This window comes from Ammospiza nelsoni, chromosome Z, assembly GCF_027579445.1.
Source record: "Ammospiza nelsoni isolate bAmmNel1 chromosome Z, bAmmNel1.pri, whole genome shotgun sequence".
Taxonomy (NCBI): domain Eukaryota; kingdom Metazoa; phylum Chordata; class Aves; order Passeriformes; family Passerellidae; genus Ammospiza; species Ammospiza nelsoni.
The window spans coordinates 83,822,580-83,966,758 of record NC_080669.1 but is presented as its reverse complement, the minus strand read 5'-3'; the positions used below and the strand labels follow the sequence as shown (position 1 = coordinate 83,966,758).

The window sequence follows — 144,179 nt, the reverse complement described above, 5'->3', positions numbered from 1 at the left end:
AATTTTGAAATGGCGATCATGAGCACGTTGGCTTTGTGGGGTTTTTTTGTGCATGTGTTTTCTGATTTGGTTGGTTAGGTTAGTGGCAGAGAATGATGTGGCAATTTTTGGCTTTTTTTCATCTAGGATATTTTCTTTGGTGAGGGAGGAGACAGTGGGTACAGCATTGCCAGGAAGGCAAGGAGGGGATTTTCCTGTTCTGCTCTGTACTGGAGCAGCCTCACCTCAAAACCCGGGGGCAGTTTTAGGCGTTAGAATATGAGAACATTAAACCAATTAGACAGTGCAAAAACAGGGACAGGAAGGTGGTGAAGGTCAGTGAAGGGAAGTCATGTGATGAGGGGCCGAGGACGCTAGGTTTGTTCAGCTGGAGAAGTTTGCGGGGGGGCTTCAGCACACTTACAACTTCTGTGACAAAAAGGGAGGGGCAGGCACTGATCTCTGCTCTGTGGGGACAGGACCCCTGGGAACGGCCTGAAGCTGTGTTGAGGGAAGTTTAAATTTGGTATCAGGAAAAGATTCTTGATCGAGTTAGCGAGCACAACGTGTGCGCCGCGAACCACGGCGGGTCTGCCGCGGATGGCTGAGAGATTCATTAACAGCGGCGGGCTGCGTATCCCTTCCCCGGGCAAGAACATGCTGTATGCCCCTTCCATCCACAGGAGCAGGCTGCGTGCCCGTTCCACCGGCAGGGAACAGGCTGCGTGTGGTTTCTATCGGCAGGGAACAGGCTGCATGTCCCTTTAATCGGCAGAAACAGGCTGCCGTGGCCACAGGCACTGCCCTGGAGCAGCCGTAGCTCCCTGGATCGGGGACCGGCACCAGGCGGCAGCGACAGGCTGCTGCTATGGAGGCTGGGTGGGTGCGAGCGGGCTCGGCTGCGAGCGGGCCGGCGGCGGGGCCCGGCAAGCACGGCTGCATGCCTGGCTGCAGTAAATGGTTGCAATAGATGACTGCAGTGAATGGCTCCATGGATGGCTGCAACGCCGCCCGCCCCGTCGGGGAGGCACCGGAGCGATCTTGGCGATGATGAATCGGGATGGTTCTCCGGAATGACAGAGCAGGGAAACAGGACCGGGGGGTGGCGAGGGCCTGAAAGAAGTACCGAGTGAATCCTGCCGAACAGACACCGATCCCTCCAGCATTCTCAAACAAAATGTCTCCTCTTGCGTCGCCCTCAGCCGGTTTTATGTGCTGAGGCTCCTCCCACAGCCCGCCCCCGCGCGCATTTTTGGCGGGCATTTTTGGCGGGCATCCAGGCATTTCGCTCCGCCACTAAATGGCGGCGTTCCTTCACCGTCCGATCATGGAGGCTTTGTCAGCCCTGAGTAACTGCCAGAAGTCTTCCTGGGGGTGCAAGCTCAGCACAGCTCCTCTAAGAATATAACATATGCTGAGGCATAAGTGGAAATCAGATTGGTGCCTCTCACACTGGAACAGGCTCCCCAGGGAATGGACACGGCACCAAAGCTGATGGAGTTCATTGCATGCTCAGGCATGCAATGATTCCATGGTGGAGTCCACAGGGCTGCCCTGTGCAGGGTCAGGAGTTGGACTCGATGGTCCTTGTGGGTCTTCTCCAACTCAGGATATTGAGTGATTCTATGATGCTTAATGTTCTGAATAAACTCCACCAGCTCAGCCAGGTGTAGTTTGAACTCCTATTTCTGAGCAGCATAACACAGAGTATCAGGTAGAAGAGCAGAAACCCACCTCATGAAGAAAAAAAAGAAAAGAAAAATAAAAAAAAAAATAGTTCCAGAGTTGGACTTCTTTCCATGGACATAATGCCCACTGCTTTCAGATACATCTCACCTGCTGTGAGTTTTCTGCTGCATTTATTCAGTCATTGGATTCTCCCAGATGTGAATCAAGGCTGCCTAATATTGAGGGTCCAAAACTCATGTAGATGATGTGGTACAAAACTCTGAATTTGAAAGAGCCTGTGTCCGATTGAGACTTCCTTCTCAGAATCAGAATTTAAACTTTCAATATTGTAACACAAACTCTAGGGCTTCAGCAGCCTGGGAGTGCCTAGGTGACACTGCAGTCTGTCCCTGTTTGTATTGAGATGTATGTTTTCAAAGGCCAGAGAGCTTTTGGGAGATTAATACAGCTGCAACCGATTTCACTTTCAGAGGTCTGGGACTTCCTTTCACGTATTCCATAAAACACAGAGCAAATGGGAACCTAGAACACCTACCAGTAGAGATTCATAGATCTGGAAGAAGAATTGATCACAGCCCTCTGCAAGCATGACCTTCTGTTTAACACAGGCCACAGGATTTCACCTGCTGTGGTGGAGGGAATTATTCTTTCTTTCACCCTAACTGAACACTATCAAGCCCAATAACTTGCTGGTGGCTGAACCATAGTTTATCATTAAGCATGACATCCAGTCCTGGTGTAAACGTTCCATTGTGAATTTACTGCCTTCCTTGCCAAGCTTACAAAGTGCTTAAACACCTTGCCTAAATTCATTCTTTTCCATTTGAATTTATTTGGCCTAACCTTCTTGCTATCCAATTTTATTATGCTTTAGTGCATTGGACTGAATACTTCTTAATATAATTTTTCTGTTTAAGACTGTTAAACAAACTATCGCACTCCGGACACCAAGGACCAAAGTGGGCACTTTCAGTGTAAAAATCTGCTGTACCAACAGCCTGAGGTAGTTCAAAGGTTCTGTTCCATGGCAGGATAAATTGGACTGGGACTGCCATGGAGAAATACCCTGTCCCACTGGTACCACCGCTGGTATTCCTGAGCTTGCTGAGCAAATCAGTTCCGTGAGTTCAGCCATAAGAAATCCAGTACTATAAAAGTGATGGATCAGGATTTTGTTGGCTTGCTGCCTGAACTCTGTAGGCACGAGCCTTACCCACACTGGGACAGGGAAAGGCAGCTCTGACAGACTGAGTTGGGCTGTGAGGAGCTCGCAGTTTTGGGGAACTGTGGTAGATTTGCACCATCTGTGCAGAATGGTCACAAAACACGCAGTAAGCCAGCAGGTAAAAGCTGATCTCAGGATCTGAAAACGCAGTCCTGAACTTTAACATACTGCTTCCAAAAAAGCAAATCAAACTAAACCAACCCAACTCAAACCTCCTTGCTTCAACTAGTGATTCCTGAATTAATTTTCAGTGTTGGTCAGGGCGTTCAGCACCATGTGTGGACTTACAGCAACAAAAGAACATGGGAGGAGTGATAATTTATAAATAGAATTTGAAAACCAAGATGGATGATCAATCCCACAATGCATCTCTCAGACATTATATCCTGAATAAACACCAAAAAAAGTTGCTGTGTCTGAAGTGAACAAATGCAAGACAGATTAATGAACTGACCTGAATAAAGGCAATCCATTTTTCATATTCTTTTAAAATATTGTGTTTTCCCCCTTTCTAAATAAGCGACTAGAATGTTAAATCAGTTAAGTGCATCAATTTGATAAAAACTATGCAAATCTTTAGATATATAAAGGCACCATCTATAACATTGACAGTTCAGATAACGGGTTTAGTTTTAGTGGAAAATAAAAGTTCCCAGTATGGAATGTAAATGCAAACATTTGTTTTATTTATTTTTTTAAAGTATTTTGTATTTTGTACTCTGACAGTTACAAATTGCATGGGTAATTTATTGAAGTTTTCTCTCGCCACAGACACAGTCCTCCCTTCATGAAAAGGCTTGCTAATATCGTGGGAGGCTGGATAGAAATGCAGAACTTGAGGGACAGTGGGAAGGAAGATAATAAACACAGAGAAGTGACACAGATTAAAGTAAAACAAATAGCAGGCAGCAGTTCAAATTACAAAATGCTGCGGGTATTGAAAAGAAATTTATCATATGAGGCAGGAAAATGCACGCACTACACAGAATTCCTCTGCTTCCTTCCTAACTTGGGGGTCACTATCCACCTTTTTTTTCCCTTTGAAGAGGAACTGGCTATTACTGATGTGCTAAACTCAAAACCCTTGTCTATCAAGAAAGAAAAGAGCACAGCAGAAAAGGATGGAGGTAAAGAAACTCCTTCAGTTTCCTTCTCTAAAGAAAACTTCCCCTTCCCTTTCCCCTTCCTTTTCCCCCCTTCCCCTTCACCTTCCCCTCCCATCTGCTGTACCAGCACAGCAGAGTCCACAGTGATGTTGAACATGGCAAAACCAGAAAAATGATGCAGTAAATAAGGTTTTGCTGTTTGTTTTAACCCAAATAATTCCACAGACCTGGCTTAAACTGCAGCCGTATCAACAGGGCTGAAGGGATGGCAGGGAACTTTGTGTGCTGCAGAAAAAAAAAAAAAATGTAGGATCTAACTACTCCCAGGGGAACCATTGAGATAAAATGGTTTGCTGTGCCCATTCTGCCTGGGGAGAACAAATTCTAGGACAGATTCAGCTCAATGAGATTGCATGGCAGTTAGGACCTTGCTTAGTGCCAAAGTGTTGTGTGGTGGGGTTTTATTTCCCTGAGTTAATGTACATAAATGGTCTTTTAAAACTAGAGTATCTAGTCTCAATTTGACTTTGCAGAATCTGAATGAGGATAAGGAGAAACTATAAAGGTGATGTGGAAATCTGAAGAGTCACTTAAAGACCCAAAATAAGGTGCTATGAAAATTACTGTGAATTAGATAAATGCTCAATTTATTACTGGAAGCACTTTTGGGCCTCCCCAAACAACAAAGTAGAAGGCAGGCTAGAAATCCTACCCCCTGAAGTCCACTCCTTTATAAAACAGCACAAAAATCACCTTTACTGGGTCTTCTGTAAACTAAAAATACGGAGCCCAGAGCACTTCACATGTCAGCGCCATAGGTGTCTGTGATGAGTGAGAAGCTGAATGTATTTCTTGATATTTAGGTGTTAGAAATCATGTACCAGGTCAAATTTAAAAAGACAGTGCCATCATATCTTCTACAGAATTTTTTTTTTCCCAAAGAAGCCACTGTTTCTTGAAAACCTCCTCTCCCTGCTTTTTTGGGTGTATTTTGTTTTAAACTTTCCCCTTTAAAGAACATAAAGAGCCATACAAAATCCAGTGCAATGAGGTCTGAACCACTTCATTAGCTTTTTCTAGGGCATTACAGAATAGTTATTACTAAGAAAAACAGACCCATTAAGGCTGGAAAGGCCTCTAAGACCATCAAATCCAACCATTAACCCACCACTGGCAGGTTCACTGTGAAAACACCTCCCCAGGTGCCACATCTAAACAATTTTTGAGCGTTTCCCAAGACAGTGATTCTACCACTGCCCCAAGGCAGCTTGTTCCAATGCCTGACCACCTTTTTGGAGATTTTTTTCCCTAATAACACAATTTAAACTTCCCTGTTTCAGCTTTACTTTTTAGAGCCTACTCTCTGCTTCTAAGACAAGACTAGGATTCAACACATGTTTTCATCAGTCTGCCAGAAAGCTGAACATCAGAAAGGTGGCTTGATAAACTATCAGTCTTTATCTCCTACAGTTTTGAAAGTCAGTAATGCAGACAGATGGTGGCAAAACAATCCAAATTCCATGGGAATCTCAGAACTGACACTGTTTTCACATCATTGTTAAGTTACATCAGAAAACAGAAGCAGTAAAACAGCTTAATATGCACAGAGCATTTGCTCAGTCTAAAAACAGCTCAAAGATTATAGCTGGTAACTCCACAGACCAAAAAAAGTCTCCAGGCAGATGTTGCAGCATTCTACAGCAACAGGAGCCTGATCCAGCAAAGCTTTTGGGTGGCTAAATTTATTTGAGTAGAAAGAGATACTTTCCCTGAGTGGGTTGTAGCTCATTTTAAGCAGGAGGTGGGATCAGCCCTTGTTGTGCCCAGCTCTCCACATCCTCCTGGATGGAGGACAGGTCTGTTCTGCAGCAGCTCAGAGCAGCCTTCAGACTGCCTCTAAAATAGAGAAGATGTTAAAATGCCTCAAAATAGGCATGAAAAGAGTGCTTTAGACAGCTAACTCTATCGGAAGGGCAGGAGACCCATATCCTTGTGCTCAAGGAAGGTTTCAGCTCAGTGCTGGGTCAGTGGTTGGATGATTTTAGAGGTCTTTTTTAACTTTAGTGACTCAGCAATGGGGATTGTGGAGCACACACATTCCTGGAGCTCCCCAGGCTGTTCCTCCCCTCCCAGACTGCACACTGGGCTCTCATGGAAGGAAGCAAATGCTGCAGCTGAGCAGCTGCTAAAGCATCAGCAGCAGCAGCAGGAGCATCAGCATCAGGCAGCCTGGGCAAGGAGCTGCCCTCCCTACACATCATCAGGGGGTTTCCATCAGATCCCACTGAGGGCCCTCAAAGCCCTGTGCTGAGCCACACACTGTGCATTTATTTTCAGCACTACCCCCACTCCTTGCTGTACCCAACTCCTTGATTTAATTATTCTTTTGTCTTTTCCCCCTCCCAGGCCTGCTGCCTCCCCTGTCAAAGTCTCATCTTGCCTTGGGTCCCTTATCCAATTTGTTCCTGAAGCCCAGCTGGGTCCTGCGTACTGGGCTGGCGATTCCTGCAATGCTCCCAGATCCCACTCAATTCCTCAATTAGCTCTCCCTGCACACCTGGGTGTAGCACTAATGTGGCATCTGTGCTGCTCAGGGAATGTCTGCTCCATTATGGAGCTTTTCCATCACTTCCAGGAGAGGAAGATTGCTGTGCCCTTAACTGTATCACTGCCTTAGCTGGAGGGATCATCCTCTGTCTCCTTGCCTCACCTACAGCCCTCAAGCTTCTCTGCAGATGGTGAAACTTGGGAAAAATGGTTTCTCTGCAAGGGAGGTGAAATCACAGAGCATCAAGGCTGTAGAACGAGTAATTTATTGGAAAAGTTGAAGCCTGAATCACAGAGCTGCACAAGGCTGTTTTAACTGCTGTGCCTTGATTGAACTTCGTGTAATCCCAGCCAAGTGCAGCTCTTTGCCCTGTTTGAGCTGTCTGTAAAGCTGAGGAGCTCTTCAGGCTGCAGAGCAGGACTGTAAATCCTTCATCAGTATCCTGGTTTAGGGCAAATTTGGAGAAAACCTCCAAAAGGGGGACCCTCCAGAAAGCAAACCCACATGGCCCCTCCCCACAGCTGGTTCGGGAAGGATTCCTCAGAGAGAAGTGGAAAGAACCTGTTTATTTAACAGGCACAGCACCCCCCAGCACACAAAATGAATAATACCAGATGACAACACTCTCAGTACTCTGAAAAAGATGACAAAATCAGTAAGTCTCTCCTGGGGGTGGTTGCTCTGTTATCAGTCCCTCCGGCGCCGGGGCAGCTGCTGCCCAGAGTAGGCCCCGCTAGGCCGCAAGGTGCAAACTCTTGGGGTTTGCCAGGCCCCAGCCCGGAGCAGGTTTGAGTAGGTCCAAAAAAGGGAAAGGAAAAACAGTCCAGGAAGAATTTGGACTGCTTAGCTAAACTAACTAATCAGCAGAAGCAAAAAGCAAGAGCGAAGCAGGAGCAAAGCAGAACCAAGAGTAAAGTGAAAAGCAAAACAAAAAGCGAAAGCAGAACCATGTACTGCCCTGTCTCTGTGTCCCACCAGCTGTGGGGGAGTGGCTGATAGCAAAACCAAAACAAAACTTTCACTCTTCAGGGCCAGTCTTGAAGGCACAGAATATAATATCCAGCATAAACAGAACACATGAATGGGGATACAGACATCATAACGTCATCCTAGGATAATCATGCACAGACTGCTCAAGCTGCTTGCAATAAAATGTGGACAAGGATTATTTTGCATGGATATTTTCCATTTGTACCCATGAAAATGCTGCCCAGATTTGCCCCATGGTCTTCAACAGGAGACTGAAGGACAATGGGAAGGGCATACTCAGAAGACAGAAGTATAGACAATGTGGATTGTTTTAAATATAATAGTAGCAATAAAGTGTCTAAAAAAGTAGTTTATTCAGTAGAGGCAATGAGAAGTGAGAGCTAATGCTTTCTATCAAAGGTGATGGTTTTGCCCCTGGATCTAAGGTGATAAAACAGCATTTTTCAATAAGACACCAAGTTGGGCTCAGAATTTTTTTTTTCATATAAAATTCAAGCTCTTAATATCCTGTATTCTGGGAATTGGTAGAGGAGACATTGGCTAGCATAATTTTATTTGATGGACATCAAAGCTAAGGAGAACATTTTTAGTGCTGCAAGGTATATGTTACCACTTCTCATCCATCTGAGCTTCCTCACAGTATAACTGCTGAAGCTGCTAGTTTCAACTGTATCTGCTGGAATGGGGAGGTCACAAAAAGATTTTATGAATGTATGTTTCATGGAAATGAATCTTTAATCAAGAAAGGAGACTGTATTAATTTATCTGCTGATTAGAACAGCTGAGGTCTGCAGCAAGAATCATTAAAAAGAGAAAGTGTACCAGAAATTTTTATAGTCCTCCTACCTTTAGGAGACAAAAACCCAAAACTAAAACAAGAAATACTGTCACCATTTGAAAATTCAGCTGAGTGACCACCCTGTTAGCAGACAAGCCTCTTCCATTCTTCAAACTTCCAGTGCTCAAAGAACTAGTTGTTCCAATGCAGTAATTTGAGTGTCCAAGAGATACCCCCTTGAATTTGATCTGTACCTAAAAGGAAGCAAACCCAACACTGTATTTTTTCCTCCTTTTGTCACTGATTCTGATTTTGCTTATTTCCCCTCACATGTGCATGTCTTCTGGCAGACAGCTTCAGTTCACGTAATTCAGACTCCACAGCAGTTTCCAATAACTTTGTTGGTCTGCCTGAGGCAAATAAAAAAGCTTGACAACTTTTAAAGGCTATTAAACCCCTTGTTTCCAAGAATTTTAATCCATCTCATTAAATGTTTCTCTGCCATTCATTTATCCCACTAGATTATTTGACTATTAAAAGACTAGACATCGGGATGAATGGGCACCAAACTTCTACAACGAAATTTTTCCAAAGCATTTCAACCCTTCACAGGAAGCCCTTAGAAGGCAGTGAGATCATGGAGACAGAACTGGACTTATTCTGGAAGCTCAGCTGCCTTTCCAAAATATAGAGATATTCCCCAAGGGCTGGGAAGGATGGACCTCTGTGGTCTCTGTTTCCTTCCGTAGTACTGCCCAGCAGGTACTTGCATTCCTCAACATGTAGGGAATTTTTTTCACTCACAGCACAGTTTTTTGGGGCTCAAAGCAGTGCACAGGAACCGATTTATCTTCATTTAAGTGTTAACAAGGTGTATCTTCCTTTGAACTGGAAGTACTTTAACTACATCCATCACTTCTCTCAATTAAACTTCTTTCATCCAATTTCTTCATTCAGGAGAACCCTGTATTTTTCACTGTGTTTCATGTTAATTTGTATGATTTCATGGCACACAATCTCACAGTGTTACACAGAGGCAAGAATGAGCTGTGGGACAATAGAAAGAAAAGGATGTCCTGAAGTGGGTTTGATACTAGAGACAATCTCCCATGGAAACTCACTATGAGAAAGATCTGAAATATGTATTCTGAGCCACAGCACAGGTGTCCTCTCCTCAACCTTTAAAAAGAAACGAAATTATAGAAGCCCTTTTTCTAAGGGGCCTGTGCTGAGCCAGTAAATCATTCCCCATGGAAGCAGCACATCGTTTTTCATGTCTCTCGGACCCTGTGATCTGTAGGCACTAATTCCCTTTTGATTGGGGTCTTTTTTTACATACTGAGAGACCACAGCACATGATTAAAGTGGAATCCCAAAATGAGCTCTACTGCCTTGAGGGGAAAACTGTTTCTTCCAGAGCAGCCTGTCATGTCCTGCTGTGTCACTCTGGGTCTTTTCCTGTGGCAGATATAATTTCCATATACTAAAGTTAATTTCAGCTAATCAAACAGCTCCACCAGTTGAAGACACTGTGCTGAAAACAAACCTTAACAAAATATGCATGTAAAATATATATGTGTAGTTTTGACTTCTTTTGGGAAAGGGAGAAAATCTCAATACCCTCAGTTCTGTTTGTCAGCAGTGCCAGGGTTTGCATTCACAGTGGGTCCCTCTGTGGAAAATTGATTAAAGAGAACAAAATCACTGTGTGCTGACTTTTATAAAAGTCTGTACAAATCAAGTGAGAGGCAGCTGACTCGCTGTAGTGTAGGCTTGTCTTGAGTACTATGGACTAAAAGTAGTTTTACAAAGCTCTTTGTGTTCATAAATGCTGTCTATAACATCTTTCATGGTGCCTTTTTTGCAAGCTACAATGTGAGCTCACACACAGTGAATAATTAACAGCCAATGGGTTAAGAATAGTGGATGTGGAAGCAGTTTCCAAGAGGGATTTTTTTCTTTTTTTCTCACTTAACTTTTCAGAAGAGTACTTAAATAGTCAGAGACAGGAGGGATTATATCCTAGAGGTAATTAGTGTCAATCAGTCATCAAAACTAGCTGCTTTTATGAGCTCTAATAAATGAGGAGTTCAACAGCTTTGGGGATTATGCTGCACAGAGAAGTTCTGGCCATGTCCTTGCCCTAGTCCCTGGAGTGTGGTGGAGCTTTCACTCAGTACAGAGATTTCTCAGGGAAATCACAGCCTGTGGGAAGAAGCAGTACTCAGGGAAATGATGTCAGCCTGGAGTCCAGGAAGGACAGAGGCTTTGGCTCTCCTTCTTCTGGAAAACTTTCCTCAGTAGCTGACAACTGTTGTAATGTGGCTGGTGAAAGTCTGTGTGATGTCTGATTCTCGACTTTGTTTCATATTTCTTCAGATCAAATCCATCAGATTGAGGCTGCCACAAGCTGAGAGGCTCACCTGCTCCCAGAGCCCTGATTTAAGTGCTGGTGGTGTTTAAACCCAGCAAAACAGGCATAATACCATGTTCAACCTGAGGCACAAACTTTAAGGTCAAAGAAAGTGACTGAGAGATTTGTCAAAGTGATCTGGCTCAGTTGATGAAGTAGACACTCAAATTCTGCTTAAAAGCTCTTTTAAGCACTTAGGCTCCTCCTTTTTCTTTTCCTACTATCTCAGCATTTAAATTAAGACAATTTTTATCCCACTTCCAGCACAGTTACATGTTTCTTTTGTGTACAATGCTTTAAACGTTCTTTAATTATCATCACATATAATTGAAGAACATTATCAAAGCAATCAAAGTACAGACAAAGGGACTTGGAACAGTTACAGCTGTGTTCAGTTCTTCAGATGAACCTCACAACAGCTTCATAACACAGCATGGATCAGGCTCACGTGCTGGCCACAGAAATCAGTACTGACCCAAGGCAGATATGGGGGGGGGGTGAAAGAAGTAAAAACTAAAACCCCAAAACCTTAAGCTGGAATATTCAAAACGAATTTAGAGGAAGAAAGAGATGGGGTTTTCCATGGGATTCTTCATACCCAAACTAAACTATCAGCCTTCCTGAGTTAGTAATCTGGAGTTCTACCTTTTCTACCATCTCATTCCAAAAACTTGGAGTGAAGGCAACAGCAGGAGAAAAATGCAGCCTTAATACAAATACTGAAGCATAATTGATCTGGTTCATAATCACTGCTCCACAGGGACCAGCAGAGCTTTAAAAACAAGATGTATTTAATCACAGTGGCCCACTGACATCTGTTCAAAGGCAGCTTCAGCTGCTCTCATCTTCAAGAGAAATCTTGCTTGCCCAGACTTCAATTAATCCCCACACTGTCCAATTTCTCAACGTTTTCAACCTTGTTCAGAATCTTTGCACAAAATCCTGTCACATCCACTTATTCTTCTCTGTTTGAGCACACAGGTCTTCAGCCAGAAAGGAAATATGAAAACTTTTACTTACTCTTACTCAAACTTTTTCTTCCCTGCACTGCAAGCCAGTGGTGTAGCTGCTTATTAACTTGGTTTTTTGACATAATCAAAGCTAAAGATAAACCCTAAGGTTCAGTCTCCTCAATTGTAGTCCATTACAGAGATAGCCAGTCTTCTGGCTCATGCAAATCAAATTCTTCCCTATTTTGCCTAAATATTAATGATGATAAAACATGTCTTCAGCATATGCTTCAGATTTTCTTAAAAATGTAAGATTTGCTTTTTTAAACAGGAAAAGCTTCAGTCTCCTAATAGACTCTTGTGTTTTGCAAAAATTACAGACTTCCTAATTCCCATCTGACATTAAGTCATTTAAGTAATTTTATTTAAACTTCTATACTTTATAAGTAGACCAAGCCTCTGAAAAGCATATTAAATATTCACTTATGCTTGAATAGTTTTCATTATGGAATTTCCTGTATTACATGTGAAATATCAAAATTTTAAATAGCCTTGGCAGTCATCAAAAGCAGATATGAGAATGGAACTTCCTTGCTGAACAAACCTGATCTCCATCCAAATAATTTCTTTCTCAAGGCACATTTTCTTCTTCTGAGACAAACTCTAGTTTATTTTTTTTTTTCCTCAGGGCATTTGCAGTGAAATGGATTACAAAATGCACATGCATTGTACTTCTAAACATAGGACCAGCTATGCAAGGTCAGCTGTCATGTCATGTCCTCAACTGTGACAAGTAAAAAAAGTCAAAAGAAGAGTGAGACCACATTGTTAAGATTATATGAATATAAAATATAAATTTAAATATATTTTTCTGTCTGTTCTCTGAGTTTCCAATGACTTGTAGATTAAGGAAATCCATGAATTCTGGGTAATACTGTATTTAACTGACCTTGATGAATGTTTCTTCCATGCATTTATCTAATTGCTATTTAACATCCACAAACACTATGATAAAGAGCTCCATAGTTCAGTTATGTACTGTGTAAAAAGCTCTTTTATTTGTTTCCAACCTTTGTCTTCTTAATTTCCTTTTGATACCATCTGTTCACTAAGAAAAGTACAGTAATTTCTTCTTTACTGTTTTTTATTTCCTTGCAACTCAGGATTTTCAGAATAGCTTATGGTAGAGAGACCCTGTTGAGACCACCTGGTCCAACTCTTTTGCTGAAGCAGAGCCACTTGGAGCAGATGTCCAGCTGGGTTTTGTGCACATCCACTGATGGAGATGTCAACGCTTCTCTGGGCAGCCTGTCCCCAGATCTGACCATCTCCACACCTCTTGTCATGCCACTGGGAGGACAGTCTGACCCTCCTCTTCATTCTTTGCCACTGGCTGTTTATACAGGTGGATAAGATACCCCAGTGCCTTCTCTTCTCCAGGCTGAGCAGCCCCAGCTCTCTCAGTAAAATCCCTTCCTCAGCAAGTTTTTATCTTTCTTGTACTGGGTAGCCCAGAACTGGACACTGGCACTGCAGATTTTAAAGAATTCATTCACATCCTTCTTCATTAGTCTCCTTTCTAGACTGAAGCTTCCTGGTCCAGCTGTTGGTGCTGTGTTAGGAGGCATTTTTTTTTCCCTTGCTTATGCTTTTTACTCATCTTCCTATTCCATTTTGGAATCTATTTTGGAATGGGACACCCATTTTTCTTTGCTTGCATTCAGTGTGTGTACATGCACACGTGCAGCAGCATGAGGATGTTCTCAGTACATTCTCTTAATTCTAAATCCTAATGATCAACTGCTCTGTGACTGCTACTGAGCATGAAAAGATTTTTCTTTAACATATTATGGGTATTAGAACTCTGAAATCTCTTACCAGAATAAGCATTTCAACAGCTGGGCCTGCAAAAAGCAGTTTTTCCTTATGGTGATAGTGGTGCTGTACTAAGCAGACTTTCAAAACTTACAGAGTGCTTATAAGACAGATGGGGACAGACTTTTATTAGACCTCTAGCATTAGGTAAAGGGATAGTGCTTTTAAGCTAAAAGAAGGTAAATTTAGGCTAGATATTAGGAAGAAATGAGAGTGGTGAGGTCCTGGCACAGGTCAACCTGAGCAGCTGTGGCTGCTCCATTCCTGGGAGTGTCCCAGGCCAGGTTGGATGGGGCTCTGAGCAACCTGATCTGGTGGAAGGTGCCCCTGCCTATGGCAGGGGGTGTGGAACTGGATGCTCTGTAAACATCCATTTAAACCCAAATCATTCTATCATTCCATCATTTTGTTACAAATAAACCTTGGATAACTGTTTTTGCAATCCAGCATGTGCCTTCATGGTGAAGAGTCAGTCACAGGAAGGCATTACTGCCCTCTTAACAACAACATTTTTCAGGCTTAACTTTTCTAGTCTCTTTCCAGCTCTAGATTGTGTAATGCTAAGGTCTCTAAATATATTACCTGTTTTGTTCTACACCAGAAGTCATTTGGCGCAGTGTGGAAAACTAGCTAAAAAGATTAAACTGTGTGTTTACACAGTTTAGTTTAAAACCAATAGTTGAAAACTCTTCTCACTGTGAATTAGAAAACAAATTTATTTGGTTTTAATTATTTTAATTTCTTTAAGTTTTTAATTTCTGTTTTCTGGTATTTTCAGGAGGATCAAAATAAAAATGTGCAAGTATGTATTTTCTTAACAGGCTTTTGTGCAGCTATCCAGTGTTCCTTCTGATTTTACAGTTAATTTAACAATCAAGATCTAGCTATGTTATTTACAAATGCCTTGTCATTTGGGCTTGGATTGCTAGTTTCTTCCATAACTATTTATATTATAGGAACCGTCATTGATTCCAGACCTTTGGTAATAATCACTATGTAAATGTAATGATATGATCCTTGCTCAGAAGAGCTTGCAGATTTAAAAGGTCAAGAGAAGACAACACAGATGGATGCAACAGATGAAAGAAGAACCACTTGGATACTTGATACCTGATGCCAGATATATTGGATTTAAAGGAGACTGGCAAAACTCTTCACATATGTGAAATGGAAAACAGCTGGTTTTCCATTTAATTCCATTTAGCCATGGAGCACTGGGATGAAGTCTGTCCTTTCTTGTGCCAGCAGGAATTCACCACAATTATTTCAAATTCAAGTAAACCTCATTTCTTCAATTATTCAAATAAATAATAATAAGAAAAAAATCCTCCTTCTCATCCTCAGTCATGCTGGATTTTATAGAATTAAAGAAAATATGAAGGGAATAACCAATAAAATCCTCCAGAGACATTTGAAAACTGCAGTATGAGTAGAAATTCATGTTTAAATTGACATAATTCATGCAAATCTCCACCATAGAAAAGTTAATAATTTAGACCTCGTCTGGCATCTTTCCGCTACCAGGAACTGAACACATTTGCTATTTTAAGCTTCACAAAACACCTGAAAACAGTTAAGTAAGAGAGATCAGAGAAAGCATATCTGAAGCCTACCTATAGTGGCAACTAGATGCTATGGGAAGATTCAGAGCCCAAGCTGGGCATAAGGGAAGAGCTACTTGATTTTCTGGGGTCATGTAATTATCTCCTCTTTGATATAGGCTTGGTTGATGTGCCCAGTTGTGTGAAGTACCCTTGACTCTGTGACAGTTTCTGAGAAGTTGGCATTTCTAGAACTTGGTGTTCTCTGCTGCAACATCATCCATTAATAAATTTAGGGAAAAGCAGTCCGTCTTCTTGGGACACCACCATCTCCTGTGGTTCTGGGGGGTGACTGTTCATTAAAGCTCTCAGAGAATCACAGAATGGTTTGGGTTGGAAGAAACCTTAAAGAGCATCTCTTTTCCACCCCCTGCCATGGGCAGGGACACCTTTCACTAGCCCAGGTTACTCCAGGCCCCATCCACGGGCATTTAAGTATGGGAAAAGTATCACAGGGCTCAGTGATGGGGCTTGTATTCCTTATACTTTATTGTATGTGAAGGTCTCAATTTCTGGTGAAGATGGGCCCATGGAAACAAAGACTTTTCAGGCTTATGGAAACGAAGGGAAGAAGCTGGATGAAAATGTGATAGGATTAACCCTTTCCCGGAATATTCCTTTACCCTCCTCTTGGAAAGTGCATGTGTTGTCGCCATGTCCTCTTTGTGACCATCCGGTCACTGCCCGACCAGCCCCAACACGGCAGACTGCGGATGACACTGTGAAAAGCAAGAGCAAGGAGACCAGCTCCTTCTGGATGCCTTTATTGAGTGATCAGCTCTGGGTGGGGCCTGAAGAGTCACACACACTGCTGCTGCTCCCTCTGGTGACACAGAGGAGGCAGACAGCTTTGCTCCACAGCAGAACTGGGGCTCCTATCCTCATGGGCGTGCCTAGGAAGACACCTTTTTTGGCTCATCGTCTAGGGTCCTCATTCTGACCCAGTTCCAGTCAGGTCACGGCGACATCTAAAGCCTTGCTGGTGGAGTAGGGGAACTTTTCGCTAGTAGGACCTGTTGCTTAGTTCAACCCACACTGGGTCTAGTGATTTCCATGTTAGTTTGATGGGCAGTTGTGGGTGTGTAGCACTGGCCCGCAGAATAAATTTGTCATTCGGACATCTAACAGGGTTAGGTCATCCCTTCCTAGCAAGGGTGGATATCCAGACATCACATAGGGGGATAGGGTGATGGTTCTGCCCGGTCCCCTCTCAGTGCAGAGTGTTAGGGCCATGAGCTGGGTGCTTTTTCGGGCATGGGACACCGCTCCAACCCCACCTACCATGGGGGCCTCTTCCAACTTCCACTGCAAAGGCCAGCGTACGTCGGGGATCACGGTGACATCTGACCCTGTATCGACCCAGAAAGGGATACAAATAGCAGAGCCATCAGAGTTGTTATGGAGACAGCAGGCAGCCGACACTATTAGTGGGTGCCTGCCTGCCTTCACAGCTAATGCCACCCACGGGTCTCTCTTCCACATCTTCATGGCCAGGGCCATCCAGGGGCCTCGTCCCCAGGGAGCTGTTGCCGGCATTCCTGGGGTGTGGATGGGCCTGACTGGGCCTTTGGTCGGGCTGTGAAGTTGACCGTGGGAGGGGGCAGCGGGTGTGGGAGTTTTGTGCCCCATTGACAATTGGCACAGCCGGGCCGCTTCACTTTCCAAGTGGGAGGGGGCTGTATGCTGCCTGGGCGCCCCCTCCCCCTCCGGTTTTCCTGATCCTTAGGCTTGCACTCCCTAATGAAATGCCCCCTCCTTCCACACGTCCAGCATGGCCCTCTTGGTCCCATCTGGCAGGGGGAAATGGCCGCCAGTGGGTATCCTGACCGAGGGCAGTTTGCTGTGATATGCCCCTCCTGGCCACACTTAAAGCGTGCCATTGTGTTGGTTATGGCGGTGTGGACAGTTGCCTGTATTGGGGCTAGGTGTTCCTCTTTAATGACATGCCTAATCACGTCTGCTATGGTAGCCCTGGGTGGCAGCGACTGCAAGATGTCCTTTGTGGCGGTGTTACACTGCTGGTGCAGGCACTCCACTAGCACAGGCCCTTTGCCTCTGACGGTAGAGCGGAAGAATCAATTGCTGCCTGGAGGCGGTCCACAAACTGTGTGAAACCCTCACTTTCATTCTGCCTTATGGTGGACCACAGCGATGGTGTGGCAATGACCTTAGACAGAGAGCAAATGGCCTCTCTGGCAGCTCGGGTTGTTGCTACTACCTCAGGGGCCCGAAGGCCCTCAGCCTGTGCCTGGGCGGTGATCATAGTCGGGTCTGTGCCCATTAAGTGCTGCAAGCTGGAGCCATGCAGTGCATGGTCTGCCCCAGTCACCAAGGCCAGCTGCCTTGCAGTTGTCCTCCCACTCTTGTTTAAAAACAATCATTTCTGCCCCATCAAAAATTAACCTACATATCTGTTTGATATCAAACGGGAGCATGTCATCCCCCCCAAAAACATTGTCAACAAGAGTGGAGACCATTACCGAATTAATTCCTCTGCCTGCAATTGCCTTCCCAATTGCCTGGACATCGCTGTGGTTCACAGGTGTATAAGTTCTTTGATTTCCGCCTGCCCCCCCCCCCCACCTGGATGGGAAACACTAGCTTGGCTGAAGAGGCCCACTCAGCACACGCTATTTTAATTCTCCTCCAGTCCGTAAGAGGAGCTTGCCCCTTTCTTCGCTTCCCCCTGACCCAAGCAGGATGATTGCGGTGGCTACCCTTACACGCCCTCACTCCATCTTCTTCTGAACCAGAGTGATCAGAATAAGAGTCGGGCTCAGTGATGGACCATTTGTGAAACCACTCATCCGATCTTCAGTCTGACTCGGTCCTGGAACTCATCTGGCTGGAGACTGCCGGGTTCCAAGACCTTTTTGCCTGGCTCCGACCCTGCTCCTTTGGCTCAGCCCCAGGCTGCCCTCTTCCTCTAGGCTCATCCCACCTCCAGCTAGGGAAGGGCAGTGCCCTGTAATACGATCCGCTCTGAGTGGCACCAGTCTCCCTTCCGTGCCCTTTTCTGCTGCTACATCCCCCCGCGTGCCTGCGCTGCCTTGTAGCCCTTCTCCTTCTCGACCAACGGCACCCACGCCCGCATCCCCCCCTTTCGGGGCTCCGCCGCTCCGCGGCACGCAGGGCAGAGGCCCCGCTCAGGCTTCCTCGTGGCCCAAATCAATGGCGGTGCCCTCTACCTCCCAGCTAACTGCCACTTTCCGCGCCTCTAACTTAACGGCCCGACCCCGCACCTCCGAGGCGGCAGTCCCGCTCCGCGCCCCTAACTTAACAGCCCTGCACTGCACCTCTGAATTAACGGCTGCTCGCGCTTCCTCCAGCAGCCCTTCCCAAAACAATTCCTTTTTCCCTTGGTGGGGGGGTTTCCCACGGCTGCAAATCTTCTCCCTCAGCGGACTCACAATCATCCGTGACCTGCTGGGGCCCCTCCGGCAAGCAATCCTGGGCGGCCCCCCACTCTCCCCGCTCCTGCCAAAAAATCCACATAACCCAGCTCCATAATTCAAAGACAACCTTAGAAAGGGACTCTATCCTCTCCTTCACTGGTGCCTCGGTGTAGCCCTCCTGCCTCGCAAATCACAATGCTAGCCTTCCTCTCCTGTCGCCCCAACGTGAGACTTCCTCCTTTTTTGGTCCCCCGGGAGCATCCTCCCCGCTGAAGACAGCCCACTACTCCGGTTGCTTTTCCTCCGCCCAGGCGATCCCCGCTTTCGGGTCCAATCCTGCCTTCCCAGGTTTTGGCACCACTTGTTGCCGCTGCTCGGAGTGTGGTGTCTCGGGTTGAGGGCGACTCTGTGGCAGCACCCCTGCCACAGGACCAAAGCACACGCTGACACCAATGTGGTGGGCGGTGAAATGGCCTTTATTAACGGTTGAACAGGTGATTTATAACAGGGGGTAACGGCAGGGCAATGGTAAAGGGAGAGGGGTTAGGCGTAATATCGCAAGATGTCCTAGATAACATGATATCTTGAGCCTGCATTTCCCCCCGCTTTCATGACCTATTAAAAACATAGGAAACAGTAAGGTTAGAACTGCCTGGTGGGACAGTAACAAACTTGTAACTGTAACAAAACAAACAACTGTAGCAAACTTGTAACAAACTTATGACTGTAGATATTTAACAAACGAAAAGTTAAGCAATGTAATGCAAACGAAAAGCTAACTATCTCTAACTGCTTCTCTGAAAAAAACCAACACGAACTTATTTAAAATACAGGGCGATCAGGCAACCGTGGGGTTGACTGAACCATGACTTCGGGCATTCTTGCAGGACTTCCTCAGCTTATCTGTTGACATCACAGCACCAAATTGTTCTCCCAGAATCTGTGATCTGTTTGACTTTAAAACCAGGGCGTTTTGGAGAGCCCATGTCCGGACTCATGTTCTCCCCAAAACACCCCTGGGACCCTTTGGTGCAGGAAAGGTTCTGGGTTGACTGGTATTCCGTCCAAGTAGAGTCAGAACTTGGCCAGAGTTCCAACCCTACCTGACGGATACCACCTAGGACAAGTGCTGAGCTCTTTTTTTCTTTCCCCCAGTTCTTCTTTGTGCCAGCCTCTCACTGGGTTTTTTCACAACTCCGATGTAGTCTGCCATCGGGCTGCCTGATGACCCGACACAGCCTTCTGGGAGTGGGGTATATGGGCCATGGTGATGTCTGAGGGTCCAGTCCTGCAAAACAAACTTTTCAGATTTCGCTAGTTCTTGCCCTGAAGGTCTGGTTTGATTGATTTGAGTGGGCACCATTTAATTTTGCTATCTTTCTTTACAGCTGCGTATCCTCGCCCCACGAGTACCAACATCCTACCTGCTTCCCACTCTCCTAATTCATTTTTGATTATTACTTGCGGGCCTTCCTCTAGTGCCCGGGTGGCCCAGTGCCTCTGGGCAGGACTTTCAATTTCGTCTCCTCTTAGGAACTGATTTAAAGCTAATAAGGCAGTTGCTAGAATACGCGCTTGATCTCTCGGCGGAATGGAACTGGTGAAACCTTCCGCTTTTGCTAGCACCTCCAGTTTATTTTTTAGAGTTTGCTTGGCTCGTTTGACTATGGCATGTCCAGTGCTGTGATAGGGGATACCGTGGACTAACGTTATATCCCATCTTGGTGTGATTGCTTGTATTGATTTCGAGGTGAAGCTTGGACCATTGTCTGTTTTAATTTGCCTCGGGATGCCTAGCCGTGCCATGGCTGTTAACCAGTGGTGAACCGTTGCCCTGGAATCAGCTCTTTGGTGCTGCGTGGCCATGATTATTCCGCTATAAGTGTTTACTGTTACCGCTAACCATGCTCGGGGTCTCAGCAGCTGGCATAACGTAAAATCTGTCTGCCTTACATCAGCAGCCTTGGTGCCCCTAGGGTTGACACCGCTGGACCATAATGGTGACCTCTGACAGTAGGGGCACGAGGCGACGATGTGCCTTGCATCTGTGATGGTGATCCTGCATTTTCTTGTGAGCGCTCTGGCCCCGACATGTAGAGATTCATGCAGCCGGCGAGCTTCTCTCAGGGTCCACAACCCTCTCGCGGCAGCATCCGTATTGTTGTTACCCACCTGAAAGAATCCTTTGACCAGACTGTGGCTGTTGACATGGATGACAGACACAGTGCCCTTCCACGAGTAAAGCGCTTCTTCCAGCATTGTCACCACTGCGGACATTACCATGCTGGGTCCAGCCATGGCTAGACAGAGTCGGGCCACGAATATGGAGTCTGTCAAAATGTTGAGGTGTTCCTCTGGGAACAGTCCACATGCCAGTGCCACAGCGGCTGCCTCGAGTTGTTGGACTGACAGCGCAGGATCTGTTGTTTTAATGCAATGCCACCGCTCTCCTGTCTGTCACACTACCGCTGCAGTGGAAGTTAGTGAGGACGCGTCAGTGAAAACTGTGGGTCCTTCACATGGCCAGTCGATTACCTTAGGTGGTAGGTTGATGTCAATGACCGCCAGCAACTGCGTCCATGGGGGTTTCGTCGTACCAAATCTCTACCCCAAATCCAGTGAGGGCCATGGCCAGGTATTCTGATATCATTGGCGACTGCGTAGGAACCTGTTTGCGGAAGGGTAGGTATATTCTGGCAGGTTCAGCGGCCAGGTGTCTCAGAGCGAGCTTCCTGCCTTTCATGATGAGGCTACCAAGGCACTCAACTTCTGGGGAGAAGGCACGCGATGGTTTTCCCAGGACCACCCATTGTATTGGTTGGGCTTTATCAGGGACCCCCTGAGCTAGTGCTCCTACTCCCCCTCTCCTCGTGAGATGGACATACAGGTCAAGCGGCACGTTCGAGTCCCACCTGGTGAGTGTAGTTACTGACATCTGACACTCGATGAAGTCAAGCGAGCTTACAGCCTCTGGTGTTAGTATTTTACTCTTTTACTCTCCCATGGGTTTTTCCCTTTTAAGAGGTCGTTTAGGGGATCCATGATCTCAGGAGGGATCAGAATGATGTTGCGAAGCCACTGTAATGATCCCACTAGCTGCTGCATGTCATGAAGTGTTCTGATGTTTCCGCTGAATTTTTATTTGGGGAGGGGTGACATAGAAGTTCGAAATTCCCACTCCTAAGAAGGTCGCGCATGGTTCTCTTTTTATCTTTGTGCTGGCATTTTCAAACCCATTTACTTTTAGGACCTCTGAGACCACAAATATAACTGGTCTGCCTGGCTTGTTGATGGCACAGTGATCAAGATGTCATCCATGTATTGAATAATAGTCGCAGCGGGATTGCTCTGCCGGACTGGAGCTAATGCTCGGTCCATGGTGATTTGGCAGATGGCAGGGGAGTTAACCATTCCCTGCAGAAGCACTCGCCACTGGAAGCACGGGTTGGGTCGCTGGCTGTTTGGGAAGATGACTGAGAAGGCGAACCGTTCTTTGTCCGCATCATGTAGGGGATGGAGAAGAAGCAGTCCTTAATATCGAGCACTGCACAGGGTTGTCCTTTTGGCATCATAGAATTCATCGGTAGCGAAGTTTGCACAGGTTCCATCGGCTGGATCTTTTAATTCACCTCTCGCAGGTCATGTAGGAGGCAAAAGCCTTCTCCGGATCGTTTGGGTATGACAAAAATTGGAGTGTTCCATGGGCTTGTGGAAGGCTCGATGTGGTTTTTCAGTAGCTCCCAGGTAATCAGTTCAAGGAGGGCAGTCATTCGAGGTTTTGACAGTGAATCTTTAATCAGCTCATCATTTTTAGGGTCTTTTGTTGGATTTTCTTGAAGGTCTCTTGATTTGCATAATTCCCAAGGATGTTACCTGGCGCCATTTTGGAGAGCAGCGGAGGCAGTACCAGACAGATGGAACAAGATACCAGTAAGGTAAGGGGATTAACAGTGGGGGCAACTTAGAGGTTTAACATTTAACGACTATTTAGTTAACACAATTAACCTACTACAATTTCAGATTAACATTAACAGCTCTAATTGTATTAACTTATGAACTTGTTCATAACAACACCCTCCCGTGCCCAGGAGGGCAGCTAGGGTTTTGAGCCCTAATGCAGAGGAGGTGCTGGCTGGTGATGGTGGAGGAGTTAGGAGCTGACTCTTCATAGGGGTTAAGTCCAAGGTTTATTGGGAGTCCAAAGAGAGCTCCATGCCTCAGAGAAACCAGCTGTGAAGAGCCCAGACTGAGTTATTTAAAACAGGTTATAAAGGGGGGTGGAAACAAGGGAGGGATTCACGGAACAACCAAAGGGAAGAACTGGGGGTGTGGAAACTGGGGAGATAGACATGGGGGGGCAACAAATTGCGGAATACTTTGAGGGAGGCCCTGACCTCCGACCAATCACTTGATGCCCCCACTGGAAGGTTCTAGAAAGAGGGGATGTAAGGTTGAGAGATTTACAGGGGTCCAGGGAGGAGATTGGGGAATGAATCAGCAGAATTAGAGGATTGACATGGGGGAGGAGGGAAGCAACTCAGGGCAAACCATTTGGGGAGAATTGGGGTACACAGATCAAACCATTAAGAGAAATGGAACAAAGGTAATAAAAACACAATACAACAGTGCGTAACTATAGAGTCAAACAAATTAAAGCCTGGATGCACACCTAATCCACACTCACAGTGAATTCCACTGCTCAGGGTCTGCACGCCCACGCTGTGACATCCTTTGGACATGGAAATGGCCCAATGCACATCTCTGCTGACAACTAGAAGGATCTGATTCTTAAAATTCTCAAAACCTCTCATGGCTGAGACATCCAGTTAGGAATGCCCTCTGTTTGGTTCTGGCAAGGAACATGCCAGTACTGGCAGGAAAGCAGAACTGTCACATATGCCACGGTGCCGGGTTTGTTCTGCCCGACCAGCTCCTGGCACCAACAGCACAGGTGCGCTGCCCCCAGAAAGCTGTCCAGTCTGGGAGCAGCTGCAGGGTACGGCAGCTCTATGGCACAGGTGGACTGCAGACTGCGCCAAGGGTAGGGACAAGGATCAGGGAGAGGCCTTCTGTGTGGTTTCCAAAGAAGTTTATTCCCAGAGGTTCAGTGACAGAAAGGGCAAACTCTAGCGCATACATCAGCTTATAAGGGGGAGGAGGTCCCAGGAGAGGATACAATCTTTGACCAATTGGGAGAAACTGGGGGTGGAACACAAGGTGGGGAACACAATGTTTAAACCAATAGGGGACTGCAGGGGAAGAGAATAATGTAAACAAACCAGTGGAGTTTTGAAGGATACAAAATTGATAGGGAAGTTTCTAGAGAAAGGGGCAGGCTTGGGGAGGGCTTGACATCCAATAGGAGGAGGAACAGGCAACAGAGGGGCAGATCTTTGAGGAGATGGACAGCTAGGGCAAAACAACAACACAGAGGGGAAAGGAACAATCCATAATAAAATATGCTATAACAGTACAAAATAGGAAAGATTATAAAACTGACTGCTAGAAACGCATTACGATCAAAAAACACACTGCCACATCTCCCCTTTCTTTGTTTAAAAAAGAGAGAGATGTTTGAGGATGCAAATAAGTTTTTAGGGTTAACAGCAATTACAGAATTAACAATTTTGAAAAGATACAGAACAAAACCTTTTACCTGCAAAACAAATATTTTCAAAGTATTTTAGGTTACTAAAATTAAACAAACAACTGACACAAATTCATTTGGAGTACATAAAAGATTCAACTCAACATTTACATGGGAACTAAGATAGTGGTAAAGAAACAAGATTCGATGCACTAGTATAACTTTAACTGAAATGGTCCCCACCGAACACCAATGCCCACACACATCCATATCAATACAATTGAAATTAAACAGTTAAACTCAACAAATCTATCCAAAAATAATACACAAAGGTATCAAAACAACTTACAATTAAAACCCAGTAGCTTTAAAGTGCCTAAGATAATTAAATAAACACATTATTGATATGAAACTCATTTAAACCTAAAATAATCTGGACAACAAGGAAGAAATTTGAAAAAGATTTCGAGCAACTGAGATAACTTTACAGTCACTTTTAGTTCCTCTTGTATGGTGGCGATGGTCTGCTGAATTTACTGAAAGAGCTGACAGTAACTAAGGAGTCTGTTTCCCAAGATGTCTTCTTGCCAGCAGCTTTCACATGTTTGGTGATGATAAATCTGAGTCCCTAGCAGGGAAGAGGATGAAGACAGGACAGGGGGGCACACAAAATTATAGTCTCTGACAAGAAGTCTCCACTTCCATCCCTCTCAGTAGAGACATAACCTAAGGTGGAATGGTTGCGACCCGTGGGGGTGGAGCCTTTGGGGGGAGAGATGGAGCTGAAAGGAAGGGGTTGGGAAATGCAGGGAGAGAAAGGTTCTGAGAAGGAGAAGCCCAAGGGAAGGGCCAAGCCATGTGGCGACCACCATCTTGTGCTCCTTGGGAACCATTTCAGGGAATGGGGGGACAAACTGCTTTGGAAGTTATTTTGGGAGTTATTAACTGGGAATGAGAGAGTGGGTAGAGGGATTAGGGAAGGATCCCTGACAGTGTGGCCATCACCGTCAGGGCAAAGGTACTGAGGGGACTGGGGGAAGCCAGGGAGACAGTAGCAGCCCTGCGTCTGCTGTGGAGGGGCTGATCTCCCCAATCCACCCAGTGTAGGAGAAAAGAATTTAGGGTTGGGGGATCGGGAAAGAGGGGTCTGGGTGTAACTGGGGAAACCAATGTGACTATTTCTCCACCCTCCCTCATGCTTGGGTCAGCTAAATATGGATAACTTTAACCGAAGCTTTCTAATTTAACTTAAATCCTTCCTTAAATAAGTGAACTAAAATCCCAAATGTGCCCCTACCCAAACAGAAATCTACAAGTAAATAAGGGATTTCTTGAAGAAAATGGAGAAACTGCCACTTGATAAATTTCTCTAACATCCCCTTAAAAACTTTAATTTTTCCCTCCCCACCAAGGGTACCCACAACTGGGAAAAGAATCGCCCTCTGCTGTACCGACAGATCAGTACTCAGCCTGCCAGAAACAGCAACAATCCACCCTCCGCTGCAGTAAAGCAAAAAACAAAGATAAAAAAGGGCCTCAAGAGAGCTGACGGCAGCAAGCCGCTCGCACTGTGCACAGTGCATTCCCTCCCCTGGGAGCGCGGCTGCCTGTGGGGGATTCCCCTTGCTGGGTCTGTCCCAAAGCCCCCAGGGGAACTCACCTGACCATCAGCCTCAGGAACAAAAACCTGCAGGAAAGGTCCCCTACCCAGGAAGCGATCCTCAAGGGTGCAAGAGGGTTGCCGCTTCCCCCCTTGGAGTACTACCAACCAAAAAGTGGAGTAATCTTCCAGGTGCACTGATGCACCAGGGCTTCATACTTCCGACTAGGGTCATCCAGCGCCGGTTCCAGCCTCTTCGAGGGGTCTCAGACCGAAGAGGCCTCTCATTGGTGCCTCAGCTGACACAGTCCACTGCAGTTCCTGAAGCCGGAGTCTTTGCCGCCCCACATTGGGTGCCGAATGCCACAGTGCTGGGTTTGTTCTGCCCGACCAGCTCCTGGCACCAACAGCACAGGTGCGCTGCCCCCAGAAATCTGTCCAGTCTGGGAGCAGCTGCAGGGTACGGCAGCTCTATGGCACAGGTGGACTGCAGACTGCGCCAACGGTAGGGACAAGGATCAGGGAGAGGCCTTCTGTGTGGTTTCCAAAGAAGTTTATTCCCAGAGGTTCAGTGACAGAAAGGGCAAACTCAAGAGCATACATCAGCTTATAAGGGGGAGGAGGTCCCAGGAGAGGATACAATCTTTGACCAATTGGGAGAAACTGGGGGTGGAACACAAGGTGGGGAACACAATGTTTAAACCAATAGGGGACTGCAGGGGAAGAGAATAAACAAACCAGTGGAGTTTCGAAGGATACAAAATTGATAGGGAAGTTTCTAGAGAAAGGGGCAGGCTTGGGGAGGGCTTGACATCCAATAGGAGGAGGAACAGGCAACAGAGGGGCAGATCTTTGAGGAGATGGACAGCTAGGGCAAAACAACAACACAGAGGGGAAAGGAACAATCCATAATAAAATATGCTATAACAGTACAAAATAGGAAAGATTATAAAACTGACTGCTAGAAATGCATTACGATCAAAAAACACACTGCCACAACATGTATTTTGGCTTCATACAAATATCTCCATCAAGTGCCCAGCATGATTCATAGAAATCTATTCAGCATTGTCAGAGGAATTTAGTAATTTCAGAATCAGCCCATACTAAAGCAGGCATATGGGCATGATCCAGTTTGGCTAAAATTAAGCACACAGTGCCATTTGAAATGGCCTGAGGTGGCCAAGACTGCCATGGCAGGGTGACAAAGACAACATGGAAAACACTGGTATATCCATACTCCCCATAGAGCAATACCTAGAGTCCAGAAAGGATAGTGCTTAAATGCAGGACCTATCTTGAACAAATCTCCTTTAGAAATCCTAATCCATGGTCCAAATAAAAAGCTAAGGATGGTGATCCTTGCCTGCTAGTCCAGCAAGGCAAATGGGAAGAAGAGATTTTTGGGCAGCTATCCAAGTGTAGTGAAGAATTAAACAGGATCCTGTAGATACTGAAATATACAGGATCACAACATGCATGCAGCTGGTAGCTTTAATCTAGTATAATTAAAATAGGGGTAATTGCCCCAAATCTTTCTCAGTATGGTAGCAACTGCAATAGCCCCAGATTCCTCCTTTATGTTCCTGCATTGCAGTATTTTGTGCAACTGAATTCAAGCATTCAGTGACTGCATCTTCAGACAGAGCCTAAATTGAAGACTGACACGGCAGTCACAAAACTCAGGTAACCTGACCCCCACAGCTGTGCCAGCCTTTGCCCCAGTACCAACCCCAGCACTGAAAAATGGTAATGGATACAAGAGAACTCAGTATGAGCAACAAAACCAACAACCTTTATGACTGAGCAGAAGGCTCAGCACTAAAACTCTTGAGAAACATTAGTAGGTGCATGACCAGGGACATAAACATGGACAACCAAATAATGAAATAGTGGAAAAGCATATGGTAAGCAAACCTTTTGTATACACACATAATAGAGATGTAAGACTGAGCTGTAGGCATCCTGATTTATGCTGATTTCCAAGTTTTAAATGAGTTGTTCTTGCTCATTTATACGTCTGAAACTGTAAACAAGAAAATAATCCATGGGACTCGTAATTCTCAGTTGTTCTTGTACAGCCCCATTTGCATTCCATGTGCTGATAAATGAGAAAAAAAATCGTACAGCTATTAGCTATCCTTCTGGCTGTATCTCTTCACTGAATGAAATAATTTATCTGTTACAACATATTAAATCAGGATTAGGTACACACTGAGCTGGACAACACGGATGCAGGAAACATGGACACTGATAAAAATGTGTGCCTGACACAATGTGTCTTGAGGCTATTGCTTGCTTAAGCTTTAAAACTGCTGTATTTCAGTCAGTTTTACCTGTGTATGTACAGAACTGTAGGATCAATTATGAATGAAAGCACAGAAACATTAATTTTCCATATTTTTACTAGACAGAAGGGTGGAGGGAACTGCCAGAACACTGTTTGACAGGAAGAGGGGCTCCAGCAAATACATTTCTTCAGGCACCTTTGAGCTTTAAGGTATGGAACAAACAAAAGCCAATGACCCAAGTCTGAACACAAAGTCCAATCAAAACACACAGCTATTTGGCAAGTTCTAATGACACTTCTCAGGTCCACCTCAAATTAAAGCCCCAAGCTGTGGTACTGTTTGTGTGAGACAAGTTAAGAATTGGTTCTGCACCACTGAGTTTACAGAGCTGGGAGGGAAATACAAGTTCAAGAAGCAAAAAACCTTCAAGGCCAATGGACAACATGCCATGATTGTGGCACAGAGCCTCTCAGTTCTCATTTCAAAAGTAGCATTTGTCAAGTTAGAAGCAGAACGGGAGCTGAGACCTGTCATCTCCTCGTTGGGAGTAAGATGTCACAGAGCACCTTGTTACTTGGCATGCTGCAGCTTGGAAAAGATAAATGCAATATGGCCCAATATCCTTGAAAATGTACCACTACAGGTTTTAGTAAATTTTGTGGATTAACTGTGCACAACATCTCTAAACTATATAAACACGTTTTTTGTCCCATATTCGGGATTTCTACAAGCACAGGTCTTACAGGTCTCCACAGCCAGGTCTCTGCCATGTACTTTGCTTTTAAGACAATCTCATTCACTGTCCCAAGGTTTGCAGCTGTATTTTCCCTTGGAAAAAGAGAACCTGACCAGAGACCTCACCTGAATAATTCCTTTAAAGAAAGAGCTTCTTGCCATGCCAGTGGATATGCTCATCCTTGAAGTTGGTGAATGACTTAAACAACCATCACTGCACCACTGTCTCCCCTTCACTGTCCTGGGGTCAGCAATCTCAGCATCTGAGTCTGTCACTGCAGGATCAGGGATGTTATCTACATAAGAATGGCTCCCAGCAGAGACAGACAAAGAGAGAAAAATTCCAAGTTTAAGCTGAAATGGAAGCTGCCCACTTCAGGGAATAGACACTGCCACTAGGCCAGCTGTGCTTTCATCAGAAATCTCTCACTTGTATGTCAATTAATGAAAATACAGCATTAGAAAAATGTCAGGACAGCTGAATGCACTAAGTAAGTACAACTGACATCATCAGATAAGGGAAAAAAAACCCTCCAAAACTAATCCAGTATTTACTGGAAAAGCAAAAGAGGTTTGTCCCTGCCCTGAGGACACAGGAGAAGATGCTACACCATCAGGAAGATGCACAGCCATCTCTCTATACATGCACCAGATATGGAACTTAGGTTACTCCCGAAGTTCAAAGAGAAGAAGTTTGCAGATGCTTTGTTAAAAGCAGATTCCAACTAATTACTTCCTATCTTCTCAGCTAGAAAACTGTTTGTACATGTCTGTACAAGAAACTAAACTTTAAAAATAAACAAAACAAAAACCCAAAACTTTTTTTTTTAAAATAACAAGTTTTTCAGTCTGTAATCAGTGAGAGATGTTAAATTAGATATGAGAGAGAAAACCCTTTGGTTACAATTACCTTTATATTCTGATGCCCAGTGAAAGAGGACACACCAAAAAAAGGCAAATTATCTTCCCACTTAACAGATGAAGTAGAGACAAAGCAATTTGTCACTTTGGGATGTGTATCTTTATGATTTACCTGTTGCATAATCCAATCAATATCTAAACACAGAGCAAGAGTAAGAAAGTGGAATTATCTGCATGTAACTGTGAGGACAACAAGCTGGACCAAAGTGAATTGCCTGACCATGGAAGAAAGGATTCCAGAGCTACCCACAGTGGTTCAGCCACACCTTCACATCACTTTTACACTGCAGGTTATGAACACTGAGCTTTGTAAATTGCCACCTTCTGAGCCCTCACCACTGAAGAGGACACTCTTCTGTCAAGAGAAGGAATTCCAAATGGTTAAGTTTTGCGCAGCTTCTAATTGCAGAGGTGTTTTATCTGGAATTTAGGTTCCTCCCCAGGGTATAGCTTAATTCCCTTTGGAAAGGACTGTCTCACACACAGCTGAAGTGATTAATGCCTGTGTGTAGATGAGCTATGGATTCTTCCCCAAGCAGTGTTCTTGCTGTTTCAGGCAGGTGAACCACTTCACTGTTAATACTCAGGAAGCAACAGGGGTTGGGCATTTTATCCTCCAAAATGAAATTTCTTTTACCCTTGAAGGGTCCAATCTAAATGACAGAAGGGCAGGAGGGCATCAATATCACACTTTGAGTAGCCTCACTATTACAAAGAATCATCACATCAGCTGAAGAGGTTACAAAAATCTATTTTAACACAATCTACCTGTAATCTGTTTTCGATGACTCCCTTAAGACTCCTAAAATGTAGGCGCTTCAGATACTTCACAATAACCACAGTATTTCACCATCTGCTGATGATACCAGGTCTTGTGAGTTAAACCTCTCCTGACTACAAACGGCAGGACATTTAGAGTCCCTCTCTTTCTGCTATCCCCACTCTGCAAGGGGGTGTTATAATTCCCATTCGCTGTTCTTTCTTCCCTCTTCCAAAGTCATTATTCCTATAAAGCCTTGCAAAAGCTTTTGTTTTAAATTGCACAAGAACAACAATACCAGGTAACTGTCTGTAAGAACAGGGATGTTTCTTGCCAAAAGTAGAGGTCTTTTGTATTAAAAGCACAGAGCACATTCACATCTTTCTCATTCTTCTACCCTGCCTTCCCCAAAAATCCTACTTTGGAAATTATTGCTTCTTTACCCACAAAAGAAAAGCCAACTGTGGCACTTTCTGCTCCTGATGCACTGGCAGATGAAAACAACTAAGGACAGTCTACAGTAGGGAAGGAAAAATGAAATTATTTTATTTGCTTCTCCCACCCTCAATCCCAAAGAATCCCGATAGATTCTGTAAGAGAAAAGATCAGTATGAGACCAAGATGAATGCTGAAAGGCAAATAAAGCATCCACAAGTGTAATTTTATTGCACCTTTTATCTCAATTTATATAAAATACCACTGCTGGTCAAAATAAGTCCATGGCAAAATTACTGACTGTTTTATTTCTTTTGCTCTGTAATGCTTCCCTGGAGGGACTCAAGAGGGTGACTTTTGACAAGTTACTCTGTGGCACACCTGGTACAGCCTGGTTTCCATGCTCCAGTACACAGGATGGAGCTCACTGCCTCACTCCATGCAGAGCTGTGTGTGTGTGTCTACCCCATTTGTGCACTCACACAAATATAAGTGCAGGGTAAAACTCTTGTCTGACATTCACATTGGTACCTTCACCTGACTGGGCTTCTACCTTTGTGAAATACACAAAGGATTTCACCTTTAAGAATTGTACTCCTCAAGACAGAATTTTATGTAGTTATTCAAGGGATTCAGAATTTATTGGAGACAATAGGCACATCATACACTTATGGCATTACACAGTGATATTAAGCCATGAAAGATAATCTGTTATACTCCAGTAAGTCAAAGATTTTAGTAACACACCAAAAAAAATCTTTCATTTAAAACAAAGTAACATAGTTCCCCTCAGCAAACCAGCTTGTTTGGTTTTCTTCTTTTCAACTGTCTGTTTTATTTTAAATAAATTATTCCACATGAGGTGCTAATAGCCATCAGATTTTACAAAACAGTCAGAACTTTATATAAGACTATTAAAAAAATAAACCTATTGATGTTTTTCAATTTTCAACAATACTTGGTATTTAGAAGATGAGGCTTAAAGTATAAATGTACTTGCATCTAGTATGTTGTAGCAGTCTCAGTGCTGTCCTGTTCTTCATTCTGTAAGAGTTCCTAAGAGCTAGGGACAGAAGAGGCATATCAGCCTAAAAAATGCCACTAGCTGGATGAGAGACATATACAGTTGGTTTGTCAGTGCTCACTGTTTCACAAAATTCTTTGGAAAATACACTGAAAATATATGCAGAGTCACTCCACATGCATAAACACAGATGAACACACTGGTTCGACTATTTCCCACTGATTCAGGCAAGCTTTTCTGCTTCTGTGCCTGGTATTCTCCATTTAAAAACTGGACAGTGAAGTCTGGCTCTTCCTAAGCCTTTCCTACTGTAATCACATTCCACTTGGGTTCACATGCTAATATTTATAACTTAAGAGTACAGTTTTAATAGGCTGTTGCATAGTCCAGCATAAGAACAGGCTTATTCTAAAACACAAGACATAGTGAACAACCATGCATTTATAAATTTAACAGTTTATAAACATCTCTGCAAAGTAAAAATGTGTTCTAGGATGGAGTTGATGTTGTCTTTTGGGTTTTAATAAGGAGACAACCTTGGCCTGTCTGGTCAACTGTACACACTGGGTCATGCCCATATCCTTCATAACTAGACTTGAGCAGGAAGAACAGGAAGTTTTCTTCAAAAGATATAGATGAAAAATCCTACAATATGTACAGTTGAAAGGGCTGGGGTCAGAGACAAGAATTCAAGTCAAATGAAGTGTGGCTGCTTCATAAAGATCAGAAGTTATCTGAGCCCACAGGATGCACATTAGAAATGTATTAAAAGAATGAAAAAGACCTTTTTTTTTTTGCAGAATTCTCTCTGAACATCTGAGAAGTCCAGGCTCTCAGAATTATACCTGGAAGGTGCCACAAAGCACATGAGAAACAGAGGCAGATGAGGAATATGTAAGTCTGACAGAAAAAAAACCAAACCACAAGAAAATGATCACTACTACTTCTCGAAAGAAGAGTGATTTAAGTTAAGAGGGGCTAAAGAGATGGTGGATCCTCTGTGGCAGTGTGTGTTCCTAGACAACATGAGCACCAAGCAACTAGGGCAATGCAGTTCTTAAGTCATACATACAGGATAAAAAAAGGGACAACAGCGCAAAGCAAAATTGATTCACAAATACCAGTCAGATTCACATTCAAATAGGTCCCTCTTATCCTTATAATTGGGAAGGATTTCTTCGTGACTAAAAATCTTATTTAAAAAAATACAGGACTATTAGAGCACACTTTGAAGAGAGCCACACATTTATGAAGAGCTAATTACATTATTGATCATACAAACCAGATTCATTATGAACTCAACATGTGGCACAAAAGTAATTTCATGAGTGGTGTTATTCCAGCATCAAGTAAACTGAGAAGTGAAAATCCTTGCAAAAAGACAGTAGTTACAAAAATAATCCTCTAGTGTGCCATGTCTCAGCAAGTGAGATTAAAAAGACAAAACAGAACACCTCAAGACTGCAACAACAAAGGTTTTTATTAGAGTGAAGAATATATAATCACTGTACAGAAAACATTTAGAGTTCAAGCGTGAAATACTGAACTGCTCACTGTGTATTCCCATTGCTGAGCCTGTTAGCAATCATTTAATTGGCTGCCTACAGCTGGGGTAACTTATCAGTACTTAAAAACACTTTGTAAGCAGGCAAAAAATGACTGTCCATTCTAAATGATAACATTGCCAAAGGCAGGAAATAAAGGATCCTATGAATTACATTTAAAACTTATTCAGGGAACAGAGTGGGTGGGGAGGGACAGGAGAGGATTAACATAGTTTTGTGAGGGGTTTTTCTGCACCAAGAAACTGTAGCCTCCCTGCTTTAGCTTTGTATCTACCTCTGTTTTTAAATAAGAAAATATATTAACATGTACAAGAATTCACCATTAAATCCAATTCCAGTTATCTTTGGCTTGAGAGGAAGTTGCTGACTTCAACCTTTGAGGCTCCCAAGGATGGTACAAACAATGATATTCCTTTAAAAAAATGGTTGGTTTTAAACCTTTAATGAACAGAGATTCAAAAAGCTTCTCTACCTTCTGAGTTCTCAGTTCTTCACACTATTAAATCTGCAGCTTTTGCCTTCCAAAACTGTTTGGTTAAGTCCACAAGGGCTTGAGAAAAGTCTCTGTTTTGTGAATTTGCTTGTTTCCACCATGAGCAGGCAAAAAGCTTATTTTCTCCAATACTGAAGGAAAAGAAAAGAAAAAAACACAACAGCACAGAGATTACTCAATCTGCTTTACTCTCAAAGAACAAATGCTATGCACAAATTGAACTCTGTGTTTAAAAACATGGTGAAATGTGTAAGGGTAGATGACTTTCACAACCTTTTAAAGGAAAAAGCAGAAGCTAACTCTATATACCCCTTTGACAAATTATTCTATCCAATATATACAGTCCTGCTGGTAGACATTCCCTATCTTATTTTGATATCCAGTAGGAAGAAAAACAGAAGCCCTGTGCTGAGGTGCTGCATTCTCTGATGCAGAAGCACTAGGGTTACTGCCAGGAGATACTCTAAATCCATGGAACTTCTACAGCTGAAACTGAGTTTGCTCCTAAGCAGGTATCAGCCAAGCATTAAGAAACCCCCAAAACTGTACAGTTACAGTTTAGGTGAGACACCCTGTATCCCACAAGCTTTCACTTTTCTAATCACTGCTTACCATTTCAGCCCTGAATACAACTGACTTGATTTGTAAATTTACAAGGGAAATAAAATGTGAAACTAGACACTTCAACTGTAGATTGTTTCCTTCTCTACAGAAATAAATAATGCTGCTAAAATGAAAATGACTCTCCAGGGAGAAATGGCTATCAAGTCTTCATTAGTGTCAACTAAAATTAGTATGCACCTTTTCCTCCTCTTGAGAACTATTGTACAAAACCATTAGCTTATTCTAAATGCTGAATTTATTTACTTTTGAGACAACTTTTTTTTATAACCATTAAGGAGACAAGCAATGCAGGAAAAGGTCTGTAAAATATCTGATAAAATAACAGATTAGAGACACATTACAAATTAAACTAAAGGCTTCATAACACAGCTGTAAACTGAACACAATTTAGAATATTGTTATAAAAGAAGAATACTAAGCTGATTCCATAACATCCACATTGCTTTATCCAAGAGCTTTAGTTAATGCAGAGTGACATACAGAACACTGAAAACACCATGGTTACTATAATAACCAGCGTTGTTAAAAAGCTCTTAAGTGCTGCAGTAGATTGCGCAGATTCCTCACAGGCCTATTCTGAAGGCAGTAAAAGAATAAATATCTACTGATAAACAAAAAATGTGTTGAACAGCATTTGAAATTAAATACTGTGTGGCATTAGGCCAAATCTGCTGTTTACACTTGTGACTTGTGTCGAAACACCTGCGTGGCGTTGGGTTTTTTTCCAGAAAACTTATAATACTATGAAGAACAAGGCCACTGACAATTCCATGCAGAATTGCAGATGAAGGAAGGGAAAGCTTCAGTTGGCCATTGAGTAAGATGATCCCTTTACAGCAAATTCACAACCCATTAACTGTTCATTTGTTTAACGATTTGCAGACTCCATGAAGACTACAGCAGCAAATTCTTAAGACTGCCTCGGACAAAAAGATAATGATTTTGACTGATGAAGTAATAAATATTGCTAAGAAGCCTCCCATTTCACCCATAATATAGAGAATTGACATTAATTACACTTACTTTTCATTGGATTCTTTTTAAGTATTAAAAAAAATACATTAATAAACCACAGATTCTTAAGACTTGTAAACTGCTGATTAATCTTTGTCTATTGTTTTTGCATCCTCCTCACACTTGCAATCCAGTATCTTTGCAGGAGAAAGCCTGCAAGCCTAAATTTTTTAGAGTGCGAATAAAGGCAGTAACTAGAACTCCAAAACTAGCGTCACATGGCGTCATGAGATGCCTATAGCACTTGCAAATCAAGACACTTGCCTTTTCATTCTAGGCACCAGATGCCTGAAGCAGAAAGGAAAGCTAAAAAGCACACAGGTTGCACACTCTGCAGCAGTGCACAAAGATTGCACAGAGCCTCAGGAAAATACCTCTGTGATGAAATTCAGCATGGGCCAGCTGAAGGGGTAAAAACCACAAAATGAGATAACTGTATCAGGCCTACATTAGCGGCTGTCACATCTGCTTATTTGGTGTCCAAAGTGTAATACACCAGTGGGCTTGCACATTAACCCCCAAAAATATGAATGGAAGATGCAATCAGTGCCTGCTGGAATGTGAATCAGCATTTGGCTTAGCACATCATTCCTGGGAGGCAGAATCACAGAATGGTTTGGTTGGAAGGGATCTTAAAGACCAACTAACCCTAGACCCTATTCCATAGGCAGGGAGACCCTCCACTAGACCAGGTTGCTCAGAGCCCCATCCTACAGAAACCTGGAATAACATTCTTGGGTACTTTTAAATATTCTGAACAAATCTGTTCTGTTATTTTAAAACCAGGGAAGAAAGATCAAGCAAAACAAGCCTGAATGGAAAAGGAAAAGGTCACCTGAATCCAACCTGTAATACACTTTCACAAATGCAGTAACAATTATCTGGGAGAGTGTGGCAGTCACCTCAGGCCAATGAAGTAAAAAGGCATGTCTTAAAAAAAAAGTGACTGTCAGTATGTAATGAAAAGAAAGGTCTACACACATACTGAACAAACTTAAACCTTCAACCTTGAATATTTCTAATAGCTTTTACTTTTTTTATTTGAACCCTAAGGCAGATGCCAGGCATTTTTCACTTTGTCTTATGAAATTTCCATTCTCCATCCAAAGTTCAAAATAATCCATAGTGAATGACAACAAATTTTGCATCATTTCCATATAATTACACTTCCTTCTTTTACATCTCATAAAACATCACCTTAATTAAATATATACATAAATGGAAATTACATTATTTCTTCTCATCCTGCTCTACAGTGCAATTCTTCAAAATAAAAACTAAGTTTGAAGAAAAGAACAGATGCTTTTTAGCAAAATAGATAGCCATAAGAATAGTTCTCCACAGTTCATACCAGAATTTGACTGGCCTTTTGAAGAAAAAATCAATTAAAAATCAGGATAATGACTGGCTTTTCAAAGCAGTTTAATTTTTTCTCCTAATTCCATTTCTTGTCATGGTCTAATACTTAAGGAAAATAGTGTAATGTCTAAATCCACGATAAACACAAACTAAATGTCAGATGGTTTTAAGGAAAAAAAAAAAATAATTGGAAATTCAAAGCAGAAATGCTTTTGTAAACACAGTTTTATTTAACACGGGAATCAAGTATTTTATTGTCTTAGTGTGTATTGTAGTAATACAGCACAGAATAAAAGATGTTGGGGTAAACACATCATTCTTCATAGAGGGTATATTGTAAAAACAAAAATAACAGAGCCAATAATCTATTGTCACCCAGATCATCACCAAGAAGGGTCCTGTAAGGTCTTCCTGGACCCTTTCTGTTCCAGTCTGAACAATCCCAGCTCTCTCAGACTGCCTCCCTAACAGAGGTGCTCCAGCCCTCTGATAACATTTGAAGTGCTCTGGACCTTCTCCAGCAGGTCCCTGTGGTTCCTGTGCTGGGAGCCCAGGGCTGGATGCAGTGCTCCAGGTGGGTCTCAGCAGAGCAGAGCAGAGGGGCAGAATCCCCTCCCTGCCCTGCTGCCCACGGGGCTCTGGGTGCAGCCCAGGACACGTTTGGCTCTCTGGGCTGGGAGTGCCATGGCTGGGCCATGTGCAGCCTCTCACCCACAGCACCCCCAAGCCCTTCTGGGCACGGCTGCTCTGGGGCTATTCATGCCCAGCCTGGATGGGCATCACAAGTTGGTCCCAGACACCAGACCTTGCATGATTGCTACGGTGCTTCAAAATGTTTTATAGGACCTCTACAAGCTTGTTCTCCAGTCCTTACAACTAAAAGTTTCATCTTGTAGTAAAATGAACTAAAATATCTCACAGTGATGAATCTACCACTCACAACCTCTCAGCTACCACAGAGCCCAGCAGCAGAGAAGAAAACACCTCACCTGTGCAAACTTGTGTATCTGCTCCACGACAGCTGCAAAGAGGGCATGGACACTCTCATCAATTAGACTCTGCATGTAATGGACAGCTTCTTCATCAGACAGGTCCAGACGAAACTTGTCCTGCACCTGGAATGGGAGCAGAAATGGCTAAAATTAGTTCAGTGGTTAAAAACATGCATTATTCTATCAATGTATACAGAAGCAGACACAGTCATTTTGGCAGTTTAGTGAAGAATCTCTCTCTTACTTCTAAGCTACAGATTCTTGGAAATGTACATTGTTATTTAAAACAGCTATTTAAAGTCCTCTAATAAAAAATAGTATTTAAATAAGCTAGAAACAATCCCCTAATTCAAACCAGTAATTTCAAAGCTCAAGGTCAAAAAGTCAAGAGAAGCACTTAGAAATACAAGTTTAAGCAGGACTGAAATCCTATGAGAAAAAGAGGTAATATTCAATATTCTGTAGAGAATGAAATGCTGCTTGAGAAAAAGCACAGAACTTCACCTATTAAATACAAAATTGGAAGAGTCTGGATGATCCCAATAATTTTAGAAAGGATGTAGCACTTGTTACTCTAAACCTACTTTCAGGTTAACATTTGTCTTAAAAAAACTCTAAGTAGAGTTAAGTAAAAAATAGGCAGTTAAGAATACAGAATGGGAGGAAAGTCAGCAAATCAACTGTGCCAAAACTGACCTTTGTATGTAAGTGAGAATTTCTTTAACTGTATCCACAGGCCAAGAACACTTGCTTGGAGACACTGCTACCCCTTACATGTTTTTTTCTTTTGACAATAACATTGTACCAGTAACACATTCTGTTACATTTAGTACTTACGACTTGCATATGAGTTAAAATCTGAATGCTCTGAATGCACAATAATTAAGAATACAGCAATACCTGTATTTTCCAATTTCTGTCTTGGCAATGCCAAGAACATCTGTGAAGAGGCAGTAGATGCCTTTCAGTGACTTCCAACTAATTCAAAGAAAATAGTTCAGAACTGATCCAAATTCCCCTAACATACTGGAGGCCCAGCCCTAACTCCACTGAGCCTGGTTTTATCCTCTTCCTCCTTGAAATCTCTTCTGATGAGCCTAGATCCTACTACTGCCTAAGCAACACCATCGCCATCATTTAAAGTACTAGTTACCTTGCAAAGTAGTGCTGGTAACAGAATTTAAATTGCCCAGCAAATTCACATTAGTTGTGGAAGATTTATTGCTGCCATGTAGTCATATGCTTTATTCTCATAAAGATAAATCTCAAACAATTCAAGCTCTTGTGGAGCTTGAGTATTTCAGCCTCCTGCATAATGAACTAAGTAAAATGGTATCAAACAATCTCTTTTACCCTATCTTTATGCCAAGTCAGAATGTTTCACATCCTAGGTAAGTTGTTTCAATGATTAATTGTCCTGTTTAACAACTGTGACCTATTTGCTATCTGAATTTGTCCAATTTCCATCTCAAACAGCTGAGCTCATTAAAACTTTTTATATTAAAGAGCTGTCAATCAGAAATCTCTAATGTAGGCAAATATCAAATGATTTGTTTCTTAACCTTCTCATGGCTGTGACTGTAAGACGGAGTTAAGTCTTTCCTAAACATTTTCCCTGAATTCATTATTTTTAGCTGGTGACAAAATGTGAGCCAAATTATTTCAAAAATTTTCACAATAAGGTTGAATTTGTGAGGTGATACCACCTTCATGTCCTAATTTGTAGGCTTTCCATGCACCAAGAACACCACATACACTCTTTACGACAGCAAAAATGCTCCAAGATTTCAATTGAGTGTTAACTGATTTCAGTTTAGCATATAACTCTGTGTTCCTTTCAAAGGTAATACATTCCAAAATAGTGCCCTTCAGCACTGTAATAAAAAGCCTAAGCTAGCCAGCACAGTATGGAAAAATTATAGAATTGTAGAATTATTTAGTTTGGAAAAGAGTTCTATAAACATAAAGTTTCTTCATTCAAAATAACCATTATAACTCTGTTGCTGATATGTTTGAAGTAAGTATAAAGTAGTTTTTTCTCAACTTCCTCTCAAAAAAATGTTTGATCAATATAAAAGAATGGATTAAGCCAAAAAAGTTCAAACTTTCAATTAAACATGTTACCAGTGAGAGATTCAGCAGATTATTCTAAGAAGTTCTTGTTATGAAGAACTTTCATCTTCATAACAAACAAGAGAAGGAAGTTTATTAACTCCTACATCAGAAGTTTTAGACAGTGAATGATGCACACAGTAGAATCCAACGGAATTTAATGGACTACTCACATGCTTGCAATTATGCAAAAGCTTAAATGCATCCCCAAATTACAGCAGAGATTTCTTTCACATCTAGTTTAGTGCTAACAAAAAAGGTAATGTTAATGAGAATTCATCAAAATCACTAGCTCCACTTCCAAAAAAAAAAAAAAAAAAACCACAAAAAAAAAAACAACCACCGTAACATTCTTTTCCACAAGTTTAGTAATCAAATACTTTGGCAATCTTCTAATTTGCTCACAAAAGACCTTCTCAGAATTTTTGCAGTTAGTTATATTTAAGATGCAGTTTCATTCCATAGAATGAATGACTAATTAAACCCACCTCCCACAAAACACACTGGGCACACTGATATATGTGCAAAGAAATTCACCCATGGTTAGATCTCGCAATCAGTTCGCAATTAACAGAAGGATCAAATGATGCCCAGTGTTGAGTCTTTGCCTTAAAGTTTTTCAGCCCTGCATTAAAACTGATTGCTGAAACCTAGATAAGAAGAAATAAGGCAAAATTACAATTTACTGTTTGAGCTGCAACAGCAGCAACACAATTAATACACACTGACTTACAGCTACTGTAGGAAAGCAATAGCAACTCTTATCTGAAATCTCTCGAGTTCCAGTGTGGGATGAGTTCTAAAAGCTGACAGTTTCTCACAGATGAGGTCAACAGGAAGAGATTTTTGCATGGTGTTAAAAACAGAGCTGAATTCGAGGGGGGAAATTCTGATGAGATATACAATTATCTCATTTTATGCACTTATGAATGATGACCATCATGAAGGCATCAAAGACGACCCACCTGAAGACTTAGAGCTCTCACTTTGATACTTAAATCAACTGCATTGTTATAGTTCAGGATTTGTAAAACAGAGAAAAAAGAAGCTTGATGAATCTAATTGAACTTTTGCTTTGATTCCAGAAAATGAAACATTAAACTCCATTTGATATACAAATACTCTTTTGAAATATTAAATCTCAAGAGGACAACTTGAATGTTCCAAGGATGAAGAGGCCAAATAAGTAAGAACAGTCTACCAAGATACTGACTTTCAACTTGAAACTAAATTAAAGTTGTCCACTTCCTATCCCACTGAACAGAGGATAGTTTAATATTAAAATCTACAACAAGAAGATTGAGGTTTGTAAGGAAATTCTGTCAGTTACCCTGACACTGCGCCTGTTTTTCGCATGACAAAAATTAAAAGGGGAAAAGAATACCAAGGACAGTTCAGAAGAAAATATGGGGGAGTGAAGGTGTGGGCACAAGCATTTAAGTGTAATTTACTTGTGGCTTAACTGTTGATAATGAGAAAAGAAGGGGATCATCACTTACAGCAGAATCACACCGGAGAACTTAGCAAGATAGCAAGTCAGAGAAGGGGAAAAAACCTTTTACAGGAACAAGAAAAAAGAAAAACTACTTCACATCATGATTATCCCAAAAATCTAACACACAGAGGAAGAGCACAACAGCTATCAGAATAACAGTCAATGTTAACTGATTGTAAACTCAGACTCCGTTCTTTTCCTTGAATTGTCTTCAAGGAGAACTAAAATGAGTACTGTTTAGAAAATGGCATCAAAGATGTCCTATGAAGCTAATTTCACAGAAAACTTAGAAAACTCACAGTAAGCCTCACAGAGCTGTGTAAAGTAGAAAAAAAAAAGGATGACAAAGAGAAGAGATGAAATATTCAAGAAAACACTAGTCATCTTATTAAGAATGGTAGTAAAAGATCTGAGAAAATGGGCAGGCCTGGGTTTTCATTCAGTTGAATGAATCTCCAAGTTTAACCTTCTGCCTTTGGCAATTTTGTGTTTGGAAGTGTGAAGGGCTCAGGATTAAGAAACTGTAAGAAAACACAGGTGGGAGAGTACTACTGTGGGTAAGTGCACTTCCCTGCAGAGTTCCAAGACTCACTTGCACTTCCACCTTTTGTTCTCGAAGCACAAGACTGCCCTCTCCCTTCCACTAAAGAGCAGATTTGTGTGGACTTGTGTCCTCAAATCAGACTTACTGTACAACAGGGACCACAATTACCATATTAAACTCAGGGATTTTTCACTAGCAAGCATCTTCTCACTTGTAAAACATTACCAGAAATGGATGAGGTATTTAGCACTCAGGGTTAAGACAAACCGGAAATTCTGTGGAAACTTTTATAATCTTCAGGGCAGCTCCCAAATCCATATTTCATGGATACTAATAGCTCTGTTTTTCAGAATTACTGGTGGTAGTAATGTATTTTAAGGTGACATATAAGATGTACATATGAGAACCCTTTGTTAATCCTGTTTAGTTTTCAGACAAATTATAAATCAGGCATTCTGAAGACTAGTGGGTGCTTTAGTATTTGTTCTTCCAGCAACATTAGGCAACACTGCTTATGTTTCATACAATTTTATCACACTAGCATGGGATTGCGCATTGTAACTTCAGTTGCTTTAAAGAGAAACTTCAGTGTCCTTTTCCAATGCCTCACAATATATACTGGATGTAAGCACTACTAAAATGAGACAGAGAACAATTAACAGCAAAAACAAAACAAAAAAGGAAAAAAAAATGTATTTAAAAAAAATTTTATTGTTTTGCCTTATAATTATTACAGTAGTTAGCATCCAATATTCATGTGGCAGAAACTGGCACTAAGTGCTTGGCTTAATCCTTATCACATTTCATCTTTTTCAGTAAATACTTTGCTCCTATTCCTGTTGCTTACAGTCCAAACAATGCACACCACAAACTATTCAGATGCTTTATTTGCATGAAAAACTTCATTTGAGAGACTATTCTGACAACAGTCTTTGTTTCCATGGGTTCAATTTGAACAAAATGTGCTTTCTAAATAAGCCCATGTAGGCTTCTCTAATTTTTTTTTTTAATAGAAGACAAGAAAGATGTTAGTGAATATCTGTAAACTGAACTTCTGTGAGAATTGGGGTTTCAGCCACTATGGTACTCAAAGATGATACTGTTCCAGCTCAGAATTTCATCATACTGGCCAAAAACTTACAATCAACTAGAAATTGATATAAAGCAACAAGAGCACAAGAGTATTCTCACACTTGGTTCATGTTTTGGTGTTTACTCCAACTTCTGTATTTTTTCAATATTTTGAAATTAATATGCATGAAAAATCAACAGCCTAGAAACAAAAAACCTGGGTGTGCAGCTGCAGTGTCATTACCGAAATGGACAGAGAGAGGAATGTCTGCCGAAGCACAATCAGCTCAGTGGCAATGTGACACTTTTACAAAGCATAAACCTCCCTGGAGCAGTAAGAAAATACTGCTGAAACAAAGAGCCTCTTATCAAGCAGAAGTGACTTTACTTCTCCTGTAAATTTCCTACTGGCATTAATAAACCTCTAGGAAGATTTCCTAGTACCACCTTTTAACAAATACTGCTGGTTTTGATATCCACTGCCTAAAAAGGCTTATCAAGCTCCAGCTTAGAAAGTCCTTTCCATTTCACTAACTTAGGAACTAACTCTCAATTATCCTTTGGCTGACTGGGGAGCACAGGGGAGGGGAAAAGCAGTGTAAGTTCCACTACAAGCCAGATGGAAAAAAACTGAACAATTAACTCAGGTTTAGAAACAAGGTAGCTCAGAAACTATCTGTACCTCCAGTCACATCTCTGCTTCAGCTTTTATACCTGTAGAATAAAAATAATTTACTTTGACATATTTAATGTTAAAGAAAAAAACATATCTGCTCTCTCTTTTTGCTAGCTTCCAAAAAAATTAGACTGACCGTTTTCTTATCAAGGGGGGTGAGCCCCCATCAGTGTAGGGTGCTCTCAGTACTACAGCCCACAGACAAACAACTTTCCTCTCTTATGATTTTATCCTTTTTTGTGTCTATCCAAAGGTAGTACCAAAATGAATGGGGGTTCTTTCACAAACAGCAGTTAAGCTCCTGCTTATGGGAGCCAGGTATTTGTGCTTTCTGTGCTCACAATAACCTCGCCTATAACGCAGCATCTTTGCAGCACCTTCTTTAATCAATGGACATCTGAAACAGAGCTCAGTCCATTAGACACTGTCCTTTAATGCCTGCTGAGTCCTTTGTCTGCCAATGAATCATTGGTCCCTAATGATTTCTCATTTAAAGGTCAAATCTGCTATGAAGGACAGACAGAAACCATCTGGCTTTCCAGCAGAAAAACAAAAAGCTTTTTTTGTTAGGAGGTGACAATGCTGAATCCATTAGCCACATCTGAAGAGTGATGGTACACCTCTTCCTTACGCAAAACTGGCTACATAATTGACTCCAGATTTTAGTCATTACTACTTAGAATTTATAGCAGTGGCTAATTTTACAATGCCCAACAATTAGCAATTAGCACTGCAGCTGTGCTGGAAATGGAAAAGCAAGGAGCAATGGCAGGGAAAAAAGTGAGTGTAGCGATATCTTCATTGTATTATTAGTTATGCATTGACAAGTCAATATAATGATTCAGCCCAGTCTTTTTCCTGAAATCTGGGAAATGGAAAAGCATATGTGAAGAGTGGAAAATTTAAAGGCAATTATCTCAGAGGCCAAAGAAAGAGAGACACAAACTGAAGAGAATACTCTGCTACTTTTCAATTTAATTCCATTTTGTGACATTTTTGAGCCAGGTTTTCAGAAAAGCCTAAATCAGAGATTGGCAGTAGGAGATGGTGTCATGAACCATGAGATGAAGCACATTATACTGACAGCTTTCATTATAAATAGTACGAAGAAGACAAAAGAAGATGAAAGGATCAAACAGACAACTAATTTTAAGCTTTGTAGTTACTTTTTTTTGGTCAAAACTGACAAGCTTTTTACCATAAAACTAAACACCAAGAATCTGAAAAGGGTTTCTCCAGGTTTGAGGGTGGAGACAAATTTCGTGCAGTTGGTAATCCCTGTTTTCCAGGTTTTCCTATGGGGAAAGTAGTGATCAATACCAGAGTGAGGGAAGTGAATCAGTACCACAAGCTGTTCTTCCAACTGGGAAGTCCTAACCTATTTTTCTAAATGCCTGGTAAACTCACTGAGTGAGACTGTGTATACGCACTGCAAGCAGACAGTTGATTCATAAACCAGTTTTCCATATGATCTTCAAGAACAGTTGTGAAACTTCAAACAGAACTTTGTTTGTTTTCAGGTCAATGCTGACTCACTTATTTTCAGTCCAATTTGAACTGTGAGAACGCATGATTAAGGTCAGCACTGATTTAATGTCTGAAAAAAAATGCTATGCAAAGCAAGTCAGAACGTACTGCCAAATTCTGATGTGCTCTAAATCTATATATTCAGGTGAAGCCATAAGGAGTTTCTGTTTCTTTTCATGCTAGCAGGAAAAAAATTATCCTCATTGCCATCTTTCTCTGTTAAGTACATGAGTAGTTTGCTCTCTTTTGTACAAGAAGGTTGTTAAAGCTCCTTCAGGGAGGACAGGAACAGAGCACCCAGATGTACTTACACCATCCTGCGCCAATAAACCGTGTAAATGAGGTGCAGTCTATACTTATTTTACAGAATGTTGTATATGACAAAAGCTACTGTTCCAATTTTGCCTTCCCTCAATCGGTGTTTCTCCCAAGACATTTCATAACTTTTGGACAGAAACAATGCTCGGACAATATACCTTCTGTTAGATTTTAAGCTTGATTATACAATTGCATTCTGTCAGCAAGCTCCCTGGGATGTCCCACAGTTATTAGATGGTAGAGGATAATTTGGGAAAAAAAAACCCCAAAACAGTCTGCCTTTGTTCCTCAGATTAGTAGTTATAGTTTTTAGGAATATTTTCCACACTCAGATTTTTCTAGATTTTCGTATCAGTATGAAATTCTTAAAAGAAAAAGCAATCAAATCATCCAAGGCCTCACAGAAGAGGACATGTTTCACTGAAGTTTCCTTATGATCTTACTTGGTTTCCTTCTATGATTAAAAGTAAGAAACTCCTTCCAACATCTCTTAACTATGCTCACTAATAAGCATCCCATTATCAAGCACCAATACACTACGAGAAATGACAAGAGACAATACAACAAATAAAGACATGGAAAATAAAAGTAGTGCTCTTAATTTTATTTCAACTTATTTTATTCCAGCCATCACTACCATATGGCAGGTGCAAATTTTAGTTTTATTTAGAGTATGTGCATGCTTACTAAAATCAAACCTTCATTCTGGCTCTAAGGCCACACAGATTATCTGCTGAAAGTTTAGAAAAGGGGAACACAAAAATTATTTCTGAATGCAGTTTTTACACCCTTCTGTAACCAGCAGGCAGACACTTCCTGCAAAGCACCTTCCTGCCTGCTGGTGGGACAGGATATCCCTTTGTGACAGACAAAGACAAAGATTGGACTGGGAGTTCAGCTACCATCTAACATGGCAATGCTTTCACTTTGAGGAAGCAAAATTGTGGCCATTAAAGAAAAGTCATTCTTTAGCAATAACCTTTAGAATTATTCATGCCTACTCCATAACAGCAGTATAGCTACACCTACTGAAAAGTTCCAGTATCAAAGATCTTTATGCCAAACAAATTGTTTGACAAAATAATTGCAGTGTAGTATTTCAACAGGCATTATAAAATACACAATATATATACTACTTTAGTAAGCATTCCTCTGTGTTACAAAAAAGGAAGTTACTCCCCTTGCAGTTTAATCATCAAACTAGTATTCAGACTAATCCAAACTGAAATACAGGTAAGCTACCTTGTTGCCTGTAAGCCCAGAGCCTGACTGGCTCCAGGCCCCTAAAGCAAAAGAAGGGCTCTACAGGAAAGTGAGCACAAGTGCTGCGAGGAAATGCTGGCTATGAACTTCACCTCTACTCTTCACCAGGGCACCTTCTTAAAAACAGAAACATTTGTAAATCTCCAACTTTGTCTTCTGTGAAAGTGATACCCTGGTTGAAATGGCTATTGACTTGTCTCACACATCAAAGGTAATTTAATATTGCAGGTCAGTCCAAAATGGATCTTTACCTAATTTGAGACTGTTGAAATATATATAGATTTTTTGTTAAAGCTTTAAGGAAAAAAATAAAAATCAATGGAGATGCTGAAAGCATTTATTCAATTTTTCTACAAAAAGGTACAGTATTATCTTGTTAAATGACTGAATCAACTTGCCACTCACCCCAAGAGAAGCAAGGCACATTGTTCCTGTTTCTATTAGTTCTAACAAAGCTTATACCTGATTTCAGATGGGCTAATGGGTATTTAATACTCCAAACAAGTTTTCTAGCACATTATTAAAAAAAAAAAGCCAAACAACAATGACCTATTTACTGTTATACAACAGGTTAAGATGATTCTGATCCTAGTCTATTTAAAGCCATTTTCTGGTTTATCTTTTTAAAATAGAAAAATGAAAAATTGAGAACTAAAGAAAAAAATTGCTTTCACAGGAGCTTTGAACATTGTCATAAGCATTCAGCAGATCATAATAACAAACAACTGCTTAATAGGAGGCTCCTCTGCTTACCCACTCTTTAGGGATCCTGGGATGTTGTATTATTTTTGCACAAATTTAAGGAGTGCATTTAAAGGACAACTTTGAACCAAAATTACCAAACTGTCAACAGGATTCAGAAATAGCTGAACTGTCAGAAAAACCCAAAAGTTTATATAAGATAACAAAACTTGAGAGAGCTGAACAATTTAGCTATCTTCCTGACAATACCTTACTGTGCGTGTTTTGTTTCTGTTTTTTTTTTTTTTTTTAAGGAACCAGCACACTCTAAAATAACTTAAAAGAACCCAGGGAAGTAGAATCTTTCCTTCTCAAAGTGATTTGCATTCCTTATCAGAAACATTTGCCTTCCTGCTTCAGTTCTGTCTGCTTTCACATTTTAAAGCCTCTGTGAATGGACAGCCTGCAATCTCCCATGAGGGTAAAAGTCACAGTTCACTGAGCTGCACCACTGTCAGAGTGCAGAATCCTAATAACTAATTGCTGCATTTAATCTAACAGTGATCTGTCACGTAACAACTAAGTTCGTGTTCTTTTCATGCAATGAACGCACTGTTATTTCTACTTTGTAATGGAATTTAGAAGCAACCACATGTATCTAATTCAGAGCTCAGGTGGTCAGAGTGTGCGCTGGTAATGCCACAGTTGTGGGTTTGATCCCATGTGGACCACTCACTTAACAGCTGGACTTCATAATCCCTGTGGGTCCTCTCCAACCCAGAATATTCTGTGATTCTGAATTTCCTTTTAGATTTTGCTGCCTTGCATGATCTACATATGTATGCAATACTGTTATGCTTCACATAATCTTGGTTTTTAATTATTGTACATAAGTGAACTGTAACATGCTTCTCAGCTGTACAACAGACCTTCTGGCTTTCAATTCTATACCTTGATTTGTTAAGTCAATAAAATTATATTGGGAATTTACAGTAAGTAGAAGAGTTTTAGAAGAGTCTGAAATACTAACTATTGCTATAGTAAAATCATTCTTTACAAGTATTTCATAGAATTCAACATTATATTATCATTAATTAGTGAAAGCATATACCCTTGGACAGCATTTCTAGAGAGTTTTCTGCCAAAAATGCAACACCAAGATGCTATTAAGAAACAAGGATATTGCATGTTCATAAGAAGCAAGCATAAGAAGACTCTTAGTAAAAAATATCAGAGCTCAAAAGAACTGATTCAAGGCAAGGATGAACAACACTGTCACACAAGCAGTGTTTTAGTGGAAGTGGCCCATGGCAGGGGGATGGAATAAGATCATCTTTAAAATCTCTTCCAGCCCAAGCCATTCTGTGATTCTGTGATCAAAGGACTGGGAACTCTAGACCAGTGATAAGTAAGATTAAAATGCATCATAAGTCTCAAACTTACTGGTGCAAACATCAAAGAAACCAGCACTTCTGAAGTTCAGTGAAACCACTGGTTTGAGCTCCTGATGACCGTTTCAGTCAAGCACAAACTTACCCCAAATTAGCCCCATTCTACCTTCAAATTTTACTAGATTTATGGTGCATTTATCAGTAGACTTTGCAATCTAGAAGATCTTACCCCTCCTTACTGTATCACTCATGTTTCCAAAGGGTAGACAGAGCCAAATACATCTTCTTTATAAAGATTAAATTCTTAAGACAGAACTACCATTCTGTTGGGAAGGTCTCTTCCTTGCAAAGAAGGCGTCTGTACAAAAGTGTAGTTACTTCCAGAACTTGGAAGGTATTGAACCATTTCAGTTGCTTACTTTAGGCTTTTATCTCCCAAGTTCTATGTAAGTAACCTACCCAATCTGTAGGGCATTTAGGGACAGAGGTGAGGTTCAAGTATTAATAAGCAGAAATATTTTGCTGTCATTTTCTCAGGAAAACAGTTGAGTGGAGGGAACACTGTCACCTTTACCACAAAACACAGCACTTGTGACTAGCTCAGCTTCCTGGATATGAAACTGAACAGCTGCAAGAACTCTTTGTATTGATTTGAAACCAAGAAACTCTAAATAAAAATGCCTGGATCCTTGAAGAGAAAAGGAAAAATCTCTGCAAGTCACAATTTATTTTTCTTTAAGGAAATTATATTAGAACATGAAATATTTATTTGAAGATTCTGAATCTCTGCTAAAATAACTTCTTGAAAACAGTGAAGAACAGCCTGAGAGACAATCCACAGCTTGAATAAAAATTACAGTGAACTAATTTCCATTGGACACACAGGCTCCACAAAGTCCTTTGGAGAATTAAAACAGATAGCCCTTCACTATAAATCAGATTATAAAAACCCCAGCATTTGTCTAAAATATAAGTGTAATGAAATCCAGATGGAGATGTATCCTGTATTTTTCATGTCAACTATTGCTCCAACACCAAATGGAGAAGAATGACTTGAGCTGGTATAAAGGACAAAGTTAAAATTACAGGACAAAAGTCTGCCTTCCCAAGAAACAAAAATTTCTCATTCATGAAGATATACCAGCCTACTGGTTTTAGACCTTCAGTATACTGTTTTTTTTAACTAGAAGAAGACTCTTTTTATGAAACCATCCATGTCTTAAAGGTTTCTAGACTAGCTGGGACAATCTTTCATGATACAGTCAGTGTTGACTGCTTCACTTCTAAGTCTGATAAGGTGGAAACAACACTCTTTTTAGCTAAAGTTCCCACTAGAACAGAGTGCTGGAGCAGAGTGTGCAGCATTACAGGGATGATGAAAAGGCATTCTGTATTCACAGGCACATGTGCTAAGTGTTCTCCACGTACACTCTCCTATCTTTAACTTCAGTGAAGAAAGGAATTGCTAAAAACTTATAAAACAGGAGCAAGTATTTTCAGGTGAGACACAAATAAGTCATCATCACAAGTGACTGAAAATTTTGTAATGAGATGTCCTGGGTCACTGAAAGACAATGAAAGCGCCACAATTACCTTTTTTACAGTCTTGTCAGGCTCAAGAGCAATATCTGGAATGTTGGCATCCACCATGAGGGAAAATAAATTCAAGATCAAGTTGGAATACCTAAGCAGAAGAGCAAATTAGGTAAAACATCTTGTAAACTGTACAAAAGACATTTTGTAAACAATTTAAGAACTCATCATCATCTTACAAAGAACTGTTAATGCTTCAGAGATCCATTTTTAGTACGAATTGAAAGTATTTATGCTAAAGAACAAGAGATACTGACACACACTATCAAAGTTTAAACTTCAAAATCTCTTAAACTGCCAAAATGGAATAAAATGCTCTGATTCTGTTACAGTTTTCTAAAATCATCAGAACATTTACTCAGAGACACATGAAATATAAACTATGATTTAATGTATTTTAAGTTATAATGCCATTTTCTACCTCTTTTAGGATAAACATATGCTAGAATACTGATGCAAAGGTTATTTTTTATTATTAAGTGATACAGCAGCATGATATTTATTCAAACAGGTGAAGTCTTCATAAGTACAAAAAATTATTTTTCCAATCACTGCAAGGGCTTTTGACATAATGAGTTAAATATTTAACCAGATCCAAGTCTTCAGTTCCTCAGTTAAGCTCCAGTAATAGTGGTAGCACAGTACACTTAGGAAGTACAAACACAAATGTCATCTATAACCATTAAAAGACAAATCAGAGAACAGTTTTTGGCTTTAAAATGGTTTTGGAAACATTCATGAGTATTTGTTTTAAAGAACACCATTTTGCCCTTGCAGAAAATTAGCTGTCAGTTTCTTTTTTAGAGGATAACTTTCAAGCTGTTCAGCAAAAACTGGAACTCCCCTTCCTCTGCAAAAAGATATAATTCCCTTTAAGATACAAAACATGTTACTGACTTCACCATTTGAAATATTGCTTTGCTAAGAGAACCAGGAGCTTCACAGTTGAGAGCAAACGAATTCTTAGCAGCAAAACTTGTTTATTAGGAACCTGCTGAATATATATCAGCTGACAATTGCAAGGAGTGCAAAGTATTTCAGCTAAACAAAATGTCTGCTTCACAGCTATATTTTACAAAGTAAATACTGCTCAAAAAAGACATCTCTCTAGATAAATTTAGTTCCAACAAAACCACTTGACACTTTATTATTATCTGGAACTAACACTACCTAATACATTCCAATGTAAGTTTTAAAATATTATAAGAAAAATACTAAAATCAACTGTTTGGCTAGAAATCCTCAGTGTCTTATTTCTTTCAGAAGTTTTACTTCACTTCCCCAAGGGCAGAGAGCTGGAGTCAGTAAAATGACTTTTATGGCAAATTAAAAGAAAAGAAGGAAAGTTAACTCTACCATTTTGTTTCAGGTCTGGCTAAGAAATATGGCAGTCAGGTTGCTCTGCTCCTAGGAACAGATACCACAGATTTTAATCAATTTTTCTTCCACTTGCCTGAAACTAGATTTCCTTTAACACATACTTAAATGTTACAGGCACATGCTCTGAAGTCTCCTCCTAGATTACTGGTACCTTCTGTCAGTAGTTTTCCCTTCAAACTGACAGAGAATCCACAGTCTCAGAGTCCCTTTTGCTCTTCAACCACATACAGGATAACAGCTTATAAGCACTACAGGTTATTGGAGCTATTTATGTGATGGAGGCTTGTAAAAAAAGATTTTAAAGGTCTAGGGATCATTGTTAGATGCCAGTTAAGAGACAGTTCTGTTCCATACAATGAAGTCTTGTGATTCTTGAGGAGTAAGATCACCCAAAGATACGCATTTGGGGGGAAAAAAACATCAAGAAAAGGTAATCTGCAGGGGGACTATGGAGTGGAAAAAACACTAAAAATTAAGGAAGAATTGCTCACTATAGTATTTGCAGATCTGTCCTCTGCCCCTCACCCCAACATTTCAATAGCTCAATAATCAACTGCAAACCTTCTTACAGGCAACATCTTTGTAATCCATGAAGATTACAGCTGGAGAATTGACAGCCCAAACTCATCTGAGAGGAGATATTTTGCTGACCTGAGTTAGGAGCCTGACTTGTAAAAAAACAAACACTGTTATCAAGCAAGGTATATCACTCATCTTTGACATCTACATTACAAAGACCCCTGGAATGGCTGACATCCATCCACAGCCAGAACAAAATCTGAGCCAGGTCATCCTAGTTTTAAGGAGGTTTAAGGAAGTACCTAAACTAAAATCTAAATCCTTCTCACATTACTCTTTGCTTTCTTCAAACTCAGTACAAATTAACTTATAAAATCAATAAGGATTCAACTGCACTGAAGGTTGATTAACTTCTGTTTTGAACATGAAGTACTGTTAAAGAAATTCAACATGAAAATCCTATTTCTACATAGAAAAGGTCTCATGTATCAAGAAACTAATCCACTTCAGACAAAAGGTCAAATTCTCATTACTATGTTTTCTGAGACCAGTAACTTTTGTTTTCAAGTAGTTAATATCTCAAACATCTGCTTGATCCTAAGCATTCCTCTATTTATTTTTTCAATATTCACCAGACCCTTTGCATATAGATGTCCTAAACCAATCAAATATTTAGGGTGTTGGCTTTGCAATACTCTACCAAATACGAAGCTACAGACACTCACTATAAAAACAAGGACAGGAAGGTATACAGTCATCTGCAGTCCCAAACCAAGGCCCTGCTGATCTTAGTCAATAAGTCAAAATTCCTAAGTTTAAAATGCCTTAAGGAGCTTCCTTTCTTTCAGTGGAACATGGGACCCCCCATGACAAAATTATCTTCTCAAGAGCATGAATATTACCTAATCATTGTCATGTCATAGTTAGCTGTAATAAATTATGACATTTATTCTTCCCAAAGTATTTCCTTGCAGTCCAAACTCAGTGAATATGGACCTGATCCTACCCAGGTTCACTTCTGTTCTTCTCTCTTCACCATCGAATCCCAGCTTTCAGAACACTCTCCAGACACTGCACTACAATCTTTCCAAAGGAGCAGCCCTTCCCAAGGGCCATCACAGCTTTCCTTTTATTGCACAGTGTTTCCATTCAGATCTGGACTGCAGCCTCAGTCACTAAACAAAGAACAGACTGGGGAAAAACTACTTCAGCCAATTAAACTACCTCACCCACACAGAAAAAAAAAAAAAAAACTCAGCCCAAACTACAGCTTCTGTCCCTACTCCAACTTACCAACTACTCCTCTGCCCTTTCCTATGCCCAGTAACTCAAACTGAACACCTTCTCACAGGATTAATGCAGGGGAAACCCTTACCTGGAAGGAACAAAACAATGTAGAGCCATTTTCACTCTGGAAAAAAATCTGAAATGCTCTGACTGATACCTTGCTGTCATAAATTGCCCAGAGAGGGTGCAGAGTCTGCCCCAGTGGAGATATTCCAGAACATTCAGAACATAACCCTGTGCCATGTGCTCTGGGATGACCCTCCATGAGGAGGGAGGTGGGACTCATGAACCATTTTGTCATACTATGGAACCTGCTGAAGATGTGTAAGCAGGAAATTCTTGATGGAAAGGAAATGCTGACATGTAGCAGGATTTAAACATCTTTAAACAGGCTCAACATGTATAACGAAAGCAAAAGAGGCTGCTACAGCCCAAGTCCTGCTGACAGCCACAATTTGCCCTGCAACACATTCACAGTGCAGCAGCTGCTCCTTCACTACAGCACTGCTGACAAAGACACTTGACTGATTACACTATTACTAAGAAAGCAGAAAGCATCTCCTTATTCCTACTCCCTAAGAAAATCCCCAAACTAAAGAACATACAGTAAGGATCATATGCCAAACTGCTTACAACCAGAAACAATGGACAAAACTATTCCTTCACTTGTAACTTTAAAATTCCTTGTATTTTTCTTTTCATAATGCAACATCCATTCCACTAGGAATCCTGATATGCCAAGATACAGTCCTTGAAATATTTAGAGAATTAGTTATTCCTCAGGGAAGTAAAGAACTAAAATAAAGCATAATCTGATGGAGATGACAGAGTTTGCATTTTGTCTTAGCTATCAGAGGTTATGATTTCATACTATTTGGCCAGAAAATCTGTCTGTGAATGGGTTTTTGTCAATATGCAGAACTGCTAGAACTAAAGTGTTCCGCAACCAATTATTCTTTTTTAACAAGTAATCTTAATTATTTTTAGTTCTAGCTGCTTAAAATAATTGTTGCAGTAATTTTAATATTATCATACAGTATTGTTGTTGAAAGCCTTAAGGGTATTTATCTAGAACCATGTAAAAATATTTTCCAATAAAATGAGCAAATATTGGCAATACTATAATTACAATTCCAGACATTAAAAATAAAACCATCTTGATTTACAGTTTAGTTCTCTACGCAAATTACCATTATACTACACACATTTAATGATGAGCCTTGTAGCAAATCATTACATAAATTAATTCAATGAATAATCCTTCATTGACACAACAGACCTTTCCACTGAAACAGCTAGGTTTAAACAAAAACAACTCAAGTATATGACAAATAAATACAGCATTACAAAACAGTTTTAAGCAAAGTTCAGAAGTTGGACCGTTCTCTGAAGCCACAAATATTGCTTGCTGACAACATGTCACTATTTTTTCAAATTGTTGAATGGCTTTTTAACACATTAATAACTTCAGTTCCTAGACCAACTCCTTAATCTTCCTCCTTTTATCAACTGAAGAACTACCTGCAGCATTTTATTTTGTAACACTGGCTGCTTTCCATATTCCAGGCACTTTTCACATAAGCTTACCCTATTAACAATTTCTTACACATACTTGTAAGTTTCCATTAGGTCATCTTTGAAATTAAAATGAAAATCTTTCCTCTTCATTGAAGATGTGCTAAATCCCTAGTTAGACAAGGAGTGCTTACCTGTCCTCTCTTCAAACAGAACAAAAATGAGCTACTTGGCTCAGAAAGTTAATGGGTAAGTAATACAGTCACTGCAAAAGAATGAAACTGATTCTAAATGTAAAAGAAAGATCTGTTGGTTCATAGACACCAGAGTCTAAAGAGTTTTTAGCTGCCACAATTCTGGGTATTTAAAGAAATTTCAAACATGCTTGATTGTCACTACAAGTTGCTAATTTTTGTCCCACAGGAGCTGAACTGAACTAAGCATATGTGTGTGTCATCTTCAAGCCAAAGAATTTGATCATCACTAATTTAAACTGGAGGAGAATCAAGCAGCAAATGAGTAATGACTTAAATTAAAATGACAGTTCCTTGATCATCAATAATCAGAGGAAAAGAAGCTTAAGGGCAAAAACATACCCCAAAAGAAATATAATTTAATAACGCATTTGAGTTATGAAATGAAGCTATTTAAGTTATTAAACAAGCAAAATTGAGGGCTTTAACTTGAACAATTACATTCACCCTTCACATTACACCAACACTGTGATGTTTTCATTCCTTTGTTTCATACAAATGCTTGTGCTCTCGTTTAAACAAGCTTTGAATTTTCAACAGAAACATTTCAACAATTCATTCACTGGTGTCCTCTCCTGCTTTAGGGTGGCTCTCAAGGGCTGTGCCATGAGCCCAGTGCTGTTACCTGCGGAGGTGGAGAAAGGCTGTGTAGCACTGCTTGCGGAACTCCTGGTACTGCTCACTCTGGGTGCCTCCCATGCCTTCCACCATCTCCTTGTTCAGCTTCATCGGGGGAGGAAGGGGCTTGGGATCCCGGCCCAAAATATAACCAAAGTCAATGTGAAACAGTTTACCTATAGAAGAAGGAAAGACAAACACTGTGCATAATAAAAGTTCTTGGTGCAAATCTTAGAAAAATAGAATTATTAAGAAGATAGCAAGAAGCTCCCAGAAAGTTTTCTGTAAGGTTTATAACAGTATATGTTTTATCTTCAGTTGTTAACTGGAAATTATGGTTTTAAAGGAAAAAAGCTGATTTAAAAGTCAAGCTTTTTTGATTTTTAAACAAGTGGAGTATATTCAGAAAGACTGTACCAATACTGAAACTGGTTAGTAGATACTAAATGCACAGTTTACATAATAGATACTACTAATTCTTAACACCTTTATAATTTGTTAGCAAATTCAAGCATTAATACTTAAAGCAGTGCCATGTGTGTTGCGCATTGGCATGAAATACGGTAAATTTAACATACAACTAATATAACAAAGAAAAAGTAAGACTCATAATCCTATAAACAACCTTTCAAAGCCACTGAACACCAAACATCAGTTCAATGCTGTTTCAAAAGTCTTTTGAGTTGTTCAAGTAGAGTCAAAAATTATAAGTGGTTTTGAAATACACTGAAGAAACATCACTCCAACTTTAAATTTGAAACTGGATTTCAAATCCACCATAAAGTTTGTCATACCCTTTTTCAGTACTAAAATGAATTGCCTCACTTTATTACTATGTTTCCATTCTCAGTTCGAGTAATTGCATTTAGAACACTTCTGCAGCATTAACAAAAACTTGTATATGCCTTGTCTCTTCAAATGCTCAAGGCAACTGCCCTACCTATCAACAGCCTGCCATGCTGCTCACCATAATGCTCACACACTGACTGGGGAGAATGCAGTGCTCCCTTCCAATAGCACTGAACTACACATGAGATGTTATTGGTAGCAGAATGAACAAATGAACTTCCCTTGGTAAACCTCAGTTTACCAGCAACTTCAAAAAACCTAAAATATTTAGATTAACTGAAGAATAAATATATTATAAATACACAAAAAATGCACTAATAGAAATAAAAGTAAAACAATTCATTATTCTTAGGTAGCCATTTTTTTAGGAATAATCTTGACTCAGTTAAATACTGTCCATGTTAAGCAGAAAAATGTCTCTTCATGTGTGCTGCAAATGTATTTTCAGTTTGGAATGTGTAATTTAGGCAATGACTTGAGCCATATTACAGCTATATTACAAAATGATGGTGAGACTGCAGATATGCATGCAGATACAAGATAGAAGATCTTTCAAATAAGAAGGTAGAAAATTATTAGCATGATTGTTATCTAGACAAACACAGCACAGAAGATAGAGTCTTGCTTCAGAATTATGGAACTGAGCAGCATTACAGACAGGGGTGTATTTGCCTTTGGGTATTTTAACCTGCAGCTTGTGTTCATTTTAAGATTTTGTAAGATTAGGTTCTCAGTGCTTTTGGAAAAAAAAAAAATGGAGCAGTCATATTTTTCAGTTAATCACCTGTCTTTGACTATTTCTTTGTATAATAATGTAGTATCAATAGAAGAGGCTTTTTGAGATCTGTCATAAGCATTCCTCTTCAAACCAATAAACTAAATTCCATGACAGTCCAATTTCAAAGAGAGCTCACAAGTATCCTCAACAAGAGGCAAAACATTTGCTGACTGATAAATGCCATAACAATTATATTTTGCATAACTAATTGTGCTTTTAAAAAAAAACATTCCTTTGATATATTCCTACTGGTCTGATAAAGGAGATTCTTTTAGAGCTCCTTTTTGTACACCAAATTTTTGAACCAACCACATACAGAACCCTTTCATCATTAAGCTAGAAAAAAATGTTTAACTGCAAAGTTTAGGGGGATTTGCTTTCTGTTCACTTATTTAAACCTGTCACCTTGAAGAGTCAAGAGACAACATTTTGAATAAAACAGTAACCCTTGTAGCAGAAATATTTTTTTTTTAGTTTGCTCTGGAGATAAGGAATAAAAGATGATAATTAATAATTTACACTGGTAACAAACACATCTAAAACATTCAAAAATATTTCAATAATTGAGTGATAGACACTTTGAAAGTGAGATGAGGCCATCCTGCATTAACATCATAGTTTTCCTAGATGTACTTCAAAATTCAGCTGTTTTTTAGGTTGACTTAAAATGTACGTACAAGCTCATATTTAAATAAATATATTTAAAACCTTTCAAACCTGTTTACTAAATACAGATTTGATTAATTTTAATTCAGCTCCTGCAAGATCAATTAAACCAGCACACCATGGTATAGAACATGGACAAAAGGCTCTCCCTGGTGCTGGCACAAAGCTTCTACACCAGGAGCAGCCTGAGGGAGCACTGAAGGTCTAGAGATTTCTACAGAGGCACCTGACTCATGTTACCCTCCAGGAGTCAACAACTGAATAAGTGAAGAACAAGCCTGCTTTGGACAAATTAAATTTGCAATGGATTTAATACGGGAAATAGGTAATATTTATATTCTTATTTATGTTAATATATAATAAATTTATGAAGTTAATAAACTCAATTATTTCAAATCTTCAAGACCAAGACAAAAAGGTTGCAAGTCTCTCACGTGATCATCCCAAGTGCCATTTGTATCAGGGCATTACACTGACTATTCCACTTTCATTATATTACTGAATGTGACAGTTTTCACTCAACATTACTCCAATTGCAAGAATAAGGGGACCTCTGGAGGACACCTGGTCAAAACCCCTGGATGAGCAGAGACACCCAGAGCCAGGTGCCTTAGCCAGAGCCATGTCCAGACAGTTTCTGAGTATCCCCAGGGATGGATGGTCTCTCTACAACCTGTATCAGTCACTTCCCTGTAACACTTCATACTCATATCATGGTATTTATATACAGTAATCACCTATCCTCCCAATAATCCAGCATTCATGTGAACTTTGTGCAACACTTTTCTAAAGTATGTGCAATACTTTTTCTAAAGTATGTAATTGTTTGTAAAACATGATTTTACAAACAATTACACATCCTTCCTTCAATATACAGGGTCAATGTCATAACACATACCCTTCCATCAATCTTAGACCATCATGTTTTACCATGATCCAACTTCTTCCACTTTATTATGTCTTAATTTAAATGGCTCCTAATCTTTATATATGCTTATAAATTACAGACAAAAGTGGACCTCTGCTCTGGTTTACTACCGTTCCCAAATGAGTGCTAAATCATAAAGGTGAGGGGTTTTTTTGTTTGTTTCAGTCATGATTTAAACTAAAATCAGGAATTACTTAAGACAACACGTGAAACAGATCTCATCTTTAAAACTAGTGCACTAGAAATTACCCTGCGCTTCCCGTTTATTTTACTGTAGAAAAAGAAAGACACTTTACTAACTGGAAGGCATTTACTGACTGGAAGAAGAAGAGAAGCTTCCAGGAAGTAAGTAATATGCATATATAAAATTATTTAATTTAAAATCTAAAAGTTGATACTATTGGGTACTTTTGAGCTTTTGTTTTTTAAAATTATTTTATCTTTTGAGTTTGACTACCTTTTTCCACTCAACACCTGGTTTTCTAACATGTGGAATAAAGAAGCAAGGCCACTGGAGACTTCAAGGACATGGCACAAAACATGGAAGTCACCCCAACTACCAGTCAGGGTGTCAGGGATTTCAAAGTCCATCTGACTTTCTTTCAGCGATCTTTGATTAAGTGAAGCATGGACCTGTAGAGAATAAAAATTCATACTTGGTCCTTGCAATAGCCAGTAACACCTGACTGCAGCTGGAGAGGGTGATCTGTCCATTACTTTCACTGCTAATATCTAGATTTTAATACAGAAGAAAGTGCCTATAGAGCAGCACAGAAGATTGTTTCATTTTGCTAGGAAAAAACACTGAAAACCAGACAGATCTCTGAAAACCTTAAAATGCAGAGGACAGAGCAAATTAGATGCAATTACTGAAATAAAGTAAGTCTGATGGCAATTGTCTCTTAACAATAAAAAAAGCAAATGATCTCAAACTACTCTGTGCTTGTTGCTGGGGAAGAACAAAAAAACCACTAAACCAAAACACAATTTGTAAACCAAATCAAAAATTTCATTACTTCTTTGCAACCCTGAAGCACCACTATTATTTTAACTTGGCCCATATTAAAAAAAAATATACAATTTAGTTATTATTTTAACTAAATTCCTATTTTAAGTTTGAAGCAATAGGATGAAAAGTCCTTGATGAAAATGACTGGATGGATGGGGTGCTTTTCTGGCTTTCCCAGCAAATTCTAATGTTACTACAAAAATTTCTCTTTTGCTAACAGACCAGTGGCATGATGAAAAAATCGGAATGCCTAATTTACTTTCATAAGCAGCATCTTACAACTTTTCTAAGACTCCACAACAATGAAAGTAATGTGAATTTTTAAGAACTTATTCAGGATGCAGGTTTTTAAGTCAGTATGCAGCAACAGATGGAGGTAAAGTTTAACACTGTCACCCATGTAACTGTTAAGAGCCCAGCTTGTCTTAACCATTGTAACTCACCTCCCTTCCCCAAGCTGTCCATTCTCAAAATACATTCTATTCAGGCATATTATAAAAAAAACCAGATCTGATATTTATAACTAGATGACAAATGCTGTTCAAGGTACCTAGAAGAAAAAGTGTTTCAACAGATCAAAAGCTAAAAGTTTATATTCTTTTTAATAATAAGCACCACAGAAAGTGAAATTTCAGAGAGAAATCTAATGGACAAAAGTATGCATTAGTTTTTATTTTTTACAAAAATAAGGATGTCCCTCTATCAAGATCAGTAATATTTAAAAACATCTTTAAAAATTGTATTTTACATACTACAGTATTTTACAACATTAATAAATGTACTTAACAATGTACTTGTCTAAGCACTGACCGAGACTGAATGTTTGAATCTTGAAGGTTTTCCATTTCTACCATCTCAGATCTGCTATGGGATAGATTTTTTGACTAAAAACCACAGGAAGTACAAACACTTGGTGTCATTTCATACATGAATCTGTCCAGGTCGTTGCTGTCTTTCCTGGCAACCCTTTCTAACAGAGACTGAAGAATAAATGTGGTGTCATTTGGTGACCACAGTTCTACCTCTTAACTTTAAATGAAAAGACAGCCCAGTTCTTTCATCTATTTACTTGTGATACCAAAAGCAAATGTGGTTTTCAAGTTCTGAGCACTGAGTCTTTGACCTGCTCTTAGATATTAATAACATAATTTTATCCACATAGCAATTTTCCCTCCTGCTACAGAGCAATGACAAGTGTATGGCTCAGGTCAAAGCCCCTGTACTTTGGGAACTCATACTGGGAACTTGCATTTTCATGCAGGTGACCAGAGGTTACTGAAAGATAAGCTGATCATCACTAGGGTGAGAGTAAATTGGTCAGAAACACACATAAGCAGTGCTATCAAGAAACTATTTGAACGTCTAGGATATCCTAGAATATCCACACATAGCCTGCACATTGGTGAAAACTCTGCATGGCTATAAAGCAAGCTGAAATTACTAAGATACCTCTAAAGGGACAAGAGACTTCAATTGTCTATGAAAGCTGAAATACTTTCTAACTCTCCTTATGAATGTACTGACTGCCTTGCAAATATGAAGACATCCATATCTGGATATTTTATTAGTACCTAGATCCTGACTCTACAATCAAATCAGTGAGTGTAAGAGCTGCAGAACAAAATGTTCTCAGGGGAAGGCTTGGCGTAATTACAACATAATAGCCCAGTGCATTTTCCATGGAAGTTGCTGAACATGCTACACCTTGTATATCACAATCCAGCTTCACAACCACCCAGATCTTCCCTCCAAAGCAACAAAAGGAATGTTAGCTGTTAAATCAGATGTCAACTTCAATATATAAATCAGTCTGTAATTCTAAAAGGAGGCACCGATGTTGCCTAATCCTGGGCATACAGCTGAAAAAGTGTCATGTTATCCACAAACCACAGTAGTATCTGCTATGGCTTTAGAAACAAGATTTTAAAACACAGAACAATTGAAAATGCATTTTGTGTCTATGAGAAGTAAGAAGTTCAAAGTTTTCAGAGAAAATAAATATCCCTGCCATGGAATGCTGAGTGTTTAATGGCCTTTGGGTTACCAGTCAAGACACATTTATGAAATTGATGCAAGTCTTTTTGTAATTTTTAAGATTACTGACAGATAAGGATGTTTTGACTGAACATTCCCACATCTTCTTCCAAACACACTTCTAGAGTTGCCATTGAAATATAATGATACAGTACTAAAAATGTGAAAATCCAGATGTCTTTTTCAAGACTGCTACTACAAAAAAGCCACTCCATTTCTAGAACTATAGGTATTAAAGAGTCATGAAAGACAACAGAAATTATTTCATTAGGTAACTGACATCTCATGCAAAAAGACACATTTCTAATGTGTAGAAAACAATCTGTTTTTATGAACTTCTGTATCTAGAGCTTAATATTTAAATTATACTGCATCTATATTATAAGCATGGACATCTTATGTTACAAGATGATGCACCAATTCCATTGGAAGGAGTCTAACAGATGTGGCTACATTCACCAAACAGAAAGGTTGAGCCAAAAAAAAGGTAATGATATGTAAGAAATATATGAACCCACAGCTGATACCCATTATTCTTTACTGAAAAACTTCAATTCATTACATGATTATCATCAAGAAAGGATGCATACAGGATAGTATGATTTCGAAGGACGTACTTGGAGCATGCATGCTTCAGGAGAAGAATGAAATTAGCTTCTTCTGTCTTAAGGCTAAGGGATTCTCAGTAGCAAGATACAAGCCTTGGTAGAAGGTCTTTGTTGTATCTGGAAAATGTGGAAGATAAGGATTTCTCCTGACAGCTCACAAAAGCCCTCAGTTTGTGGCAGACTGTGGGTTTTCAGACTTGGAATGTACGATGGATGTGCACTGCCCTCTGCTGTACTCCCCAAATTCTTCCAGTAAAGCCACTGTGCTGTACTTAACACAGACAGGTAAGATGCACTTTATCCCAAATCAAAACACTGAACTATTACTACTCTCAGCATGCAAGCAGAGCCTGCTGTGGAAAGATTTATACCCACTGCAACAGATAAATGAGAGACCTCTGAAGACAGATCTTTAAATGACTGTATATTTTCAAACAGATAGGGTAAAATACACTTGCTTTAGTTGTTCCCCCATGAGCTTAGAGCAAGACCTTTTAATCAAGACCAACTGTAAATTTTCTACTCTTTCAGACTTGCCATGGTTAAAAGCAGTATATGCTTCAGCCTTACCTGTAACTAACAAGCCTTTCACATGAATGGGTCTCTTTTTCCAAATAATATTTTTATTTAAACGTTTCTCATTCAATAAACGTTTCACATCATAATAAACACTTAACCACAACTCTTAATTCTCCACCACTATGTAATGAAGGTATTCAAGCAATCAGAACTCCTAGGGAAGCTGTAGTTCAAAAGTAAGCAAGCAAGTAAAAATAAGCCAAACAACAATTCAAAAAGATGTTCTGCTATAAGAAATGTTGTTTATCAAAACTTTGTGAAGCACATGCAGCTACACATGAACTCATTTTCAATGAAAACAACTGAAATTCCCTCTATCTCCCAGCAGTGATTGTAATAGTTGAAGTAGTTTTATTTTCAAATCCTTCATTTCCTCTAGTTAAGAAATCATCTTATTACACACTGGAGCAAATATTACCTTAAATGAGACAATACAACTTACATTTTAAAATATAATCTAGTCTGCAATACTCAGTGGGTTATATTCACAAGGAAAATGCAGAGAAAAGTACCAACACATTAGAAATTAAACAACTGTTGCTATAAAATTATACAGCTAAAAAGAATTACCTGTTTTTGTTAGCAACAGATTATCCAGATGTCTATCTCCAACTCCAAGGATGTAAGTAATCACACAATAACCAGCTGTAAAAAGTAAATTGTAAACATCAGTATGAGTACCTTTCCTGGAGAGAAACAAGTTCCACACAATTAACAACAGCGTATTACATTATTTTAGCTCTAGTTCACTAACAATAAATATACCACAGAGACTTGGGGCAGGAGTGGTGCTTGTGAAGAATAATCAATGCCAGCTCTATGAAGAACGTTTGAAGTACTAAAACTCTAGAACTTATTCAGTACTGTCAGGATTTTAATTTCTTATGATACAATTACATGTCTAACCCTTAAAGACTTAATTAGTTCAGTACTGGGAAAAACATTCTTCAAAAGGAGGTGAAGTATTTTGAACTAAGTGAATATACATGTTTTGAACTGAAGCTATTTTAAGGCCACTGTAAACAAATATAAAGCATGGATATGAGCCTGGATATCCATGTCAGATCACCAATGGTAAAAAGCAAACAGTTTTAATAGTTGCTTTTACCCACTAACCAGAACAGTTTGAAGCAGTTCTAAAGACTGCACTATCAGAAAGGGAAGGGAAAAGAAGAAGGTACTGTGGAGTCACACCTGAATGCTCCTTTTTTTTAACTTTTGTTAAAATGGAGGTTTTTTAAATTTTATGGATAGCAAATGTGGTATTTTAACACAGTCATCAGTTTACTGAACAAAAAGTACGCTACCATTTTTTCTTTTCATACAAATGTAACCACACCCCCCAAAATGCCTAATGTTTTCAAAACCAATTAGAATTTTGACACAGATGATTTATCATTACATAAATGCTTTACGTGTCCCTGCATTATGAAGACCCCAACTCGCAATACAGAGAGCGCAGAGATAAGATTGCTGCTGGAAAGCAAAGAGTATTTATCTCATACTCTCCTTTAAGACCCACCAACAGCAGTCTTGTGTGTGACGTGTCAGGCTTAAAATTACTCTTTCTACTGCATTTCTGACAGCGAGTACATGCACAGTGCCCTGTTTGCAGCCACCTAAACTGAAACAACTTAATACCTCATCCACCGTGCCCTTCAGACTTCACCTAAGAAGTTGCCAGCTGTTAGACTGTAACTCACCACAGCTCTTAACATACGTGTCCATCACCTCTGCGCTGATTCCATAAGGGCCAGTCTCACTAGGGGCATGTTTTCTGAAGAAGTTCTGGAGAGAATGCCATGAAGATATTTAGTTATTCCACATAATACAAAACTGGGTCTTCAGAGAAAAAAAAAAATTAATCAAGACCACACATGGCCATTATTACAACTTGTTAAACTAACAACCACCCCCAAAACACCTCCTAAGATCTAGTTTAATATCACTTTATTTATATCCTGTCTCAATCATCATATTCTTAGCACAGAAACTGAAAAGCAATTTCCTTTATTAAATGTTACAGAAGATTAACAATGCACTCAAAAGTTACTAATCAGTAACAATGAGTAACAATACTTCCAAGGCAAACTGTTTAGGTCATATCAACAAAAGTAAAACAGGATTAATAGTCCTGCTTTAGAACTGGGGAGTATGCTCTTACATAGTTTAGCATCCTTATATGTCTCCCTATTCCTCAATAAAACCAACTGCTGCTATTAAGTTTAAAAAGAAAATAAGCCTAAGTCATGAAATGGAAAATCTGAATTTCCTGTGAAATGTGGATAGGGCCAAACAATTCTCTTAACCTTCCTGAGTAAGAGAAAACTCAGTTATATCCAAGCCGAAGCAAAGTTTCTTCCAGTAGGCACAATCTAAGGAAACACTGTAAGAAGAGTGTAGTAGTTCCCTGGACAGCAAGTAAGTTACTAAAACCATAATGAAAAACTAAGACACTTACGTAAATGAACTTCTAAAACATGAACTGCAATTTTAAGGTTGTTGATAGAAGGTAAGTAACACTGAAACACCAAAACACCTTTTCTCTCCTGGAGATCTGCATTTCACCAGGCAGCACTGGTTTTCTGGCTTTAAATCTTTTCAATAGTTAATACAGTAGTTATACAGAGTGCTCCTCTTTACTAGAACTGCTGTGAAATCCAAAATTAGTATTTCCAAAAACAGTAAACTAAACTTCCACAACTCCTGAAAGTGTTCAACTGCTTTTCATTTCATTGGCCTATGATGCCCAGCTATTTTATCATGTTTCAGCACAGGAAATCTCACTCTTTTCGTGCACTATTTAGATTAAAAATTCTTCACAGGAATAATTGCTCCTTATGTCTGCATAGCAACTGAAACAATAGGGCACCTATTTCCAGTCACATGATGTTGCAAGGAATTGAAAATTAACACTTTCATAGGCATTTCTAAACAGATTATTTTATAAAAACATGTAATGGAATGATTCATGAATAGTACACCTCCAAGATTACAAATGATTGTCAAGAAAGCACTTTATAGTCTGTAAAATTACTGACTGTGCAGATGAAATGGAATCTATGGAATGGAATGGAAAGCTAAAAAAACTCCAACTTATGTTAACTCGATGCTGGTTACTGATTAGTGAAAAATATTTTTTATATGTGATAAGTATTTGGTAAACTTATTTGATAAGCAAATGATAATGAAAAATGATAAATAATTTAGATCTTCATATTTTTAACATAGGTAGTTTATAGGAGCTGAGAGATAGTTTGCTTTGACTCACAGTTACTGAATTACAAAAAAAAGGCAAGCTTCCGTATTGTCTACACAATAGGAAAAAAGCACCATGAAAAATCAAATCCAAATAAATACGCTCTATTTTCATTAAAAAATCTATTAGTTGCTCACCTCATATAGCAATTTGCTTTGTTTTTATCCAGCTATATTATCTCAAACAGCTGAGCTCTGCTATCTAGCTTGTGTGCTGGGATTGAAACCAGTATGAGTTTTGTGTGCCACTATTCAATTGTATGTCTCCATTCAAATCCATGAGAATTAAGAAAATCTGCTAAAAAACTAAGTTACAGTACCTATACATCCACTGTTGAGGAGGAATAGGCTTCAGAATTTGTATGAATGAATTATTTAGTTGTTTCATTGAAAAAAGAAGAGCACTAATCAAAGCGTATTTTGACAAGGTCAAATAAATGAAAGACAAACATGCAGCAAAAAGTGTCAGGTATCTGCCGTTTGTCATTACAGCAAAGCTGAGATTTCAATATCATAACTAAACTCTAATTTATTTAAATAGCGTTACTTTTAGAGCACAGGATACTCAAGTGGTCATTTATGTATACCTTTTCAAACAAACCCCAAATGTTTCCAGCTGTAATTTGTCTTCTAACAGACCAAAAAATTAGCTGAAAAACTAAAAATTTTGCATAACATCTACACCTTCAGCTTACACTGTTAGATCAGAAGACAATCTACAACTCCCCCATCACATACCTGTATAGTTTCCTCAGTAGCAAGAACTTCTGCAACTGGTACTGATGGAATAAACTGCATGAAGCCTATGACAGAAAACAGACAAAAGAGAAAATCTCCAATGCACAGAACTTTCAAACTACTCTCTAACACATGTTTATGAATGGACAGAACTAATACACAGTTATTCAACTGCTTCTAATAGCAAAAAACCCACTTTTTTGATCCCATTTTCCAATCTCCTGCCTTCAATACTTTTAAAACAACTTTTCATTAACACCAAATTATCTTGCAAAAGGTGTGTTTTCACAAGTTTTCAAGATGAGAGAAAGTATGTTGATGGCTTTCTAAATATTTATCCAGAATCTATCTAAAAGCAGCCAAGTTTGATTTTTTGTTTTTCTCCTCCATTTAATGAAAAGATCTCTAGAATAGAAGCGTTAGATTATTTATTCATGATCACACTGAAAGCCAGCAGATTGGTAATTGCTGATTGTCATTTACTCCTAAATCCAGACCAGGCTCCTTTTATGGAGATATTTGAGTCACCTTTGGAACACTGTGGTGACTCAGACTGTTTACTTCCATGGCTTAAACTCTAACAAGACTTTCTTACACACTAAGAACCCAGGGAGGAGATTCTTCTCCATACTGTATTTTTAGGAAATAAATGTATTCATACCATGTTTTGTACTAGTTGCCAGCACTTTATACGGTGTCAACTTCAAATCCAGATTCTCTTTTCTTAACAGCTGGAAAAAAACAATATACAAAAGCAAAGATGAATGCAACAGAAAGTCAGATTTTATTACTAAAAGGATGTTTACTGGACATTGATCTCCACTGAAACTGATAATGAGTGAGAGCCTTATGTATGTAATGAGTTTGGCAATTATGTATTTTTTTTCTCAATCTACATAGGGTAATTGCACATCTATATATGAAAGAAAAAAAGGCCACCTAGAGATCTGAGAACTCTCAAATTATCAGCAATATAAGCTGCATTAACAGTGTTAAACAGTCTTGCTTTTGACAAGGAAAATCAAGAAAACAGAAAGAACAGGATATAGATTAATAACTTTCACCTTATCCATGAGTGAAATAATCTGAAGAATAAGTTGATCTTGACGTAAATCATCGCCATGCTTAAAAATCACAGGATATTTGCCTCCATCTTCTGTCTTGAAGAATAACTGAGCAGGCATTAAGGCACTCTGCAAAAGGAAATATACTAATAAGCTGGTTCACAGCAGTGTTCATATTAACTCAGAAATAAAATCTTTGCATTGTATTTGCATTGTCTCAATAGTTTAGAGTGTACCACTTCCAATTACCAAAAGTGCAACTGTATTTTAATAAGAAAAATACCTTAATGCTTTCCTTCCTTTTTAATCAAGGATACATTCTCCCTCCCTGCACCCCACAGAAGCAGAAGAGGAAAGGACAGAAGTATTCAGTTTTTTTCCGTGTGCATGTAATTCCAATCAACAAGGAAGCACTATGCAAAAGGTCACATCAAAACAAATTTTAAGTGATCAGATCAAAAAGCAGCACAATTATAGGATAAGCAAGAAAGAACTCCTAGGGGCAAGTCATCTTAAACAATTAATTGCTTCCTTAATCTATTTAGCAAAAGCAAAAGTGCCTTTTTACATTATTGTTTGAGAAAACCCATTTAATTGTTTGCAATTTTTCCACGTAAAATGGGTCAAAGAGGATCAATTATGTACATGAATGTTACAATCTATTGCAAATGACCAAGTCACTTCCCTCCACAGCAAACAAAAATAATTGAGGTACAGAGTTTAATCTTGAGCAGTAAGATTACATTTTTAAATTAATACCACGAAATTATTAAGTTCCACAAGTAAAGGCAAAATTATTCTTTATGTAGTCCTACAAAAGTTATGTGATGTCCAAGGGCACCAAAAATCAGTAACTCCTTCCTTTTTAATTCCATTCGTTTTTTTTCTCCCATAGCCCAGGATGACATATTAAATGGAAAAATGTCAACTGTCAGAATTAGGAGAAGAAAAAAAATCTCTCATTTTGAAACAAGTTACATCTCACATTTTTGGTCCTACTTTTTTTGCACAGCTACAGAGGACCAATATGTAAAAGATTGCCTTGCGTTTGTCCTGAAGAATTTCAGCTATTATTGCTGATAGGAAACATTTGGGTGCTGTTCCAGCAATCTGTTTTTCCACATTCTTTCCCTAACTCTTAAGTCATACTCACACAAAATGATGATTTGCAAAAGTTTGCTTTCCTAACAAAATCTTTTCAATGTTGCCTCCAACCAAAGGTGCAAGAGCATGCAACTGCAGAAGCCTCTGCTCCAAAGGAATTAACCTGATATAGAGAGAAGCAAGCTAGAACGGGTAGAAAACTATGCACAAAGTATCTGATTTTAAGCAAACTCAAATGACAACAGAGTCAACAAGGACTCTGATGAAACTACTATGCATAATAAATCTAGAACCTATCCGAGATGAGAGATTTAGCACTGGCTGTCATAGCAGCCTACATGAATTCTTTACCTGGCAAACAAAGGCTTCCGGGACATAGGCCGGACTTGTACAGAAAATTTTGGTCATCCTAAAATTAAGATGCAGTCACGTATAGGAGTTGAACAAAAATTAATAAAATAGTCCAACCCCACTGAGCACAGGCAACAACTTACACTGCAAGAATTAACTTACATTTCAAGAAGTAAAATAAACAAAATAACCCCAGCCCTTTCTACATTACATTGGGTGTTTTATGGTCACACGCAGCAGCTACAGTTTGGTTTAAGGAATTACCAAACACAGGGATATAGGATTTACTGCAACTACATGAAATGGACCACCACAGTGCTTTCCATTCTCTATGAACTTAAGCTTTATTATGCAATGGGACAGACCCACAGATGTAAATTAGACACAGCACACCTGCTTTCATTTACATGATTTTGATCTTTAAGTGGTACTCACACAAAATTTGGGAAAATTCTGAACTTCATCATCTGTATCACTGTAATAAAAGCTACTTCAAATTAAAAAATTTAAATTGAAAAACAAAAGAAAATAAGGAGTTGTTTAACCACTTAAAGAGCACGCTATAATTGCATTTTGCCTTGACTGTGTTTGTCCCTTTACATTTTTCAACTGATGTTTCTAAGTTCAGGATTCACAAGACTTGTTTGTATTTCAGCTACTCAGAAGCTCTCACTTACCTTGAAGAGTGTGGCTTTTTCAGGGATTATTCCTTTAATCTTCACCTGAGGCTCCAGAGGAAGTGGAATAAGTTCCATGTCTGCTAAATTCATCTTTTCATTATCAGCTAACAATGCCTGAAGCCTCTCATTCTAAAAGAATGAAAATTTGTTTAAGAAAAAAAACACAAAACATAAACCACACACTAGGTATATATGAAGTCCACAAATGAAGGATGCATTACTAACGAATATTCAATTTATTCAATTCTTTATCTGTACAAAGAATCAAGGTTTTACTCATATAATCCAGGAGAATAAAACTTTCTATCTGCAGTAATTTGAATAACAAAGGAGATAGTCCATTTGGTGTTAGCCCCATCAAGCAATTTTCTAAGTTCCAGATGTGACAGTCTTAAAACAACTTACTTCTAAACTGCCTGCACAAAGCACAGGATGATTTGTTTTTCATACCAAAAATTAAATGTTAGTTGTATTTCAGAAATTGATTAAAATCCAACTCAGAAACTTTATATCCCTCAATTCCACCAAGGAATTTCCTACTACCAAGGAACCAAATGGCCAATAGCTTTCACTGATCTCACTTCCAGGCTTGCTCGACATTCCTCCATCTGTAGTTATCAGAAACACAAAACTGCTCAACTTTTGAGTATTTTACACTTGGTGTCCTACATAGTAAAGGTCGAATACATTAAAATCTCTAGTCTTTTCCCTTGCTGAATATGAAAGACACAAACAGACACTAAGGAGGACCACAACTGTTAGGAGTAGTTCTAGTGCTTAATTGCTGCTAGCTAGATTGAAATCTAGAAGTAAAAGCCATGTATTTCTTAGTTTTACAGCGATCTCTTAAAAGAATATACAACTGAACACTACCAATGTACAAGCAGGAAAGAGAATCTTAGAAATTGAAAAATTTTCCTCTTCTTTTAGCCTTTGTTATCGATACACAGAACAAATTGCCTCACTTTTTGTTAATAAGTGCTTTATTTTTCTGCATAAATATACCCGATACATTTAAAGAAACCATCACACTGAAAAATTCATGTTTAAAAATACTGATGTGTGTTAAAGGAAAACATTATACACAAACAGAAATCTCTCTGCATTTCCACTTTCTTTCTCAGACCCACTTGCCAGGTGCACTTAAAACACTTTAGCTAAGAAGGACAAAGCTTCCTGAAACATATAACAGAAAGCCTTTAAGACCCAACAGAAAGCAGAATTCTGATAAACACATACATTACAGAAGAAGAGTTTTGTTGCTTTTGGAACAAATGAAACCTTGCCAGTAACTGATTTTCACTACCCGTCCTGCCATATCACTCACATGACAATAATCTGATACTCTCCCACATCCCCACAAAATGTTCAGTTATATCATCAACTGTTTAACAATTCTCACATATTTCTTTGGCCAAAGCACCCCATGAGTGCTTATAAGGGCCTCTTCTGTTTTCTGTCTACAAACTTCAAACACACTTTGGAGCTTTGAACTATCAGAACCTTTCTAAAGTTTGTTCACGGTTAACCAAAATTATTGCAGAAGGATGAACATCTGTTACAGATGTCAATGCTAAGGAACTTTAATGAAAGGCTAACATTCCTACCCATTGTCAAATTTAGGCCACAGACAGGCTTTCCAATCCTTTAGTTACCTTTTTCTTACGATTCCCACTTTCACGCTGCACTGCCTTCATTACATGAACCAGCCGATCTACAAACGTCTGCTGGGCTGCCAGAAGCGAGCGCATAACTCTGACAGACTTATCACCCTAAAAGAATGAAAAGTAACAGAATTAATTCCTCATTCTGTAATTATTTTATCTAGAAATCATTCCTTTATTCTTAGACCTTTGGGCTTTTAAGAGGTTAAGTGAATAATGATCAATTTCCCGTCAATTCAAAAGGTATTTTCTGTACAACACAATCACAGTCACTGTAGCTGGCAATCAATTATCTGACCTAACAGTGCACTTCAATTTGCTTCAACAATTTCATGGTGAACAGCCATGCGTGACGAACCAATTCACACAGCCAAAGTAAGTTAGTATGGGTAACTGCAAAATATTCTTATGAAGCACAAGAATCAGATTCAAGTAACCCCCCTAAAATTGGAAATAATATAAAGGTGAGATACATGGAAATATGTAAAGACTGCAGACTTGCTATACAGTAAGACTTCCAATTCACAGAATTTTTTTCGGGTGTTTTAGGTTTTTTTCCCTGCTGCTCCAGCACCCTCTGCTGCCGACACACAGAATAGCAAGGGCTATTTCTGAGTTCCACATGAGTCTCTCCACTTGTGCCTCAAGGACAAGAGTTTACAATAAATAACTAAATAAACAGTAAATAAATAACATTGATTACAGAAGGCTTTTAAAGTGTTTTAGACCCAGTATTTGCTCTTTTCATTTTTGGCAGTTTCTTCAGCTTACAAATTCAAAATTCGAGCAGGAGTGGAAGCTTTTATAAAATTTCAATGCATGTGACACACATACACAAAAAAACCCTACACATCCTCTTAGACACCTGAACCTTTTTAAGGAAGAACTATCCCAAATCATTACAGACTTCCTGATACAGAGCCATTACCTTCAGCAAAGCCTGACTGAATCTTCTCATCACATTTAAGTACATTTCGTGAGTCTTTGGGTCCCTCTGCTGCGTATCTTGGTCTTCACACTCCACTATTACATACCTGCAGCATAAAAACAACCGGAGTTACAGCTTCCTCTTGGAGCTACACAATTTGAGTGAAATGCAGTAACCCTGTATTACCAACCTGGAACTAAAAATTAAGATCATCTTTAGCTCAACCAACAGTTGAACTCTTAAAATTGCATAGTCCCCAATTCCATTTGGATCAGGAGAGTCTATCAAAGTGTCTGTGGTTTTTCACTTACAGTGAAGTGTCATGACTCAAAGAGGACACACCTGAAGTCCAAATCACATGAACTCTCCAGCCAAGAAGTACAACTGAGCATGTTTTCCACTGTGAACCATAATTTCACCTGTTACATAATTTAGTGGCTGCAAACTTGTTATTCAAGAGCACCTACAATACAAGTAGAATCTCACTCTACCTGCTCCCTGTTATACCATTAGAAATGGTACAAGGAAAAGTATCCGTCCTAAAGCAGCTGTGCAGAGTGTACATGCCAGAGTTTCCATTTCTAAATTATTAACTGGATACAAAACTTAATAGTACAATCTGGAACACTTACACTGAAAATTTATTTTCATGTTAAGCAGTCATTTGGAGTGCTTTTATCTAAATTTCTACTTGCAGCACTGACAAGCAAAGAGTAGCTATTAACTGAAAGCTATGTACATACCTGCTTTCTGTTGGTCAATGTATCTCCCAGTACTACCCAGCAAAAACATTCAATAAAAATATAACGAAGTAAAAGCATAATAAATAGTATTAAAAAATAAAGAAATTAGCATCTCAGTAAATTTTCAAACACTGCATTTGGATTCAAAAGTGACTACTTCAAGACAGTCTCTTGGACATTACACGTCAGCAAGAATTACACCTTCCTTATGTACTTGTACAGAATCTCTTCATGACAGAATAATTGTGAGACAAGACTAGAGGTCTGTCATTTGCAGCTGACCAAATTTGAGTAGTCTTATTTATAAATACACAGTGTATTACATCCACTAGAATAAGGCATATATAAATTATTCCAGGTGTACAACCCCAATGAAATCTGTAACTAAAGATTCTTCCTAGGGCCTTGCTAATGCATGTTATAGACTGTTCTTGCACAAATGTGTTTATAAAAGTAAGTCCAAAGTCTGCATGTAAACTTGAAGGAAAAGGAGAAGTAATGAATTGAAACGTGCCATTTTCATCTTCATTTGTTAAAAAGCCCTGGACAGTTTCTCAAAGTTATTCGAAGCAAGGAGTAAGAGTAATGGTTCATACTTGGGTAGGTGTCTCGTATGTCCAAAGAGGAGACAGAAAAAGCAGTAGCACTGACTTCTGAGCCACTGTTAAAGGACAGGATAGCTTTACAATGACAAGTGACTGTGCAGAAGGTTCTATTTTCAAGGGTTATTGTACTTTTTCCATTGATTATTTTAGTTGCATGCTGTGTCTGGATAGTTGAAATATACAATTGATCAGCAGCCATGAGGATTTATGGCTACGTCACCTCATACAGTGGCTGCAACATTTGTATTTTGTCACTGAGAAATTGACATGTCTGGAAAGAAAACAAAGAATAAATTGACTAGGGTTTTTGGTTTGGTGGACTTTTCTTATTTGTTTTGTTGAATTTATTTTTTTTAAGTCATAAGTCAAAAAACTCCACAGAGTTACAGACATTTAAACTTTCTGAGATGTTGCTGAAATGTAAGAGAACAGTTTCTATCAAGGTGATAGAAGAAAGTTAAGATAACAACATCTTAATTAAGAATATTTGACTAGGTCAAGCGCTTGGTTTCTACTCCCACCAATTCAGACTACAATTATTTTAATAATTTATATTTATTAGTAATTTTTAATGAAGCTGAACATTATCTTTGGCCACTGCAACAGAAGTAACTATTGCTTGCAAATGTACATAAGTAATTCAGTTAAGTATCTTAAAATTCAACCTAATAAGAATAATTACACAATAAAACTTAGAAAGTTATAAATGGACTCTCTCAGCATAGTTTACAGGTTTCTTGCAAAAATTTTATAAAAACTGTTGATTATATTTTACATCATATATCACATTTAGTTCCCAATTCACAACTTATCTGTGGTTAATGCTCTTAGCACACTAAAATATGATCATATGATTAGTATTTTTGGTTATTTGATGTAGCTACAAAGGTTACAAATGAGAATCATATGACTTGGGTTTAGACACATAAAAGGCACCTATGGTCTTCCTTTTAAAATACATAAGTACATGCAAGTAAATAGCTGTGAGTGTTGTACATATGCAGATGTTTGTACACTAATACACACACAGACTCACACTTTCACACAGTACAGCTCTATCATCTCAGCTTGCTTCAAATGAGAAAATTCCTACATGCACATACTTGTTCAGAAGGCTTGCAGATTACTACTTTAGACATCTAATTTTACTCCTAATGCACTGAGCTGAGACAAGATCCTGAACTAAGCAATCCTACCTCTCTAGAGTATAGATGAACTAATATTTACAACCAAATTTCCCCCTTAAGATTGCACATATCTGCAATGACATTTTGTTTGTGCTCATAACCATAAATGGAATAAAACTAAAATTAGGTTACAATTAAAAAAAACCTCCTTTATGGATCTTCTTAACATACACCTTTGATTAACATTTAAGTGCATAAGTTCAGTATTCTAGCCAACACTGTCAAAGATTATACGCACAAAAATTACAACCACACAAACAGCAAAGCAGAGCAAAGGTGAACTTAATCTCTCCCCAAAACCATAAATAACTTGAATGACAGCTTTTAACACTGGCTGCTTTTTGTGACATTGTACGTAATGCTCTAGACATTACCTTCCTTAGTCTAACAGTAATGCGTATTTCTACATTTCATTAGCCTCCATTTATAAATTACTATGTTTAAATGCCTGTTGTTTTAAATCTACTACTTTACCCGGAGAAAAACTGAGATTCTGAAGCTCTCAAGACAGGTCATCTTTTCATGAGCATCCTTCTGGGCATTATAGCTTTGATTTCAATTACATCTTGATACATTATAAATATACAGTTTCTAACATACCAGTACAAGTAGTTTGCCAACGTGGAATTTTTGCATGCCCGTGATATCAAGAAAGTGCAAAGGTCTTGCTGGAAGGGATTTAAGAAGAGCAAAAAAAAATTTAGGTTACAAAGAAATCTAAGCATCTAAGAGAGAGACAAAGTTAAGGAAAAACACCAAGTAAATGTAAGAGTTGTGAGAGATATATTTCCTTCTAAAATCTGAATCCAATCCAGCAACACTACTAAAAAGTAGGTGGTCTGCTACTCCAGTAATGTAGTTACCAATATATAAAAAGCACATCATGTTCTCCAAAAAGAAACCTTTAATGTAATTTTTACTTAGAATATGTTACTCTTTCCTTCTATGCATTTGCATCTTGCTATCAATGCCATAACATTCAACTCACAAAGAGATTTCCGACTTGGTTTTGTATCCAGAGCATCTAACAATCTTGAAGATATTCTAGATTTCAAGAAAACAAATTTGCATAGGATACACAACATTTACATGCTTCCTTCAGATTTAATAGTCCAGATAGCAAGAAATCTGTGTACCTTTACTGATATGCTCAATTTGAGGTTTACTTTCTATGCAGTATTAAGACTCAAATAGGACAATTCGCAACAGGGAATGGATCATTAGTTCAAAGACAAATTAATCCGCATATCAGACGAAAATCAGATTCCTTCAAAATGTCTTTACCTTCTATCTTTCCCTTCTTTCAGTCCCATTCCTATTATTTGTCTACTTTTGGCATAAACTGAATATAGTCCTTGGAAGAAGTAAACCAAGACAGTGTCTCACTTAGGTTCAAAAAAGATGACATGTCAAAGAATACGAAAGAAGAGACTGCAGGGATTGAAATATCTGGATAACTGTTTTGTATTACAAGACTGTTTTAGAACACCCTGAACACATGCAGTTTTCAGTGTCCAATCAGTATGTGATAGCCTTTGCTATCACATAATAATTTTCTCTTTTACAGAAGAATACTTTAATTTCAATTTCCAGGCCCCCAGCTTTGCATACTGTGATCATGGACATAAAGAGACACTCTGTAAAAAAATTCAGTTAAGCCATTGCTATTTTCTTAGCATTTACTGTAAATCTATATTTTTTGGGCACTTTAAATATTCAGTGAGATTTACCCACAGGATTCAAATATTCTAACACAAAAGCAAGAAATAGTACCAGGTCACTAGAAAGGTACAATAAATAGAAAGTAAATCATGTGACTTACATCAAGGTTTTCATTTTCTGCAAGCTCTTTTGTCTTAGAAGTAAGAGGTGGAGAGGAAACAGGTGGAATAGGACTCATAATCTGGGAACTACACAAAGGAAAGCACGTAACTGGTATGATTCAAGGTTCTTGCTTAGGGGCCAGGGAGCATGCATGGAAATCACAATGAATTTCACTTCCACAGCATAATAAATTCAGAAAATTGGAAGAGTTTCTTTGCTACCTTTCTTTGAAGGTAGCATCCCAATCTTGTTTCAGAACAAACTGCATGAACAGCAACTTTGACAGCTGCAGTTCCTGAAAACAGCAAAAATCTGTGCCTGGAGAGCTAGACAGTTTATGCCTGTGAAGGACATTCACTCAAACAAACTTTGCATTTTATTAAATCTTCCATTCAAAATAAGCAGACATAGATATGAATTCAACAAGTCTGCATTTCCAGGAGCTTTCTCAAATGTTCTAGGATGAAACTGCTGATACAGAACACCTGCAAGCACTAGTCTTTGGAATGAAACTACACAAATTGCTTATTTGCAAGGCAAAGTTTTCAGATGGTAAATTTACCTGAAAAGAAGTAATTAAATAGCTCTCCTAAGATCTAAGTATCATTTGAGCCTCAAAATACACCACCCTTCCCACAACACCCACTTTTACGGCTTTGCAGAACGATCAAAAAATACACCCTTGTGTTACAAGTCATTAGAAGCTTATGACTGAAAATTCCAGAAGTCTGTAACAAATATTCACAGAAGACTTTGGTTACCAAGTTCATTTGCACTTTGCTTAGTACTTTATTAGCTACTTCAGTCTTTCTTTTGGATTCCTGCAAGACTTGTTTCCACAAGTCTACACCTTCTTTTGCAGAAGCAGAATGAAATTTCTTTTCACTTCAAATTGACTGGACTTTTAGATCCACATTCTGTGAGGAAAGCAGGGAGTGGAACCTCACATAACTTCAATGAAGACATCTTAACTTTTGCAAATACAGAAGGAAACAAGAGCAGTGATTTTCCTGCTCTACAGAAGTTTTCTTCCTTTTGTGTAGTAAGAGCAAAGGCCACAACTTTAACACTGTTTGCTCTGTAAACTATGTATAATCAGGAAGCACGTTTCATTAATGCTCCAGATTTGTTAGGTTTGATTTTATTCTTGGGTTTTTTTTTTTAATGTTCAGATTATAAAATAACATGATGAATATGCAAAGCTCCCCTAAAAAGAAGAAACGACTTGATGTCTTAGAATATTACATGTTTCTGCCTTTCTGCTGGAAGTCTAAGCTTCTTACCTGTCAATTTCTGAAGCATTAGATCCAGATGTTGTCATAGCTTCTGACATGGAACCTTGACTGTCCTTCTTGCTAGGCTCCAGGCCATTCTTTATGCCATCAAAGTTTTCATATTTCAATGCTTGGACTAACTGCAGCAGGTACATCAGCAAATCCTTAGGGGGAAAAAAAATCCAAGTGAAAGAAGGGTGTCAGTCAAAGAAAACTAGAACTCCTTCTGTTTACAAAATTGTAATTTACAGATAAACTTAGTCAGGATTTAGTGACCTCTAATAACATAGAAATGGAAGCCTCCCTAAACAAGCAATGTACCATAGCAACATTGGTGCTGGATGCAGTTTGACTCCCAAAAGATAGTGCATTATCATTCTACTATTCTTTGCTACTCAAAGACAGTAAGTACTAATTTAGTGAATATTCAGGTGCAATTGCTATGTTAAAATTCTCTTTAGTTAAGCTGCCCTAATTGTTTCCAGCATTCGCAGAATAAAGCTTTCAATTTGTGTCTCAAAAGAAGAAAACTGAAAATTCAAACATAAATTGTACTATGGTATCAAGAATGGAAATTCTCTCTTATGGACTGTTTTTTTCATCCTTTGTGTAGCTGGGGATCTAAGAGAAAAAAACCCACATATCTAATCTGTTTTAGATTAAAGAACAGATTTTTAACCACTTACTGTCTAAAATCAGCTCATTGCCTTTACTGTTCAACTTCTTCTGTTTACTTACCTTCCAATACTTTGTAAAAGGTACATTTTTAATGTCACAGCAGTATGACCTAGGCTATTGAAGTAGGCTTGAAAAAATACAATTTATTAATGCTCCGTATTTTAAATTCCATTGATTTCCAAAGAATCAAGAGTTATGGTAATACATTCAAATCTGGGTTTGCTTTTTTTTTAACTGTCAAAATAAAATACATAAATCATGGATATTTAACATATTAGATTCTATTAAGTGGGCTCTATTTATAATCACAGTTCATCACATTCTAATCAGTACACAATTAGAAAGACCTCATTTCCACAGATAATCGACTCATTTTCTTTAGCAAAAGAGTATGATGATATACTGAATTCACCAGATGGATCTGCTGAAAATCCTTCCATTTACTATTTAAGTTCAGAGCACTTCTGCAGGTTAAGACTCCAAATTTATCACTGGTTTTTGGTGAGAGCTGTTTTACCTTGTTTAACAAAACCAGCTACTATTGGCAGTTCATGCTAAGACAACTACTAATGTGTGACACTTAATTATGTAAAGACTGCTCCCCAAAAACCTTACAATAAATAGCAACACAGTGAATAATCTTTTGTTTTCCTTTACCAATATTCAGGAAAATGTCGTGAAAAATAGCAAACATTCCAAGGACTCAATGAGATCAAAAATCCTGGGACCAGCTGATTTTTCCATGTACCAACAGAGCAGTGAATACCTCATCATCAGCCTGCTGAAGCCTGGCGACAGCGTAGCGCCGCACCGTTGGGTTGGTGAAGTGAGATGACAGAAGCTCCAGAGAATCTTCCACATCCATGGGCTTCCACTTGCCCAGCAGCTCCAGGGCTTGCTTTGCCTCTTGAGGTAGATCCCAGTTGACACACTTCAGGAATTTTGTCAAGGCCTAAACAGGGGAGTGGACAATTCATCAGCAGAAAGCTAGCCAAAGGAAATTATTTCAGAAACTAATGTCTCACACAAAGGTAGAAATAGATTCAGATTATATTTACGTAAGCACGGACTTGGAAAAGCTTACTGATAAGGGACGAAGTCTCTTCCAGCCAAACCATTTAACAACTCAACTTACCTTCTCCTGATGAGTAAGGTAATATCTGAACTTCCACACCAAATCTTGTTCCTCATACGTTAGCTGCTTTGTTGGTGGATAACTCACTATGATCTATTTGATACAGTCAGAAAGCAAGTTTAAAACAGGCAAAATCAACAAGTTAAGAAAGTATACTGTGAGAAAGCACAACACTGACAACACAAAAATAGCTAGGGTAAAAAAAAAAAGCTTTCAACAACACAAAGCTATGGCATCATGGTGATGCTTCTCAGTTACATGATTGATTGAATTGACAGTGCAGGCAAACACAGTTTCTTTACGTGTACCACTCACACCTACATGACATGCACAAAATACACATTCTTAACCCCCCTAAATGGTTAAAAAAAAAAGAACAAGCACCTTTTGTTCCTTTCTGAGTTGGACTCTTCTATCTAAGCACCCCGAAACATTTAACTCATGATTTTCTATAAACTAAAATTAACTGTACTTTCCTTAAACCGTACATTATTACCAACCTACCTAATAAAACTGAACTTAGCCATCATATGACTGACTTACATTAAGCTGGTCTCGTGTAGTTGCATTAGGCTTCAGGTCATGATCAGAAGGTCCACTTCTTAAACTTCGAGCAAGTTTGTGATGTTTGCTTTCTACTAAGTTCTCCTAAACGCAGAGGGTAAGTCAATGTTTAAAAATACTAAATTTCAGAGAATATTACTATTGAAGCAAAACCATCTAGAGAAGACTCACCAGTCTCTTGAAAAATGCATGAAAATGAAAATTCAAATCTGAAAGTACAGCATCTTCTGGCATTTTTTGTTTGTTTATTTAAAAAAAAACTCCTTTAATAATACCTGGAGGATTGTTGGGAGTTTTGAGAGTCTGTTTCAGTTTCTGACTTAGCATTAACAAACCCTACCTTGCCTTTCGGTGAATTGCTGCAAAATGTAAGCGTTTCAGTCAACACATCCATGATTGACAGCACTCAAGCGTGCTAAACACTTCATAAACATTTTCTTTAGGATGATGTTTGCAGCATAAAGCTTTGTATGCAAGAAAAAACATCTCAAAAACTTGTCCCACTGTTAATACCATGTTAGCAACAGTAGGAGCCACAATAGGAGCCACAGTGCCAACGAGTTTTCAGCAGCCAAGGCAGTTTCCAGCATTGTCAGACTTGCTATTGCAGTGTTAGATTACACGGTGCTCAAACAGGGTTGCCAGTACAAGCCCACTTACATTAAGGTTCCCAAAGCTGCCAATACCAGTCCCACTGAATTGGCATCCACAATAATGGAAATCTTTTCTAGAACTGTACTTAGGCACTGTCTACATGAAAGACAACATACAAGAGAGTGTAGGGAGAAAATGTTTTAACAGAGGAAGCGACCAAGAGTTATTGCACCAGTCACTAAATTCTACATTCCTCTTCTTCAGCTCCCTCTTATCTTCCCACCCTCTAACCTCTTTTGCCAACAATCCCTCTTCTCTGCTTTCTTACACCTCAGAAGCAAGCACATTATGCATGGAAAGAAGGAGGTGAACGTAAGCATTAAATCAATCCTTGTATTTTAATCTAGCAGCAGCTGAAATAGAAAAAAAAATACAAAATTCAAACCCACTGATACGTCTCAACTGGTTAAATATATCTTGCCACTGGAATTTTAAAATATTTAAGATGGTAAGCTTTCATCTACATTTATGAAAAGTTCAACAGTAACTCTGTAATACAGATGGCACCACATGTAGCATGCTTACCATAGACATCTGGGGATCAGGAATCTTAACAATTTCAGGACTTGTTAAAATTGGAGATGACTCATCACCATCCTGAATGACAAAAAGTTGAAGGCATATTAAACATTTCAAGTTTTAGGGAGAAAATGTATCACATTAATGCATTATGAACTCTACTACAGTAGAAGAATGATTCAACTGCTGACAGTTTTAAGGGGAAAAATAGAACAATAAACAGATTATTTTTCTTGTCTTTTTCCCAGATGACAAGCGATTTGGCAAGACAGATATAAGTTAACCAGAGGAGACACAGCTTGACAGCTCACTACTGTGATGCCACACATGTGAGTGGAGAAATTTGCCACTATTGTCATGTGTCCTCTGGAAGCATGAAGAGAAACAAAACCATACTCTCTATTTCCACCAAACCCACACAGTTTTCCAGAAAAAAACACCACGTTGCTGAAACCACCTCCTAAAAGTTCAACACTTTAAAAGTTCAACAGAAAGATGTATGTAACCTTATCTCTCAGAGGTTCTACATGCTTAGAGTCTAATATATGCTGTTTAAATAAGGAAGGGAAAAGCTACAAGATTCCTGTTTGAACCAGACACAAAAAAAATTAAAAGCCTGCCACCGCATTACAAAAGTAGCAACTCTGTCTTTGAGATACACAGCAATGTACTGCTTTTGTACTTCATAATACAAGGGGTTCCTGAAGGTAACTAATATTAATAAAAGCTATGAAACGACATTTCATTTAAAATACAGAATAAAACAGTCAAACTCAGAACAAAACAAACTCAGCATGACATGTGCTTTGCCATTTTTATATTGAGTCTGTTTTCATTTATTTTGCTGTAAATTTGAGATCAGAATAAAATTTTTTTGACATACCAACATTTCCCACAGTAACTAAGTTTTGAGGTAACTTGCTCAGGTTTCTTTCTGCCCCCATCCTCTTTTTTTCCCTACTTTTCCAGTCACGTATGCCCTTTGGGGTAGCTATTTTTTAATACTTTTAAGAGGTAACTTTCAAAGGAGAGGTTGTTTCAAGGGGGAGAATCATTTGTCACTAACAAGATACATGAGTTTAAAATTGCCATTAACCACACAGGAGAAACTTTTTTTTCCCTACTACATACATTTTGTGTTGCTGGCTACAGTAAAATATCTCTTATTATTAAAATGCTTCTTTAAAAAGACATTTTTTAATTGCATTTACTAGTGTCCTATGCATTTCTGAAGTAACAATTTTGACAAAAGTCAAAGTAAAAGCAGTAAGAATACACATATCCTTCCTAGTTAAGGGAAATAAATGCACAGTCTGCCTGTGGCTGATGATGGTCCAAGAATGTGAGCAGGTTGCTTTTCTCATTAGTCTTTGAAAAACAAAAGCATGCACACAAACACTGAAGAGGCAAAGATGACATTTGCTTACAGTATCTCTGCTCTAAAAGCATATTGCCTAAATAATGAACTTAGCTCTGACTTCACTGCACAGAAATAACAACATCAAAGTATTTCCATAATAACAAAATATGCTGCATCACTAACAGTAGACTGAACTGGGCTGGAGTCACAGTGACAGATCAGCATTCACACTGAACTAAGCCTCTGCCATCTCACCAGGCAGAATGCTCAGATCATGTCATAGAGTCAAATGATATAAAAAACAATGAAATTGTTGCAGGTTGGTGGAATCCTTCTTATAAACACATCTGATGACAGACTGACTTCTATATACCTGTAAGATATTTCTTATCTTCCAATTCTAAACTCTAAGGCTGCAATCTGACTTTGCCTTTATAGAAACACAAGATTCCAATCTCTCAGTGACAAGTCTCCACTCTGTTTAGAACCTTCACACAAAAACCCTGTATGAAAAACTTGACACTGGAGGGGATTCAGAAGCAACAAGCTACTAACTTGCTACTAACAAGCATTCAAACTCTTCAGAGTATCCAGGTCCCATGAGGATTCTCTAGGGATAAGCAGTAGGAGCACCCATTGCTCCCATTGCTGTATTTTTTTCCTCAGTGAAAAATATATAAAATCACATACATTAACTGAAAAAGGAAAGGTTTCAGCCTGGTGAAGTGGAGCACTTACCCCACAATTAGAAGTCTCTGAGAGATATTAAAAATTCAAAACTCCCTAGGATGAGAATGACAAAAGCACTATTGTCTAAATTTTGCTTACTTACAAAACAACAACAACAACAAAAAAAAGCCTTCCAGTGTGTCATGTCAAAATGTTTATAAATGAAGTTATGGAGTTTTTTCCCCCAAGACTAATGTTAAAAGAATGATTTGTACACTCATTGCTGGCAACCCCTTTTGGAACCTTTCAAAAGAATCATGATAATGACTGTTTATTTAAAACTCTTTGAATGTAGTCAGATCATGCTGTAGAGTGAAGCTAAGAAGTTCTAGCTATTCAGTTCAACTACCAGGAAAACCATTCCCAGTGTTTCACTGCATGACAGAACAAAGCCTTAAGCCCAACCAAAACTTGCCATGAAATCAAGTTTTTCCAAGCATTCATGGGACAAGTAACAGTGTCAGGAGCAAACATTTTGAAACAGACTGCTTAGTGAAATATTCAAGAAAGCAGAATGACATTAGCTGTCCCATGAAGGATGTCAGCTGTTTAACTACCCTTCTGTAATTCTCCATTATAACCTTGAGAGCAACACATGCAGCACCACAACCCTGACCATACAAACTTACTAAACCAAACCAGTGCCCAAATTAGCACTTGAATTTGGCCAAGCGCATACTTTTGAAGTGTCTTTCCTGATCATGCCCGTATAGACGCCTTTAGTTCACGTCATGGAAATCTCAGAAATCCCTGACATCCTCTAACTGCCAACAACCACGTGGGATGTGATGAAAGACAGACCAGAGTACAAGAACACAGGGCAGACACTGGGCCTTCAGCAGCCTCTTCCCTCAGTGAATCTGCTCCTCTTGGCTGCAACACTTCCCAGCACAGGCAGAACCTGAGATGACCTGCTACTTTGCCGCCATGAAACAAAAGCAACATCAATGCTAAATAGCACTAACTGGCTTTCAACTGCTGTGTTACAGAGCTTTGCAGATATTTCACTACACTAAGGTCAGTGTGGGTGACTTTATACAAATATTAGAGTTCATTTAAGACAGTCCACAAAATTTGCAGAATTTTCCAAACCAGCAACATTCCTCTGTACTTGCCTGAAAACCAGTTTCAGAGCACAAATAAATAAGGAGGTTCTATTTATCTTATTTTTTAACCATTTAAAGTAACACCAATGTGAACCAACATTTCCCCCACAAAAACAAAAGGAAAGACAACCACTGGTGTAGACAGTACTTCTTTCTTTAAATTCATGAAAGATCTCTGATAATCAAATTTATTTATCTTTTTTAATGAACTGGATGCAGCAGTGCAATCATTTACTCAAAGACATGTTTCACTTGAAACCTGCACAAAAATACATTAGTGATAAATGCTGGTGTTATTTGTACTTGGTAAGTCACTCAGAATTTCTGCTTAAATGGAGAATCAAAAGTGATGCTGTCATTACTAGCAGACCCTATCCCTCATTTCTTGAACACTGTATTTAAATGAAGTTAACACAGAACATGGAAGCAGACACTGCCACCTCACTTCATTGTAATTGAATGTCAAGTCAAAGAACCCCAAATCCTATCAGTTGCTGTTTAACAGGCTAGCTCTTCCTAAACACTTGAAAACAAATATATCAACAAAACTGTGACAAGTAATCTCCACTTTGACTATCGGTCACAAGCAGGTGACTACAGAACCTTCTTTCATTATGCTCGATGCGCCAGATTGGCGATGGCCAACACACAGACTACAGATGGTAATTGGAAGCACGACAAAACTGAGAAAACAGGCACTAATTTATGTACCATTTCCCACTGCTGTCAGAAAAGGGTCAAGAACTTGTTGGAAAGCTACTTTGTAACAACAAATCCTTCAAACTGCAGTTAGTTACAGCTCTAACATGTACTATTACACATTCAATTACTTTATTTCTGCAAGAGCAGCCAATTCATTCTGCTCCATGCACTTTTAATATGCTTCAGAAACATCTGTTAAAAGAAAGATGCATGCTCGGAGTCTGAATCTTCTTTCCTGTATTGTGCACATCTATAAAACCACAATGATGGAAAAAAAAAAGAAGTCATGTGTGTAAATCAGGAATAATTCATCCATAATGGCAGGTTGCTGGAGGTAACGGAGAGAAGTCATTTTTAGGAACGCCATGCTCATTTATAAGAAGAAAAGAGCCAAGAGGACACAGAGCCACATATGTTTGCACCTGTGACAGGTACAGCATGTTCTCATGTAAAGAGCTAGCTGTTAGTAAAAAGTTTCAATATTTTCATCATATCCTGTTAATGCTCTCCAGACAAGTATTTCCTTTATTTCCACAGAAGTAAATAACATGATTTTGTTCATGGGGAAATCTGGCACATTGTAGATTTTGTTGTGATTTGTAACACAAGAAAGTTTTGCAACAGCACAGTCCTCTATAATTGCTAGTTTTAGGATAAGTGTACAGATGTACTGTAAAAAAAGCTATTCTAAAGGCAAAAAAATTTAGAACAGGTGGAGAGGTCTCACTGTCAACTACAGTCCCCAAAAAAGAAATGCTAGGCAGCTAACCTAGACAGCTGCATAATACCCACTTTCATCCATATTACCAAAATTCACCAAGAAACTAAATTAAAAGAAAAACAAAGTCACAAAATCAACTGTCCCTCCACAAAACCAAATAAAAAGCTCCAACCTAACACTGACCTCAGAAAACACTCCTGAAAGCCAAAAAACTCCAAGTCTTCCAATACATCAAATAGCTGAAGCAGATCCTGACCTGTTTTCTCTTTTATTTTTTTTAATCCTGCTTTTTGCTATTTATTGCTGTATTTTTCACTGCCTTCTTCAAAAATTTTAAGCACTTTCGGGCCAGGCCAACCAGTAATAGCCATATACACAGAAATACAATCCATTTTGCATTATGTTAACATTCTGTGTAATGAATTAAGCTTTTTAAAATTCTCAGAATAAATGCTGCTTAAAGTTAGTGCGTCTGGCCTCAAGAGCACCAGTTTCTTTTCCTAACATCTATGTCTCTCCAATAAAGCTGATTATTCAGTAACTTTCTGACTTCTTATGAATCTAAACATGATGAAATATCTAAGAAACAATTTTATTTGAAAACAGATTATAGATAAATTGCTTTTTCCATCTCAGTGGGTCTTTCCACAATACATAGAGTGATAATGTCTTCCAATATCACACTGGGGTCTCTAAAGCTCACTGTCAATCCTCCATCCCATTAAATTTTAACTTTAGAAAAGTACTGAAGGTGGTGCTTTGCAAATCTGTTGCATAAACAGCAAGGAAAGATGCGAGACATTTCAACCTAGAAGTCTTTTACTTAATTGCTCCACAGCATTTTCAGTATGAAAGACTAAACTGCTGTATTTGTTCATTTTACAGAAAATGTTCACCAGCAGAGCTCCTGTGTGAAGTTTTAATAACTCATCTTCTATAAAGTTAACACTCAATACAGGTACATATCCTCCAGATCTAAGTCATAATTTTACATACACCTACTTAGAAAGTACTGCTGGATGACTGAAGGAACTATAAATCAGAAAGTTTTTAATCACTCACACTTGTTAAATTCTGTAATCCTGAACTCTATTACACAAATGACTGACATCTGCAATCATGTTACATCTATAGTATCTGATTTGTATGTACATAAACAGTTGCCACTGACAGCTGTCTGCTGCTCTACGGCAGCAGAATATTTCATCTCAGCAGAAAAACCCATTCATTTTAGGTGCATATGCTGCTTTTTAAAGACAACCATAAAGCCTGCAGGGCACATACCTTTTCGTAGTAAACTATTCCATATTCTTTATCATCGCACTTGACGCAACGGAATTCAATCATCAGGTACATAAAATTGGAGCTTCGTTTCTCCCTCTGAGGAAAGAGCCACCACAAATGTGTATAATTTTTTGCAGGGCATCAATCTTCAGCATTCTCAGTACAGCAATTACCCTACTTCCTTTGTGCTGTAACTGATTAATTAGGTTATCAGCTGTTGCAGCAATTATTTAGTTAATCATTTCACAGAACTACTTGAGACCATATCACCTCCTTCCTGACATTCTTACTACCTTACATTCCCACTTTGTGACACATATTCACACTTCACAGACAAAAACCTGTCTTCATCAGCAGCTTCCAGCTGTGGGCTAAAGGTATAAAAAATGCAATGCAGAATAATAAGATGACCAGTGGGTAATTGGTATTTGCTTTTTTGTCTAAATCATCCTATAATTACGCACATCAAAGTAAAAAAAAGAAGATATAGGAAAAACAAATAATTTTTTTAAACCAACACCATAAAAGAGACAGAATAAACTTGTACTACAAGATTAGATTTGCAGCTTATTCATCTTCAGAGGAAGATTTGCTTATGTATGCATTTTTTAAATGCTCTACCTAGAAGAAGTGCCTAGAACTTTAAAATCTGGGTGAGAAACAAGCAAGAAGTTTAACAATGAGTAATGTAATTTCAGTTCATTTAATGCATGCATACTGGCTTGACTTTCCACCATAGACAGTGGCGGTTTAAAGCACAGGTCTAAAAAATTTTATTTCACTGTATTTTTACTGTCTGTGATAAAGAAAAAGCTAAAGAGAAAAATAGGATAAAAAAGATGATAGGCTAATTTCTAAAAAACATCAAAATATTTATAGAGGCTTATAAAACCACAGATTTCAGTTAAAAAAAAATCTGACTTCCAAATCTACAGTTACCAATAAGGCAACAAAGATCTCAGGGCACAGGAAAAACCAGAGTTCTTTCATGGAAGATGAGTCTAAGAAATTAAACAGTTTGAGCTGATTTTGATCAATGAGGGTTAAAACCTCATTTAGGAATTAAACTATCAGATTATCTTATTTTTAAAAAATATTCGTTCAAAACTACAAATGTCTTTTCTCCACACCCAAAGTTAAAAAAATAAAGTTGAACAGCTCTGAAGCCAAGAAACAGGTCAAATGTTAAAAAAGCTCCCCATCACAACCTAAAATACTAGAGATAAGTTAGTCATGCCTAACAAACAGTGTTTGTTTCAAGCTGTTCCAAATTATTAATAAAGTCTATGTTCCATGATCAAGTTCACTTGAAGCTGAAAACAGCTAAGACAGCTGTGTACATGGTGATGAAAGGCTGGACATAAGCTGGCCATATGCACTGGCTGCCTCAAAACCAGCTCTGAGCTGAGCTGCTCCTCAGCAGGTCAAGGGAGGGGGTCTCTGCCCCTCTGGTACTGTGAGACTCCACCTGCAGAGCTGCATCCACCTCTGGGGCCTCAACAGGAAAAAGATGTGGCCCTGATGGAGGGAGTCCAGGAGCCACAAAGATGCCCCCAAGGGCTGCAGTGCCTTTGCTTTTGAGACAGGCTGGGAGAACTAGGATTCTTCAGCCTGGAGAAGAGGAGGCTCCAGGGCTTAAAGGGGACCTGCAGAAGAGCTGGAGAGGGACTTTAGACAAGGACTGACTGAGAGGATTTTATTGTGGGAGTGCTGAGGCCCTGGCACAGGCTGTCCAGAGAGATGGTAGAAACCTCTGCCCCAAAACCATTCAAGGTCAGCCTGGACAGGGCCCAGAGTATCCTGATCCAATTGAAGATGTCCCTGCTCACTGCAGAGGGGCTGGACTAGATGGCCTTTAAAGGTCCCTTCCAAACCAATCTATTCTGTGATTCTTATTATTGCTAAAGTAAAATCAACTTTAAGCTTCCAAAGAATTACTTTTTCCTTTACCATTTGCACTGGCAGTTGAAGGAAATAAAACCAAGCAGTTAAGTCTCCTAAAGAAGTGAAGGTTCATATTAGCATGACAAAACCCCCAGGATTCCAAACCTGACCCTACAATGACTTACCTCATTGATCATTTCTATTTCTCTGAAGGTGAGTCTGTCCAGCCAATCCACCTTCACCATGTGACCTTGCCGATGAGACTTGGTGAGCTGTATGAAAAAAAACCACAATGATAACATTTAAATTGCTCAGAGCAAGAAAAAGAACACCAAAGTTCTAACAGAGATATTAATATGAAATCAGACAAAAAAAATAAAGGAACTGAAAAAACTGTACTCACCTTGTATAGCAGACACGTAGTGACATAGTACACACCTCGTCAACAGCCAAACCATGCCATAAAAATAAGTCTACAATCTAAAATACCAATCCCAGCAAAGACCACAATAATTACCCATGCACATCACCTTTGCATTTTTAGCACAGCAAAAAGAGGAACCTTTTTCTTAACTAAAGTCCCATAAAAAAGACATCCCATTTTGTATTACTATGTTTCATATAGTAAAACTCACCAAGCCAAACAAAAATAAAGTATTTCATAAACTATCTATACTGAATATTTCTGCCTGTGTCAGCCTTTCCTTAACAGAAAAGGCTGTTTCCAGACTGACACCATAACTGGGTCAACTGAAGATCTTAGAGCAAGTCATAGACAGTTTGCTTTCTCCTTTAGTCATCCAATTAGTAAGCTCAAGTTTTATTCCTATGTTTACAAACAGCTGTAGCAATAGCAATATAGTTGTTTAAAGGACTCTTTAAGAATGGAAGACAAGATGAGAGCATACTACTTGTATAGTATGATACACTAACACTATTCATAATGAAATTTTTTATGATAATTTTTTATTCAGAAGAAGACCATACAAATATGAAGACAGCCTTTTTGGCTGCTAAGAAATGACAAGTACTCTTCAAAAAAATCATTAATTATTGCAGAATGCAAGAGATGCAGAGAGACTAGAAGACACGAAGTTCCTTCATCTCCCAAAGAAATTAGTATCTGTCTAGAAAGTGGCCAGCAAAGAGACCCCTCAAAATTATTCTTCTTAGGGGAAAGGTTATTATTTAATTAACTTTGTTCTGTGCTTAGCCTGCCCACCCATGAGCATCTGAATGTGAACAGGCCATACAGTGACACTGTCACTTCTTGCCCAGCTAAGGGACAGGCGATACAGAGACCTAGGACAGCAGGAATGAAGGTACTGGATGCAGGAAAACACAATATCAGCCTGCTGCTTCCACACAGAACTGGAGGTGGCATTAGTACAAAAAACCAACACAGAAGATTTAAGACTGGGATACACTGGGAGATGTCCAGGTTGCACAGTCTGTCAGATATGTGCCCTAGACCTTCCATAGCTCAACACTAGAGGCACACTAAAAATAAAAGTCATTATGAAGACAGAGAATTGAAGAGTTTGTACCAATTTTACTGTTTCATTATTCGCTCTCAAATCCTCACTAAACTGATGGTTTAATAGTACAGGCACAACTATATTGGGCTAAAGTTTGTGTAATCAAGGTCTTGGAGAAAAAAACTTGGTCACAAATTCTTAGTTCACTTTCTTGTTCACTGCACTAGAGAATAAAGAAAATGAAAGTTATTTTGTGTATTTCAGAAGAAAATTATTAATATTTTAAACCTTTACACCTCCCTTATAGAGGAAAAAAGTTATAATAGAGGAATTAATTAGGTCTGCATACAAGACCTGGAAGATCTGTGAGGATATAGATACACATGAAGAATTTGTTGTTTTGAATTAATAATTACAGTTTAAAATAAGAGAGAAGCTAGTATCCCCTTCAGGGAAAGAAGCATTTATCATTTGCTACTAAGTAAGATGCATCCTTTTAGATAGTATCTCAACATTACTATTACCTAATTTCATTCAGCCAGCAGAAGGTATGATGGAAATGAACGGATCAAAAAGAACTTAAGAATACTTTAAGTAGAAAAAGTTAACACCACTCATGGGAGAAATCTTTTAATGTCATTCATGTATGAGAATGCTAAAATACTCTTCCTATTAATACTCCTTAGTACACAAAAAATCTGCATTCACAATGCCTCCAGAATGCAAAGCCATGGTGTTTCCATCAGTAGCAGTTTTACTAGCAACATTCATGTATTTTGCCAGAGCACAACCACATGGCACGTCAACATGAAAGGGGAGACTTGCCACAGTATCAATTATTTAAGGTAAGGTAAAACTCTTTGACTACCTACTCACTGGTTTTATACAAATTCTATGTATCAATAAGAAACACATACAGACATAAACTCAGAAGCATGTCAAGAAAGGAGTTACCTTTCAGACGGAGAAAAGATTCTTCCCAAGCTCTTCTCCAAAATTACCTCTTATCTGCAAGACTCTAGCTTGGGCTCTGGTACCAATGTCAATCAATAGCACAACATTGGACAAGTCTGTTCAATAAACAGAAAAAAACCACCAAACCAAGAACAACAAAGCCCACACAAACTTGCCATGTATGTACCTAAGTGCTAGCTCTTTTACCTATATTTAAATATACCTTCACACAGAGTAGTATGAGAAGGCATTCAGAAACTGGTCAATAAGTCACAGAAGAACTGAAGCTGATTGCGTTTGAGCAATAGCTATTTAGGAGTGACACAAGAACCTCCTCTGCTATGTAAACAGCTGTGCAAATGAAACCTCCCATAGACACACTACCCAGAAACCCTAATTTCCCTAGCATTTGGTGGTAAAATTGTTTTATAAAAAGGACCCCAACAAAATATCAGTGAAAACACTCCTCTTTCAGAAATTAGCATCTCCCAAAACAGCTTTCAGAAGAAAAGAATGGGGCCAGTGATGTTATTAGCTTTCTGTTAGCCATTACAACTCTCAAATAGGATCTGAAAGAATTCCCTCCTACTCCTCAGAAGCCTTGGGTCATCATCTTCCAAATGCCAAAACAGGCTAAAACAGAATAATCTATTTTAAGACTGAAGTACTCTATTTTATTTATGCTTTTTGAGCTAGAGAGAGTGAGTGATAATGTCTGTATAACAGAACTAACATGAAAGGCATGGCCTACACTTTCAAAGTCTTTCCCAGAAACCCGGAGCATCCATCATATAACCAGATGACAAACTGGAAATAAGAGTTGATATTTAGTGTCTTTTTACAAAGACTCCTTAGGCCAGAGGGCATTTATTCTACTATGATCAAGAAATGGGGCATCACTGGCTTTAATGAGCTTTCCGTTATAAATTCAGTGCAAACTACACTAATGAAACAGAGACCCTTAAATGAAAGTTAATCACTGTCATAAATCTCTAGATTTATGAGAAAATGGTTCTGTCTTTTATTGCGAGTCCCACAAAGGTCTGCATAAAGTCTGGGAGACCAAGATTAAGAAGAAAGCTCATTGAATAGGTGGACTAAGCTTGGGGTAAGCTTACCTGAATTATCAGAGATCTTCTAGTAAAACAGCCCAGTAACTAACACACTCGGATCAATTTCAGTAGTTTTGAGGGCAAGAATATACTCTGCCCACAAAAGCTTGGAGGCAAAAATAGTAATGTACTATTTTTGTAATATTCATGAGCTTAAATGAATGAAACTTGGGTTAATTTCCGCAGTTCTACTCAAGTTCTTTCTAATGTACAGGTATGACACCACTTCTGAACACTCCTCCACACAGCCTCAAAGATAAGGGATGGTCTCTGAAAGAAACTCAGGCGTCCTCACAAGTCACTGTTAGGAGAGGCTCTTATTAAACCTGATGGAATTTTGTCTTTAAGCATCTTCAAGGCATTTTCATGTTTTAATTCTTTACAAAGAATTTAGATCTTAAGTTGTTCCAACAAACTGCTATGTGTAATAGAAGTTTTTTTTAAAAAAACACTTCAGAAGCAATTAAGTATGATCTACCTTACTCCTTTGTATAAATCCCGTGAAACACCTAAATAACCAAAGGAAGGGAGCTATCACGTGAGAAAACAGCACTGGAAGCTGTCTTCATTTCTCCCCAGTGAAGTGCATGCTTGTCACATACATTTTAAAGGTTACTTGCTATTCCATTACCTTTGCCAAGCGGCTCATTTGATCTTCAGAGACTGTACTGCTGGTTCTCCCAGGAGTTTTGGTGGGCTCGGAGCCATCAGCTTCTACATTGGGCCAGACTTTCAAGTCATGCATTCCTTGTCGAAACATACTGCAGGGAAAAATGCAGAATCACTTCAGGAAACTCAATATAATACAGCTGTCAGGAATCAAAGTTGAGCAGCAGCTGCAAGAAAATGAAGTTGCTTCCTTTGTCAAAACTACAAAATTGTATAATTGAACTCTACTGCACAAGTGCCTTGCACCTTGTGCTCTCTACAACCTTTATTTTACTGGCACATGGAGTTTAGAAGAAAATTGTGAAGTCAGAGATAACTTATTCAGCAAGCAGAAGAAAAATGGGTAATTCCCAAAGCCAGTGGGGTGGTACAAACACAAACTAAGGAGAAAGCTCGACCTTCATAGTTTTATTATTTGTAATTAAGCAGAAAGTATTCCTCTTGACTTGCAAATTGTAACAGTAACCATAGCTCTGCCAGTATGAAAAAAATGAACTGAAAAGCTACCAAAGTTGCATCCAAAGGTCAATAGCCATAAAGCAGCTTTCTGAGCTGCCAAATAATAATAATAATAAAAACATACCAAGAAAAAAAAAATGCCAAAAACTCTACACACACTACTTTCTCCATCAATGCTTGAAATTGAATTGATAATTGAAAGTGTGCAGTGAACAGAACTTTGCAGGGTAACTGACCACATCTTTTCTCTGCAAAACCCTGCTTACCTTGCACATTTGTGCTGATCCAGCCATAAAAGATGCCCCAAGAAATCAAGTGCATCCATTACCTTTGCCAACAAGAGCCCATCGCTTTGCTCTAATAACTTCAGGTAAATACAATTGACAGGAATATTTTAAAAGGTGAACCATTAAAAATGAGAAATAACAATTAGAAAGACCATCTGACCTCAAATTTACACACCATTTCATGGAGCATTACTACAAGGGTTTTCTTTTAAAAACTACAAAATACAAAAATTTTTTGTTGGTTTCTCTCCATCAATTTCATCTGAGTTCCACATGCTGGAAGTAAGACTTATAATTGAAATTTATTTTTATCTTTTTCCAGTTACTGTGCTTTAATGCTTTAACAGCTGCCAGTAGTCTTTGGGGCACAGTCCAATTGATCAGGTTCAATTTTTTGCCTTAAGGCAATCTCATCCTTTTTTGTTCAAGCAGCATCCTCAATGAGAGAGATACAACCTTTCTCTACAGTCACTTTCTGCATTCAAGCATCATTAGAGCAGCTTTCCTAATGATTAAACTTTTCCTGCACTTCAGTCTAAGTGAAGTCTTACTCCTCATCCACTAGCAAGACAAAACAGGCTATTTCTCCCCAATTTCCAGCACTATATACACCCTAGAAAAATGTTCCTACATTCTTTTTTTTCAACCTGACTAGGCATAACACTTCCTCCATCCCACCTACTTTCTAGACATGCAATGATACAGACTCCCAGTAGTCAGAAATTTGACTGAAGTTGGTTAGAAAGAACAGAATACAGCCCAGCTGAGTGGAGAAGGAAAGGGTAGGAAAAGAAAAGGGTACAGAAGTGTCTCTGATGCACATACTTGTAAACCGTTTATGTGGTCAACATTATTCACACATTTTACAAGAGCACCATGATGCTGAGCCACACAAAATTTAAGATTCACTCTGCAAGTCTGTTCCTGTCTTTTCCTGGGTAGCTGCTCCCCAGTCTGTATGTGATAACAATCAATTGCAAAGAAGTACCAGTGCCTCTTAATTTTCCTTAGACCATGACCTGTTTTCTCAGTCTCCTTTGTACTTAGGTAAGATTCTTTCAAGGTATTGTTCACCACACAGATTATTACTGCAATCCTGCCCACCTTAGTATTACCATCCACAAATTTACTGAACACCCCTCTTACTGGATCATAGCATATTAACTTTGAAAATTGCTGATTTACTGAGTGAAATTTTATCCCCTATAAATAACAGTGCATTCACAACCTAATTGCAAGCCAATCAAATATTTTTTTTAAAGTAATCAGTACTGGCATCCATGCAGTACAAGGGTGTAGATGTGAAGTGGTTTCAGCACTTGCCATCTTAAAATCCAAGCTTGTAGATCATCACAAAAAAAAGAAAAAAGGTGTTATATAGAGCACTTATTTTATACAACACTGCAGCAAGTGTGAAATTACACTCCAGAATAATCAGGAGCAAATCACCTATGTATCTGATTTTTCAAACATGGAACTGTTAACCTAGTTTAGAAAATATTTAAAAACTTATCTCTCATAACCCATGCCACATTACTATTCACAGGTGAGCTTTAAATGAGAAGAAAAAGCAGTATACCCATATTTTCCAAAGAGTGAGACTGTTGTTCCTCCCACAGGAACAGCTTTACCAGGTCCATATACATCCCAGATGGTCAGAGCCACCTGAGCATTCCGAGGCAAGTCTGGATACTTCACAGGCAGTTTCAGCCATTCGTTCCAGCTGCAGAGAAACACCATTTATTAGTTATAAAGCTTTACAATTCAAGTTACTCTCTGTAAGTTTAAATAATAAATAAAAGCTTTACAATTCAAGTTACTCTCTATTAGTTTAAATGAAAATTTCTTAGGGCAAATGGACTATTTTCCCGTGAGCTTTAACTATTCAAACACCATGACTAAAGGCTATACCCCAAAAGAAAAATATTCTGGCTTGATACTGAGTAGCAAGGATCAGGCTGTCAGTGAACAGCATGAAAATGTATCACTCCGGGCCCCAGAAGTTACTTGAAGTAGCAGGACATGCCCAAGAACACTAGTAACAATTTTATCACTTACCCTTTACAGAAAAAGGTTGTTTTTGTGCTGGCTGGATAACACTAACTATACAGACACTTGAAAAAGCATAAGCCATTTTATAGAAGACAACAGAATCAAATCTTTCTGACAGAAACAAATACTTGGTGCCCCACTAATTATGAAGAACATGAAATAAAAGGCAAGCCACTTACTTCCACCTAGTGCTAAAAGCCTTGTAGGAAGTTCTAACTGGAAGAGCAAGCGGCTTCCCCTCTGCAAACACCTGACAGGTTACATACAAGTCAGAGCAAGTCTCTTGGTACAGTCCCGAGAACTTCAGCATCGGATCTTCTAAGAGAGCTTTGTAGCTTTTCTGTTCTCTTTTCCCTTCCAGACTTCCTCTACGGGGGAGAGGGCAGGGGAGGAGGAAAAGAAGAAAACATAAGTAAACCAGAATTTATTCCATCCACAGTAGAAATCCTATTGCATTTCCACAGCTTATACTTAGATTACCCAGAACTGAGGCTATTCTCACTTTGCAATACCACTTGTAGTGAAATCCAAACACCAGACAGGAACTCAGGATGTGAAATGCTCAGCAAACATGGAATGTACTGCTGCACTGATTTAGGCGGGGGTGAAGGGAAAAGCAGGGAAGGCAAGAATTACTTGTTTGTCTTTTAAATGCAGGCAACTTTTTCTAGTACAACCTGTGGATTCTCAGACAGAGCTTAAGTAGGGCAACAATAAATGAGAAGACATATGCTGCTATTATTAAAATAGACAAAACAAACATCAGATTATGAGTGCTTCAAACACTATTTGGAAAAATAAAAACCAAAACAACTATGGTAAGTAAATTTTTAAGATCTATGAAATGTATGACTGGTTTTGGAAGTCAGTCATCTCTCAAATCCACAACAAAATAAAGTTCACTTAAGCAGATTGTTCAAATAAAACTTGGTCAAAGCCCTGCAGCACTTTGCACAGTTACTATTAAGAGGAATTGATGGAATTTCTCAGGCTTCAGCTATACTACAATGAAAACAGACATGAACATTAGATATCTGTCTGTGGATGCGCTAGTTAAAACAAAACCAAAAACTAACAAACAAAAAAAATAATAATTGAGGTGATGGGCAAACATGTAAGATCAATCCTCCACTAAACAAAAATCTATTTGTTTCCACAAAACCATTCCAGAGTAAATTAACAAGTTACTTGCACAGAACTGACACTGTACATTCTAAGGATGACATACACTTCTATGCGTTAAAATAAAAAAAAAAAAACTGCTAGTTTTAATTTTGTTTGGTGGAATGAACTATCAAAGAGGTCACATGAATCTGACTCCTGATGGCACAGAACAGTGTGGGCTGGCAGGGACCTTAAAAATCATCCAGTTCCAACCCTTGTCATGAGCAGGCACACCATCCACTACCATCACCATCACTTTTTCAGAAATTAAACAACCCTTAACAAGCTTCTCCAAGTTAGTTTGCCAGAAAAGTGCAAGATACTTTAATGCACCACCACTGGGCACAGTACATTTGAGAGTCAGCCACATCCCTCCTACTTCTCAAACTTCTCACTGCTGTGATGAAGTAAAGAAACTTAAAAAAACAAACGAAAAATTAAAACACTGTAAGGCAAATCCAGCTTCAACAAAAGTGCTTCCACACACTCAGTTAGGAATATATTTACATGTTGCAGCACCTGGATCTTGCTACAGTAGAACACCCCAGTAAGAACACCACGCTTTCACAGGAGCATGCAAACAAGCAGCAAGAGTGTCACCAGTTTATCTCCTTCCCTTAACACTCAGGAGTGAGCGGTGACACAGCGGTGGCCCTCCAATTCCTGAAGGGAACTTACAGGAAAGAACAGGCAAGATTATTTACAGAAACATGCAGTGACAGGGCAGGGGGACATTGCTTCAGACAGAGTAGATTTAGATTAATTAGGAAAGAATTCTTTACTGTGAGGGTGGTGATGCCCGAGCACAGTTTGCTCAGAGCAGCTGTGGCTGTCCCATCCCTGGGAGCGTTAAAGGCCAAGCTGGATGGGGCTAGGACCAGCTTGGGATAGTGGAACATGTCCCTGTCCATAGCAGGGGGTGTAACAGGATGGGCTTTAAAGGTCTTTGTAACGCAAACCAATCTGCGATTCTCTGACAGGTGAGAGACTCTGGGAGCCAGCACTGACAATCGCTGCCTTGGAGCACCTGAGGACACGGCACACCTGACACACGTTCGCAGCACAGCTCCAGCCCTGCCCCTCGCCCGCCGCCTCCCCGCGGGCCGGGACGCGGCACCGGAGCTGAGCAAGCACCGCCTGTCCCCGGGCACGGCGGGGCTGCGGCACCACGGCACCCCGCCGAGGGGCGGGCGGCCCGCTACCCCCTCCCAGGGCGGCAGCGACCGTTCCCCTCTGAGCCCCGACGCCGCTCACTCACATCTTCAGCTGTACGTTGATGTCCAGGTCGCAGCTGTACACATAATAAAGCCTCTCGGTCTCGCCCATGGCCGCCGCCGCTGCTGCTCCCCGCCCGCCCCCTCAGCGCTCGCGGGCAGCAGTGCCGGCCTCCCTGGCCGCGCTCCGAGCATGCGCCCCTGCCGCCATCTTGAGTAAGGGAGGAAGGAGCGGTGCCGGCCCTTGACCAAAATGGCCGCCGGCCCGCGGCCGCCCCCGCTTCCCTCCCAGCGCCTGGGCGCACGGCGCGCGACATGGCGGCGGCAGCGGGCAGTGGCGAGGTGGCTGCGGGGCTGGCTGCCGGCGGGATGGCTCCTGTGCCGTCTGAGGGCGGAGAGGGATGGAGCCTCGCAACAGCACCACAGAGTGTCCTGAGTTTGAAGGGACCCAGAAGGATCATCGAGTCTAGCTCCTGGCCCTGCACAGAATGCCCCAACTGCATGGTAGGAGTCGTGTGTCTGAGAGCATTTCCCAAATGCTTCTTAAACTCAGACAGGCTTGGTGTTGTGACCACATCCCTGGGCAGCCTGTTCCAGTGCCCAGCCACCCTCTGGGAGAAAAACTTTTTCCTGAAATCCAGCCTAAACCTCCCCTGACTCAGCCTCCTGCGGTTCCTTCAGATCCCATTGCTGTGGCAAGAATGAAGAGATCAGTACCGGCCCTTCGTCTTCCCCTCATGAGGATCTCGAAGACCACGATGAGGTGTCTCCTCAGTCTACTCCAGGTCTAGCAAATCACGTGAGCTCTTAAGGCTTCACTCCTAGACCATTCTCCATCCTCATGGCCTCCTTTGGACCCTTATAGAAAAGTTTGGCTTGGAAAGGAACTTAAAGCTCCTTTATTTCCAACCTCCTGCCGTGGGCAGAGACACTTTCCTCTAGAGCTGGGTTCCCTCCAGAGCTCAGAGCTCCATCCAGCTATGCCATTATTTATGCATAGAAGTTCAGACTTAATAACTTTCCCAGCAAAGCCCTCTATTATGATTAACTAAGTAGTTTTTGTACAAGTTAAATAATCTCAGCTCAAGGAAAGGGTCTTCACCAGGGCTGGGGTGACACAATGACTCTACATCTGGTACAGACAGCCAGAAGCTATCTACAAAACTACAGAAACTACAACTAAAATATTATAATGTATAATTTAAAAAAAAATGTTTAGTGTTTTGAGAATTAATACAGACTGCGAGCACCTTTAAGTGACAAATGCAGAAATTATGCATATAATCATTATTACCCTACACTTATTCTCTCTATGTAGGCAAAGCAGTCAGCACTGACAAAAGTTTTTGTGTTTTATGATACACCACAACTGCTGAACTTCTCAGGACTGCTGAACAAAAGTATAAAAAATGCTATTTTGCTCTAGCTCACTGTACTTAAAACACTCTTGGTCCTCTGGAAGCATCCAAACAGGTGCTCTCTCACAGCGCAGCTCAGACAAATAAGTAAGTAAGTTAGTAAGTAAGTAAGTAAAAAAATAAATAAAGTCACCTGGAATAATTGTCACCTGGAAGCAGTGTTTTCCATTTTCACAGCAGGACAGGGTTTACAGGTGGATGTAGAAGGATGTCTCGGCCAGTCTTCTTCTGCAAGAGAAGAAGGCCAAAGCAGAGGAGCAATGCTTCTTTTAAGTGAAGGACTTTTTCACCTCAACACTTTTTTCCTCCCTCAGGTACTGTGACCAAAAGGTCTTTCCTTTCTGTTTTTCTAAAACAAATAGGAAACTAGAGGAGTCCATAACTGAGAACTGTATCGCTAAAATGAAGTCTTTGGTTTCCAGCACTACTCCACTGACATGTATCATGAGTGCCAAACATAATTTAAGTATAATTAAATTAACAAATTCCTCTGCACAGTAAAGATGACTTTTTAATCTATCTTTTCTATCTTAATTCTTCACTTTCTGGTCACATTTATGGTTTCAGCAATCCTGGCAGCCTGCTGAAACCATTAATGTGTTTGCCTGCCTCATAATTTTTGATGACTTCTGTTTGTTTTTTACTTTGGTTCCATCGTTGTTTTTTTTTACATAAAATCTCTGTTATCTGTAACAGGAATAAACAAACCTTTTTTTTTCTCCTTGGGTGTGAAGAAAAAGTAAAACATAAACCTGCAAAAAATTAAAAGACAAAACTCACTATTTTAAAGCTAAGCAACGTATGTCTCTGTGCACAAGCAATAAGTACATTCATATGTATGTACCAGTTTTGGTATGATTTTTTTGTCAGGAAATATTAGATTCTTTTTCAATTAATGAAATTAGTGGTATCAGTTTAATAATCTCATACTCTATTGCACCACTATAGGCATTTTCAGATAATTATTAAAGATTTGTTTAAAGAGAAAAAAAAAGGAAAAAGCTAAGGGAAAAAATTACAGAAGGCCTCTGAAAAAGGCATTAAAAAAGTTTTTTTCAGATTCCACTATGTCTAACTAGATAACTAATTTAGGTGAGGCAAAAAATGAGAAAAATGTTTAGGAGAGACATTTTTGACAATAAAATTGAAGAAAGATGCTATTTCAATCAGAAATGTCACTTTATACCACTTTCTGATATTAATAACCTTACATTTCTAGGTTCTCATATACTGCTACGGAGGCAGATAGGAAGAGTATTTTTCACCTTGAAGGGTCCCGAAGCGCTTGGAAGAGGCAGTGATGAACATCCAGGGCCATTGCTTGTGCTCTGACACCATTCTGGCTGGAGGTGATGGGCATCTGCACTGCCACACACCTGCAGCCAGTGAAGCTGAATGGGGCCTTTCCCTGTGGAGCAGATGCTGAGCTGTATAAGGACATTTTCCTGTTTTACTCTCTGCTGCCACTTCTGTGTGTCCTTCACTGTGGCAACATCTGTACTAAATGATAAAAGCATGAACCATGGGCTGTTGCCCCTGAGTCAGGTAGTTCATATAACTCACAGCTACCCCCTCTTGATCTGGCCCCTGCAGAGTGGTCCATCCATATCCCAAATGGTCAATTCTTCTGACTTCTGAGCTTCAGTGACCACTCTGTGGCCAAAAGATATGATTATTTATGTGTGTGTTTTCCAGCTCTAAGTGCTGGATTTAGTAGCAGACTGTGCTGGCTCGGAGGAGTCTTGGTTTCCCTATCTCTGGAAATGTTCAAAGCCAGGTTAGATGGAGCTTGAAGCAACCTGGTGTAGTGGAAGGTATCCCTGCCCATGGCAGAGGAGGAGGTTGGAACTAGAGGATCCTTAAGATCCCCCTCCAGTCCAAACCATTCTGTGGTTCTATGATCATACGGATTGTTTTACTGCCTGTGGGAATGTTTTGCGGTGTGACACCTAGGGCACATCATGAGAGCACTTTTGTGGTGGTTATGTTTCTGGTTTTGGCCTCTTGAAGTAGGGCAGGATTATTCCAAGTGTTGCATTTCAAATGAAGCACATCTTTTCTCTTGTTGCTGATATGCAGCACACCCATAAGCAAACTCTGCTGGCAACTCTGCTTGGGTTTCTTCCTTAAGGAGACTAATAAATACATGCCACAACAGAGCCCAGGAGTGAACTAGTGTGCAACTACATATATGTTGATAGCAGGAACACGTTCTGGAAGCAAACCGGTGTCAAAATTCCTGATGCTCCAAGTGCATGAAATTCTGACCTTCACTGTGCCAACAGAAAAAGGAACATCTGTCCTGTTGCCCTGTTTTTTAAGTTCTTCTAAGCCTTCTGATGTTTACATTCTCGTAACAAACTTTCTCACACACTTTCCTGTAAATGCTTATTGTTTTTGCATTCTTTTCTGGAGGAGGAGAAATTTGATGGACTGTTGGTTTTTCCAGTGTCATTGGAGAGGTGGCACTGTCATCCTCTAATCCACTGTCACTTTTGGAAATCTATAAATGTTGGAGTCAGAATTAAACTTTCTCTCTTTTTACCTTGGAGATTCCAGTGTCCATGTAGTTTTATTTCGTGTCCTAGAGCAACATGTCCCTTCTGGCTTGGGATGAAGCTGAGAATGACATGAGGGACTATTAGGAGTTACTGGTGGCCAGTGCCTCCTGCTTATGGCCCACAGCCCCATTGCAGGGAGTTCTGTGTCCAAGCAATGCCATAGAAATCAATCTCCTGCTCTACCACAGCCCTGCTTGACCCAGCCATGGACTTCATTAAGCCAATTCCCACTCTTAGACTAAGGTCCCATCCCTGAAGAGATGCCTGATGCCCTGGTCTGGACCTGCTCTGGCAGCACTGCAAGTCTTCCCTTCTTTCTGGTGGATGCAGTGGGAGAGCCCCTGGCTTTCTTTCCCAGGACAGCCCAGAAACATATTCTTGTAGTTCTCTAACATTTACCTGAATGTTTGGTCTTGAAGCACCAATTTAAGTGTTTAAAATTTCTTTGAAAAAAAAGTACACCAAGAGGAATCTATTTTTTCTTATGAAAATGTAAGTAACTGGCCAGCTATGCCTAGTTTTAGTTACTTGCTGGTATTATTCCATTCTTGTCATTGGAAAAAATATAGCAAGCATGCAATTGACACTCTTCATTGCTCTGCTCATGCATTAGAATCTCCCCTACCCCTGTTCTGTTTTTCAGTCCGATAGTTTATCAGCTCCCAGAAGTCTGATGAGGTGAAGCATTGAGAAAACAGTGGGAGCAATAGAGAGGTCTGCTGCTGACACAATTCTCTTTGGAGGGAATGGAGCTATTTTTCTTGTTTTGAAGCAGAAGTGTCACTTGCAGTTCACATTCAACTGATAGCCACAGAGAAATACGTAACCTTTCCTTCCCACCAAGAAATATATGCCATCTTCCAGAAGACAGCACTGATTCCTCATACACCATCTATTTTCTGCTGGTGGGACTACCATGATACGGAAGAGGACTGATCAGATGTCCAGCCATGCCCCACATTGCTCATAAAGATTTTCAGCAAAGTTGTTGGAAGTAGCTATGTTGTCAGACTTGTTTTATCTTTCCTGAATGTGGACATCTGTCTGCTAAAAACTGGGCTGAGACATCTAGGAACTATACATAACCCTTAGTGCATCTGTCAGACGATAATCACTTTCGCTCACTAATGAACTGGAACAAAACTGACTTGGCAACTGCCTTTTTCCCTCTAGGAATATCCTGAGAAAGACTTTACATGCTGGGTGTGCAGCAGAGAGAGTTTCTGCTATTCAAATACCACAGCGGTGATCAGGTTTTCAGAACCACAGTGGAGGGGTGGTTAGCACATTGTATTTCCTTTAAAAATGGATAAGAATAGAGTTTTAGAAAAGAGCACACCTTGCCTTCTATTGATTTGTGGAGTTTTACCTAGTAAGTTTCACTTTCCATCTGATTTTATATGTTTCTATTATTCCATGGCTAAGTAGTACTATCTAGTATATGCCCAGCCTGTTCTCATTAAGTGACCCTATGAGTGAGCAAATTCTCTTGTTTCCCCAGCCTTCTGTCCAGCTTCATTCCTTGTGCTCAAATGAACCCAGGACTGGCCAGCATCTCTTACCTCTTCACCCACTCAGTCCCACCCTTTGCTGTTACCAGCACCAGCCATTCAGTCTGTCTCAGCAAGCTCCACTTCACAAGCTCCACAAATACCACAAGATGGGTGTGCTAGCTCCTGGTGAGAAACAACCTTTTTAATTTTGACACAGCCATACAGGTCTGTTTTCTCTCAGCCCAATCCAGATCAGTGCATTTTAGGTAATTTTTAGAAGCCCAATCCTCCCAATCTTACCTTGCTCCTGAGACATTTGTCATATCAGTAAGTCAACCCTGTCCTCAGTTGCCATTGATGGAATTAAAAAATCATAGAATCATTCAGGTTGGAAAAGACCTTTGAGATCATCAAGTCCAGCCATGAACCCAGCACTGCCAAGCTTTCTCCTAACCTATGTCCCTATGTACCACATCTCCATGTCTTCTAAAATCTCACCACAAATGATGAAATAATGAAATGATGGAGAAGATGGGCACGTGAGTTACACTTACAATTTGAGTTCTCCAGGGAATAGGTAGACATAACTAGAGTATCATTAAATGAATTTTTGATAATAATGAAATATTTGTTCTAATCCATTAAAAAGGTATGATTTTACCTTTTTGTTGTCAGTACTCTCAGGTTTCATCATATCAGCTGAATGTGAAGCACTGGGCTTCTTTAAACATTTAATTTCTGTTGAAATGACAACAAAGCTCTGGACTTTCAGAATAAGCCTCAGAAATAACTCTCTTTGGAGGAGTCCCTGAACTCATTCATCTCTATATAACTTGAACTCAATATATTAAGTTGCACTAGGGAAGAGTTTGGCCCATTAACTTTAGTTTTCTAATGCTGTTTAGTCAATAAGCCATTTAATTCCCAAAACAAGGAAGGGGAAGGAATAATGATAATGGGAAACATGAAATGTCAACACCGCCAATTCAGAAGCAGGGAAAAAAAGAAAGCTAAACCCAAACCAGAATACTGTGTCAGGTCATCAGTTAGAGAAAATCAGTGTAAGGTAAGTTCAGTGAAATCAAGTAAATTGTATTCAGTTACCTCAGAGCAAGTCCTGTCATGTAGTTATGTAATTTTGGGGTTTTCAGTTCTTTCTCCCCTGCCCCCATCATAAAATTTATTTTAAAAAAAATCCCCAGTCTGCTAGATTTTGCAAGTTCAGTAGTCTGTTAACTGAGTAAGTAAAGATATAATGAAAGCAATAAGTGCTGAAACATCACACATGCAGTACATATCTCCAGCCAGTCCAATTTTATGCCTAAGAAGGCTGGCAGAGTTCCTGCTGCGATTCAAATCTTATGTCAAATTTATAAACTTTTTTTCTCCATTCTCCTCTCCTATCCCCATGCCCCATCAATCAGAGCTTATACCTGCACAAAAGGTTGATCCATCATTAAGGAGGCAGGTTGCAGCCAAATGTAAATCTGCACTTAAAAAAAAAAAAAAAGAAGGAATAATACTCATCCTGCAGGGCAGGGTCACCCTCTGACCCTAGGCAATCTGCCTCTCAATCTGCAGAACACAGGCTGAAATAATGTGTCCGTCGAACAAGCAGTAAACTTTTCTGCTTCTGCCTTTTTGAAGATTCCTGGAGTTGCTGCATCTGCCGGCTGACACTCTGTCTGACTTTTAAAATATGAAAATCTCCTCCATATGCATTGAGCTCAGTTTTCTACTTAGCATTTCAAGAGCCCTAAGGACCTTCAGGGAAAAAAAAAATATTCTGAATTTTCAATTTTGATGACAATTTGCTTTCCCTACAGGATGTGCAGAAACACCTTGAAAAACTTGTCAGCTGCTAAAGGAAATGTTCTTTGCCATGGGAATGAGAGCACATCACTTTCAACTAACTTAGGGAAAGCAAGTTCGGCTCTGCACCCCATGCTTCCCCAAAGTAGCTGAACATCTCTTTTAGGTTGTTCCAAATAAGAAGCAACAATAATAACAACTTAAAAAGAATAACAAACATAGAATCCCACAAATACAGGTTTTGACCATACAGTGAAGAAAAATTAAGTCCATCCATCCAGTTGCAGGAGACTCCCATTTTCACAGCATTCAAATCCAAATAACGATTCAGGCCATAAACAAAAGATTATTATTTCTTTAAAATTAAATTTTTGTGTTGGGATACCTAACTTTCCCTAGTCTGGGCTAGTCTCCCCTTGGATTAGAGTCAAGGAAGGAGGCAATAAAAATATCCAAGAGCAGTACAGTCATGCTCACCTTCAGTAATTGTGTGAGGTCAGGGTGTTCCACTATTTGCAGTCCTGTTTTTCTCAGAGGGCTTTTAAAGAGATTCTAGATGACCTACTTGTATTAAGCCCAGTGTTTATAAGCTAATATTAAACAGGGTGAATCCCCTTCTTTAGCTGAGGTTTATGTATTTTCTCTTCCACATCACTAAAGGGCACACTGGAAGTGTTAATTCTCCAAGCACCAGACATTTTGCAAATTTTTCAGGGTGTGTTGGATTTTGTATCTTCTGTGCCGCAGAGGAAAGGTGCTCAGGAACTGGGAATATGAAGCTCAGTGTTTTCTTTCTTCTCCAACCAACATAAAGGACAAAACCATAATTGACCCTAAAGTGTTCAGGTACAAGTTGTGGGGATCCCTGCTCAGAAAACCCCGTTTACAGAATTCACTGGATTTCATTTGTCTGGATGCTCAGTATTCAGCCCTCATTAGTGATCTCCAGCCAGATGAGCCACATGCTGAGCTAGGAACAGGGGTGATAAGTTTTGATTTCAGGGCTTGTGTTCCAGCATTATACAGAAATTGTCTTTAAACTAGTTTTAAAGACACTGGACTGATGACAGTTGGGGTTTTTGTTTGTTGGTTGGTTGGTTTGTTTGTTTGTTTGTTTGACATTACAGTATTTTCATGTTTTACATGGGCTAGATGAAGTGTATGAATTCTAACATAATTTAGCATTTCTGCTGCTAATCCTGGTTTAGCTGTGACACAGACAAATCTGGTATTAAGCAAAGAAGTTGTTGCATAAACACAGAAAATGCTGCCTCTCTTCCTTTTGGTGGACTCAGAAATTCACACCAGAGCAGTCAGTTAGAATATTCAATTTATACTGCAGACTATTTAAATGTTTTAAAATGGGAACATTCATTACAAATGCCTTCTCTAACCTTTTATTCAGGGTGAGATGCAAATAAAGCAGTGACTGATAAAGGGAGACATGAAAATGAATATGTATGTTTGCATAAGCTGTATTTCTCTGCTGCTGTGGAACAAATTCTGCTCCTAGTCCCATTTAAGCTTCCACTGCTGATTTCAGTGTAGTTATGAGCATGCAGCTGAGGCCAGGATAAATCCTGCCGTCCATCTATTGAATGATCAAACCATACTTATTATGGATCCCATTTCAATGTGGAAGTGAAACAGGCCTTAATCTCAAGGGCAGGCTCTGCAGCATCGCCTCTGCAGCCTGTGACATGATATGGGTATAAGCCTCACTCCAGTGGATTCTCATGTTGGCTACAAAGGGAAAAAAAGTCCAATATGCCTCTGAAAAATCCTGGGGAACAGTCAGACAGACACCAGCAATTAGAAACCTGTTATTTTCTTTTAAAAAGTATTTAATAAAAAATAGAAGTGCTAAGCTCAAAAAAGCAAGTTGAAAATTCATAATCAATTTTGTCGTTGCCTTTCTTTCTTATTGGTAGGAAAAAATTACTCACTTTTCTCCCACCCTCAGATAAGACTAGGCTTTTGCACTCTATTAACCCCAGGGACTAAAAGATAGACTGTTTTCTAACAGGTGAATTAGTGCTAGATAGCATTACCACAAATGCCAAGTCATTAAACATGTAATTGGATTTTTTTTTTGCTATCTTAACTTTTCTACGTTATAAAGGATCTTTACAAATTAATGACAGAATATGAAGCTGCCCCGAGAGCTATTTGCCCATTAAAAACAGGCATGAAAAACTCCTATCCCCATCACATAGAGAACTATCCCACCAATTTCCAATTACTTCTGCCACTGACAGTTCACTGGACTGTTAAGTTATATTCTGCACCATGCTGCTTAATGTGGTTAAGTCAGGCAGGTATTTTCTGCTTTTCTTTTTTCTTTCTTCTTATTTCTATTTTTTTTCCCCTGATTGTAAAGCAATTAAGCAATGTCAGTAATGAAAAAGCAGAATTTTAGTACTATAAAGGCACGGTTAATTTAAAGATGGATTCTTTAATTCTTTAAAGATGGATTCTAGAAATCACTGAATACAAGCTCCTAGCGCCCTGGTCAAAAAATGTTTCTCGAAGTTTATTCAGGACCTCCAGTAAAAGCCTGTCCTATGTCATTCACAGACATACAGAGGCAAGAAGCCTTGCTAAAAAGCTAAAGAACTTACTTTTGTATAAGATAATGACAATGATAATATTAGAGCTAATGGTAATAAGGAAAAGGATTCACAGTCTCTTTTTTTCCTTCCATTTTATGAGAACCTTCAGTTGTAAATTTAGTAAAATATGGAAAAATGCCACTTATGTGAAGAATTGGAAACAAAAAAACGTTAGAAGCTCTTTGATGGGAAAACCTAAGTGATTGTTGTGTTAGCCTTACTATTAGGTGATCTAGTCTTTAAACAGATGTTAGTGGTATCACTGAGAATTGAATATGGCAGTGGAGCACCCTGTGTCCATGGATACTCCCTATGAGTTAGAGCTGCTGGGGCAGCTGTGTTCTGTGTGTTGTGTGTTGTTTCACTTTTCACAGACCTCACCTCCTTGAGGTGCTTCTGATACATCCAATAAGACATCTGCTCTTTGTAGGTTGGTGATTAAGTAACACACAATTCATAAGATTGTTATATGCAATTATTAAGATTTAAGTGGGATTTAAGGGAATATTTATTAAATAAAAAATAATCCGTCTCAGCATGGCCAAGGGTGAGATAGTCAAAATGTAAATGGACTTAATAAAAATGTGTCAGATGTGGACTTTCCTTCAGGTTGCTGGTAGGATTCCTTTTGAACCAGTTGATACTAGTGCTATCATTTGTGAGCTTAGGGGGAATTGTAACTTAGCCATTTCTGATTTTAAAAGAGAGATAATCAGTTATTATTCATAGAAGTTGTGTGATGTCTGTGAGTCATTTCAGTGATTCAACTAGAGGAAAGGCAAGTAAAAAAAAATACAACAGGAAGTTATAGGCACTAATGGCTACAAAAGGACAAATCCAAGATGGAAAGGCTACAGAGAAGGAGTATTAAAATTAACAGGGGAATATAGAACCTATTTTATATGGAGACATTAAAAAGAGATTGGACTTCAAAATAAAAGAGGCAAGAACAAGGCAGGGGAGTAATATTAATACTGTATTACCTTTCCTAATGGGAACAAATGATGTTCCAGTTAAAGAAAAACAATGGAAAATGCAGATAGATGCAGAGAAGTTGTATATCTGTGTGCAGCTGTCCTCTGGACAGAGAGTGCTGGGAGCACCCACTTGCCACTTTGAAGCATCCTCTTTGAGCATCACTGTGTATTTACAGTGTCTCCTTTATCACATACACTCCATGTATATTTTTTCAGTGCATCCTAATAGATGTCTCTCTTATAAGTCTGAATTCCAGCAGATCTCTCAAGTAAATTAATGCTGAGATATTGCTGGATAACATGGTGTTTGTGCTGGAAACAGCAACTCATTCCACACTTGCCAGATTTACAGGATGCTTAATTTGCCAAACTTTTTCTTTCTCCATCTTCAACTCTCTCACTGAAGTCTGGTTTGGTTTATCAAAATTTATATTGGCTCTCTGATTTGGAGAATTTAGTTTGGCCTGCCCAACTAAACAGAAGAAAATAACTGATGCTTTAAGATAGTAAAATGCATTTTTGCCTCTTGCTGCTTTTCCTTTCCTTGTATGCTGTTCTCACTCCTTTGGCTTCAAAGATCTGCAGGCAGATGTTAGTTCAGGTATTCCTTCATTTTTTAACCTTGTAATTATTTACATTAGTGTGGTTACGAGGTGGAATGTCTTACTAAGCCAATGGAAGATGATTTAACACCCCTTTTCAGGGTGTTTACCAAGGCTAATAATTTCAGAGAATCACTGTTTTAAATGCCCATGCTTGCTTCAAGCACTCCACTGCTACTCTGCAACACCATATACAAATAATATAATTTAATAATGAGTGGGAAACCTCCTGCTCCAACCTGTAAATTAATAGTTGAAATTTGCTCTCTCGAGCAGACAGCTGATGTCTGGGCTGGTTCACACCTGCTATCACTTCAGGGCTTGTGTGAAATTCAGGCAGGCCACAGGCTTTGTGCTGAGTGTTTGAGCAAGGTTATTTTCACTCTGTGGCGAGCAAGTGCAGTCGTATGTTTCAATAAGGGACTTACCCGTTAGCATGTGAAAATGTTACTGCTAATTTTACACCTTGAAAACAAATCAGGGTTTCACAGTTCGAAAGCAGAAACCAACCAGCTATAAACCGTCAGATTGACTGTGATCTCAGAATTGAATAGGTCTATTTGTTCTAACAAACAGTTAGGCCATTAAATTGCAAAGCCTTTCAGTGTTTGTCCAGGTAAATAAGGACACATCCAAATTGATTATCTGTTGTTCGGAGGTAATGATACGTAATAAACTATTCGCTCTGGATAACACAACAGAAATGTGCTGTAGCCCACAGATGTGCCATATCTTCCCCTGTAAAAGCAGGATTTCTCCACTAGCTGCAGTCCAGGTCTCCACATTCCACCCTCCTGCCCTCCCCACCCCTGCAGGCAAAATGCATTTGTCTGATGAAACAAACGTGCTCATTCTTTTTGCTCCCATAACCCTACATGATGCCTCTGCTTCTGATGGGGATTCCTCAGAAATCTGCATGCAGGTACATCTGCAACTCACAGAAAAATACTTCATGGACATTAAGTTTGATCCTGTTCTTTCTGGTGTCATTATACTTATTTGAAAAAAGAATATCTGTCATCACAGATGTCAGATCTACTGGCTGCCCAGGAATAAATCTTGTGCTCATGTCAAAATGTCTCCAGCAGAACTTCTAGGATGAAAATTCACAGCTCAACATTAGGCAGCAATTTATGATGTATGATACAAGCAGCATGAGCAGTATTCTATCAGGAAAAGGGGGGAATCTCTAAATTTTGTCAAATGGAAAGTAGTTAAATGGTGCTTTTCTCAGTTAGGAACTTAACTGACTTTTTAAACTGTCATATAAGAATTCTCCCTGTGCACATATTCTTGGTAGCTCCAGTTAGACTGTGGCTATATGCAAATATGGCTGGAAATCTACATTGTGGGGGAGAGGGCATAAGCAGCTGGGACTGAGAACCAGGGACAGAAACATTTTCCATTAGCAGCAGGACCTTCTTTATGGGATCCTGCTCCATCACTTGTGACAAACACCAAATTGAATGTTTGTGGGGACAAACTCAGAGAGGGTAATAACCCGTGCTGAGGCAGAGTGAGAATGATAAATGTTTTATCGTCTTTATTTTTCTCACATCACTTGCCAGTTAGACTTACAAGGTGAAATTAGTAACCTTCTGTGGTGGAGTTTGTCTTGCCAAATTTTAGCTGGCTGAAGTATTGAGTAGGATATTGTCTGTAAATAAAACACTTGAATTTAGACACCTACAGATGTTTATGTTGGTATTTAGGCTGTCCTTACAGTGCTGCCTGTGGCTCCTGGGAAGCTATTGGGGCAGTGCTGGAGCCTGGAACAGCATCATCCCCTCACTTCACGAGCTGCACTGACTGATGGCTCTCACAGCACATCAGCAGAGATGAAGCTTGTGTGGACTTACCTCATCCTTCCTGATTTCAGGCCCTTTGAGCTGCTGTGGCACCCTCCTGCCCTGGATTGCCAGTTGGGCAGAGGAATCTCCTAAAGGATCTGTTTTGAGGAGCTTGACTATCACTAGAGGTCAACAGCAAGGAACCTGACCTGTATCGATAAGCAGCCTTTGTAATCAGGAGGAAGACAGGTATCTTAAACATTTTCATTTAATCTGTCATAAATGTCTATTTTGGAATGAGACAAAATCTAATTTCTTCCAAACCATTGTTTAGAGGACTGAAAAAAGTGATTACTTTACTGGCATTTGGAGCCTTGTGCTGGAAGAGAATCACACAGATTTGGTGAAAAAGAGGAGGTCACCTCTCCCTGTTTACAGTGCAACTTTGCTGATATCAGGACAGCAACACAATGGGTACATTTAACCAATGTCCACTGACACAGAAAGCAAGATAACTAATCAAACAAGCGAACCAGGCTTATCTCTCAGTGATCATGTAACAGATGGCAGGCAATATGGAAAGGAGAGCACACAAAGAGAGATATTAATATAAGATAGGCAGATAGATGGAGCAATACTTTCAAAAATAATAAATGGCTCAAATTGAAGGCCAGTTCTCAAATGCATATTCAGAGACATATGTGTTGAACTCTTAATGGAAAAATCGTTAAAAAAATAAAAGATAATATAGGATCATGTGTTGACATTTATTTTCTCTCTGTAAAAGGAAAAAAACCCCACATTTACATTTTTCTTGAGCCCTCTTTTCTTCAAAGTTGCTAAATCTTACAATGGAACTGAGATGATGTAAGTAAAAAGACATGAAGATTTTCTGTCAAAAAAGGGAAATAATAAATAGAAGAGTGTTTCTTTTTATTTTATTTCAGAAAATGATAAGGCTAGTTAATCCCTTAAAAGATACGGAAATCTGAATCCAAAGACCCTCCAACAACAGAAATGCAAATATCTTTATAACCACTAGATGGTACTTAAAGCACAGGATTGGAATGAGTTGCTTTTTTGTAAGATGTGTAGTGAGAGTATCTGTGTCAAAGGCTCAGCAAAGTCGAGGTTGGTTTTATTTTTTCCATATCCAGGAGGAAGGGGAGGGGGGGGGGGAAGAAAACCCAAAACTAAATCTTTTCTGTGCCTTTTTTGACTTGAAAAAGAAAAATGGACGTGGCAAAAGTGTTTCTGATTAGATTGGTACAAAAAGATGATGCATTCTTTCTGGATGAATCAGGAGATATGAGGTTCTGTCACTCTTTAGATATAGACCTGAAATACTAAGCTTAAATTTATAGCCTCTTGAATGAGCCACAGGACTCTGTTTACTCATAGAGTAGAATTGGGTGCAGTTCCAGCAGTTCTTCTCTGTGATCAGTTACTTTATCACCTTGATCAGTTCAGAAGATACAATAACTCTCTTTTTTAATACACCCTACTACAGTAGATCCTTTATCAACCTGCTTTGGATTTAATCACACTTCTGGGTCAGGAATCCTCTTCCCATCTGTCTCTCTCACATACATGCAAACACATGCCTGCACCGCCATAAATGTCTGCATGTTACTTTTTTTTTTTTTTTTTTTTTTTTTTTTTTTTTTTTTTTTTTTTTGCAATTTTATGTTTTCTGGAGGAAAGGCTGGAAGAGGCAGGGAGCAGGTCTAAAGAAGCGATAGCTCAATTGCAGCAGCTCTTTTTTCCCCATTCTAGTTTCCAGAAACAACAGTCTATTTCCAAAAGCAACTAGTAGAGGAATTTCCAGTTATAAGAATGATATTGCAGGGGCTACTGGATATTTAAGGGTGTACTTGGCTGCAGATTTTCGACTTTCAGTCTGACTTTTTAGCATGAACTCAAACCCGTTGTTCTGTTTGTTCTGGGTAGCCTCTCCCATTCGCACCCAGGCTCAGTAGTTTAATCTGGTGCTTTGGTTTGGCTTCACTCCCCACATAAATTTTTTACAGCAAAGAGTAGCACAGGAGAGGTCAGTGAGATTTTCCAGGAAATCGTGAATAACAAATGTCTCTCGGTGGTTCCTCCCGATGAACACCCTGCTGTGCAACGGGGAGCGTTTCTTCCTGACCTCTTCTGCCTATAAGCTGTCCCTGGAGGTTTGTGGATCGATACTGTTGCTCAATGTACATGAAAAGGTTAGGCTGATTCTTATTCTCTAAAAAAAAAAAAAAAAAAGCCACTAGGTTTCTTCTAAAAACCTAGAAACCTGATTTTTTTCTAAGGTATCCTGTGTCTTTGAGCTCTAAATCCTCCAAATATTTGTATGGTGTCTCTGATTATCCAACAACAAAAACAAAAACCATATCAAACAAACAAAAAAACCCCCATCCCAACAACAACAAAAGCAAACCCAAACACATCTGTGATATCTTTTTACAGACAACTGTGAATGACATTAAGGTTGGAAATGTGCATCTAAAAATGTTATAAAGTGTTAAATGATCCAGAGAGTTAGTGGGAAATTACTTTGTTACCTAGGTCTAAATTTTCCTTAGGAAAGGTCAGTCTCTGCTGCTTCATATTTCTTTGCTTTTCCATGGCAAGCTTCATCACAGAAAACCAGCAGCTTTGGGCCTGATCTAAAACTCCTTGAGCACAGTACAAGTTCTCCTGGAGGACAAAGTCCATTCATTAGTTTCATGGCAGCTGCTGTGAGCAGGAACATTTTTCACAAAAACAAAGTTTCAGAAGCAACTCTAGAATTGGTCTCGTCACTGATTTGCTCCTTCATAATAGCTTTGCACCGAAAGGTTTGACTTTGGTAATGAGAACACGTGTAAAACTTTTGAACGTGAGCTTTAATCTACAGTTCCTGATTTTGTCCATCCTATTATTTTCTGGGATGAAGGTTGCTCAGAGGTAAATGTCTGGTTAGTTTTTATTTTGTTCCATGGTGGTTTTCATAAATACACCCCAGCATCTTTAGAAGTCACACAGTGGTTGTATCTCGTGGCTAGTTGTACCCCATAGCATCAAAAGGGTCAAGGAGCTGAACCTGGCGCAAGAATACCTAAGAACACTTTCCCCTTTCTTGCAGTTGGCAACATCTGTTTTTGTAGTTGCAACTTGCCTCCAAGCCCCTGAAATTCCTTTCAAATATTTGTTCCAAAGCTACACTGCGCTGAGCTCAGCTATGGAAGTATTTGCTATTTCTTTTTCTGAGAGAAAATATTATCTGTTCCTGTCTGCCTGCTGCTCCATCTGTCTGCCTGATCTGCTGCTTCATAATCTGGAAGAGAATACCTTTTGGGTTATTTCATATATATTTTGCAACCACTACAGAGCTTTGCTTGAAGGGGCCAACCTCATCCGTGATGGTGAAACTTCACTGACTTCATGTAGTTGTACAAGGTGAATCAGATCTTCCCTTGGGACCATTCCAGAGAGAAAATGTGTAGATGTGTGTATGAACAGTCAGAGGCTGGGAGGGGAATCAGAAGGAAGGTTTTGCAGAGATTGTTCTAGGACAATAGTAAATCATTCACTCACTGCTGCACTGCACAGAAGGCACTAAAGGAGAGCAAGAAAAATGAAGGAATATGCAATTCTGCTCACTTCAGCAGTTAAGCTTTTGTTAGAACACTCTTAAGCAATTACAAAGCTGCCAGGACTGTCTTTAATTAAATATGTAAGTATCAGTACAAAAATAAAACCCAAGCAACACTTACATCATCCCTACAAGGTGTTATTGTTCTGCTTATTTTTTACAGATGGACATTTTTTCAGGAATAAGCTTTCCAAGTGTTGTGAGAGAGAGAATGAACGAGAGAGAGAAGGATGCAGAGGGAAGTAGTGAAAAGAAATATGGATGCTACAGGAAAAATAACAGTGGTTAAATTTCATAGAGGCAAACAAAATACACAGTGCATCTGTGACAAGGAAGTATGACTTGATTTCCCTACTTAAGGCAAATTCATTGAAATTGCCCAGTACTTGAGAGAAAGCAGATGACAGAATAATTAGAGATGGTGTTTATAATTTATCAGTCACAGTCTTGACTTCCTGTAGCTGATTGGAATGACCAGATGATTTCTTGCTAGTAGATCATATATTTGGGGGTGATGGGGGAAAAGGAAGAACATAGCTAAGCACAAATAATGACTCTTTATTTGCCTAGACTCATTGAATGGTTTGGGTTGGAAAGGACCTCAGAGAGTATCTAGTCTTAATTCCCTGCCATAAGCAAGGATGCTACCCACTAGATCTGGTTGCTGATTTAATGAAACCTGAATCTTTTACTCACAAGAAAACTTGCCTGCAGATGTTCAGGTGAGGGAGATACAGCCATCCAGAACGTTTGACTCTGCTGCTCTTTCTGGGAGAGGCTTTGCACACCCAGGAAAGTATGGAGCTGCTTTTGCTCCCAGTGGGAGAGGGGTTCAGTTGTCCACAATGTCCTGAATACACTAAGGCTTTAGCTGTAGACAAGGCAGGTTCCAGAAGGGCTGTGTCCTCACAGGGTCTTACAGGCCTGACTATTGCCTATTGGAAAAGCTGGCACAAGATTTGATTCTGGGCTTCTTTTTCTTGGCATTAGTGAGGTTAGTAAAAGATTTGTATATAAACTATATTGTAAATTGCAACCAATGTGAGGTAGGAGAATTCAGGGACAAAGTAGTACAGTATATAGTTTATACCATCTTGGTTAAATTATATCATAAATACAGGTGCAGTCACCCTTTTTCTGAACACCAACATTTTCTGAAATGTTGGTGTGCTAGATGAAGCAGCCAGGGCATGTTTCCTTTCCAGCTACCAGTAATGTAAATTATTTTGACTCCACTGGGAAAACAATTTAAAATTGTACTCAAAAATACCAGGTGCTTTCTGGGAATCATAACTGAGCCATTGCTGTGGGGGTTTTCTTTTACCAAAGAAGGGGATCAGTTCTGCAGGGCAGCTACTCAGAGCCTTGAGAGATGCACCTGCAGGTGCCACGAGTCTGTGATGACTCCCAGGAACAGGACTTAGGTTTAAGTAAGAAAGGCGTTTTGCTCTTAATGCTGGAGTCCTGGCTGGAGTGTTATTTCTAAGGAAGATGATCACCACAAACTCATATGGTTGTATGTGGTCTGTATGTGAGGTTCTCCCATAATTGCACACGAGCTTCATTTGTCCCCATTGCTCTGTAAGAGTGTTTACCAACAAAGAAAAAAGGGTATTCTTACACCAGAGGAAAATGTCCCCGTTGTCACTTGGGCATGAAGCCTATTGAGCCTCCAGGAGGGGGAAATAAGGAGAGAGGTTAAGATGAAGTAACAGCTGGATTTGTCTTTCACTCCCTGAAAGCTGAGGCTATAGTTTTCAGAGAGGCTAAAGGAATTACCCATATGTACTTCTTTTTCAAGTGAAAAGTCCAAATCTCTGACATAAGCCTAGAAAGTAAATGTTTTGCTTGTTATGTTTTAGCCTCAGAACTGATCATGTTTTGAGTTTATCCTGTGTTAGATGAACAATCCTGTTCCTGTGTAACATGAACAATCCAATAGCATTTCTTATGCTAGTAGCACTCTTATGTTAATTTACAAAGAGAAACAACTGGGGGCATCCATAAGCTCCCACACAGAAACACTGATGAGGAAACAGCTTGGCGTTGGGTACGCTTTCTGTATTTTCCTCAGACTGTACCAGGTGGAGGCTGCAGAATGAAAATGCTCCAGTGATAAACACTTATGAATGGTGGGGAAAGACACTATAATTCCAGGTGCAAATCTGATAACTTACCCTGTGGATCTAGGGAGAGGATTACTTCCCTTCACCACGCTCTTCTCATACCTCCACCCACCCCCCATCTTCAGGAACTATACCCTCCATCTGAACCAAAAAGCTTTATCTGTCCCTTAGTGCAACATCTTTTATTTGCCAACTTGTTTTTCCCACAGACTCCTGCTCCCTTTTGTGTTTGCGCTAATGTGCGAATGTCTACACCGCGTAGCCGATGATTATTTGTGAGACAGAGTGAGTTAATGCAGATTTGCAAGCTGTTCCCATTTGTTAAATGTCAGAAAAACACATGCAAGTCACTGGCTTTAGCACTTAGCTGCCAGCTGGCTCTTCTGAAAGGAGGGGACAAATGACAGTCTATCAAACAGCATGCTTTCAAAGAAAGAGGAGACCTGTTCCAGAACTGCAGCTTCAGAGGCTCTTTTTAACAACATAAGCAAAACTGGGAGCCAACCTCATTTTTTCCCCCTGGCTGTAATGAACACATAGCTTAGCGACAGCATTCCCCCACCCCCAGTAAAAACGAGCTGGAATTACAAAGCTTATGAGGAAAAAAGTGTCATTTTCCCCCCTCTCTCTCTTTCACTTCAAATTTTATTTATTTTTATTTATTTCTTTAATTTTGGCTCAAAAGTAAGACCAAAAATGCCAAAAAGGAAAGGAGTGGGGTTCTGAGATCAGTCACAAATCTCAGAAGATTGCAGGAAACTGTGCCAAATGGAAGTGTTTATCCATGGGTAAGTGCCCAGTGTAGATTAACATATTTTAATTATGGTCTCCGGGTTTGCTGCACTCCCTGAAGAATACACGGTTTAGGCCTCACTGGTGAGCCAAAGCTGTCGGGGGGAGGAGGGATTATTTTTGGTCGTGCATGCTGATGGGGTGCCGTGCCTGGAGTTCCGGGACATGCCTTTCTCCTGGAGCAGATGCCGCAGGACGGCGGCGGCGCCGCTTCCTTTGTGCCCCCCGACATGCTCCGACCCCGACCCAGCGGCCAGCGCTCCTGGGCTGCTCTGCTTCCCGGGGTGATGCCCGCCGGGACCTCCAACATCACCCGCTCATTAGGATGTCTCTGAACAGCTGTCATGTGGTGCTGACTTTTTGCCATGGTTGACAGCGGTGAGATTAAAGCAGGTAGCCGGAGGCTGAAAAAACTCTGTGTTTTGTTGCGAAGCCCTGAGTCATCCAAGCCCCTTATATTATGTGTTATAAATATTAGGTGTCAGGTTTGGATTCACAGAGTCACTTGTAGCCTTGGGTAGGTCCCATTACACAAATGGTCCAATTTATTACAGCAGGACTATTTGTATACAAGATTGCCATCATTGTCAAGATGTCAAAATCTGGCCTGGTATGTTTAATGCTTCATAATTAACAAGCTGCATCATGCTAGTGAACAGTTTCCAATTATTGAATAAGATTTTGGAATGAGTGGTTATTTCCCAGAGTTTCCTATGGTTTAAACTCAGTGACAGTTGGGACAGAGCTTTGAGAAGAAAGAGTGTTGTGCGAGGAAAGGTCTATCTTTTCTTTCCTGTTCTTATTTTAAGATGAATATCCAATTTCCTTATTATAAGAGAAAGTGAGAGACAGATCCTTGAATAAGGTAATTCATGCTGCATAGCTTGCAGAAGAAGGAGTCCCTTCTGCTTACCTCTGTCACTGGAAAGATCCCAGGTTCAGTACTACCTGATGGAATGGGAAAAACTAGGTGAGATGAAACATTTTCCAATTGCAAACATTGCCTGCAAAGCCCATTGCTCCATTGTTCATAAATTCATTTCAGGAATACTCTTAAATGAGGAATTTGGTGTCAAAGATGCTCTCAAATTGTCATCTAAACCATACTACTTTCAGCTGTTTAATCCACAGGAATAATAAATCTCTTGGTCTCTGTGCTTTTACCCTGGAAACATACCCTAGGCACCCCTAAATTTGAACAGTGGGTTGGCTGACTCCTTCCAAAATCCCAGTGAGATCCAGGAATTAGGCAAAGTTAAGGCTCTGAATCTGATAGGTACAACTTGAGCCATCCCTGATGTCTTCAAGTTCAACACAAGGCCTTACTTTTCTCAAGGCCCCTTTCATAGATAAAAAAGGTCTAGCTATTTAAACGAAAAAGTGAGATATCCCAGGTTCCAGGCTGTCCTCATTCAGATGAATATGAAATAAGAGACTTCAATTGCTCTAAACTTCTCATTATAGTCTCAAACTCTAGGCTTTGAGACTGTCTGGGGAAAAGGACTATAAAAGTTATTGTTCTGCAGCTGGAGGAATCTAACCCCATTTTGAATTTTGAATGCTCAGGGTCTTCAGAGCTATGTCCATAGAGATATTCAGAGATATTTAGGCACCCAACTGCTCTTTGTCTCAGTGCCTTCATCAAGAGAGATCACAGTCTGCTTGGATGTAAAGCGTAACAGAAAATGAAAGCACCATGCAATATCAGCCTGTGGAGAGAGTGAGAAGACAGTTGTTAATCTGAAAATTTCCTCCACATTATATTCTTATTATCTTTCCTTTTACGCCATAAACTGTTCCCTGCAATTGTGCTTGGGATCATTCAACTGAAAAGAAAAGCTCCCCTGTCCATCTGCCTGGCAGGACTGTCCAAAGGTACCTCCTTTTCTCCTTCCTTTTCTCAGATCTGGCTGGCAAAGCTTATCACACAGAGCATTACGATATAGTAGCCTCTCCAAGGCTCCAAAGTCTGACTCTGAATACTGAGATAGGTGAATTTCTTGCATAGGGCAAACCTACATTTCTGGTGGCTTGAAAATATTGCTAGGGAAACACCAAATTGAGCAGCCTGGGAGAGCTGAGACTGCTACAGATCCACACCAGAGGTCCCATGAGTACAGAGACGGAGTGTGTATTCCCTGCAGGCACACAGGCATGCAAGCATGTATGTATTTATATAGAGATGCATCCAGATCCACACTCCTCAAAGAGCCTCTGCACACACACAGTCAGCACCCAAACCCTGTCATAGCCCCTCTCTGGCTGGTCAGGGTGAAAGTCTGTGCAAAATATACCCAGATGGATAAAATGTGGATCCAGCAGCAGCTGGGCTCAGGCACTCAGTCTGACCAGTGGCTACCTGTGAATCCCAGTCTCCCTCATGTTGCTGGCACCTGGATATAGGAGGCTGCAGCCCAGGGTGGAACAGACCTTGCACACACCATCACAAACACCCCCCCATCCCCAGAGGATCCAGACAAGAGCAGTGGCCATAGTTATGCTACGTAACTATTTACACGTAGCTGACTGGTTTATTCCCTTTTCCTTCAGTTTCCTCTGTCTCAAACCACTTTGAACCTCCATTTTCCATGTTTTAGATTTCTTACTTCTCCCAGATTTTCAATGAATTCCATCCTATTCCAAAACCCTCTTTTGGTGCACCTCATAATGTGCCCTTGGGTACCAACCCTTCTCTGTCCCTGAGGTGCTCCTGTGATTCACCAGGGTGGGGTGATGCTCCCTATGGACATGACAGGGGCTCATTTCCTCCCTGAAGTTATTTGGGTGCCTCTCCTTCACCATTATTATGCTCTAGGCTTCTCTGTGTGTGTGGAGATTAGCCTTTTATTTCACAGGCTGACAAATACCTGCTTTCTGACAGAATTTTCTTGTTGCCTGGGTAGATCCTTCTTTGTCTCTGAGGCATATAAGCTCTGTCATACTTGTTACACGAAGAGCATTGGGGTGAGTAAGCCCTTTCCCTTCATTTCCTTGAAGAATGTCAGGCTCAGACTTAAGCAGTAAATGCTGGTAACAGCAGCATGTGGTTCATGTGAGCAAGTGGCAAAACAAGACCAGTCTACTAAGTAGAGGAGGATGTGTCTGTGGAGACTAGTCTCAGCTCATGGATTTCTAACCATGTGAAAGCATCCCCACTGGGCAAAAAGGGTTGTTATTAGTGCTAGATTTTTCTTGGGGCATCGCTGTCTATAAGTAATACCCCGAGAAGTAACTTCAACAGTTAAGGGTGTCAGATATGCACAGACACTTCATTTTTAAGTGGACACAAGACGCAGATTTTCAAGTATGCTTATATTAAAGATTTTCCTTATGTTCAAGTGAAATTTTCTGTGCATCAGTTTGTGCCCATTGTTCCTTGTCCTGTTGCTGAACATCACTGAGCAAAGCCTGGTCCATCCTCTGACACCTCCCTCCATTCACTGAATGGCATTGATAAGGTCCCATCTCAGGTGTCTCTCATAAACTAGAATATCAGACCTGGTAAGAGACTAAATATAGCAAAATACTTGAGAGCAGAAAAATATGAAAACAATGTTCTTATTTACCATTCATCCTGAACCCTGTTTTGTCAGCATGGCAGATACACTTGTTTCAGGATGGTGGTAAAGTACTTATTATGACTGTAAACATTATTTTCTCACTTTACTGGTTCCTGTGCTAGTGTTGTGTTTGATACAGCCTGGAGTGCTGTACATTGAGCCAGCTCTGAGTGAGGAGGCTGCAGGACCTCAGTTTACCAGCACCAAGCTGGGATGACCAGTCTGCTTGAGCAGCCAGAACCAGCCTCTCCTCAGGTGGTGATGCTGCAGTGCAGACATTCGACTATTTTGGAGCCAATTTAAATCTCTGTTTCACAGTGATGTTCTGTGCAGAGCAGGATTGTGCTTAGGGCCTGATACACAGCTCACAGAAATGGATAGGATGCTTTTGATTGTGCTTCAGCAAACCCCAGTTAAATCACTAAATTCTCCCCGCCTCACTTACCTTCCTCGAAACAGGCTTAACTGTCTTTTCTTCACACAGTGAAGCCCATCTTGCTCAACACCACAGATCCCTAATCATTCTGGGGGGAAAAGAAGAGAGGGGAAGGAAGGGCAGATGGTATCATCCTAATGCAAATAATAAATAATCAGATTAATCCCTGTATCATGACAAGATTGCATTAGGTTCAGAACTAGGGAAAAGCACTGCTGTGTTCCCCGGGAGCAAGTCAGAGGGCAACGTGATAAAAAATGCTCCCAAGCTTGCTTTTTTCATTTTTTTTTAATTTCTTTCTTTTCTTTTTTTTTTTTTCCTCATTTGTTTTATACTGGGAGTAGATCAATGTAGAAGAGCAAAGACAGAAAATTAGGGTTTGAAGTAAGCTTCTGTGTTTCAGAGATTTTTGTCAGCATCTCATGAACAGGGTGACCAAATGCTCACATTGTAGGGGTCTTGTTTTTGTGATCTGCATCCATATGTCACTTTATCAGAGAGGCATGATCATGGACTAAAGCAGGCAGACCTGAAATGTCAGTGCTCAGGTAAGAGGAAAGCCCTCTTTTCCCTGAATTTTTTAGCTGAAATGTTGAGCTCTTTGCACTACTGTTGCTGCTTCTTGGTTGGACTGTTTCTATTTCTGCAGTGTCCTCATGCCTGTCATTGCCTGGACCTGGTTCAATAAACACATTAGCCACATCTGAGAGTACAAATATTTCTTCAGAGGCTTAAATGTCTGTTTGAACATGTGATTGCAGCAACTGCACGTGCAGTCAGAGGCAGCCCAGTATACACTGTCAGTATTGACATGTCCAAATTTAGGGAGATTCCACATGGGAAGAGCTTCACCGGTGTGAGATGGCAGGGAACACAGGCTGGCTGCATCGATGGGTCTGCCAGAAGTGGCTCTGTAAGTCACATCAGAGGTCGGGTGGGATTGGCAGTCTCTGGAAACCCTCTGTGTGGAGGATGGAGATCATGTCCTGAGCATGGCTTTCCATCTGCTTGCTCCTAACCACCATTCCTGACTGGGAATGTCACCTCTTGCCCTGTTGATGTAGCAGTGGCACTGGGATGCCATGTGCCAAAAGGCCCATGGTGGCATTTGTTCCCATGCTGCACCCCAAAAAGTGAGCATGGAAATTTTTGATTGGCAAGCACAAGATGAGAGGAAACTCAACTGCGCTTTTCCCAAAACCAGTCCCTTCTTTTGCAGTTCTGAAGTAGGGGGTTTCTTCCAGTGCAATGGCAGCTAGTCAATAAACACTTTCACAAACAGCATGAATTGAGCAAAGTGAGTGTTTAATATCTGAAGAATGATTTATAAGGTGCTTTACAGAAAAGTTTTCAACAAGTCTAAATTCTCTATTAAAAGCTGCTTGCTTCATTACAGAGTTACCAAAATAGGCAAAGAAAATATTCTCTGCTTATCCCAAGACTCCTTAACTCCTGACAATTTTAATAAATCAAGGAACATTTGTAAGTACTAAATGTTAAATGTGTATTCACAGTTAATTTTTAATCAACTAACAACGGTGATGTGTTAATTGAATGCCATTAAGAAACCATAACTTGATGCATTAGCTAGTTTCCTATGCACAGGAACTTTTCCCAAGGCTTTCAGTTGTTGCCCAGGCTTCTTTTGAAAAAAAGAAAAACTCTTTTGAATGTGTTTAGACCTAGACTGTTCAAACCCTAAAACTGAGCCAAGTTCACGGGGTTAACTGAGGTTTGTAGTTCTGTGAACCTGAGATGAATTTTAAACAAGCCTGGGCTAAGTTTCAAGTTATCTTGTGCCTTAAGGTAGGACTTGCAACCTACAGAGTGATCATGTAGGCTCAGCATGTAGACTTCTGACTTCAATATGAATTGCTTAATTTTTGAGATGTCAAACAAAAGATCAAACACAGAGGGGTGGCATACACCCATCTCTGAGAGTTGCAGAACTTGCTGGTTTTGCATCCAGCTTATCAGCTGACTTCTCCTTGGTGTGAGCTAAGTAGAGCTATGGCTCTCTCATTCCGAATGAGAATTTGCACTATTGCCTTGATCATTCATCTACTGGATGTACTGCAACTCACTGAGGAAGATGTTGCTTTCTGTCTTGCCCCATCTATTCTCTATTTGCTCCTGCTGGCCTGAGGAGTGGACTGTTTGTGTTGTCTGTTTCACCTTTTTTTTTTTGGGGTGTGTGTGCGTGTGCGTGTGCGTGGGTTTGTTTAACCACTCTAATTAGGAACTCTCTGCTAACCTGGCTGGATCTAACTGTCAGTAGGCACTGTTCATATAAGTAACTGAAAGAAAAAAGTCTCAAGGGACAACACCGGGCAGAACAAATGGGAATAAACTGAACCTACTCCTTTGGCCAGCTATGGTACGGATAAAAAAGGTGCTGATGTTTCCAGATCCCTCTCCGTACATAGTTGTTGCCTGGATGTTTTACATATTTCTGAAATAAGTCTGATCAGAAATGCAAGGAGGAAAGGGGGAGGAGAACTGTGACACAAAAACAGCTAAGTTATAAATATCTCTATTTTTAGATACTCAGATGAAATTTGCTATGGGGGTTTTTAGTGATGGTAATCAGGAGAAGAATGAAGGGCATCAGTAAAGATGATTGAAACCTATCCAACAAAAATAATCTACTGCAGTTGGCTCATTTTCTTTCTGATGTTGTGCTCAATGAATGAATTTAAACTGTTTATTTTACAATTAACATGCAATGTGCATTTCTGAAGTAATTTATGAGAAACAATTTTCTTTTTATATGGGGCTGCAGCAGACAGACAGCAAAGCTTCAGTTCACAACGTCAAGGTGAAGCTCCAGGGAGTGAGAAGGTGCTTTCTCATATATGAATTTTGCCAATTCCCATAAAACTTGTGTGCCCTTTCATGTGTCTTGGCCCCAATAACCCCAGGTTGCCAGGAGGGGAAGCTGGAGGAAGAGGATGAGGGATGTCAGGCTCAGGGGCACCTGCTACTTGCAGTGTTGCAGAGAGCATTGCCTGGTTCAGACTACAGTCAAGGCAGACATTTTTTATTAGGTTAGAAACAGGTTGAAGCAGAAATGTGGGAAAGAGTCTGTCTCATGAGAGGCCAGAGCCATACATTGGTGACTTCCTGAGACCTTTGTGTCCTGCATAACCAGGTCTCTTCTGTGGTGTCCCAGCTGCCACATGCAGTGTGTATCACTGGACAAGACAGAGGTAACACTGTTCTTTCTCACTGTCTGACCTGTAAAAACCCTTTCTGCATGCTGCATTAATAACCATTATCCATCCCCATTCTCCAAAGTGCTGTCAGCAGCATGGATGAGATGATGACCTCGGGATTATCCTGAGATTTCAGAGTGTAAGGTTTGGTTCCTTGCTCTGCTATGTATTTCCTCTGTGACCATGTGTAAGTTGCCTCCTAAGGGAAATATGCTGGGTTGTAAAAGGATCTTGAATCTTCAAGATAAAGTCTTAACAAGAGTCAGTGGCTGGAAGCCAGGCGAATTCAAATGGGGAAAAAAGGTGCACATTTATAGTGGAGAAGGGAATTAACTCTCAGAACAAACTACAGAGATGAGGGAAATTCTCTTGCTTTTGATGGACTTCAGTCCAACACTGAAGGGTAAATGTAGCCAAGTACAGATTAAATTTAAGCAAAAGAATTGACTGGGTTTAGTGCAGTTCTGGTTGTGTGGCAGTAAATAGCTGATGATATCCAAGTGGTTATACTAGGTGAGCTGATATTCTTTTTCCAGGCTTTACACTTCCTGAGTCATTAGCACTGAAGAATTTTTGGAGGACTGTGTCCTGTTCTCAAGTCAACATTTAAATAAAGAGAATTTACCTCCACAGGAAATACCTGGTAGGGAATCCATCTCACATCAATTAAGTTGACTAAAAGCAAGCCACCCAGCAACTAGTTATCAAGGTTTTGCTGAAGCTGATGACAAGTGCTGGCACATGCCATGAGTGTTTTGGCTGCCAGTAGTGGAGATACCAGGTGGCCCTCTGATCATGCTCTCTCCATCAACTAGAAAAGAGCTTAGATTAACTTTGAACCTGACAATGATCTTTTAAGTGGATGAAGTTGGATGAGATGAATTCCAGTATGTACACCTCTAGCTCAGACATTTAGCAGCTGTACTGTTGCTTTCATTCTTCTTGTCTCATAACACCTATCCTATTTATCACTGCTGAAGGACATTCCTACATTTCATACCCACCCCAAAATGACTTTCACTTTACCAAAATCAAGACTGGCCCTGGCATTAATTGTCCTCTGAACATGTTTGCCTCTTTCTATTATCTGTGATGGAGCCTGGGTATGTAGCTCCAACTTTAATAATTTTCTGTCCTAAATGATAGGTACAGTCTTGTAAGAGAGTGAAAAAAAAAAAAAAAAACAGCCCAAACCACAATGTTTCATCCTTGCTGTGCTTGAATTTTAAGAGATCTGAGATTCACCCTGATGAGAGGAATTGTGCTTATATTTATAAAAAGAAGAGCAAGAGGAGCACCTCATATGACTTCAGCTTTCAAAAAGTTGTAACGTAACCACGTGAGGTCAGTCATGTTGGGCTGACACCTCTAGAATTGATGCCATTGGTTCTAGATGCCTGTTCCAAGATGAGGTCAACCACTGAACCAACCAGGATTAATTCACTGCCTTCAAACACCTTTCTACTGATCTGCCCCTAATAAGGGGAAACATTGTTTTATTTGACTGATCAAGGAATTTGGAACTAGGCACCAAATTCAACTTCGATTTTTTAACTCAGCATGCTAAGTAAGAAGTAATCCTATATTGGCTGCTTAGGCAGGGATGAAATGGGCACCTTCAGAGGGTGATCCAACCCAAAAAAGAGCAGAGTCACCTTCTCAAAGAACATCTTAATCTCCTTCTCTCTTTCAACTAGAGAGAAATACAAGGGTGACCAAGACCTAAATTACCTAATAATTCAATAGATAAAATCAATGAGGGAGAATCTGAAGAATCTTAAGAATATTGAAACCCAAACCAACTGAAATTTTCAGAAGTCGCCATCTTCTTTGTTGACATTGCTGGAAAAAGATATATTTTTATGTTGGCTCAAATGCCTCCAACTAAAAACATTTATATATTCATCTATAGATACTTATGTATTTATTTATCTGAATATTTATAGATGTGTACAGATTATCACATAGATCTCTCACCAAACAATCCTCTAATTAGGTGTTGTCACAGAAGAGCAGTATTACAAAAAGAATTAACTAGAGATTTGAGGTAAGTTTCGTGGGGTAGCAGCTTAGGTCCCAATACTGCAAACACTTTTTGTATATTAATACCATTACAGTGCAATTCATGGTAGCAATTATGTAATTAACTTATTCTATATCACACTAGACCCAGTCATGCTAGCTAAGGTACGTATATATTATATTAAAAGTCATAAGAGCAAAACAATAAAATAATACTTTTAGACTCTTCTCTTAGTGTGGAAATTTCCTGTAGCATTTTGTTGTGTTTATTGGCTGGAAATTTTTTTGCTATCTGAGGTAGCTCATGATAATACAGAGTATCTGCTGACAGAGACATTTAAATGTTGTCTGTTTATGAACTTCTATGATGTTTTCCATTTCAGAGTTTTAATTATGTTCTTCCCTCCAGGGAATTATCTCTGCACAGCTTCTGCCTTAAGTTCACAGACTGCCCCTAGGACTGGACATGTTTCTCCACCCATGTGACCTCTGTGAGAAGCAGCAGAGCAAATTTCCAAACCTATTCCCTCATCTCATCTACCACATCCCTTTGATTCCTCTATGGTCTATAAGGGTAAAATTCTTTCTTCCACTATCTGAGATGCAGCTTTTTTTTCCCCAGCATCTATCTGCTCCTCAGCATCAGATCCTTTCTCCTTGCCCAGCATGCTTTCATAGCAGCCACATGTGTTTAGAGCTCATACAGCAACTTGGACAGAGTGGTCTGCTTTGGTTTCCTCACTCAACAGGAAGAGACATCCGGATCTACAGAGGAGGGAAAAAACCCCAAGCCACCACTTTTTGGAGCATCAAAGAAAGATGTGATTTTAACATTTAGCACTTCACCCCCAAACTAGCTATTTTTGCCCCAGGTACATTCTTCACTGGCTCTCTTGTGCTTGTGTTGCTGTACACCCAAACCACAATGAGTTTGGAGAGGGAGGTATTTATTTTCCAACCCCAAAATGAACAGTGGAAGTGCAGCTTGCTGGATGTCAGAAGGGAGTTGGGAGCATTTGAGCCCAAGATTCTGCAGTGTATCTGTCTCCATGTAGTGGGTAGGATATAATTTGATCTGTACAGTCAATTCACTGTAACAGAGCATGGATTGCAATTTTTTCCACCTACAAAAGCAAGATTTAATACTGCTAGGTCCTGGCATGCGTGAGCATTTCAAAACACGTGTTAAAGGTCCATAAGAGTTAAGCAGATGCCCACCTAACAGTGTGGGTATTTTCCACAAAGCTCAAGGTCTTTCATTTGTGGAATGGTACAGGTATGCTGATGGCAAACTTTGATTATCCCTAATCCTCTTTTGTCTGCAGGGGAATAAATCAGAAGGAACGTGAAGCACACAGTAAAGGAAATTTTTTTTTTTCTAAACTGAGGAACATTGTGCTGTATATTCCTTAGCCAGCAAAGTCAGGGATAAGCAGATTTTACCTTGGTTTGCATCTTCACCCAGAAAGCTGTGGATAAACTGCCAGGTCTCGCTCTCCCTGACGGGAAGAAGGAAAAATATTTCTTCCTGGTATTAGATTTTCTAATACTGCTTGTCTAACAAAAGTTATTTTGCCCTGGCTTTGTGCCAGTGAAATGGAGCTTGTGTTTATTATAGACTCTTGTCCTATGTCCCTTATTTTTCAGCAATGATATTAACAGATACAAAATACTGTTGTTTGGTTTTAAAAATAACCTTCTGTTTTCATCCACCTTTCATGCTTGAAAGGAAATTTGTAAATTGTCAAGTTGACTTAACTTTTCCTGTGGACTTGCACCTATTTGCTGTAATAAGAATTTCCCCCTTGGGTTTCACTCATCTCCAGTGTGTGGCAGGAAAAAGGGATTAGGATTGTATTTGTCTTCTTTCTGAAGCCAATACCCTTTCAGCAAGCCTGCTATTAGTTCTGGCTGCCAAAACAGCCTCCTAATGCCTTACCTGAGAGTCAAGTATTTTATATTAAGTTAACTTTTGCCTCTGCTGACTTTCACTATTCTATTTACTTTGGAATCCTCACTCCTTATGGAGCTTACTATTGTTTTATGTGCACTCAAACCTGTATTATGCCCTTTGGTTCCTCCTGCTAACCTGGCGCAGAAATGGGGAAGGAGTCTTGGGGCTTCTTCTTTCTCCAGTAATCGCCCCTTTTAATGAGTTTATCCTCTGATTTGGAGAGACTCTTAACCCTTTGGCAGCAAGAGATGGGCTTTCTTGAAACTTAGTGCTCTGCAAATGCGTTTTTCTCAGAGCTGTGGGCCACTGGTACCTGAGGGAATTTAGACAGCACTTAACAGACCCATTTATTTGCAATACGAAATAATGTTTTGTTTACAGCATCATCCTCACAGAGCATTAATCATGAAGTACTTCATTCCAGCTGCAAATTCTCAACCATCCAAGGGGGCGTTATTATCGCTTTTTTGTCATGGTATAAAAGATCTCTTATGTCTTGTGTTAGGAAGAGGCATGTGCCTGTGTGAATTTCTATGTGCAGATTTTTCCAAGGTGCCTTGCGCTTTTGTAGGTTTTTGTTAGTTCAAACTCACAGACAGCAACATCCAGTACATGAACTGGATGGGCACTGTTACCCAGCTCTGACCATCACAGGCTGTCTATGAAATGTCCATCATGTTAATTTAAAACTTGACCATCAAAAGGGAAAGAATTTCTATCTGCAAACTACAGTCATCTATTGTTTTACATGAAAAAGTCGGCAATAAGCTATTATCTACTTCAGCAATTACCTATTTTGGTAAAGGACATAAGTCAAAGCTGAGCAGTCATGATTTCTTCCATGGGAAAGCTGAATTTTACATTCCTTCTGGCCACTCAATTGAAATAATTTCTCTGGTGATAGCATCACTTCATCTACCGATTGAAAATGTATCAATACATTAGATAGATAGGTCCATGTATTTTAATATTTTCTGTCTATAATTTCATCAATGGATTAAATAGAATTTTTGAAGCATTCACAAGACATATTAGTTTTCTTTTTGAAGGTGAATGAACTGACGCAAGCAAAATTGATGGAATTTAACCTAAGAGGATACACTTTTAGTAGTATAAATGTAGGTATCATGTTATACTGTCTATGGCACAGAAATTTCCACATGTGAGTGTTGTAGATGTGTCTGGATGTGACACAACTGGACACAATGGGCCCTTGAACCACTCACTGGGTGAACCAAACCCTTGCACCTTTCTTTTCTTTTAGGACATGAAAAGAAAATACATGAATTTGTTACTGGTTATAGGATTTTTTTCCAGTAAATCTATTTAAGTTTTGTTTTGTTTTAATTTTAATTTTAATTTGTCTTTCCAAAACAGATTAATATTTGCTTATTTGGGATTTTTGTTGTGAAAAAAATTTGTTGCAATCTCTAATCTCTAATTTTATTTTCCAAATTTTATCTCTGCTTTCATTATGGAAAAATGTGATAGTAGGAAGCTGAAAATAGAAAGGAAGGGATATAAAGGAAGAATGGTAAAGGGAGGAAATATCCTCTTAAAAAAGGGGAAAATTTCATAAGGAAAAAATCATTAGGGGTTAAAAGAGTTTCATAGAATGGAATTTTTCACAAAATGCTTTGGGTTGGAATGAATGTTAAAGCTCATCTTGTTCCAGCTCTCTGCCATGGGGGTTCCACTATCCCAGGCTGCTCCAAGTCCTGTCCAGCCTGGCCTTGGATGCTTCCAGGGATGGAGCAGCCACAGCTTCTCTGGGCATCCTGTGCCAGGGCCTCACCACCCTCACAGCCAGGAACTTCATTCAGTCTAAACCTGCTTTTTCTCACTCCCTCATTTTGACAAGGATGCAGTTTTGTTAAAAAGTTTGTTTTACTTTACTTTCTTTCACTGTTGATTTCAGCTGTTTTTCGAAACATTCCTGCTATGCTACCTCCTGATGCAGTCCTGCTGGACTTGGATAGATGCTGACTGGTCTTTCTCATCATATCTTGTTTGCTGTGTTTTTGTGGACCTGGTCCTTGCACAGCCTGGAGACTTGCAGGCAGCTTTTTGCTTCAGGATGAGCAATTGCAGCATTCTGAACTGAACAGTAACAAAACCAGTGATAATTGTTGCCCAAACCAGAAGTGGCTTTAAGAGATGGGCTGAGATATCTAACTCTGGAGAACTTTTGTGCCTGGGTTTCGTGGCTACTTTTTGTGGTTTTGGAAAGTCCAATAGCCCCCAGTTTTGGGGCTTGCTGCTTCATGCACCATCCTCAAGCAGGATCAATCCTTGTGTGTCGGCATTTCTGCAACCTGACAGTAATCAATGTACACTTTAATTGGATCAGATAGCCTCCTTCCCCCCCTCCCCTCCCCATACCCCCTATTTATGAGTGACAATTTCTCTTTCTACAGGATTGAGTTTTACATTCACCTGGTCGGGAAGCACGATATCTGCTCCCTGGCATGTCATCCAGCATCAGGCCCATCTACTGTCTTGCATGAGGTTATTATGACAGGTTCCTGTGTTTTTGTGGCCTGGCTACATGAAGCATGTCACATTTGATGAATGTCTGACAAACGTGAGTTGCTATTTGTAGACTTGATTTAGATGAGAAGGAAGTTTTGCTTGGAGAGCTGTTTCCCCTGGATGTGATCTGATTCCAAGCCTTTCAGTTCAGGACAGTCAGTCTGCAGCCCTGACTGAGTGATGGGTCGATATCCAATAACTCATGATCAAAAGCTGAAGTCTTCTTAATCAGCAGAGCTTGGGTTTCCTTCAGGGGATGAGAACGCTGTGCAACCACTCTGAAAGAGATGCTATTTCCAATTTCTTTAATCTGAGGACATTACAGGCGAAGTTAACTTGGCATGAAACATTTCTTACATTAATTACTAAGATAAAAAATAATAGAATATACATTTTGGTGCTCAGTCAGTTAAGACCAAACCTGATTCATTTTAGGTCAAAGCTCTGCAATTAGGGTTGGTTTTCTTTAGGATGTGTGGTTTCCACTTAATTGAGCTATACTGTCTGCAAGTTAACTTTTTTCCTCCAACTATGAGCAAGATTCTTAATAATGACAAATGGATCTAATCCATTGCCTTTCATCATGTTATCAAGGTACAGAGCATGAAAATTTATGACAGTCAAAGGATTTTGCCATAAAAAACCCTGCTGTCTCCTGCCTAGTTGAGCCAGCATTGGAGATTTCTCTGTCTTCCCTGTTGGTATGAGTCAGGTGTCAGACTTGGCTTCAGCTTTTCTTTGGGGAGAGCATCTGCCAAAAGTGCATGACACACAGAGTGTCTTCACATTTGGCCAAGATCTTCCTGAGCCGTTCAGACCTTATGAATATTAAATTGTAAATTTGCCTTCTCTTTTCATGGTTTATTTATTTTACAGAAGGCATCTTCTCTTGTTTAATGATCAAGTGATTTTTCAGGCATATCATTTGCAGTATTCTGCACTATTTATAGAAATTTGTCATTTCTCTGATACTGCTTTGTTAAGTTTGTCTTGGAGGATTAGCCCATGTGTCTACCAAATGAGGAGAGGAGAATAGGATATGCAGAACTTTTGTCCTTCTGAGTCCTGAGATCTAAAAGGAGAGACAACACCATTACATGTGGCAGGGAAGGGAGTGACAAGGGAAAAAGCCTTGAGGGTCTGAAAGTGAAAGACAGGCAGCACTGGCCAGAGCTAAATATGATGTGGGGACATACTTAATGACCATTGTTCTGTGAAGTCTGAGACAAGTCCCAAGTCTCATCCTTAGTTAGCCAAATATTGTACCTACAATTTAAATGTCCCTGTTGACCAAAGCCATTGCCTCTTTTTAACAGATGGAAAGGGACTCTGCTAATAGCGAAAATTTTGATCACCAAGTTTCCAGGGTACATTTGGGATAAAGGCAGCTCTCCTGTGAGAAGAAGAGCTTATTTTGTTTGTACCTGTAAACAGACCATGGTCTGACACTGTTGAACAGCTCATGCCAAAAGCCATCTATCTTTGCCCCTTGTCCTTTACATTTCTTCCTGTTTTTAACTGTTACTCATTTTTACAGCACCTCAGGTGTGTAAGGTTTTCTGAGCTATCATGAAAGCCAAGCGGTCCCAGTCCATTAGTGACGCGTAAAAGCTGTTTGCAGTTTTATGTCTGCTGGTTTAATCGACTTTTCTGCAGACTACCACATGGTGTTCCTTCCATTATATCACACTGAGGTATAGCAAGAGAGCATTCAGTGTCAATAGAATCAAAGCGCAATGAACAAGAATCATTTGAAAACCGAAGAGCTGCTGTTTGAAAAGCATTTCCCTTTTAAGCTGGTTTTAAGGGGCTTAAGATCCTGTCCTGCCTCTTGTTGTTAAAGGTGGGTCCAAGTGGGCAGTCTCTCATAAAAATCAGAAAAATTCTCATACAACAACATGTATCATATTAGAAAGAAACTTTTGGATTGCTTGATAGCAAAAAGACGGTATTGGCTTACTAAAAGAGATGTTTTATATCTAAAGCCCACAGTAGAAAACTGGGCCAATGATGTCATTGTCTTGAATGAGAATACCACTCTGGTTGAGACACCAAGCAGCTTTTAAGTGGGGACAGGAGGATGACACAGCTTAATGACTGCAGCACGAGACTGTAGGTCCTTCAGCTGATTTTTCTTAGAGAAAGCTGAAGTAAATCTTTTCAAAAACAAGCATTAATTTCTCAGAATTGGAAACCCTGATGTATCTGAGAAGTCCCAGATTTCATATATGGATTTCTTGTGGTATATGGTCCCCTTACAGTTAGAGGGATCGAAATCTACCTGCGAAATAAGGGAATAAACATCCTACTCCATAAAGAAATTTAGGAAATATTTAACAGTATCAGGAAGACAGTCTTCAAATCATTTTAGATATTCCTCTGCAAACATCAGCTCAATTCTTAGCAGTGGCTGAAATAGTTAATAGCATGTTAGCAATGAATAGGAAAGGAAGTGATCACTGAATGGAAAAATCCTGTGCTTGCAGGATAATAGATCTCCCTGATAGAGGCAGGAGGGGAAATTGTAGGCTGCAAGTCTAAAATGCTGCATGCTGTTATGCTGTTTTGCTTAATGCACTTAATGGAGAATACACTCCACCGTTCTAGTTCAGCAGCATGGTCTTGGGAGTAAAGATTTGCCTGAACAAACTCAGTTCACCGACAGCCTTGGACATAAAGACTGCCTACCAATATCAGCAAAGTAATAAAAAAACACAAACAAACAAGAGAGGGATCATTTGGGTCAAGCCTTGCATAACTGAATTAACAGAATGGAAGTCAGCTGTGGAAAATGTAAGATGAATATTTTGCGTTTTAGCACTGCTATAACAGCAGAGTAGGCATTCAAAAGAGGAATTTCAAGAAATTTGCCTTGATATTGAGATGATGAAGATTTTTCCTATCTTATAGGGAGGTGGTAGGAACTCTGAGTCTGTTTCTCAATCTGTTATGACAGTTTACATCACTGTTGCTCCATTTACTCCAGATTTATGCTTCAGTTAGCCTAGACAAGCATGAGGATTCCCAAAGTCCTATCTGTGTTACTAAATGTTCTCAGCATTTCAGCATTCACCCATGTGTGTCTGGTGCATATCCTGTGGTTCTTTAGGCTGAGATGCTTTAGTGTTTTTTCCCATTCAGTCTTTTCATTATTTATCTGTCCCTGGGGGAGGATTTGTGGAAATGGCATTGGAGAACTGTCAGCACTTATATGTTTTTGTTTGCATCCTCTTGGCAAAGTGAGTTCCAGATCAAGCAAAGCACATGCTCAAACTTGAATTCATATTCCAGGTAGGCATATTTACAAAGAGCAAAGACTACACACTTCTGAGTTGTATATGCACTTGGAGGGTGGGAAGGAGAGAAGGATTTTTATCTAAAAGCATGGTGCAAAACTATGATTTAGCCTTCCCCAAAAAATAATCAGATGAGATTGTTTCCTGTGAACATCATTGGAGAAAGGGTATAGCAATTGGTTTTCCTTCTTATGATTTGTTTTGTATTACATCGGACTTCTGAGAGTCTAGATGAAACCTCAAGAATTTTAAAACTATTTAATTAGTCTGGAAAACAGGTAGGACAGTGTCATGTAGTGACAGGTACTGAAATAGAAAGGCTAAATTAACAAGTCCTTTTCACCTTGTGGGAAGAGCTCTTGGTAGAAGACAAGAGTTTTGTGATCCATGTTTCATTCTCCCCTTGACCTCTCCTATAACTTTGGCCAGATGCCTCTGTGGACATTTCCTTACTCATCTTCTGTCTCACTTGGCTGTTCCACGCTTCAGGGATGCTCTGACTCATGGCATGTTCAGCTCTCACCACAATGGCTGTGCTGGAGTTTGGGGAGCTGATGTCAACCTCAGACTCCCTAAAGGTCCTCACTAAAAGCTGGTGAAAAAAATAAAGTGAAAGACATTTTGTGTAAGCTGCAATTTTGGCATTTTTCATGAAATATACTAGGTAACAAGGGTGAACAAAGCTTGACATTCATAATGGTTAAGAAGCAAAGCAAAAATTGGAAATTTCCTCCTGAGTACTGTCTGAAATTTCTTAATTGTTCAGGTATCTAAGAAATTCTGTGTGAATATAGAACATCTGTAATCTCCTAAGAATCTAGACGTAATATTAAAAAGAGAAAAGGCAGGAAATCTGGAAGATAAGCAATACAGCAATATAGCAGGACCTCCCTGTGCCAGTGGCTGTGTCAGAATGGAGCTGAGTGATTTTCAAATTGCGACAGTATGACTCTGGTGACAGCCATGGGGACATTTCAGACAGGACTTTATCTGGAAAATAAGCTAACTGTTCATGGAAAACTGCTCTTCCATGTGTGGAGTTGATGCCTGGTGATCTCGGGGCAGAAGATACAGATTACATGGATTCTGTTTCTGTGCTGATGACCCCAGGTAAGCAGCTGTGCCTCTCTGGGCCTGTTTTTCCCGGAAACTTTGTAAAAAATACTGTTAATAAAGCAAAAGCAGGAGTCAAAATGTCACACAGACCATAAACACACAGGGAAAAGACTGAGACAGCCAGCTCTGGCATCTCAGTATCTGAAAAATAGGATGCCTGACAGCAGCAATGTAAAACAGGGTGGGATTCAGCTCTGCATTCAGACTGCAGTACCCATTTCTGGGTGGGTTGAATAGTGCTCCATATGCTGCTGAATTGCTGCTGAATATAATAAAAGCTCAGGCTGCCAAGCTCAGCTCTAGGCTTCTCCAGATAGACAAGAGTGAAAGCCTGATCTTTCGCAGTCACTCTTCAGTGGCTACAGGGAGGTTAGCTCTGCTCTGCGATCCAGAACTCAGCTAAATGGTGATTGCTAAGAGCTACCCAAGAGGAAAAGAGGTGCACAGCATCCTGCCAGCCCTGGCTTTGCCACTCAGCCCTCCTCACTCAGGATGTCCCCCTTGGCAGGGAGCTGAGGCAACTCCCCACTTCCCATCTGTGTCAAGCTCTCCTAAGTGACAAACATGCTCCTTTCCAGGTGATGGGAGAGCCCAAACTCCATCAGCTAATCCCTGGCTTGAGAGAAGGTGGTGATGTGCACTTTTGATTTCTGTAGTACAACTTTTCCTCCCAATGAATTAACTTAATGTCAATACTAACAACAGCCAGTCAGTTGGTGTTAGGATCTGATCTATCCAGCATTGTTGTCAGCATGTTATATATCATGTAATCTGTCTTGGCTCAGAACAATCAATATATTGCTCCTGAATTTGCTTAAAACTGATGCAGTTGAACCAGTCATAGCAAAAGTAGAAACATTTGCAAAACTTACCCTTAAGGTGCACAAATGTTAGGATACCCTCCCCACTCTTCCTCTTCATGGAAAGCAGTGAAGATAATGGCTAGATTCCTGTCTCACAGGTGTTTAATGAGGTTAATGGCTCCCTTATAACAGTTTGAGATCCTTGAACAGAAAACATTACTGCAGACCTAGGCATTGCATTATTATTCTTCCTTATCCTTTTTGAAAGGGGAACATACCCTTCAGAGTGTTCTGTTTTGCAACTGCATTGTTATGGTTGTTGGTGTATAAAATTGGTGCTCCGTGTGTATAATTTATAGCCTCTAAAAATGATAAATAGCCTGAGAAAAAGGAGGGATCTCTGTGTTCAAGTACTAGAAGTTTCAAGATGAAAGGATATTTTTGGGAAATGGTTTATAACTTCCCACAAACTATAATTTTACCTGCTTCTTAGCCGTGCTGTTTCCATTTGCACTGATGAAATTTTTGGAAGTATCCTAGCTCTGATCTTCCTGGTGGACTCTGTTCAGGCCCACTGCAGTCAATAGGAATGAGCAATCTTAAACATCTTCCAGAAAAAACTTAAAACCTTTATGGGTTCAGATGCGATAAGCATTAATGGTATCACCATGATCTTTTTTTTATAGGGATAAACTAGAAATTAATATATTTAGCCTGAAAAAAGTGATAAAATTTGTATCTATTAGAGGAATATGGCTGTAGAACTTGCCTCCAGTTAGAGGCAACTGAACTCAACAAGGTTTGCAACAATGTTTAGTACATTTATATGTGTGACTAAATTATAAACTTTCCTGAGAAAAACCCCAGGGAACTGGACTTGATTCTTTTCAGGTTAGACTTCTAATCTGATTCATCTACACTGATTATTGGCCCTTTCATTTACGTTTAATGGGCTGACTGTGTTATGTTGTACTCATTAAAAACTAGAACTGCCCAAGTAATTATTAATAAATTAATGTACTTGATGATTGGTTGAGGAACAGTGGCAAAAAAAAAATTAAGTCATGAATTAAGTTAGCTTTACTATGTATTCTAGGAGATAGTCCACATTAAAGAGGAAGGAAGGTAAAGCAGGGAGATGCAAAACAAAACAAAGATTTAACTAGAAACTGTCATCAGTAACAAGTAAACCTGCTATGGGTTTTGTTTCTTTTAGTTTGGAAATGCCTTCAAATTCCTATGCACTTTCACTGCTATTACTGTAACTAAAACATTATCTTAAGATTTTAGATTTCATTGATATTGATCTCATAAAATGCTGAGCATGTCTGTGAACGTTAATGGAAGCTGAGACTATTCAGCAGCTCACAAGTTCAGGCCCAAAATGGTTGCATTTGGTTATATAAAATGCATCAACCTCCTAACCTCATTTTACAAAAGTTTTGCATTGTTACAGAATCAGCTCAAATGATTCCATCCTAATGGAGCTCTTGAGTAGTGGTTACCAGAAGCTCTTTCACAGGTCAGCAAAACACTGTTATGTTGATGGCTCCTGCTGACAGAGACTAGCAAGAAACAAGTCTTCATGGAAGATGAAATGCATATTTCATTGGAGGAAGTAGAAGTGTTGCTTTGTATTTCAACTTGCTCAGACCTCTACTGCAACATTTAACCTCATGATAACTCTGCTTTTTCCCCTATAAAAACATGAAGTATTCACACAAAAAAAGGAGTTTTTGTCATGAAAATGGGATGAATATATGAATCCGAAAGAAATTCAGTTTAGAAAACTTCTAAACTTCCTAACATCATTCTTTGCAGAACTCAGACAATGCCGATGATAAAAAAAAAAAATTATAAGGACATCTGTTTGTCAGCTGCAATTGGTATAAACATATTTCTGAATTATCCTGTTAGACATTCTATGTCAAAATTATGTATAAAACAAACTGCTGATGTGAAAACCAGTTAGGATTTTTTGGTGAAAAGTTATGCTTTATTTAAACTAAGACTTTTGCAGGATCCTGACCGATTTCTATGGCCAAGGAGGAGAATGGACAGCTGTTCCTGGTCTGTGAAGTCCATGGGCAGAAGTGGATTGCATGATTTTCCTCTTCCAGGAGACATACAAATGTCCCAAGTGGAAGTGAGGGCCAGTTTCTCCATGGGATTTTACAGGTAACTACTTTCCATCTCACAGACACCTCAGGGCATAAACAGCTTCCAGCACCCTTCCAAAATGACACACTCTGTTCAAAGGCTGTGGAAACTAATCTGTTACCTCAGCCTTTGACAGTGTCCAAAGGAGTCTGGGCTCCGTTTACAGAGGCACAGAGAAATTCAACCTTGCAGGCAGCGATTTAAATACCCCAAACTCATACAATGCCAAATGAAAGCAGAGGTGGGTATTGGATCATCAAGATTTACTCAACTGGTCAGGAGCAAAACCCAGCCCTCAGGTTGCAGAGCAATGTTATGAACTCCAGACAGAGGGACCCCAGGGAAAAAGATCCTGTAGTCAGCTCTGCAGAAGCACTTAGGTGCCAAATGTAATTTGAAGCCCACAGAAGTCGATAGTCAACGAGATGCTTGGCCCAGAAGCATATGTCTCTGTGTCTTAGATGGTTTAGCTCTCTAAGTTAATTCTGCTTTCTTTCCCCTGGGTGTTTTGAATCATCTGAGACAATCTTGGGTGTTTAAGAGATCCACATCACCATGTCAGAAATGGTCTAGGATTTATGGGGACCTGCTTTTTTTTTTTTGTAATGACAGTGAGGGGCCACAGGCATGTCCTGGAGCATTTTGAATGAACTCAGGTTTCTACATGAGCAAGTGAGCAGGTAAACAGAGACTGCCTCTGTGCTCTCTGCTCTGCCATTAATAAAGTATAATGAGTGCATTCTGTTGCTTTAGCAAGGACTGTGTTTTAAATATCACTCTCCATCACTCTCCTTTTTTTAAAAATTTGTTTTTGTGGTTTTTGTTAGGCTGGCTTGGTTTATTTCTCTTTTGTTTATTTGTTTTTTGAAACCTCGCCGAGATCTAAAAGGTGAAGCAGAGCTTTCCTATTCAATTGCCTGGTTCAATATTTGCTTGTAAATACAGGGTATGATTATTTTTTTTTTTTCTGGACACAGGCTTAGTCATGCTAGTTTACAAGTTTCAACTTAGCTGTTCCTATTGTTGTCTATGGATATATATGTGTATGTATAAAAGGAAAAAATAACTGGTCTCCTGTTTTTGGGTTTGTTTACATTTGTTACTTGATCTCCTCTTCCTTTGTAGGAAACATTAAACAATAATAAATAATTTGTTCTTAAATTTTTGGTGACCATAAGCAGAGTAATAAAAGGGAACTTTTGTAAATTACGGCGTTCAGGAACTCTTATGCCACTGACCCAGTTGTATTAATGGTTGGATATACCAAACAACAAAAAATCAACAAAATCTCAGGAAACAAAAAGAGGTAAAAAACCAATTTGTTCGTCATTAAGGTGCTGGAAAAGTCCAAGATAAACCTGTTTAAAATTGATCTGATAAGCTGGGGAGCTCTGATTCACTGATGTGTTTTTCCCTGCTAACGGTCCTTTACTAATATTTATCCATTGCTTTGAGTAACTATTAATCTCCTAAGTTGAGAAACTCTACAAATGCAATTTCTAGAGCATTTAACCTTTCATGTTTACTGCCTCCAGAGTTTGGGTTGACTTAGACACCAAACACTACATTTTGCTTTGTTTCTATGAGCTCTAAATTGCTAAAATATTGGCACAAAGACTATTTAAAACTGGATTTTCTTCCTTTTTTTTTTTTGCTTTAATCCTGCACATAAATATGGTATTTTTCTTGAAGTGTAATGAAGTTGAATTCACTTTTGTTTTTCCACTTGCTCGCTTCTGCCTGTTACTGAAGCTCCTTCAAATTGCCATGTGCTTGCAAGTGTAATTTTTTTTCTTCTGTAATTTGACATCAGAAATGACCAGAGAGGTAACAGCTCAGCAGCATGAATGTTTTTCTAAGGATCTCTCAGAGAAAAAAAACCAAAAAAACAAGTATTTCGCTACCGACCTAATAATTCTAATATGTAGCAATAAATCTTGATTTTTTAAAAAATGAAAAATTTCCATAAACTTCTTCATATTTCCAGCCACTCAAGTTTATCTTCTCACAGCAGAGCTTTTAATCCTTCTCTTTCTCTCCTTCTTATTCTTTCTTTTTCTTTTTTCCATTTTTCTTTTTTTTTTCCTTTTTTATTTTTCTTTTTTTTCCTTTTCCCCCCTCCCTATCCTATTCTGGCCATGACAACTAAAGGCTTTTAAAAAAATGGCCTGGGCTCTGAACAAAGCCTGTTGTTGCAGGTAATTGTTGAAATATCAAGGGTATTCCGTCCTCCATTACTTAAGCTTTCATTTGTGGCTTTCATGGTTTTGAGGAATGTTTATGGCTGACAATCCTTTCTTTACGGCTCTATCCTTCAAGCTCTGGCTGATACCGCTGAGAATGACCGCATGAGTGACTGATAAAATGTCAAGATGCCATTGTTTCCAGGAGAGTGTTTGGGAGCAATAAGATCCGTTTCAATTTATCTCACCCACCTGACTTTAAGGCTCCAGGTTTTACTTCTTGAACTGCTACAAGGGATAGCAAAGCAAAACTCCCCCATCCCCTGCAGCAAACAGAAAACTTGGGGCCTTTAAGCACTCTGAGATAATATTATGCAGATGGGTCATAACAGCAGCAGTGCTCTGACGTTGGAGATATATTTCACAAAGCACGTCAGTACAATATTTGGGACTTAATTAATAATCTCTGTGAAAGCTGGTTTATGGATCATAATAACCATATTTTTAAATCTGTGAAATACAGCAACAAAAAAATCTAATTCGCGAGGCAGATGGTGAAGCAGGGTCTGTGGAGCGACAGAATGGGAGAGCTTTACAGTGAGTTTCAGAGAGTCTTCTGCTAGGATTTAGCCCTTGCCAAGGTTGTACCACTTCTCAAATGGTCTTTGAGGGTCGCCAGACTATTGATAAAACCGGATGAAGAGAAGGCAGCGAAACCAACTGACACATGAAATAAATAAGAATATGAATTAATATTTTGCTTTGATGGTTTTGCAGTGCAATTACTTTAAAGCCATTACTCTCAAATTAAATAGCAATCACTCAATGTAATTTAACTGTAAAGTTTAAGTGGCAGTTTTCTAGGATGTGGATTGGAATTTAGACTAGGACTGGGACAACTTGGGGTTACTTCCTCTCTGGTACTTGTGAGAAGAACTGACACAATCATAATGGTGTTAATAACAGCAGCAAAAAAATCCAAGAAACACCTATTTAGTGTGAGCATTCTATTTTAACAATTATTTAGTCTCCAATCTATAGAATCACAGCATAGTTTGGGTCAGAAGTGCCCTTTAGAAGTCATCTAGTCCAACACCTCTGCAATGATCAGGGACATCATCTAGACCAGGCACTCAGAGCCCCATCCAACCTAACCTTGAGCATTTCAAGGGATGTGGCATCCACCACCTCTTCCAGGAACTTGTTCCAGTGCTTTTGCCAGTTCAGCATGCCATGAGGCTCTTCTCAATCCTTTCCCTGAGAAGGCAGTGACCAGCCCAGCTTACACCTCCTGTACCTGAG

At 39.6% G+C, this 144,179-nt stretch overlaps 1 protein-coding gene across 2 annotated transcripts; it reads right to left on the bottom strand.

Annotated features, from left to right (window-relative positions):
* Positions 1–33,357: 33,357 nt before the first annotated feature.
* On the bottom strand, positions 33,358–99,902 carry PIK3C3 (phosphatidylinositol 3-kinase catalytic subunit type 3). Of its 2 annotated transcripts, XM_059491918.1 has the most exons (26): positions 99,834–99,902; positions 97,591–97,779; positions 96,939–97,082; positions 94,576–94,705; positions 90,586–90,672; positions 88,517–88,612; positions 82,621–82,692; positions 82,102–82,191; positions 81,421–81,525; positions 80,878–80,970; positions 80,509–80,694; positions 79,074–79,228; positions 77,789–77,876; positions 76,567–76,634; positions 73,432–73,537; positions 72,495–72,611; positions 70,837–70,968; positions 68,705–68,833; positions 68,302–68,371; positions 67,641–67,705; positions 65,348–65,432; positions 64,215–64,289; positions 56,201–56,369; positions 50,621–50,711; positions 37,947–38,072; positions 33,358–34,091 (listed from the first exon to the last, which is right to left on the bottom strand). In XM_059491918.1, exons 1-26 carry the CDS (start codon positions 99,899–99,901, stop codon positions 34,077–34,079), a joined length of 2,751 nt encoding a protein of 916 aa, XP_059347901.1. In that variant the 5' UTR covers position 99,902; the 3' UTR covers positions 33,358–34,076. The 2 variants fall into 2 exon arrangements, with proteins under 2 accessions (XP_059347901.1, XP_059347902.1); XM_059491919.1 differs by lacking the exon at positions 82,102–82,191.
* Between the last annotated feature and the right edge of the window lie 44,277 nt (positions 99,903–144,179).

Bases quoted from the DNA above. Each gene is read 5' to 3' on its own strand.
- PIK3C3 (XM_059491918.1), bottom strand. From the start codon at position 99,901: ATGGGCGAGACCGAGAGGCTTTATTATGTGTACAGCTGCGACCTGGAC. The intron at 77,877-79,073 runs GTAAGAAGCTTA...TCCTTTGTGTAG, and splicing joins AATGCTTCAGAAATTGACAG to TTCCCAGATTATGAGTCCTA. The intron at 68,834-70,836 runs GTAAGTGAGAGC...TTCCTTTTGCAG, and splicing joins AAAAAGCCACACTCTTCAAG to AGTGCCTTAATGCCTGCTCA.